The sequence below is a fragment of the Ranitomeya imitator genome, chromosome 5 (genome assembly GCF_032444005.1).
Source record: "Ranitomeya imitator isolate aRanImi1 chromosome 5, aRanImi1.pri, whole genome shotgun sequence".
NCBI lineage: Eukaryota > Metazoa > Chordata > Amphibia > Anura > Dendrobatidae > Ranitomeya > Ranitomeya imitator.
The window spans coordinates 709,822,237-709,966,415 of NC_091286.1; the positions used below are offsets into that span (position 1 = coordinate 709,822,237).

Genomic DNA, 144,179 nt, shown 5'->3' on the forward strand with positions numbered 1-144,179 from the left:
CTACGTGACTGGTCAATATACTACGTGACTGGGCAATATACTACGTAACTGGGCAATATACTACGTGGCTGGGCAATATACTACGTGACTGGTCAATATACTATGTCCCTGGGCAATATACTACGTGACTGGGCAATATACTACGTCGCTGGGCAATATACTACGTGGCTGGGCAATATACTACGTGACTGGTCAATATACTACGTGACTGGGCAATATACTACGTGACTGGGCAATATACTACGTCCCTGGGCAATATACTACGTGACTGGGCAATATACTACGTGACTGGGCAATATACTATGTAGCTGGGCAATATACTACGTGGCTGGGCAATATACTACATGACTGGGCAATATACTACGTGACTGGGCAATATACTACGTGACTGGGCAATATACTATGTGACTGGGCAATATACTATGTGACTGGGCAATATACTACGAGACTGGGCAATATACTACGTGACTGGTCAATATACTACGTGACTGGGCAATATACTACGTGACTGGGCAATATACTACGTGGCTGGGCAATATACTACGTCACTGGGCAATATACTATGTGACTGGGCAATATACTACGTGACTGGGCAATATACTACGTGACTGGGCAATATACTACGTGACTGGGCAATATACTACGTGGCTGGGCAATATACTACGTGACTGGGCAATATACTACGTGACTGGTCAATATACTACGTGACTGGGCAATATACTACGTGACTGGGCAACATACTATGTAGCTGGGCAATATACTACGTGACTGGGCAATATACTACGTGACTGGGCAATATACTATGTAGCTGGGCAATATACTATGTAGCTGGGCAATATACTACGTGACTGGGCAATATACTACGTCACTGGGCAATATACTATGTGACTGGGCAATATACTACGTGACTGGGCAATATACTACGTGACTGGGCAATATACTACGTTACTGGGCAATATACTACGTGGCTGGGCAATATACTACGTCACTGGGCAATATACTATGTGTCTGGGCAATATACTACGTGACTGGGCAATATACTACGTGACTGGGCAATATACTACGTTACTTGGCAATATACTACGTGGCTGGGCAATATACTACGTCACTGGGCAATATACTATGTGACTGGGCAATATACTACGTGACTGGGCAATATACTACGTGACTGGGCAATATACTACGTGACTGGGCAATATACTACGTGACTGGTCAATATACTATGTGGCTGGGCAATATACTATGAGGCTGGGCAATATTCTACGTGACTGGGCAATATACTACGTGGCTGGGCAATATACTATGAGGCTCTGCAATATACTACGTGACTGGGCAATATACTACGTGACTGGGCAATATACTACGTGACTGGTCAATATACTACGTGGCTGGGCAATATACTATGAGGCTGGGCAATATACTACGTGACTGGGCAATATACTACGTGACTGGGCAATATACTACGTGACTGGTCAATATACTACGTGGCTGGGCAATATACTACGTGGCTGGGCAATATTCTACGTGACTGGGCAATATACTACGTGGCTGGCCAATATACTACGTGGCTGTGCTATATACTATGTCCCTGGGCAATATACTACGTGACTGGTCAATATACTACGTGACTGGGCAATATACTACGTGAGTGGACAATATACTACGTGGCTGGGCAATATACTACGTGGCTGGGCAATATACTACGTGACTGGGCAATAAACTACATGACTGGGCAATATACTACGTGACTGGTCAATATACTACGTGGCTGGGCAATATACTATGAGGCTGGGCAATAAACTACGTGACTGGGCAATATACTACGTGACTGGGCAATATACTACGTGGCTGGCCAATATACTACGTGGCTGTGCTATATACTATGTCCCTGGGCAATATACTACGTGACTGGTCAATATACTACATGACTGGGCAATATACTACGTGAGTGGACAATATACTACGTGACTGGGCAATATACTCTGTGACTGGGCAATATACTACGTGACTGGACAATATACTACGTGACTGGTCAATATACTGCGTGACTGGGCAATATACTACGTGACTGGTCAATATACTACGTGACTGGGCAATATACTACGTGAGTGGACAATATACTACGTGGCTGTGCAATATACTACGTGACTGGTCAATATACTACGTGACTGGGCAATATACTACGTGGCTGGGCAATATACTACGTGGCTGGGCAATATACTACGTGGCTGGACAATATACTACGTGACTGGGCAATATACTACGTGACTGGGCAATATACTACGTGACTGGGCAATATACTACGTGGCTGGCCAATATACTACGTGACTGGGCAATATACTACTTGGCTGGGCAATATACTACGTGGCTGGGCAATATACTACGTGGCTGGTCAATATACTACGTGGCTGGGCAATATACTACGTGGCTGGGCAATATACTACGTGACTGGGCAATATACTACGTGACTGGTCAATATACTACGTGGCTGGGCAATATACTACGTGGCTGGCCAATATACTACGTGGCTGGGCAATATACTACGTGTCTGGGCAATATACTACGTGACTGGGCAATATACTACGTGGCTGGACAATATACTACGTGACTGGGCAATATACTACGTGACTGGGCAATATACTACGTGACTGGTCAATATACTACGTGACTGGGCAATATGCTACTTGGCTGGCCAATATAGTACGTGACTGGGCAATATACTACGTGGCTGGGCAATATACTACGTGACTGGGCAATATACTATGTGGCTGGGCAATATACTACGTGACTGGTCAATATACTACGTGACTGGGCAATATACTACGTGGCTGGGCAATATACTACGTGACTGTGCAATATACTATGTGGACATGCATTTTCTAGAATACCCGATGCATTAGAATCGGGCCACCATCTAGTCTCCAATATTCTTCCCAGGAGTATGAAGAGCAGCAGATCAGAGGGGAGACAGAGATCCGGGGATCCGGCTCGTTCTGTGATTGCTGATCGTTGGGTCAGAGCATTCCGTCTGATGGTTCTGATGGACCCCTTAGAATAGGGGGTACTGTGACGATTCCAACACTCACTATATCCTGGACACAGTGAGTCACAGCTTAGCCGCACTATATCAGGGTCGTGCTGAGCTGTCAGTATTGTGAGTGTCAGTCCAACCACCAATCAGGGCAGCAGCATGCTGGATTTCTTCCAGATGTCTCCTGTTCTGGGTGATTACCTGGCTATTTAGCTGGCTGTCAGTGTGTGAGTATTCCAGTTGTAACTTTAGCTCATTGATGTCTGTGCGCCTTGTTTTACAGTGCTCTGTTTCTGATTTTTTAGTGCCCGACCTTGGACCATGTCTTTAACTATCCATTTGTCTAACTACTTTGACTTGATCCGCCAACTTCCTGGAATTCTGACCTCGGACTGTGACCTGACTTTGACTTTGTTTTACCTTTCTGTTTATGATGATCTCTCTTGGTAACAGACCCCCAACATCTTGACTACCCTGTCTCATGGCATATTCATGAGTAGTGACTCAGCATCACAAGGATGTGATAGAGAAGTTCCATCCCACAAAGCTAGCCTTGTCCAGGTCCTGAATATGAGGAACATGTGAAGGTGGTGCTGTTCCGTTATCTGGGACTTGTCGTCCTCCTGGTTCTGTATATGTGTAGGATGTGATGGAGATAATGGATTAGTAATCATTACCATGGATGCTTGTATGTGGATCAGAGGGGATGTGATAGAGATGTTCCATCCCGCAGAGCTGCCTTGTCCAGGTTCTGAATATGAGGAACATGTGAAGGTGGTGCTGTTCCGTTATCTGGGACTTGTCGTCCTCCTGGTTCTGTATATGTGTAGGATGTGATGGAGATAATGATTTAGTAATCATTACCATGGATGTTTGTATGTGGATCAGAGGGGATGTGATAGAGATGTTCCATCCCGCAGAGCTAGCCTTGTCCAGGTTCTGAATATGAGGAACATGTGAAGGTGGTGCTGTTCCGTTATCTGGGACTTGTCGTCCTCCTGTTTCTGTATATGTGTAGGATGTGATGGAGATAATGAATTAGTAATCATTACCATGGATGTTTGTATGTGGATCAGAGGGGATGTGATGACTTTTGCTGCTGATGGATTTTTGATGTGTCTACATAGCTGAGGTTGAAGAACTCTTCCTTGCTGATTGAAGGATGAGATCCTGCAGAAAATCATATAGAAGCTCAGTAAAGTTGAATCCATATTTTGTAAATGAAGATATCATTTCCAGATACGACGTACAGTCCTGTGCTACACTGCAGAAAGTGAGCTGTGGTCGAAGTAGAAATCTCACAGTTTGGACGGTCAGATGAGCGGAGTGGGCTGAGGACAATCGGAGATCAATGGCAGCTGCCTTCACTAGCAGCTAACAACAGTGAGCCCCACCACATAAATCCAGTCCAGACCCCAAGAAGAATTAACCCTTTTGTGATTTTTTTCCCCAGGACTAGAACTAAGGTGACAAAGGCTGAGCAGAGAGGAGGATGAGCCATGGTAGAAGGACAAGCGCTGGAGATGTTCCAGGATGAGACCCTACACATAGCACAGGGGCCTCCCAATCCTCTACGGCCTTACACACATTTCTGTCGTTTTATCATTTTATATATGCTTATTTTACGGTTTCTGTGATGACACAACATTTCTTCTTAATGATGCTGAAAAAGAGAATGGACGGCACCCCCAAAAATCATAAATTGATCTAATGTCTCTAGGCAAAAATTTATATAACTGAACATGAGGTTCTTAGTTTAACAATGTGATCAGACTGTATGAAGCCCCCTGCCACGTCACGGCAAACCTTGTAATGGGTCCTTAACCCCCTAACGGAGTGGAACCGTGTGCCGACCACCGCCGCAGCAATAATGCAGCGAGAGCGGACGGCCTGGTGCCTCACAGCGCCTGTGCTGCAAGTCCCATGACTCCAGACCACGCCGCCCCACCAGCACAAAACCACACCATTAATGGCCGCCACATAGCACCCGCACCAATTGAAAGGAAACTCACCTTCTTCAAGTGAGAGCAAAAATAGGCCAGACCCTTTTCATTGCAGTCTCCTGTTAATTTAAAATCACCTACACCAAATGGGATGAGTGCACATCCGAAAAGAAAAAGGACAGATCATGCAATATGCTGAAAAAGAGAAAGGACCTTGTGAGGGACAACTGAGACTCCATTTTGGATTTATAAATTCAGGCCCCCTAGATTCAGGAGATCTCCCTCCACTCCTGAAATGTGGCCCCACCCTTGGGAAAAGTACACATTTCCCAAAAGAGCAAAGTATTTACCAGATGGCCAGTGAATTAAGGTACCTTCACACATAACGATATCGTTAACGATATCGTTGCTTTTTGTGACGTAGCAACGATATCATTAAGGAAATCGTTATGTGTGACAGCGACCAACGATCAGGCCCCTGCTGGGAGATCGTTGGTCACTGAGGAAAGTCCAGAACTTTATTTCGTCGCTGGATCTCCCGCTGACATCGCTGGATCGGCGTGTGTGACACCGACCCAGCGATGTCTTCACTGGTAACCAGGGTAAACATCAGGTTACTAAGCGCAGGGCCGCGCTTAGTAACCCGATGTTTACCCTGGTTACCAGCGTAAACGTTAAAAAAACAAACACTGCATACTTACCTTCAGCTGTCTGTCCCCAGAGCTGTGCTCTGCACTCCTCCTGCATCCTGTGTCAGCGCCGGCCAGCCGGAAAGCACAGCGGTGATGTCACTGATCTGCTTTCCGGCTGACCGGCGCTGACAGTGCAGAGGAAAGCAGAACGCCGGAGGACAGACAGCGGAAGGTAAGTATGTAGTGTTTGTTTTTTTAACGTTTACGCTGGTAACCATGGTACACATCGGGTTACTAAGCGCGCCCTGCGCTTAGTAACCCGATGTTTACCCTGGTTACCGGGGACTTCGGCATCGTTGGTCGCTGGAGAGCTGTCTGTGTGACAGCTCTCCAGCGACCAAACAGCGACGCTGCAGCAATCGGCATCGTTGTCGGTATCGCTGCAGCGTCGCTGAGTGTGAAGGTACCTTTAGAGGCCATGTGTTAATGAAGGCACAGAGGAGCAGAGCTAGGACCCCTGCTGTCTGTTGTGCAAGGCAGCCCACATCAAAGCAAACTCTAGACCGAACGTCGACGACACCTAGAGATGAATTATGAGTACCATGAAAGCTAAACCCAGAGTCACCGACATCTAGAGATGAATTATGAGTGAACTGTGCATCAAGTTTGGATTCTGTGTCGGTCCAGTCCAGTGAACCCGTTGAGACGTCAGTCGTCCCGTTTGGACCTCCCCCTGGGAAGTTATGACCCATCCTAGATTTTGGGAATAATTTTGGCTAGGAGGTCAAGGGAGAATTCAGTGCAACCCAGAGAGGCGGTGGCAAATATGGGATGGGGCGACCTAAGGGTTAAAAGCTGGCTATACACTTCCAGCCCTGTCTTCGTTCTGCCTTGGAAGCCACCTCATGTTATGTGTCAAGACTGACCAGGAACTAAGGAAGTATCTGTGAACTCAGCGCTTCCCTGGGGCCCACATGCCATAAGACACGATAACTCAACACCTACAGCTAACTGCTATTCCCAACCTGTACCCTACTTTTTATCTGTACTTCTGGCTGTAATATCTGTATATATTTGTAGTTTCTAGTGCGTCTTTAAAATATTAATTAATTTTGGGCTGCTCTTTTATCTTGAAATCCGATTTCCCATGTCCGTGAATTCAGCTAGTACTTATATGCTACCTGGGGTTGGTTTCTGACCCGATATAAGTTTGTTAACTGACCGGCCTTATATCTAACGAAGAACTGGTGGCAGCATACCGTTCTGATGTTATTGGGGGGTCATGGCAGTAGCGGATCGGAGGTTTATATGTATATATATTCTCGGCCTGGTGATATATATATACTGCCCTCACTGCAGAGTGCCCTGATAACCAGTACGTGACAGGACAGCCTCTCCGGTGACTACTTATCCTAGGTGCAGTTCCCCGACTGACATGAGGGTAAGGGGGTGCCAGAGAGCTGCAACTGTGTAAGCTCCATCATTGGTGACGTAGGGGTGATATCTGTATCCCCCCAGTCCTCTCGTGTGTGTGGTTTTCCTTACAGACCGCACCTCCAAAAATCATACATTGATCTAATGCCGCTAGGCAAAAATATATATAACTGACCATGAGGTTCTTAGTGTAACATTCTGATCAGACTGTATGAAGCCGCTGCCACGTCACAGCGAATTTCTTAGTGGGTCCTTATCATCCTAAGGGATAGGGCGAGAGGGACCCGACGTAAATTCTACTTGCCAGACGTAAATTCAGTAAGCACAGAGACATAGACTATTATCTTTATGTTGACTTTTCAGTTGATGTTTATTGTAACTTATTGTCTGCTATCTTTGCAAGGCTGGGACACAGGGTAATTGCACAATGAATGTTTGCTTAATATGTAGATTGACCATTGTGTGGGAGCCTGTAATTTGTTGACCTGTAAAATAGAGAAGAACGAACTATACATATTGATTAAATACTCAAATAATGCGAGTTAATATCATCACAGCTTCTTCTTGACCTCTGGATGATGGTTTGAAGGATAACAGTTGTGAACTATATGAAGGAGAGTCCAGAGACTTTACCAAACGACAACCAGGAGCATTCTACAGGATTCCAGTTTAAGGGACTAAGGCCCCAGCTGAAAGACCACAGATCTGCTCTATTGGCCATCGCTGAACCCTCAGAAGTTTCCTGAAAAATCCTGGTTCGGACAATCATGTCACCATTGCCACACATCTCCATGCTCTCTGTCAGCTTCCTTAGCTTGTCGTTATCTCCTCTCTCTGCTTGCCACAGGTAGGGTAGTCGGCCCTGGAAGCTCTGAAGCTGCAACTGCTATAATCCAGGCAAGTCAGCGGAAGGGTGAGACTGTAATTTTGCACCATCTTGGGTACTGTGCTGGGACTGTTCTACGTGTTATTGCCTGTTTTGTGGTTCAGTAAAGTATTGGCACACTGTGTTACCCTCACCCTGTGTTGTCTGAGTAGTATTATGCCCAAGGTAAAAGGAGAGCGGACATTCGGTGGGATGAGCCCTGGTCAATGCGATCTCAGGCCAGTGGATTAGAGCATCCACTGACCCCCGTATCTCCGCAGTTTCCATCAGACAAGTTGATTTGTGTGTTTTATTTTACAATAAACTTTATTGAAAATCCAAATCTATACAATAAAGGATAACAATAATAAGAAAATGGCTTGACATCCGGCGTTCAAGAAAGTTGTGTTCAGGTCACAGTAGATCCTAGCTCAGCAGATCCTGGGGGTTAACATAAAATGACAGCACACAAGAGCAGCAGAGTGACGCGGTTACATGGTGGTCAGCCCTTCCTTGTGTATTGTGAATGTGAGAAGATGACGTTTTATTGTCGGCAGAACTGTGAACCTTATGTGTCATGGACTGTGGTGACATTACATTGTACGATACAGGGAGAAACAAAGCATAGTACCAAAACATAGAAAAAGTGTGTCACTCCGCATCTCCCCTTGTGGCCCATGCTCTTCTTCCCTCGTAGAACATGGGTTCCCTTAATTTATTTTCCCTTGAAAACCATATCCCCTTCACTTGTAGAGCGCCACAAAAAATTGTCCGAATGCCCTACTGCTTCCTGTAACAGATGTAACAGCAGTAAGTGGATCCCACCATGATGGAGGAGGTCTCCACTTCCTGGCCAAGATGTTTCTACCACTAATTCTGTCGGAATCACTGACAACTGCTCCAATGATGATATTGTAGGGGTATATAATGCGGGGCAATTAGCATGTTCTCACCGTTTGTTGCTTCTGTCCTGGAGAAGATTACCACCGGTGTCCACGGTGAGAGCAGGAACCTCACTGTTGCTGAGACTTCAGCCCATGAGAGATGGTGGGCTGAACATTTCCCTACCTGTTACGGCACATGTCCAGAACTAAGTGACTATTTAGTCTTTTCCCTGGGAGTGTACATGTCATTTCTACCGTGACAGCAAGGGTCATAGTTATGGTGCCTAGATTGTAGCTGAGAACAGGATGCGCCTACGACCTCCACCCCACACACCACCTATGGTGGCTTCTCGTAATTATTCAGACGTTTACATACAATGTGGTATCTGTAGCATTTTGAGGAAATGGTATTTTTGTCTCTCCATTCCTTTTTTTTATGGGGTCCTTAATGGGGTGATGACTGAAGGCAACAATGAATGAGATGTAAGCAGGTGGTAACCATTTATTCGGGGACAGACGAGGAGAACGAGGGCTCATGCTTCTGTATAAATACATAAATAGGGTATTCTGCAGGGTGCAGATGTCGGGTGCTCAGATCTGTGTTTAGGGTGCTGGACAGGGAATCTTCTAATAGGCGGAGTGAAAAGCTTCAGTGGCGGCTGTGTGAGATACAACTCGTAATACATCCTGCTCATTAAGTCAACGGAGGTCAAGTAGGGGCCGCAGACTGAGACAATGGGGTTACTGTGAATATTCGGTTACTGTGAATATTCTCTGCTCTTCACTACTATATGGAAAAGGAGTTTTCGGACGTCAGGCGATGTGTCTCAGATCTAGGCACCCTACTGAGGTCAAACCCGAGAAGGCCTCTCTCTCTTTACCAGACAGGTGGTCACACATGCACGATGACTTTCCAGTTTATTCACCGACATGGCTATCTCTGCAGGTTGCTAGCTGTCGACCCTTCACGATGGAAGGGACATAGAAGTCCTAAGAAAACCTCTTTAACATGAGGCGTGTTCCATGCAGATGGTCACACACAAGAACATTGACCCCCTCAGCATTACACTTTTTGATGTTCATCATGTTATGACAGGCCGACGCTTCCTCAGCAGATGTCACCATGGCAGGAAACTAGTGATGACTGACTCCACCGCTATGAGGTTCACATGGCTATATAGACGGCCAGTCACTGGATGTTTGAGTTGTGGGAGTGGTGGTGATGGGATCTGTAAGTGGTTTTATCATGGTGGTTACTGGATGAGTGAGGTACAATGTGGTGCTAATACTGATATCACAGATTCGGTGCAGCTCCTTGCCGCAGTCCTCTCCAGGGCCCAGTATCCGAACTTACGGGGTCCTCCCATAGTTTTCTTGAGCCTTACAGCTGTCACAACTGTACAGTATTCAAACTGAAGATGGAATCTCAGTGTCCTTCCTCTTACACAGAGAACAAGCTCCTCAGAAGGAACCAATGTGGTCTAGTCCAGCTCTACTTCTCCCTCATACAGGAGAAATCCATTAAATATAGTCAGGGGCTCATCAGAAAAGGCCAGACGCCCAGTCACCAGGTCAACACAGATGGTATCCCCGGCAGTCAGCTGCAGAATGATGTTGAAGACGGCCAGTGAGCCAGGAGGCGTCTTGTTCTCCACCAGAGGCTTATTCTCAAGGCCCTCGGGCTGGTAGCCGGCCGAGTCCACACGTGCAATGCCTGTGTTTGACTTGGAGAGGACAGCTTCAATCTTCTCATCTTTGTAGCCAGTCAAAATGGCACTGAAGTAATATCGTCCCGCAACCGGTGCTGTGAATATACCTGCCGAGAGAAAGGGCGTGATCACTGAAAGGACTCTACATGGTCAATAGGGAAGAGTCAGGAGCGCCAATAGATGATGACTGATGACAAAACATTGCCAGTCTCCGCCAGGATCTGACAACATCAGGGGTTTCCGTACAGGATCCATCACAATCCATTCTATTGACTTGATGACTAAAGGAATGAAAAATTCTGAAAATTGAGATCAATGTTTCACTCTATTATCAATTAGTCAGAGATGTTGCCCCATTTCTCTGCCCACAGCCCCCTCTGCCCTGTCTGTAGCCCTATTTCCTGATAGTCGCTGCCTTTTCCTCTCTGCAGTCGGAAGAATTCTCTCACTGCAGTCTGTAGTGCCGTGCGTGCCTGAAGTCTGTAGCCTCCTCCAAGCCTGAAGTCTGTAGCCTCCTCCAAGCCTGAAGCCATAGCCTCCTCCCTGCCTGAAGCCTGTAGCCTCCTCCAAGCCTGAAGTCTGTAGCCTCCTCCAAGCCTGAAGCCTGTAGCCTCCTCCAAGCCTGAAGCCATAGCCTCCTCCCTGCCTGAAGTCTGTAGCCTCCTCCAAGCCTGAAGTCTGTAGCCTCCTCCAAGCCTGAAGCCATAGCCTCCTCCCTGCCTGTAGCCATAGCCTCCTCCCTGCCTGAAGCCATAGCCTCCTCCAAGCCTGAAGCCGGCAGCCCCCCTGTGCCTGGAGCCAGAAGCCCCCTCCATGCCTGTAACCATATCCTCCTCCCGGCCTGAAGCCATAGCCTCCTCCATGCCTGTAGCCATAGCCTCCTCCCTGCCTGAAGCCATAGCCTCCTCCCTGCCTGAAGCCGGCAGCCCCCCTGTGCCTGGAGCCAGAAGCCCCCTCCATGCCTGTAACCATATCCTCCTCCCGGCCTGAAGCCATAGCCTCCTCCATGCCTGTAGCCATAGCCTCCTCCCTGCCTGAAGCCATAGCCTCCTCCCTGCCTGAAGCCGGCAGCCCCCCTGTGCCTGGAGCCAGAAGCCCCCTCCATGCCTGTAACCATATCCTCCTCCCGGCCTGAAGCCATAGCCTCCTCCATGCCTGTAGCCATAGCCTCCTCCCTGCCTGAAGCCATAGCCTCCTCCCTGCCTGAAGCCGGCAGCCCCCCTGTGCCTGGAGCCAGAAGCCCCCTCCATGCCTGTAACCATATCCTCCTCCCGGCCTGAAGCCATAGCCTCCTCCATGCCTGTAGCCATAGCCTCCTCCCTGCCTGAAGCCATAGCCTCCTCCCTGCCTGAAGCCGGCAGCCCCCCTGTGCCTGGAGCCAGAAGCCCCCTCCATGCCTGTAACCATATCCTCCTCCCGGCCTGAAGCCATAGCCTCCTCCATGCCTGTAGCCATAGCCTCCTCCCTGCCTGAAGCCATAGCCTCCTCCCTGCCTGAAGCCGGCAGCCCCCCTGTGCCTGGAGCCAGAAGCCCCCTCCATGCCTGTAACCATATCCTCCTCCCGGCCTGAAGCCATAGCCTCCTCCAAGCCTGAAGCCATAGCCTCCTCCCTGCCTGAAGCCATAGCCTCCTCCCTGCCTGAAGCCATAGCCTCCTCCAAGCCTGAAGCCATAGCCTCCTCCATGCCTGTAGCCATGTCCTCCTCCCTGCCTGAAGCCAGAAACCCCCTCCATGCCTGTAGCCATATCCTCCTCCCTACCTGAAGCCAGAAGCCCCCTCCATGACTGTAGCCATATCCTCCTCCCTGCCTGAAGTCTGTAGCCTCCTCCAAGCCTGAAGTCATAGCCTCCTCCCTGCCTGAAGCCATAGCCTCCTCCCTGCCTGAAGCCATAGCCTCCTCCCTGCCTGAAGCCATAGCCTCCTCCAAGCCTGAAGCCATAGCCTCGTCCATGCCTGTAGCCATATCCTCCTCCCTGCCTGAAGCCAGAAGCCCCCTCCATGCCTGTAGCCATATCCTCCTCCCTACCTGAAGCCAGAAGCCCCCTCCATGCCTGTAGCCATATCCTCCTCCCTGCCTGAAGTCTGTAGCCTCCTCCAAGCCTGAAGCCATAGCCTCCTCCCTGCCTGAAGCCATAGCCTCCTCCCTGCCTGGAGCCATAGCCTCCTCCCTGCCTGAAGCCATAGCCTCCTCCCTGCCTGAAGCCATAGCCTCCTCCCTGCCTGAAGCCATAGCCTCCTCCAAGCCTGAAGCCATAGCCTCCTCCCTGCCTGAACTCTGTAGCCTCCTCCAAGCCTGAAGCCATAGCCTCCTCCCTGCCTGTACCAAGTAGCCCCTTTGCTTCTTGAAGCCATATCCTCCTCCCTACCTGAAGCCAGAAGCCCCCTCCATGCCTGTAACCATATCCTCCTCCATGCCTGAAGCCAGAAGCCCCCTCCATGCCTGTAGCCATATCCTCCTCCCTCCCTGGAGCCAGCAGCCCCTCTGTGCCTGAAGCCAGGAGCCCCCTCCATGCCTGTAGCCATATCCTCCTCCCTGCCTGAAGCCAGAAGCCCCCTCCATGCCTGTAGCCATATCCTCCTCCCGGCCTGAAGCCAGAAGCCCCCTCCATGCCTGTAGCCATATCCTCCTCCCTGCCTGAAGCCAGAAGCCCCCTCCATGCCTGTAACCATATCCTCCTCCCTACCAGAAGCCCCCTCCATGCCTGTAACCATATCCTCCTCCCTACCAGAAGCCCCCTCCATGCCTGTAACCATATCCTCCTCCCTACCAGAAGCTTCCTCCATGCCTGTAGCCATATCCTTCTCCCTGCCTGAAGCCAGAAGCCCCCTCCATGCCTGCAACCATATCCTCCTCCCTACCAGAAGCCCCCTCCATGCCTGTAACCATATCCTCCTCCCTGCCTGAAGCCAGAAGCCCCCTCCATGCATGTAACCATATCCTCCTCCCTGCCTGAAGCCAGAAGCCCCCTCCATGCCTGTAGCCATATCCTCCTCCCTACCTGAAGCCAGAAGCCCCCTCCATGCCTGTAGCCATATCCTCCTCCCTACCAGAAGCCCCCCTCCATGCCTGTAACCATATCCTCCTCCCTACCAGAAGCCCCCTCCATGCCTGTAACCATATCCTGCTCCCTACCAGAAGCCAGAAGCCCCCTCCATGCCTGTAGCCATATCCTCCTCCCTGCCTGAAGCCAGAAGCCCCCTCCATGCCTGTAACCATATCCTCCTCCCTACCAGAAGCCCCCTCCATGCATGTAACCATATCCTCCTCCCTACCAGAAGCCCCCTCCATGCCTGTAACCATATCCTCCTCCCTACCAGAAGCCCCCTCCATGCCTGTAACCATATCCTCCTCCCTACCAGAAGCCAGAAGCCCCCTCCATGCCTGTAGCCATATCCTCCTCCCTGCCTGAAGCCAGAAGCCCCCTCCATGCCTGTAGTCATATCTTCCTCCCTGCCTGAAGCCAGAAGCCCCCTCCATGCCTGTAACCATATCCTCCTCCCTGCCTGAAGCCAGAAGCCCCCTCCATGCCTGTAACTATATCCTCCTCCCTGCCTGAAGCCAGAAGCCCCCTCCATGCCTGTAGTCATATCCTCCTCCCTGCCTGAAGCCAGAAGCCCCTCCATGTCTCTAACCATATCCTCCTCCCTGCCTGAAGCCAGAAGCCCCCTCCATGCCTGTAGCCATATCCTCCTCCCTACCTGAAGCCAGAAGCCCCCTCCATGCCTGTAGCCATATCCTCCTCCCTACCTGAAGCCAGAAGCCCCCTCCATGCCTGTAGCCATATCCTCCTCCCTACCTGAAGCCAGAAGCCCCATCCATGCCTGTAGTCATATCCTCCTCCCTGCCTGAAGCCAGAAGCCCCCTCCATGCCTGTAGCCATATCCTCCTCCCTGCTTGAAGCCCCCTCCATGCCTGTAGCCATATCCTCCTCCCTACCTGAAGCCAGAAGCCCCCTCCATGCCTGTAACCATATCCTCCTCCCTACCTGAAGCCAGAAGCCCCCTCCATGCCTGTAGCCATATCCTCCTCCCTACCAGAAGCCCCCTCCATGCCTGTAACCATATCCTCCTCCCTGCCTGAAGCCAGAAGCCCCCTCCATGCCTGTAGCCATATCCTCCTCCCTACCAGAAGCCCCCTTCATGCCTGTAGCCATATCCTCCTCCCTACCTGAAGCCAGAAGCCCCCTCCATGCCTGTAGCCATATCCTCCTCCCTACCAGAAGCCCCCTCCATGCCTGTAACCATATCCTCCTCCCTGCCTGAAGCCAGAAGCCCCCTCCATGCCTGTAACCATATCCTCCTCCCTGCCTGAAGCCAGAAGCCCCCTCCATGCCTGTAACTATATCCTCCTCCCTGCCTGAAGCCAGAAGCCCCCTCCATGCCTGTAGTCATATCCTCCTCCCTGCCTGAAGCCAGAAGCCCCTCCATGCCTCTAACCATATCCTCCTCCCTGCCTGAAGCCAGAAGCCCCCTCCATGCCTGTAGCCATATCCTCCTCCCTACCTGAAGCCAGAAGCCCCCTCCATGCCTGTAGCCATATCCTCCTCCCTACCTGAAGCCAGAAGCCCCCTCCATGCCTGTAGCCATATCCTCCTCCCTACCTGAAGCCAGAAGCCCCATCCATGCCTGTAGTCATATCCTCCTCCCTGCCTGAAGCCAGAAGCCCCCTCCATGCCTGTAGCCATATCCTCCTCCCTGCTTGAAGCCCCCTCCATGCCTGTAGCCATATCCTCCTCCCTACCTGAAGCCAGAAGCCCCCTCCATGCCTGTAGCCATATCCTCCTCCCTACCAGAAGCCCCCTCCATGCCTGTAGCCATATCCTCCTCCCTGCCTGAAGCCAGAAGCCCCCTCCATGCCTGTAGCCAAATCCTCCTCCCTACCAGAAGCCCCCTCCATGCCTGTAGCCATATCCTCCTCCCTGCCTGAAGCCAGAAGCCCCCTCCATGCCTGTAGCCAAATCCTCCTCCCTACCAGAAGCCCCCTCCATGCCTGTAGCCATATCCTCCTCCCTGCCTGAAGCCCCCTCCATGCCTGTAGCCATATCCTCCTCCCTACCAGAAGCCCCCTCCATGCCTGTAACCATATCCTCCTCCCTGCCTAAAACCAGAAGCCCCCTCCATGCCTGTAACCATATCCTCCTCCCTACCTGAAGCCAGAAGCCCCCTCCATGCCTGTAGCCATATCCTCCTCCCTACCAGAAGCCCCCTCCATGCCTGTAACCATATCCTCCTCCCTGCCTGAAGCCAGAAGCCCCCTCCATGCCTGTAGCCATATCCTCCTCCCTACCTGAAGCCAGAAGCCCCCTCCATGCCTGTAGCCATATCCTCCTCCCTACCAGAAGCCCCCTCCATGCCTGTAACCATATCCTCCTCCCTGCCTGAAGCCAGAAGCCCCCTCCATGCCTGTAGCCATATCCTCCTCCTTACCTGAAGCCAGAAGCCCCCTCCATGCCTGTAGCCATATCCTCCTCCCTACCAGAAGCCAGAAGCCCCCTCCATGCCTGTAGCCATATCCTCCTCTCTGCCTGAAGCCAGAAGCCCCCTCCATGCCTGTAGCCATATCCTCCTCCCTGCCTGAAGCCCCCTCCATGCCGGTAGCCATATCCTCCTCCCTACCAGAAGCCCCCTCCATGCCTGTAGCCATATCCTCCTCCCTACCTGAAGCCAGAAGCCCCCTCCATGCCTGTAGCCATATCCTCCTCCCTGCCTGAAGCCAGAAGCCCCCTCCATGCCTGTAGCCATATCCTCCTCCCTACCTGAAGCCAGTAGCCCCCTCCATGCCTGTAACCATATCTTCCTCCCTGCCTGAAGCCAGAAGCCCCCTCCATGCCTGTAGCCATATCCTCCTCCCTGCCTGAAGCCAGAAGCCCCCTCCATGCCTGTAGCCATATCCTCCTCCATGCCTGAAGCCCCCTCCATGCCTGTAGCCATATCCTCCTCCCTACCAGAAGCCAGAAGCCCCCTCCATGCCTGTAGCCATATCCTCCTCCCTACCAGAAGCCCCCTCCATGCCTGTAACCATATCCTCCTCCCTACCTGAAGCCAGAAGCCCCCTCCATGCCTGTAGCCATATCCTCCTCCCTACCAGAAGCCCCCTCCATGCCTGTAACCATATCCTCCTCCCTGCCTGAAGCCAGAAGCCCCCTCCATGCCTGTAGCCATATTCTCCTCCCTGCCTGAAGCCAGAAGCCCCCTCCATGCCTGTAACCATATCCTCCTCCCTACCTGAAGCCAGAAGCCCCCTCCATGCCTGTAGCCATATCCTCCTCCCTACCAGAAGCCCCCTCCATGCCTGTAACCATATCCTCCTCCCTACCTGAAGCCCCCTTCATGCCTGTAACCATATCCTCCTCCCTGCCTGAAGCCAGGAGCCCCCTCCATACCTGTAACCATATCCTCCTCCCTGCCTGAAGCCAGAAGCCCCCTCCATGCCTGTAACCATATCCTCCTCCCTGCCTAAAACCAGAAGCCCCCTCCATGCCTGTAACCATATCCTCCTCCCTACCTGAAGCCAGAAGCCCCCTCCATGCCTGTAGCCATATCCTCCTCCCTACCAGAAGCCCCCTCCATGCCTGTAACCATATCCTCCTCCCTGCCTGAAGCCAGAAGCCCCCTCCATGCCTGTAGCCATATTCTCCTCCCTGCCTGAAGCCAGAAGCCCCCTCCTTGCCTGTAACCATATCCTCCTCCCTACCTGAAGCCAGAAGCCCCCTCCATGCCTGTAGCCATATCCTCCTCCCTACCAGAAGCCCCCTCCATGCCTGTAACCATATCCTCCTCCCTGCCTGAAGCCAGAAGCCCCCTCCATGCCTGTAGCCATATCCTCCTCCCTACCTGAAGCCAGAAGCCCCCTCCATGCCTGTAGCCATATCCTCCTCCCTACCAGAAGCCCCCTCCATGCCTGTAGCCATATCCTCCTCCCTGCCTGAAGCCAGAAGCCCCCTCAATGCCTGTAGCCATATCCTCCTCCCTAACTGAAGCCAGAAGCCCCCTCCATGCCTGTAGCCATATCCTCCTCCCTACCAGAAGCCAGAAGCCCCCTCCATGCCTGTAACCATATCCTCCTCCCTGCCTAAAACCAGAAGCCCCCTCCATGCCTGTAACCATATCCTCCTCCCTACCTGAAGCCAGAAGCCCCCTCCATGCCTGTAGCCATATCCTCCTCCCTACCAGAAGCCCCCTCCATGCCTGTAACCATATCCTCCTCCCTGCCTGAAGCCACGAGCCCCCTCCATGCCTGTAACCATATCCTCCTCCCTGCCTGAAGCCAGAAGCCCCCTCCATGCCTGTAACCATATCCTCCTCCCTGCCTGAAGCCAGAAGTCCCCTCCATGCCTGTAGCCATATCCTCCTCCCTACCAGAAGCCCCCTCCATGCCTGTAGCCATATCCTCCTCCCTGCCTGAAGCCAGAAGCCCCCTCCATGCCTGTAGCCATATCCTCCTCCCTACCTGAAGCCAGAAGCCCCCTCCATGCCTGTAGCCATATCCTCCTCCCTACCAGAAGCCCCCTCCATGCCTGTAGCCATATCCTCCTCCCTGCCTGAAGCCAGAAGCCCCCTCCATGCCTGTAGCCATATCCTCCTCCCTAGCTGAAGCCAGAAGCCCCCTCCATGCCTGTAGCCATATCCTCCTCCCTACCAGAAGCCCCCTCCATGCCTGTAACCATATCCTCCTCCCTACCTGAAGCCCCCTTCATGCCTGTAACCATATCCTCCTCCCTGCCTGAAGCCAGGAGCCCCCTCCATGCCTGTAGCCATATCCTCCTCCCTGCCTGAAGCCAGAAGTCCCCTCCATGCCTGTAGCCATATCCTCCTCCCTACCAGAAGCCCCCTCCATGCCTGTAGCCATATCCTCCTCCCTGCCTGAAGCCAGAAGCCCCCTCCATGCCTGTAGCCATATCCTCCTCCCTGCCTGAAGCCCCCTCCATGCCTGTAGCCATATCCTCCTCCCTACCTGAAGCCAGAAGCTCCCTCCATGCCTGTAACCATATCCTCCTCCCTACCTGAAGCCAGAAACCCCCTCCATGCCTGTAGCCATATCCTCCTCCCTACCAGAAGCCCCCTCCATGCCTGTAACCATATCCTCCTCCCTACCTGAAGCCCCCTTCATGCCTGTAACCATATCCTCCTCCCTGCCTGAAGCCAGGAGCCCCCTCCATGCCTGTAGCCATATCCTCCTCCCTGCCTGAAGCCAGAAGCCCCCTCCATGCCTGTAACCATATCCTCCTCCCTGCCTGAAGCCAGAAGTCCCCTCATGCCTGTAGTCATATCCTCCTCCCTGCCTGAAGCCAGATGTCCCCTCCATGCCTGTAACCATATCCTCCTCCCTGCCTGAAGCCAGAAGTCCCCTCCATGCCTGTAACCATATCCTCCTCCCTGCCTGAAGCCAGAAGCCCCCTCCATGCCTGTAGCCATATCCTCCTCCCTGCCTGAAGCCAGAAGCCCCCTCCATGCCTGTAACCATATCCTCCTCCCTGCCTGAAGCCAGAAGTCCCCTCCATGCCTGTAGCCATATCCTCCTCCCTACCAGAAGCCCCCTCCATGCCTGTAGCCATATCCTCCTCCCTGCCTGAAGCCAGAAGCCCCCTCCATGCCTGTAGCCATATCCTCCTCCCTACCTGAAGCCAGAAGCCCCCTCCATGCCTGTAGCCATATCCTCCTCCCTACCAGAAGCCCCCTCCATGCCTGTAGCCATTTCCTCCTCCCTGCCTGAAGCCAGAAGCCCCCTCCATGCCTGTAGCCATATCCTCCTCCCTACCTGAAGCCAGAAGCCCCCTCCATGCCTGTAGCCATATCCTCCTCCCTACCAGAAGCCCCCTCCATGCCTGTAACCATATCCTCCTCCCTACCTGAAGCCCCCTTCATGCCTGTAACCATATCCTCCTCCCTGCCTGAAGCCAGGAGCCCCCTCCATGCCTGTAACCATATCCTCCTCCCTGCCTGAAGCCAGAAGCCCCCTCCATGCCTGTAGCCATATCCTCCTCCCTGCCTGAAGCCAGAAGCCCCCTCCATGCCTGTAGCCATATCCTCCTCCCTACCAGAAGCCCCCTCCATGCCTGTAGCCATATCCTCCTCCCTACCAGAAGCCCCCTCCATGCCTGTAGCCATATCCTCCTCCCTACCAGGAGCCCCCTCCATGCCTGTAGCCATATCCTCCTCCCTGCCTGAAGCCAGAAGCCCCCTCCATGCCTGTAGCCATATCCTCCTCCCTGCCTGAAGCCCCCTCCATGCCTGTAGCCATATCCTCCTCCCTGCCTGAAGCCAGAAGCCCCCTTCATGCCTGTAACCATATCCTCCTCCCTGCCTGAAGCCAGGAGCCCCCTCCATGCCTGTAGCCATATCCTCCTCCCTGCCTGAAGCCAGAAGCCCCCTCCATGCCTGTAGCCATATCCTCCTCCCTGCCTGAAGCCAGAAGTCCCCTCATGCCTGTAGTCATATCCTCCTCCCTGCCTGAAGCCAGATGTCCCCTCCATGCCTGTAGTCATATCCTCCTCCCTGCCTGAAGCCAGATGTCCCCTCCATGCCTGTAGTCATATCCTCCTCCCTGCCTGAAGCCAGATGTCCCCTCCATGCCTGAAGTCAAATCTCTACAAATACTTTGGAGCCACCTTACTGACTAAAGATCTGGGCATGGGTAGTATAATAACAAGTAGATGGGTAGGAGGGGGATGCAGCTGCAGGTTGTCTCTCGGCGTATGGGACTTCATAGAGGAACTATAAGTAAGGGGAGTTATTTGGCCAAGACAGCACAAAACAACTTTGACATCCCATCAAAAATAGAAATTTACTCAGGAACATGGAGAATATAAAAATGTGAATTGAAAAACCAGAACAAACTGCAGGTTCCACCTCACATTTCTGGTGGCCCAAGGTCTCGAGAAGCAGGAGATGGAACAGGTGATGTGACTGCCGTCCTGGGATGATCAATAGTCACGGCACCATTGAAATGGAAAAGGAAATAAACCGGAGTATAACAAAATCTGTGCAATTGTAATAATGTTCTGTGAGAAATACTTCATGTTCTGGAACAATTTCCAGGGTGCCAACACTTTCGGCCATGAAGGTGATGTAATGTCTGGACACTAAGATCTTACTCGAGGAAGCCATTGCTCACCTGTGGATGCATCGTAGGCGTTCCCATCATTTACCAAGAGTTTGTCAAAAGCTATAGTTCCAGGCTCTGTTAATGGGTAGGTGAGAGCAGACGAGAAGGAGATGTATGGAACATCTGGAAGTAATCCGATGGGACCTAAAATCACAAACAGATGTTCTACAGATCACGCACAAAAACACGATCATTTCATTATCGTCCATGATTGTAAAACGCGCAACATATAGATGATCATGGCATAGATGAGTCCATAAGCTCTGATATCTGCCAGAAAATATTAAGTAAGTAGTAATCTGTCCTCCTATCCATGGATGTAATGATCTAGTGGTGACATCTGCTGATCTCCTGTCCATGGATGTAATGATCTACTGATGATATCTGCTGATCTGTCCATGGATGTAATGATCTAGTGGTGACATCTGCTGATCTCCTGTCCATAGATCTAGTGGTGACATCTGCTGTCCTCCTGTCCATAGATCTAGTGGTGACATCTGCTGTCCTCCTGTCCATAGATCTAGTGGTGACATCTGCTGTCCTCCTGTCCATAGATCTAGTGGTGATATCTGCTGATCTCCTGTCCATGGATGTAATGATCTAGTGGTGACATCTGCTGATCTCCTGTCCATGGATGTAATGATCTACTGATGATATCTGCTGATCTGGCCAGCTCTACCCTCACCTACTGTATCCTCACCCATCCCTTGTAGATTGTGAGCCCTCGCGGGCAGGGTCCTCTCTCCTCCTGTACCAGTTGTGACTTGTATTTTTCAAGATTATTGTACTTGTTTTATTATGTATACCCCTCCTCACATGTAAAGCGCCATGGAATAAATGGCGCTATAATAATAAATAATAATAATAATAATAATCTGTCCATGGATGTAATGATCTAGTGGTGACATCTGCTGATCTCCTGTCCATAGATCTAGTGGTGACATCTGCTGTCCTCCTGTCCATAGATCTAGTGGTGACATCTGCTGTCCTCCTGTCCATAGATCTAGTGGTGATATCTGCTGATCTCCTGTCCATGGATGTAATGATCTAGTGGTGACATCTGCTGATCTCCTGTCCATGGATGTAATGATCTACTGATGATATCTGCTGATCTGTCCATGGATGTAATGATCTAGTGGTGACATCTGCTGATCTCCTGTCCATAGATCTAGTGGTGACATCTGCTGTCCTCCTGTCCATAGATCTAGTGGTGACATCTGCTGTCCTCCTGTCCATAGATCTAGTGGTGATATCTGCTGATCTCCTGTCCATGGATGTAATGATCTAGTGGTGACATCTGCTGTCCTCCTGTCCATGGATGTAATGATCTAATGGTGGCATCTGCTGATGTCCTGTCCATGGATGTAATGATCTAATGGTGACATCTGCTGATCTCCTGTCCATGGATGTAATAATTTAAGTGGTGACATCTGCTGTCCTCCTGTCCATGGATGTAATGATCTAATGGTGACATCTGCTGATCTCCTGTCCATGGATGTAATGATCTAGTGGTGACATCTGCTGTCCTCCTGTCCATGGATGTAATGATCTAGTGGTGACATCTGCTGATCTCCTGTCCATAGATTTAGTGGTGACATCTGCTGTCCTCCTGTCCATAGATCTAGTGGTGACATCTGCTGTCCTCCTGTCCATAGATCTAGTGGTGATATCTGCTGATCTCCTGTCCATGGGTGTAATGATCTAGTGGTGACATCTGCTGTCCTCCTGTCCATGGATGTAATGATCTAATGGTGGCATCTGCTGATGTCCTGTCCATGGATGTAATGATCTAATGGTGAGATCTGCTGATCTCCTGTCCATGGATGTAATAATTTAAGTGGTGACATCTGCTGTCCTCCTGTCAATGGATGTAATGATCTAATGGTGACATCTGCTGATCTCCTGTCCATGGATGTAATGATCTAGTGGTGACATCTGCTGTCCTCCTGTCCATGGATGTAATGATCTAATGGTGACATCTGCTGATCTCCTGTCCATGGATGTAATGATCTAATGGTGACATCTGCTGATCTCCTGTCCATGGATCTAATGACCTAGTGGTGACATCTGCTGATCTCCTGTCCATGGATGTAATGATCTAGTGGTGACATCTGCTGATCTCCTGTCCATGGATGTAATGATCTAGTGGTGACATCTGCTGTCCTCCTGTCCATGGATGTAATGATCTAATGGTGGCATCTGCTGTCCTCCTGTCCATGGATGTAATGATCTAATGGTGACATCTGCTGATCTCCTGTCCATGGATGTAATAATTTAAGTGGTGACATCTGCTGTCCTCCTGTCCATGGATGTAATGATCTAATGGTGACATCTGCTGATCTCCTGTCCATGGATGTAATGATCTAATGGTGACATCTGCTGATCTCCTGTCCATGGATGTAATGATCTAGTGGTGACATCTGCTGATCTCCTGTCCATGGATCTAATGACCTAGTGGTGACATCTGCTGATCTCCTGTCCATGGATGTAATGATCTAGTGGTGACATCTGCTGATCTCCTGTCCATGGATGTAATGATCTAGTGGTGACATCTGCTGTCCTCCTGTCCATGGATGTAATGATCTAATGGTGGCATCTGCTGTCCTCCTGTCCATGGATGTAATGATCTAATGGTGACATCTGCTGATCTCCTGTCCATGGATCTAATGACCTAGTGGTGACATCTGCTGATCTCCTGTCCATGGATGTAATGATCTAGTGGTGACATCTGCTGATCTCCTGTCCATGGATGTAATGATCTAGTGGTGACATCTGCTGTCCTCCTGTCCATGGATGTAATGATCTAATGGTGGCATCTGCTGTCCTCCTGTCCATGGATGTAATGATCTAATGGTGACATCTGCTGATCTCCTGTCCATGGATGTAATAATTTAAGTGGTGACATCTGCTGTCCTCCTGTCCATGGATATAATGATCTAGTGGTGACATCTGCTGATCTCCTGTCATTGGATGTAATGATCTAGTGGTGACATCTGCTGTCCTCCTGTCCATGGATGTAATGATCTAGTGGTGACATCTGCTGATCTCCTGTCATTGGATGTAATGATCTAATGGTGGCATCTGCTGTCCTCCTGTCCATGGATGTAATGATCTAATGGTGACATCTGCTGATCTCCTGTCCATGGATGTAATAATTTAAGTGGTGACATCTGCTGTCCTCCTGTCCATGGATGTAATGATCTAATGGTGGCATCTGCTGATCTCCTGTCCATGGATGTAATAATTTAAGTGGTGACATCTGCTGTCCTCCTGTCCATGGATGTAATGATCTAATGGTGACATCTGCTGATCTCCTGTCCATGGATGTAATGACCTAGTGGTGACATCTGCTGAACTCCTGTCCATGGGTGTAATGATCTAGTGGTGACATCTGCTGTCCTCCTGTCCATGGATGTAATGATCTAGTGGTGACATCTGCTGTCCTCCTGTCCATGGATGTAATGATCTAATGGTGACATCTGCTGATCTCCTGTCCATGGATGTAATGATCTAATGGTGGCATCTGCTGATCTCCTGTCCATGGATGTAATAATTTAAGTGGTGACATCTGCTGTCCTCCTGTCCATGGATGTAATGATCTAATGGTGACATCTGCTGATCTCCTGTCCATGGATGTAATGACCTAGTGGTGACATCTGCTGAACTCCTGTCCATGGGTGTAATGATCTAGTGGTGACATCTGCTGATCTGTCCATGGATATAATGATCTAATGGTGACATCTGCTGATCTCCTGTCCATGGATGTAATGATCTAATGGTGGCATCTGCTGATCTCCTGTCCATGGATGTAATAATTTAAGTGGTGACATCTGCTGTCCTCCTGTCCATGGATGTAATGATCTAATGGTGGCATCTGCTGATCTCCTGTCCATGGATGTAATAATTTAAGTGGTGACATCTGCTGTCCTCCTGTCCATGGATGTAATGATCTAATGGTGACATCTGCTGATCTCCTGTCCATGGATGTAATGACCTAGTGGTGACATCTGCTGAACTCCTGTCCATGGGTGTAATGATCTAGTGGTGACATCTGCTGTCCTCCTGTCCATGGATGTAATGATCTAGTGGTGACATCTGCTGTCCTCCTGTCCATGGATGTAATGATCTAGTGGTGACATCTGCTGTCCTCCTGTCCATGGATGTAATGATCTAATGGTGACATCTGCTGATCTCCTGTCCATGGATGTAATGATCTAATGGTGGCATCTGCTGATCTCCTGTCCATGGATGTAATAATTTAAGTGGTGACATCTGCTGTCCTCCTGTCCATGGATGTAATGATCTAATGGTGACATCTGCTGATCTCCTGTCCATGGATGTAATGACCTAGTGGTGACATCTGCTGAACTCCTGTCCATGGGTGTAATGATCTAGTGGTGACATCTGCTGTCCTCCTGTCCATGGATGTAATGATCTAGTGGTGACATCTGCTGTCCTCCTGTCCATGGATGTAATGATCTAATGGTGACATCTGCTGATCTCCTGTCCATGGATGTAATGATCTAATGGTGGCATCTGCTGATCTCCTGTCCATGGATGTAATAATTTAAGTGGTGACATCTGCTGTCCTCCTGTCCATGGATGTAATGATCTAATGGTGACATCTGCTGATCTCCTGTCCATGGATGTAATGATTAAATCGTGATATCTGCTGTCCTCCTGTCCATGTATGTAATGATCTAGTGATGATATCAGACGGATCTCCAGTTCATGGATGTAATGATCTAGTGGTAACATCAGATGTTCTCCTGCCCATGGATGTAAGGCTCTAATGGTGATATCTGCTGATCTCCTGCCCATGGATGTAATGATCAAGTGGCGATATCTGCTGATCTGTCCATGGATGTAATGATCTAATGGTGATATCTGCTGTCCTCCTGTCCATGGGTGTAATGATCTAGTGATCACATCTGCTGATCTCCTGTCCATGTATGTAATGATCTAGTGGTGAAATATGCTGTTCTCCTGTCCATGTATGTAATGATCTAATGGTGACATCTGCTGATCTCCAGTCCATGGATATAATGACCTAGTGGTGACATCAGATGTTCTCCTGTCCATGGATGTAAGGATCTAATGGTGATATCTGTTGATCTCCGGCCCATGGATGTAATGATCAAGTGGTCACATATGCTGATCTCCTGTCCATGGATGTAATGATCTAGTGGTGATATCTGCTCTCCTCCTGTCCATGGGTGTAATGATCTAGTGATGACATCAGATGTTCTCCTGTCCATGGATGTAATGATCTAGTGGTGACATCAGATGTTCTCCAGCCCATGGATGTAATGATCTAGTGGTGACATCTGCTGATCTCCTGTCCATAGATGTAATGACCTAGTGGTGATATCTGCTGATCTCCTGTCCATGGATGTAGTGATCTAGTGGTGACATCAGATGTTCTCCAGTCCATGGATGTAATGATCTAGTGGTGACATCTGCTGATCTCCTGTCCATGGATGTAATGATCTAGTGATGACATCAGAAGGATCTCCAGTCCATGGATGTAGTGATCTAGTGTTGATATCTGCAGATCTCCTGCCCATGGATGTAATAATATAATGGTAATAGAATCTATAAGTCGTCGCCTTCATTTTCAACTTCTATATTAGAGAAGTAGGATATCATTCTCACCTTGTTCACCCTCAAGCCCTATAAAAAAGAAAGATGAATTAACAGCAAAAGATATCTCTCAAGAACAGATAAGACCATAGAAATATGTGTAATATAAACCGAAGACAACTTTCAGCTAATATTAGGATTCACTGATTATTCTGTGTAATAGTGAGGATCTGAGTGACGGACGCATATTTAGTAACGTAACCCACGGGTCAAGTCCATGACCATAAGCAATGACTTTAAACATGACCCTCGCCCATGAACAAAATCTATGAGCATAGGTCGGAACTTTAAGCCATGACCCCAGCCCTTGACCCTAATCTAAGACTCCTCATTAAAGGGTATATCCGGGACTTAAAAAAAAATGTGGCTAAGCATTAACAGGCATGTAGTTGCTAACAGAGGCAACTGCCTGCATTTTGTACCCGGCGCCGGTCATTGACCGCTCCTGCCAGAGATTCAGCTGATCTCTTTCAAAAGAGCAGCATTTTCTCTTCCTGTTGACAGGGCGGGACTAATGACGTCATGCTGATTGACAGCTGGCTTCCACCAATTAGGTGGGGGAGAGCCGGCTGTCAATCAGCATGACACTAGTAGTCCCACCCTGTCGACAGGAAAAGAAACTGCCGCTCTGCTGACCTGACGTCAGTGCAAGTCTGTGACCGCTCTGCTTCGGGCACAACAGGCAGGTAGGTAGCAACTCCATGCCTGTTAGTGCTTGGGCACTTTTTTTATTTTTAAGTCCTGGATAACCCCTTTAAAGACTATGACCTTAGCCCGTGGCTCTAACATGTGACCATGTATCATGAACTTAACTCATGTCCCTAGTACAAAAAAAAAATCAACCAAATGGAGAACCCGACAAATACATTATACATTGAATATTTCCCCTGAAATGTAACTCTCACCTGGTGGTCCAATAGGTCCTTGCTTTCCAGGAACTCCATCTTTCCCAATTGGTCCCTGTGGCCCTGGTGGTCCTTGAGGCCCTGTTTTTCCTATTGGCCCTGGAGGACCTGGTAGACCTGGGGGTCCTGATATAGAGGAGTCTAGTTAATGACCATTTGGAACCCTGAAAGTGAATGCTATTACAATAGTGACCTGATTACTTTACTCCCCCCAAGTGGAGGTGGAATTCATGATAAACTTCTCTTTCAGCTCTTACATCAGATCACGGTTGATTCTTCAATCTACTACAATTTGGTCTGTTCCTCAACTACAATATTTTATAACAAAGCTGTCAACCAAAAATTAAAATCCATAACACATCTCCAGAGAAGGGAAAAGAGATGACAATTCAAACTCCTTTTGGAAATCGGACCTCACATTGAGCATATGGGGAAGAGAGGAAACTAGTTACAGCTAGGGGGAGAAAAACTAATTAAACCAACCTTTGAAACAGCAGTCCCCTGCAGTGCCCATGTAATTAAACAGGACATTTTGCTGGAAAAGGACAGCAAGACAGACATTTGCTTATGCACAAGGATGGAACATTCTGGGTTCAAAGGGAGTGTTCCAGACGTTGTGTCTCCATTGTAGAGATATGAATATTGGGGTTTGTATAAATCCAATTTTTACGTGATATAGATTTACGACATCGTAGAAATATGACGAACATGACACATTCACTCACATCAGGGTAGGGCCATTAGAACTCCTTCAACTTAATAACGGGTCAACAGAAGATGCGATAACTGTCAAATTTGGGATCTATGTAAACGTAAAATCACGATAAAAAATATGATGACGATATGTCTCGCCTGAAATCTCCAGGGGCGAAGGTATCCTGTAAGTTGGGGATCTCATAAAATTCTAACAGACCCAGCACATCACACAACCATTCCCCACATGAGGTCATCAAGGCAAACTTTAGAGCTAATAAAAAGCAGTATCTGGGTTTCCATCCTTTGTCTTTGGAAGCCATAGTTTGCTTTGGCTTCTGTCTGTTTTCTCAATCAAAGTGATTCCCTCCGCTAAGCTCTGAGCCATTACTGGGACATCAGGTCTAATAATTTTTCTTTAATTTTTTTTATTTTTATAATTGTATATATCATATTGTTTTGTTCATTTTGTATCATATTTGCATATCTTTATAATGTGCCTATATTTCTGGATTAAATGTATAAAATTGAGTAGCTCTATTCCTCTTCCTCTGTAATGTAACACAAGGGAGTGTGTATGACTGAGTATGACTACAGGCAAGAGCTGTAGATATATAGTATATACAGAGCGTGTGACTACAGAGAGGAGCTGTGGATATATAGTATATACAGGGCATGTGGCTACAGAGAGGAGCTGTGGATATATAGTATATACAGAGCGTGTGACTACAGAGAGGAGCTGTGGATATATAGTATATACAGAGCGTGTGACTACATAGAGGAGCTGTGGATATATAGTATATACAGAGCGTGTGATTACAGAGGGGAGCTGTGGATATATAGTATATACAGAGCATGTGGCTACAGAGAGGAGCTGTGGATATATAGTATATACAGAGCGTGTGACTACAGAGAGGAGCTGTGGATATATAGCATATACAGAGCGTGTGACTACAGGGGGGAGCTGTGGATATATAGTATCTACAGAGCGTGTGACTACAGAGAGGAGCTGTGGATATATAGTATATACAGAGCATGTGGCTACAGAGAGGAGCTGTGAATATATAGTATATACAGAGCGTGTGACTACAGAGAGGAGCTGTGGATATATAGTATATACAGAGCGTGTGACTACAGAGGGGAGCTGTGGATATATAGTATATACAGGGCGTGTGACTACAGAGAAGAGGTATGGATATATAGTATATACAGACCGTGTGAATACAGAGAGGAGCTGAGGATATATAGTATATACAGACCGTGTGAATACAGAGAGGAGCTGTGGATATATACTGTAGCATATACAGAGCATGTGATTACAGAGGAGCTGTGGATATATAGTATATACAGAGCGTGGGACTACAGAGAGGAGCTGTGGATATATAGTATATACAGAGCGTGTGACTACAGAGAGGAGCTGTGGATATATAGTATATACAGAGCGCGTGATTACAGAGAGGAGCTCCGGATATATAGTATATACAGACCGTGTGACTACAGAGAGGAGCTGTGGATATATAGTATATACAGACCATGTGACTACAGAGAGGAGCTGTGGATATATAGTATATACAGAGCGTGTGACTACAGAGAGGAGCTGTGGATATATAGTATATATATGATAATGTGTGCAACCTGTAAAGCGCTGCGGAATATGTTAGCGCTATATAAAAATAAAGATTATTATTATTATTATTATTATACAGAGCGTATCACTACAGAGAGGAGCTGTGGATATATAGTACTTACAGAGCATGTGACTACAGAGAGGAGCTGTAAATATATAGTATATACAGAGCGCGTGACTACAGGGAAGAGCTGTGAATATATAGTATATACAGAGCGTGTGACTACAGAGAGGAGCTGTGGATATATAGTATATACAGAGCGTGTGACTACAGAGAGGAGCCGTGGATATATAGTATATACAGAGTGTGTGATTACAGAGAGGAGCTGTGGATATATAGTAAATACAGAGCGTGTGACTACAGAGAGGAGCTGTGGATATATAGTATATACAGAGCATGTGATTACAGGGAGGAGCTGTGGATATATAGTATATACAGAGCATGTGACTACAGAGGATCTGTGGATATATAGTATATACAGAGCGTGTGACTACAGAGAGGAGCTGTGGATATATAGTATATACAGAGCATGTGATTACAGGGAGGAGCTGTGGATATATAGTATATACAGAGCATGTGACTACAGAGGATCTGTGGGTATATAGTATATACAGAGCGTGTGACTACAGAGAGGAGCTGTGGATATATAGTATATACAGAGCGTGTGATTACAGGGAGGAGCTGTGGGGAGCTGTGAATATATAGTATATACAGAGCGTGTGATTACAGGGAGGAGCTGTGGATATATAGTATATACAGAGTATGTGACTACAGAGGATCTGTGGGTATATAGTATATACAGAGCGTGTGACTACAGAGAGGAGCTGTGGATATATAGTATATACAGAGTGTGTGACTACAGAGGATCTGTGGGTATATAGTATATACAGACCATCTGACTACAGAGGTGAGGTATGGATATATTGGTTTGGGACTTTGAAGAGGCGTGTGAGTGTTCCTCACAAATGGCTGAGGGTTAAATTAAGGTCTATAGGATTAGAAAGTTTTGGAATTGGCTCAATTAGCGACCGAACACAGAAAGTTGTGGTGAACTCGGCTTCTCTGAAAGGTTTCCGGTTGTAAGTGGTGACCCTGAGGTTACTGGTTTTCTTTTTGCAGATGACACAATGTCGTGCACTGTAATCTATGGAGGATGCTCATAAGTTATAAGATGACTTGGATCAACTCAGAGTCATGACATCTTGATGTTACCACAGGCCCTGTACTGTGTGGGAGTTTAGATGAGCTGAAGAAGAGGAGCCTGGGAAGTATTCTATAGTGTGAGTGTCTGTATGTATATATGCAAATTAAATTTCTCACCCCTATATGTGCTGGAGCCTGCTTTTCCCGGCTTACATCACCAAGGCTACCAACCTTGATGATACACATCTCCCCCTCAAGGACCTGTTTGGCGGCCATCTTACAATATATATATACTAGCTATTGAACCCGTTCTACGCCCAGGTGGCGAGCATTTATATTGGTATATTGTCTCCATCATGGTATGTGCTGCTCCATCCTGCGTCCCCATCCTGTCATGCGCTGCTCCATCCTGCGTCCCCATCCTGTCATGTGCTGCTCCATCCTGCGTCCCCATCCTGTGATGCGCTGCTCCCATCCTGTGATGCGCTGCTCCCATCCTGCGTCCCCATCCTGTCATGTGCTGCTCCATCCTGCGTCCCCATCCTGTCATGCGCTGCTCCATCCTGCGTCCCCATCCTTATGTGCTGCTGCATCCTGTGTCCCCATCCTTATGTGCTGCTCCCATCCTGCGTCCCCATCCTTATGTGCTGCTCCATCCTGCGTCCCCATCCTTATGTGCTGCTGCATCCTGCGTCCCCATCCTTATGTGCTGCTCCATCCTGCGTCCCCATCCTGTTATGTGCTGCTCCATCCTGCGTCCCCATCCTTATGTGCTGCTCCATCCTGCGTCCCCATCCTTATGTCCTGCTCCATCCTGCGTCCCCATCCTTATGTGCTGCTCCATCCTGCGTCCCCATCCTTATGTGCTGCTCCATCCTGCGTCCCCATACTGTTATGTGCTGCTCCATCCTGCGTCCCCATCCTGTTATATGCTGCTCCATCCTGCGTCCCCATACTGTTATGTGCTGCTCCATCCTGCGTCCCCATCCTTATGTGCTGCTGCATCCTGCGTCCCCATCCTTATGTCCTGCTCCATTCTGCGTCCCCATCCTTATGTGCTGCTCCATCCTGCGTCCCCATCCTTATGTGCTGCTCCATCCTGCGTCCCCATCCTGTTATGTGCTGCTCCATCCTGCGTCCCCATCCTGTTATGTGCTGCTCCATCCTGCGTCCCCATACTATTATGTGCTGCTCCATCCTGCGTCCCCATCCTTATGTGCTGCTGCATCCTGCGTCCCCATCCTTATGTCCTGCTCCATCCTGCGTCCCCATCCTTATGTGCTGCTCCATCCTGCATCCCCATCCTTATGTGCTGCTCCATCCTGCGTCCCCATCCTTATGTGCTGCTGCATCCTGCATCCCCATCCTTATGTGCTGCTGCATCCTGCGTCCCCATCCTTATGTGCTGCTGCATCCTGCGTCCCCATCCTTATGTGCTGCTCCATCCTGCGTCCCCATCCTTATGTGCTGCTCCATCCTGCGTCCCCATCCTTATGCGCTGCTCCATCCTGCGTCCCCATCCTTATGCGCTGCTCCATCCTGCGTCCCCATCCTTATGTGCTGCTGCATCCTGCGTCCCCATCCTTATGTGCTGCTCCATCCTGCGTCCCCATCCTTATGTGCTGCTCCATCCTGCGTCCCCATCCTTATGTGCTGCTGCATCCTGCGTCCCCATCCTTATGTGCTGCTCCATCCTGCGTCCCCATCCTTATGTGCTGCTCCATCCTGCGTCCCCATCCTTATGTGCTGCTCCATCCTGCGTCCCCATCCTTATGTGCTGCTCCATCCTGCGTCCCCATCCTTATGTGCTGCTCCATCCTGCGTCCCCATCCTTATGTCCTGCTCCATTCTGCGTCCCCATCCTTATGTGCTGCTCCATCCTGCGTCCCCATCCTGTTATGTGCTGCTCCATCCTGCGTCCCCATACTGTTATGTGCTGCTCCATCCTGCGTCCCCATCCTTATGTGCTGCTGCATCCTGCGTCCCCATCCTTATGTCCTGCTCCATCCTGCGTCCCCATCCTTATGTGCTGCTCCATCCTGCGTCCCCATCCTTATGTGCTGCTGCATCCTGCGTCCCCATCCTTATGTGCTGCTGCATCCTGCGTCCCCATCCTTATGTGCTGCTGCATCCTGCGTCCCCATCCTTATGTGCTGCTCCATCCTGCGTCCCCATCCTTATGTGCTGCTCCATCCTGCGTCCCCATCCTTATGTGCTGCTCCATCCTGCGTCCCCATCCTTATGTGCTGCTCCATCCTGCGTCCCCATCCTTATGTGCTGCTCCATCCTGCGTCCCCATCCTTATGTGCTGCTCCATCCTGCGTCCCCATCCTTATGTGCTGCTCCATCCTGCGTCCCCATCCTTATGTGCTGCTCCATCCTGCGTCCCCATCCTTATGTGCTGCTCCATCCTGCGTCCCCATCCTTATGTGCTGCTCCATCCTGCGTTCCCATCCTTATGTGCTGCTCCATCCTGCGTCCCCATCCTTATGTGCTGCTCCATCCTGCGTCCCCATCCTTATGTGCTGCTCCATCCTGCGTCCCCATCCTTATGTGCTGCTCCATCCTGCGTCCCCATCCTTATGTGCTGCTCCATCCTGCGTCCCCATCCTTATGTGCTGCTCCATCCTGCGTCCCCATACTGCCTCTGACCCGCTCGGCGCCGAGTGCTGGGGGGCCTGAGCAGGCGGGGACACCGGCGCGCTGTGGGGGTCAGGTGCCGGTATCGCCGCCAGCTCAGGCCCCCCCAGCACTTACTATACTCACCTGTCCGGCGTTCCATCGCTGAGCGCCGCCATCTTACCGGTCTCCTGGCTGTGACTGTTCAGTCAGAGGGCGGCGCCGGCGCGCATTAAGCGCGTCATCGCGCCCTCTGAACTGAAGGCCACAGACCGAAGACCGGGAAGATGGCGCCGCTCAGCGATGGAACGGGGACAGGTGAATATAGGCCGATACTCACCCTCCTGGCGGTTCCTGCTTCTGCGGTGGAGATCGCGGTGTGTGTTCAGTGTGAACGCACACCGCGACCTCCCGGGAGCGTCGCTCTGTGAGGCCCAGACTGCGCCGGCGCTTGCGCAGTCTATAGAGGCTTCGGACAGAGTGACGCTCCCAGCGTTATATTATAGATGTATGTGCCTGTGCATGCATGTATCTGTATGTATGTGCCTTTGCATGCATGTGTCTGTATGTATGTACATGTCTCTGTATGTATGCACATGCATTTCTCTGTATGTATGGGCATGCATGTCTCTGTATGTATGTGCCTGTGCCTGCATGTCTGTATGTGTATGCATGAATCTGTGTAAGTATGTGAATGTATGTGTCACGGAGTTACCACGACAGAACAGTGCCAGAAGACCGCAGAGACCGCAGCGTCTGATGGCTCCTGCTTCGCCGCTAAGAAAAAACACTTCTCTGGTGTATTAAATGTGTTTGTTTTCTTTCAGCAGGACAGGGGTTAATCAGCCATGTGATAATCCCTGCTTTCAGCTGTGCTCGGTTAGCCAATCCTCTCTCCTATAAAAGCTAGGCCTTCTGGCCAGATCCTTGTCTGAGTTAGCACTTGCTACATAGACCTGGAGAGTGAGGAGCTGGTGTCTGGAGAGCTGGAGGAGTTTATTGTGCGACTGTTGCTTGGTTTGTATTCTTGGCAATTCCTCATCCTTACCTGCCTTAATTTCTCCCCCCGTCCTTCACACCCTGGTGAATACCTCTGTTATTTGTGAGTGTATATTTTGTGTGAGTGGAGTTTTCTTTTACCCTTGTCTTGGTTCCCCTGTCTGTCGGGTTGGTGTACTGCGGTACACAGTAGCGCTTCTCTTCCCCAGGTGGGGGAAGGGGACAGATGCAGGGCTGCAGCTAGGAGATAGGGCAAGGGCGGAGGCCCTGGCATCCTCACCATCTGAGGTATCCCGGGGAACAGGGCGAGCTAGGGCGCCCCCTAGAGCTAGGGCCAGGAAAGGTGCCTCTGGTCCCAGTTTACTCGCCAGTCCTATCGTGACAGTATGCATCTGTATGTATGTGCATGCATGTCTCTGTATGTATGTGCCTTTGCATGCATGTCATGGTATGTATGTGCATGCATGTATCTGTATGTATATGCATATGCATATACATAGATACATATGAATATACATACATGTTTCTGTAAGTATATGTATTCATGTACCTGTATATATGTAATGTACGTATGCCTGTATCTGTATGTATGTGCTCTGTGTGTGCATGTATCTGTATGTATGTGCTGTGTATATGTGTGGGTCGGTATATATGTGTCCCATGTATGAATGTATTTGTGTGTATGTGCAGAGCAGACAAGTGGGGCACTCCATCCACGTGGAGAAAGAAAGGTTCAGTCTCAAGAGCAGACGAGGGGGGCTACTACTTCTGCCTAGAGAAAAAAAAAACAGTTCAATTTCCAGAGGAGACAATGGGGCACTACCTCCACCTGGAGAAAGAAAGGTTCAATCTCCAGAGGAGACAAGGGGGCACGCCCTCCACCTGGAGAAAGAAAGGTTCAATCTCCAGAGGAGACAATGGGGCACTACCTCCAACATGGAGAAGGATAGGTTCAGTCTCCAGAGGAGACAATGGGGCACGCCCTCCACCTGGAGAAAGAAAGGTTCAATCTCCAGAGGAGACAAGGGGGCACGCCCTCCACCTGGAGAAAGAAAGGTTCAATCTCCAGAGGAGACAAGGGGGCACGCCCTCCACCTGGAGAAAGAAAGGTTCAATCTCCAGAGGAGACAAGGGGGCACGCCCTCCACCTGGAGAAAGAAAGGTTCAATCTCCAGAGGAGACAAGGGGGCACGCCCTCCACCTGGAGAAAGAAAGGTTCAATCTCCAGAGGAGACAAGGGGGCACGCCCTCCACCTGGAGAAAGAAAGGTTCAATCTCCAGAGGAGACAAGGGGGCACGCCCTCCACCTGGAGAAAGAAAGGTTCAATCTCCAGAGGAGACAAGGGGGCACGCCCTCCACCTGGAGAAAGAAAGGTTCAATCTCCAGAGGAGACAAGGGGGCACGCCCTCCACCTGGAGAAAGAAAGGTTCAATCTCCAGAGGAGACAAGGGGGCACGCCCTCCACCTGGAGAAAGAAAGGTTCAATCTCTAGAGGAGGCAATGGGGCACGCCCTCCACCTGGAGAAAGAAAGGTTCAATCTCTAGAGGAGGCAATGGGGCACGCCCTCCACCTGGAGAAAGAAAGGTTCAATCTCTAGAGGAGGCAAGGCTTCTTCACCAAGAGAAGCATTAATCTGTGGTACAGCCGACCTAAGGAGCAGGGACACAGCAAGAACCAGTGATGGTTTTAAAAAGGCTAAGATTCTTTTTTAACAATTCAGTAAATGTGTAAATTTTTTATTCTAAAGGTTTAGTCCAGGGGGCCGACAACTGGGATCAGGATGGAACGCTGACCACTTCTGGGGCAGAGCGAATCATGCATTGTGGTTGTATATATATCCTTTCTCTTTGTCATTTTCCATCCCTCGGTTAAGTTTTATGGACATTTGCTTTTTGTTTTTTTTTCCTACCGTATTAACTATGTAACCCCGGTGTCTTACCTATAAAGTCCTGGAGGGTGAAGTTCTGGAACTCGGAGGAGAGGATCAGCATGGAGCTGTTCAGAGTGTTCAGTCTGCCATTGATGCCATTGAGCTGCTTATTGTGAAGTTTATCAAACCAGGCGCTGTGAGTCCTCAGGGTGCTGTTCATCTCATGCACACAGTTCCACAGGCCGGACACGTGCATATTTAGGGTTTCCTTTATCTTACTTAAGCTACTTGAGACTGTATCAAGTTTAAGGCAGACATTCTCCAGCTTACTGACACGCTCCTCCAGTCCTCCAGAGGAACGACGGCACTCTTGGCTCTCCTCTAACACCATGCTGGTAAAACTATTGATTTCTTTTTGGAAGAGGTGGAACTTTTCAGTGTTGTCTTTGATGTGCTCGGTCACCTCCTCCTGAAGTTTATTAATCTCTGAAATGAGCTTGTGCTTGGTTGTCCCCAGGTCATGGATGTCCGTCTCATGCTTCTCCACGCTTTCTTGCAGATCTTTAACACTGTCATTTAAGGATGTGAAGGTCACAATGATGTTAGAAAGTTCTCCCTGTAAATGCTTCAGTTCTCCACTAGAGCTTCCTCCAAAGACAGTAAAGCCATCGAGAGGTTTACTGGAGCCGCTGAGGCCCTCCTCGGCTTTCTTGTGCATTGCCTGACAAGTGGCGGTGCACTCTGCCACCTGCTCCTTTAACTTGCCCACTTCCTCCTGCAGATTGGAGCACACCTGCCCACAGCTCCTGTAGTCGAACTGTATCATTTTTTTAAGAGAGGCAATATCATTCTCCATGTCAAGCATCTTTCCATTAGTGTCGTTCTGATATTGAGCAATGTTTACATCAAATCTGTCCAGATCATCCAGGATGGTGGTCGTGAATCTATCTTGGGCATCTTTGAGGTCATTGAATAACTTTATGGAGGAGTCTCCATTAGCATTCACAAAGGTCTTAACGTTACTGAGTTCATCTTCCAAGTCATTGAGAGTCCCTTGCATCTTTATGCCCGATTCTCTCAGATCGATGATATCGGAATGGATAATCTCAATCTGGTCTGTGTTCTGCTTCACCCGGGTCTCCAAGTCTGAGACGGCTTCAGTCACATCTGAACTCTGCTTGCTGCACTGGTCCCTGCACTGGTGGACAGAGCTGGTCACCTTGTTGCTCAGAATCTTCACATCTTCACCAACTTCTCTAATGCGATCTTCATTCTTTCCTACACGATCTTTCAGGGAGTTAAAATCGTGGGAGAAATCCAGCATCTTCTGCTCCATCTGATCTCGGAATCCAGAACTGTTGCCCAGCTCAGAGAGCAGAATGTTGATTTTGTAGTCATTGCCTTGAATGCGGTTCTTGAAATCATCTCTGAACTTATCAATTTCATCCTGGAAATAATTCTTCAGCTCGTCTCTGTAGTTGTAATAATGTTCCTCCAAGGTCCTTGTCGTGATGTTCATTCGCCCCTCAATGTCGGATAGGCGACTATTCAGGTTAGTGCCCCCCTGGCTGATCTCATTATTACCGTCCCCTAGTTCGCTGTCTAGACGGATGGTCAGGGCAACCACCGATCCAGACAAGGTGTCTGCTCTCCTCTCTGTATCACCTACTCTTCTGCGCAGATCAGCAACTTCCATACAGCAATCCTTTGGGATCCGTTTTGTCATCTCCACCACATGTGACTGGATGTTCTGCACGGCTTCTCTGTTTCTCAGGTCCACAGAGTTAATAAGTTTCTCTAGCCCTCGTATACGGTCCTGGTCCTCACTGTGTTTATTACGGAAGCTCTCCAACCCTGAGAGGCAGGTGGAACATGACTGTTGCATCATTCTTTCCACCTCTTTTAGGATGTCTCCTCTTAGGCCGGTAGTGATGCCAGAACTGCCAGGAGGCTGGTGGGGGTTCAAGTTTCCGAGCTCTTGATCATGATCTTTCACTTTCTTGTCCAGATTGGTCAGGAGGGTCTGAATGTCATTTAGCTTTTCCGACATGTCAGGCTGGCTGGAGGCAGAATCTGCTGGTTGCTTCCCATTCAACACATTTTCCACAGTCAAACGAATCTCAGACTGGAATTTCTCATTCATCCCCTGCAATGTAGACTGCAAGCTCTGCAGGTCCTTGGTCAGACGTTGCACCTTGTCTTCCAGTTGCTTCACTTTTTCAGAGTCTCCTTGACCTGACAGAAACAACAGGACAGACAATCAGTGAGTATTCCAAAATGCACTGTAGCTTAAGCACCTTTATTTCTGGTATTACCTCATATTGGTAGAGATTTCTGATGAATGCATATTAGGAGGACTGGTAGCTTGAAGAGAAGATAGAACCCAGAGAGAAACTACAAAGAGTGAAAAAGAGTGAACTGTAAGGAACTGCAGATCCTAGAGGAAAACAAAGATAAGAACACATGCAATGATGAGAAGCCTGAGGAGAAAGTCTACACAGAGGGAGACAGTGGAGGAAGAAACAGCTCAACAGGAGACAGCTAAGGAGCAGCTCACAGACCCCATCTCTCTACAGCCATGTGGTAGTGTGTTCATTCACCAAATGACCAGAGGGACTAAAGTCACAATACAAAAACAACCATGGCATCTAGTGTCACAATAGTCTCAGAGATAGCAACTATTTACTGACTTACACTGGAAATGAGATCTGAAGGCCTCAGATCTGACATGAGGACCACAACATCTAATTCATGGAGGAGATGAAGACCCAGGAGACAAGGGATCTGGGGAAGATCATAGCTTCAGAATCTGCAGAGGTCAGGACAAGAGAGGACTCTGGTCTGACATGAGGACCCCAACATCTAATTCATGGAGGAGATGAAGATCCAGGAGACAAGGGATCTGGGGAAGATCACAGCTTCAGAATCTGCAGAGGTCAGGACAAGAGAGGACTCTGGTCTGACATGAGGACCCCAACATCTAATTCATGGAGGAGATGAAGACCTAGGAGACAAGGGATCTGGGGAAGATCATAGCTTCAGAATCTGCAGAGGTCAGGACAAGAGAGGACTCTGGTCTGACATGAGGACCCCAACATCTAATTCATGGAGGAGATGAAGACCTAGGAGACAAGGGATCTGGGGAAGATCATAGCTTCAGAATCTGCAGAGGTTAGGACAAGAGAGGACTCTGGTCTGACATGAGGACCCCAACATCTAATTCATGGAGGAGATGAAGACCCAGGAGACAAGGGATCTGGGGAAGATCATAGCTTCAGAATCTGCAGAGGTCAGGACAAGAGAGGACTCTGGTCTGACATGAGGACCCCAACATCTAATTCATGGAGGAGATGAAGATCCAGGAGACAAGGGATCTGGGGAAGATCACAGCTTCAGAATCTGCAGAGGTCAGGACAAGAGAGGACTCTGGTCTGACATGAGGACCCCAACATCTAATTCATGGAGGAGATGAAGACCTAGGAGACAAGGGATCTGGGGAAGATCATAGCTTCAGAATCTGCAGAGGTCAGGACAAGAGAGGACTCTGGTCTGACATGAGGACCCCAACATCTAATTCATGGAGGAGATGAGGGCCCAGGAGACCCCGGGGAAGTTCACAGCTTCAGAGTCTGCAAAGGTCAGGACAAGAGGGCTCAGGTTTCAATGTCTCCTCATTACAAGAGGCAGTGTGCAGAGATGAGGACAAGAGGACACAGGTCACAGTCTTCTCCTCCTGTAATCACTAGAGCCAGTCTGTACAGAAAATGAGGGAAGTCAGTAGTGTAGCAACTGGATAGGTAGAGGGGGGTCATCGCCCGGGACCCCGTCATATAGAGGGGCCCACCTGGATCCACAGCTGTTTCTGTTATTAAGCAGAAGGTGGCCTTGGTGCTCTAATGTGTTAGGTCTCCTTCACATGTTCTGGTGATTCCTGTACTGGAAAAACCAGTAATGGTGAGATCCCTGGTCTATGTCTGTGTCCAATCCATATGTGCATATGTGACATCCGTGTATCCGTTTGCTGTCCGTCTGACTTGTACCGTCGCCTGGGAAAAGCAGTACAATTTGCGCTATTCCCAGGCGCCGGCGGCTGAAGGCAGCTATCATCATGGTCGCCGAGTCTCCCTGAGATTAGCGCAACCAGGATGGGAGTTGTAGTCTGAAACAGCTGTGTACAGGCTCGGACTGGCCCATAGGGGAACAGGGGAATATCCCGGTGGGCCTCTGTGCAGATCTGGGCCCCCAACCCCACTGTATGGGCAGTACTTGCCATAATTCACTTGATTCAGAGGGGGACCCCAGAAAAAAATGATGTAGGGTCCTCCTTCAAATTCAAACCAGCAAAGGCTAAACCGACAGCAGTGGGTTGATATTAATAGCCTGGGAAGGGGCAAGGGATATTGCGCCCCTTCCAGGCTACCAACATCAGCCCTCCCAGAAATGGCATATCCATAAGATGCGCCAAATCTGGTGACAAGTGGGGTAATAGTATTGAGGTTGATCTCAGCTTTGTATTGGTAGTTAACATCAAGCTAAGGGGTTACTAATGGAGAGGCATCTAGAAGATGCCCCATTACTAACCCCATAGTTAAATTGTAAAGAAAAGATTTCTCCCGCCACTAGCGGTGAGGTCAGCGAGGTGAACGTCACTGTGAGACACTGATGCTGCGCTATCATGCGCAGCTCACTGTCTATGCTGGATGGCAGGCTGAAAGCTCGCATCAGCATGGCATCTAGATGTAGCAGAGTTAGACTTGTCAAGGAGCAAATGGATTATCTTATCGTCGGACAGATGAAGAATATGGTGGTTTATTATTTTTTTATCTTATACCGGAGACATGGGCATCGATGGATTCTGCCCTACATCTCCGCCCTCGTCTCAGTCTACCACCCTACCCATCCTCTCCACAGTTCTGCACCGCCCTACATCCCCACCTCGTCTCAGTCTACCACCCTACCCATCCTCTCCACAGTTCTGCACCGCCCTACATCCCCACCTCGTCTCAGTCTACCACCCTACCCAGCCTCTCCACAGTTCTGCACCGCCCTACATCCCCACCTCATCTCAGTCTACCACCCTACCCAGCCTCTCCACAGTTCTGCACCGCCCTACATCTCCGCCCTCGTCTCAGTCTACCACCCTACCCTTCCTGTCCACTGTTCTGCACCGCCCTACATCCCCACCTCATCTCAGTCTACCACTCTACCCGTCCTCTCCACAGTTCTGCACCACCCTACAATCCCACCTCGTCTCAGTCTACCACTCTACCCCTCCTGTCCACTGTTCTGTACCGCCCTACATCTCCGCCCTCGTCTCAGTCCGCCACCCTTCCCGCGCCCTCCGTTCTGCTAATGACCTAAGACTAACGTCCTCCATAAGAGCTTACATTTATTCTGCCTCCTGTAGCAATGTTTCGGTCAACAGACCTTTATCAAGCTTGACCGAAACGTCGCTAAAGGAGGCAGAATAAATGTAAGCTCTTATTTTTTCACCATCCATTGTGGTGCTGTCTTTTTGTTCTTTGTGGTCTTGGTACTGTCTGGGATGGGCTCCCTGGTTTTGGACGTGCGCCCCTGTGTCCGCTGAGACCTTCAATCTATAAAGAAAAGGGTGCGGCTTTGACTTTCTTTTGTTTTGACTCTAACATCCTCCATAGTCCGAACCTCCCACTCTCGCCTCCAAAACTTCTCCTGTGCTGCGCCAATTGGAAAACATTACTTGGGACAATTCGATTTCACACCAAAGCCCTCAGTTTTAAGCGTGCCCTATAATGCATTTCTTTAGACTGGCCTTTCTCCTCACCACTTATGTAACTATTCCAGTTTTGCCCTTCAAACATTTTTTTGCAAACCAGGACCCCCGAATCTTCTGAATTCACCCTCCATGCACTCAGTAGCCCTCTGTGTCTGTACTGTGCACACACTGGTGGTGACTGGATCACGCAGTGTTATGTGCAGACCCCATTTATTACACTGATGGCCGTCCGTACAATACAAGCCCTCTGAACCACGCACCTTTGTGTCTCCCCTATTTCCTCATAGATTGTAAGCTCTTGTGATCGGGACCCTCACTCCTGTATCTGGCGACCTGCGTGTTATTCTGTATTGTGCATACAAATCCCCTCTGATGTAAAGTATTGCCGACTGTAGGGGGCGCTACAGAAATAATAATTAGAGCCAACTGGGAGAAGAGAGGAGGACACAAGTTCAGAGCCTGCAGAGGACAGGACAAGAGGAGGAGGAAAAGGGATCAGTCCTCTCCTCCTCTAATCACCAGGGGCAGATCATACAGGAAATGAAAAGGGGTTCACAGCTTCTGCAGAGGTCAGGACAAGACAAGGGTCAGATTACAGTCCTCTCCTCCTCTAATCACCAGAGGCAGACCATACAGGAAATGAGGGGCGGATCACAGCTTCGGCAGAGGTCAGGACAAGACAAGGGTCAGATTACAGTCCTCTCCTCCTCTAATCACCAGAGGCAGACCATACAGGAAATGAAGGGCGGATCACAGCTTCGGCAGAGGTCAGGACAAGACAAGGGTCAGGTTACAGTCCTCTCCTCCTCTAATCACCAGAGGCAGACCATACAGGAAATGAAGGGCGGATCACAGCTTCGGCAGAGGTCAGGACAAGACAAGGGTCAGGTTACAGTCCTCTCCTCCTCTAATCACCAGAGGCAGACCATACAGGAAATGAGGGGCGGATCACAGGTTCTGCAGAGGTCAGGACAAGACAAGGGTCAGATTACAGTCCTCTCCTCCTCTAATCACCAGAGGCAGACCATACAGGAAATGAAGGGCGGATCACAGCTTCGGCAGAGGTCAGGACAAGACAAGGGTCAGGTTACAGTCCTCTCCTCCTCTAATCACCAGAGGCAGACCATACAGGAAATGAGGGGCGGATCACAGGTTCTGCAGAAGTCAGGACAAGACAAGGGTCAGGTTACGGTCCTCTCCTCCTCTAATCACAAAAGGCAGGCCATACAGGAAATTAGAGGGGGGGATCACAGCTTCTGCAGAGGTCAGGACAAGACAAGGGTCAGATTACAGTCCTCTCCTCCTCTAATCACCAGAGGCAGACCATACAGGAAATGAGGGGCGGATCACAGCTTCGGCAGAGGTCAGGACAAGACAAGGGTCAGGTTACAGTCCTCTCCTCCTCTAATCACCAGGGGCAGATCATACAGGAAATGAAAAGGGGTTCACAGCTTCTGCAGAGGTCAGGACAAGACAAGGGTCAGATTACAGTCCTCTCCTCCTCTAATCACCAGAGGCAGACCATACAGGAAATGAGGGGCGGATCACAGCTTCGGCAGAGGTCAGGACAAGACAAGGGTCAGGTTACAGTCCTCTCCTCCTCTAATCACCAGAGGCAGACCATACAGGAAATGAGGGGCGGATCACAGCTTCGGCAGAGGTCAGGACAAGACAAGGGTCAGGTTACAGTCCTCTCCTCCTCTAATCACCAGAGGCAGACCATACAGGAAATGAGGGGCGGATCACAGCTTCTGCAGAGGTCAGGACAAGACAAGGGTCAGATTACAGTCCTCTCCTCCTCTAATCACCAGAGGCAGGCCATACAGGAAATGAAGGGCGGATCACAGCTTCGGCAGAGGTCAGGACAAGACAAGGGTCAGGTTACAGTCCTCTCCTCCTCTAATCACCAGAGGCAGACCATACAGGAAATGAGGGGCGGATCACAGCTTCTGCAGAGGTCAGGACAAGACAAGGGTCAGATTACAGTCCTCTCCTCCTCTAATCACCAGAGGCAGGCCATACAGGAAATGAAGGGCGGATCACAGCTTCGGCAGAGGTCAGGACAAGACAAGGGTCAGGTTACAGTCCTCTCCTCCTCTAATCACCAGGGGCAGACCATACAGGAAATGAGGGGCGGATCACAGCTTCGGCAGAGGTCAGGACAAGACAAGGGTCAGGTTACAGTCCTCTCCTCCTCTAATCACCAGAGGCAGACCATACAGGAAATGAGGGGCGGATCACAGGTTCTGCAGAGGTCAGGACAAGACAAGGGTCAGGTTACAGTCCTCTCCTCCTCTAATCACCAGAGGCAGACCATACAGGAAATGAGGGGCGGATCACAGCTTCGGCAGAGGTCAGGACAAGACAAGGGTCAGGTTACAGTCCTCTCCCCCTCTAATCACCAGAGGCAGACCATACAGGAAATTAGAGGGGGGGATCACAGCTTCTGCAGAGGTCAGGACAAGACAAGGGTCAGGTTACAGTCCTCTCCTCCTCTAATCACCAGAGGCAGACCATACAGGAAACGAGGGGCGGATCACAGCTTCGGCAGAGGTCAGGACAAGACAAGGGTCAGGTTACAGTCCTCTCCCCCTCTAATCACCAGAGGCAGACCATACAGGAAATGAGGGGCAGATCACAGGTTCTGCAGAAGTCAGGACAAGACAAGGGTCAGGTTACGGTCCTCTCCTCCTCTAATCACAAAAGGCAGGCCATACAGGAAATTAGAGGGGGGATCACAGCTTCTGCCAAAGTCAGGACAAGACAAGGGTCAGATTACAGTCCTCTCCTCCTCTAATCACCAGAGGCAGACCATACAGGAAATTAGAGGGGGGGATCACAGCTTCTGCCAAAGTCAGGACAAGACAAGTGTCCTCCTCTAATCACTAGAGACAGCCCATATAGGAAATGAAAGGGGGATCACAGCTTCTGCAGAGGTCAGGACAAGACAAGGGTCAGATTACAGTCCTCTCCTCCTCTAATCACCAGAGGCAGACCATACAGGAAATGAAAGGGGGGATCACAGCTTCTGCAGAGGTCAGGACAAGGCAAGGGTCAGGTTACGGTCCTCTCCTCCTCTAATCACCAGAGGCAGACCATACAGGAAATGAGGGGCGGATCACAGCTTCGGCAGAGGTCAGGACAAGACAAGGGTCAGGTTACAGTCCTCTCCCCCTCTAATCACCAGAGGCAGACCATACAGGAAATGAGGGGCGGATCACAGGTTCTGCAGAAGTCAGGACAAGACAAGGGTCAGGTTACGGTCCTCTCCTCCTCTAATCACAAAAGGCAGGCCATACAGGAAATTAGAGGGGGGGATCACAGCTTCTGCCAAAGTCAGGACAAGACAAGTGTCCTCCTCTAATCACTAGAGACAGCCCATATAGGAAATGAAAGGGGGATCACAGCTTCTGCAGAGGTCAGGACAAGACAAGGGTCAGATTACAGTCCTCTCCTCCTCTAATCACCAGAGGCAGACCATACAGGAAATGAGGGGCGGATCACAGCTTCGGCAGAGGTCAGGACAAGACAAGGGTCAGGTTACAGTCCTCTCCTCCTCTAATCACCAGAGGCAGACCATACAGGAAATGAGGGGCGGATCACAGGTTCTGCAGAAGTCAGGACAAGACAAGGGTCAGGTTACGGTCCTCTCCTCCTCTAATCACAAAAGGCAGGCCATACAGGAAATTAGAGGGGGGGGATCACAGCTTCTGCCAAAGTCAGGACAAGACAAGTGTCCTCCTCTAATCACTAGAGACAGCCCATATAGGAAATGAAAGGGGGATCACAGCTTCTGCAGAGGTCAGGACAAGACAAGGGTCAGATTACAGTCCTCTCCTCCTCTAATCACCAGAGGCAGACCATACAGGAAATGAAAGGGAGGATCACAGCTTCTGCAGAGGTCAGGACAAGGCAAGGGTCAGATTACAGTCCTCTCCTCCTCTAATCACCAGAGGCAGACCATACAGGAAATGAAAGGGGGGATCACAGCTTCTGCCGAGGTCAGGACAAGACAAGGGTCAGATTACGGTCCTCTCCTCCTCTAATCACCAGAGGCAGACCATACAGGAAGTTAGAGGGGGGGATCACAGCTTCTGCAGAGGTCAGGACAAGACAAGTGTCCTCCACTAATCACTAGAGGCAGCCCATATATGAAATGAAAGGGGGATCACAGCTTCTGCAGAGGTCAGGACAAGACAAGGGTCAGGTTACAGTCATCTCCTCCTCTAATCACCAGAGGCAGGCCATACAGGAAATTAGAGGGGGGGATCACAGCTTCTGCAAAGGTCAGGACAAGACAAGGGTCAGGTTACAGTCATCTCCCCCTCTAATCACCAGAGGCAGGCCATACAGAAAATGAGAGGCGGATCACAGGTTCTGCAGAAGTCAGGACAAGACAAGAGTCAGGTTACAGTCCTCTCCTGTGCTGTGGTCTGCATGTTCTTTGTGACTTCTAGACCTGAGGATGGGAGAGAGATGTGATGGCCCAGCTGCTTCAGCAGACTGTATGTATGAGAGATTGATAATGTACAGGTGTTTCTCCCAAAATTAGAATATCATCAAAAAGTGAATCTATTTCAGTTCAATACAAAAAGTGAATCTCCTCTATTCTTTAGTCATTACACAGAGTGATCTATTTCACGTGTTTATTTTTGTTAATGTTGATGATTATGGCTTACAGCCAATGAAAACCCAAAACTCATTATCTCAGTAAATTAGAATACTTTATAACATCAGCTTGGAAAATGATTGTGAAATCTGAAATGTTCTCTACTGAAATATATGATCAGTAAATGCCCTCAATACTTGGTCGCGGCTCCTTTTGCATCAATTACTGCATCAGTGCGGCGTGGCATGGAGGCGATCAGCCTGTGGCACTGCTGAGGGGTTATGGAAGCCCAGGTTGCTTTGATAGCAGCCTTCAGCTCGTCTGCATTGTTGGGTCTGGTGTCTCATCTTCCTCTTGACAATACTCCATAGATTCTCTATGGGGTTAAGGTCAGGGGAGTTTGCTGCCAATCAAGCCCAGTGATACTGTTGTTTTTACACCAGGTATTGGTACTTTTGGCAGTGTGGACCCCCTGTCCTGCTGGAGAATGACATTTCCATCTCCAAAAAGCTTCTCGACAGAGGGAAGCATGAAGTGCTCTACAATGTCCTGGTAGACGGCTGCGCTGACTTTGGTCTTGGTAAAACCCAGTGGACCTACACCAGCAGATGACATGGCTCCCAAACCATCACTGATTGTGGAGACTTCACACCAGACCTCCAGCAGCTCGGATTGTGGCCTCCACTCTTCCTCCAGACTCTGGGTCCTGGATTTCAAAATTAAATGCAAAATGTACTTTCCTTGTGGAGTGTGAAAGTGACGCCTTCTGGACATCTGTCAGTCAGAGTCTTCCCCATGATTGTGGATCTCCTGAAACAGACTAAGGACCTTTATAAACGCTTAGGAGCCTTTACAGGTCTTTATTGTTAATTATTCTAATTTACTGAGATAATGACTTTTGGGTTTTCATTGGCTGTAAGCCATAATCATCGACATTAACAGAAATAAACACATGAAATAGATCACTCTGTGTGTAATGACTATAGAATATAGGAGATTCATTTTTTGTATTGAACTGAAATCACTTTTTTGATGATATTCTAATTTTCTGAGAAGCCCCTGTGTGTATTAGTGTGCATATACTGTATATAGTGCGCATATATGGGAAGTTCTGGTGTCTGTGTGTTATTCTGAGGGTTTATTCACAGCTGTAGGAAGGCTCCGTTCACACCTCGCTTTTAATCCACATTTAGCAAGTACTGCAGGAAGACTGTGAACGATGCATATAATTGTATGCCATTCATTAGTTCATCAATAGTGTATGTATGTACAGTATATAGCAGTATTATATGTGTGTACAGCATATAGCAGTATTATATGTATGTACAGCATAGAGCAGTATTATATGTGTGTACAGCATAGAGCAGTATTATATGTGTGTACAGCATAGAGCAGTATTATATGTGTGTACAGTATATAGCAGTATTATATGTGTGTACAGTATATAGCAGTATTATATGTGTGTACAGCATAGAGCAGTATTATATGTGTGTACAGTATATAGCAGTATTATATGTGTGTACAGTATATAGCAGTATTATATGTATGTACAGCATAGAGCAGTATTATATGTGTGTACAGCATAGAGCAGTATTATATGTGTGTACAGTATATAGCAGTATTATATGTGTGTACAGCATAGAGCAGTATTATATGTGTGTACAGCATAGAGCAGTATTATATGTGTGTACAGTATATAGCAGTATTATATGTGTGTACAGCATAGAGCAGTATTATATGTGTGTACAGTATATAGCAGTATTATATGTGTGTACAGCATAGAGCAGTATTATATGTGTGTACAGCATAGAGCAGTATTATATGTGTGTACAGTATATAGCAGTATTATATGTGTGTACAGCATAGAGCAGTATTATATGTGTGTACAGCATAGAGCAGTATTATATGTGTGTACAGTATATAGCAGTATTATATGTGTGTACAGCATAGAGCAGTATTATATGTATGTACAGTATATAGCAGTATTATATGTGTGTACAGCATAGAGCAGTATTATATGTATGTACAGTATATAGCAGTATTATATGTGTGTACAGCATAGAGCAGTATTATATGTGTGTACAGTATATAGCAGTATTATATGTGTGTACAGCATAGAGCAGTATTATATGTATGTACAGTATATAGCAGTATTATATGTGTGTACAGCATAGAGCAGTATTATATGTGTGTACAGCATAGAGCAGTATTATATGTGTGTACAGTATATAGCAGTATTATATGTGTGTACAGCATAGAGCAGTATTATATGTGTGTACAGTATATAGCAGTATTATATGTGTGTACAGCATAGAGCAGTATTATATGTGTGTACAGCATAGAGCAGTATTATATGTGTGTACAGCATAGAGCAGTATTATATGTATGTACAGTATATAGCAGTATTATATGTATGTATAGCATAGAGCAGTATTATATGTGTGTACAGTATATAGCAGTATAGGTGTATACAGCGTATAGCAGTATTATATGTGTGTACAGTATATAGCAGTATAGGTGTATACAGCGTATAGCAGTATTATATGTGTGTACAGTATATAGCAGTATAGGTGTATACAGCGTATAGCAGTATTATATGTGTGTACAGTATATAGCAGTATTATATGTGTGCACAGCGTATAGCAGTATTATATGTGTGTACAGTATATAGAAGTATATGTGTGTACAGTATATAGAAGTATTATATGTGTATACAGCGTATAGCAGCATTATATGTGTACAGTATATAGATATATTATATGTGTATACAGCGTATAACAGTATTATATGTATGTACAGTATATAGCAGTATTATATGTGTGCACAGCGTATAGCAGTATTATTTGTGTGTACAGTATATAGCAGTATTATATGTGTGTACAGTATATAGCAGTATTATATGTGTGCACAGTGTATAGCAGTATTATATGTGTGTACAGTATATAGAAGTATATGTGTGTACAGTATATAGAAGTATTATATGTGTATACAGCGTATAGCAGCATTATATGTGTACAGTATATAGATATATTATATGTGTATACAGCGTATAACAGTATTATATGTATGTACAGTATATAGCAGTATTATATGTGTGCACAGCGTATAGCAGTATTATATGTGTGTACAGTATATAGCAGTATTATATGTGTGTACAGTATATAGCAGTATTATATGTGTGCACAGCGTATAGCAGTATTATGTATGTACACTATATAGCATATAGCAGTATTATTTGTGTACAGTATATAGCAGTTTTATATGTGTGCACAATGTATAGCAGTATTATATGTGTGTACAGTATATAGAAGTATTATATGTGTGTACAGTATATAGAAGTATTATATGTGTGTACAGTGTATATAGCAGTATTATATGTGTGTACAGTATATAGAAGTATTATGTGTGTACAGTATATGGCAGTATTATATGTGTGCACAGTGTATAGCAGTATTATATGTGTGTACAGTATATAGAAGTATTATATGTGTGTACAGTATATAGCAGTATTATATGTGTGTACAGTATATAGAAGTATTATGTGTGTACAGTATATGGCAGTATTATATGTGTGCACAGTGTATAGCAGTATTATATGTGTGTACAGTATATAGAAGTATTATATGTGTGTACAGTATATAGCAGTATTATATGTCTGTACAGTATATAGAAGTATTATATGTGTGTACAGTATATAGTAGTATTATATGTGTGTACAGTATATAGCAGTATTATATGTGTGTACAGTATATAGAAGTATTATATGTGTGTACAGTATATAGAAGTATTATGTTTGTACAGTATATAGCAGTATTATATGTGTGTACAGTATGTAGCAGTATTATATGTGTGTACAGTATATAGTAGTATTATATGTGTGAACAGTATATAGCAGTATTATATGTGTGTACAGTTTATAGAAGTATTATATGTGTGTACAGTATATAGTAGTATTATATGTGTGTACAGTTTATAGAAGTATTATATGTGTGTACAGTATATAGCAGTATTATATGTGTGTACAGTATATAGCAGTATTATATGTGTGCACAGCGTATAGCAGTATTATATGTGTGTACAGTATATAGCAGTATTATATGTGTGTACAGTATATAGCAGTATTATATGTGTGTACAGCGTATCGCAGTATTATGTGTGTACACTATATAGCATATAGCAGTATTATTTGTGTACAGTGTATAGCAGTATTATATGTGTGTACAGTATATAGAAGTATTATATGTGTGTACAGTATATAGAAGTATTATATGTGTGTACAGTATATAGCAGTATTATATGTGTGTACAGTATATAGAAGTATTATGTGTGTACAGTATATGGCAGTATTATATGTGTGCACAGTGTATAGCAGTATTATATGTGTGTACAGTATATAGAAGTATTATATGTGTGTACAGTATATGGCAGTATTATATGTGTGCACAGTGTATAGCAGTATTATATGTGTGTACAGTATATAGAAGTATTATATGTGTGTACAGTATATAGCAGTATTATATGTGTGTACAGTATATAGAAGTATTATATGTGTGTACAGTATATAGTAGCATTATATGTGTGTACAGTATATAGCAGTATTATATGTGTGTACAGTATATAGCAGTATTATATGTGTGTACAGTATATAGCAGTATTATATGTGTGTACAGTATATAGCAGTATTATATGTGTGTACAGTATATAGAAGTATTATGTGTGTACAGTATATAGCAGTATTATATGTGTGTACAGTATGTAGCAGTATTATATGTGTGTACAGTATATAGTAGTATTATATGTGTGTACAGTATATAGAAGTATTATATGTGTGTACAGTATATAGAAGTATTATATGTGTGTACAGTATATAGCAGTATTATATGTGTGTACAGTATATAGCAGTATTATATGTGTGTACAGTATATGGCAGTATTATATGTGTGTACAGTTTATAGAAGTATTATAAGTGTGTACAGTATATAGTAGTATTATATGTGTGTACAGTATATAGCAGTATTATATGTGTGTACAGTATATAGCAGTATTATATGTGTGTACAGTATATAGCAGTATTATATGTGTGTACAAAATCTAGAAGTATTATATGTGTGTACAGTATATAGCAGTATTATATGTGTGTACAGTATATATATATATATATATATATATATATATTATATGTGTGTACAGTGTAGAGCAATATTATATTTCTGCACAGTGTATAGCAGTATTATATGTGTGCACAGTATATAGCAGTATTATATGTGTGTACAGTATATAGCAGTATTATATGTGTGTACAGTATATAGAAGTATTATATGTGTGTACAGTATATAGCAGTATTATATGTGTGTACAGCGTATAACACTATTATTTGTGTACAGTATATAGCAGTATTATATGTGTGTACAGCGTATAGCACTATTATTTGTGTACAGTATATAGCAGTATTATATGTGTGTACAGCGTATAGCACTATTATTTGTGTACAGTATATAGCAGTTTTATATGTGTGCACAGTGTATAGCAGTATTATGTGTGTACAGTATATATATTATATGTGTGTACAGTGTAGAGCAATATTATATTTGTGCACAGTGTAGAGCAGTGTTATATGTGTGTACAGTATATAGAAGTATTAGATGTGTGTACAGTATATAGAAGTATTATGTGTGTACAGTATATAGCAGTATTATATGTGTGTACAGTATGTAGCAGTATTATATGTGTGTACAGTATATAGTAGTATTATATGTGTGTACAGTATATAGCAGTATTATATGTGTGTACAGCGTATAGCACTATTATTTGTGTACAGTATATAGCAGTTTTATATGTGTGCACAGTGTATAGCAGTATTATATGTGTGTACAGTATATATATTATATGTGTGTACAGTGTAGAGCAATATTATATTTGTGCACAGTGTAGAGCAGTGTTATATGTGTGTACAGTATACAGCAGTATTATATGTATGTACAGTGTATAAATATTTTATATGTCTGTATAGTGTATAGCAGTATTATATGTGTGTACAGTGTATTATATGTGTGCACAGTGTATAGCAGTATTATATGTGTGTACAGTATATAGAAGTATTATGTGTGTACAGTATATAGCAGTATTATATGTGCACATATATGAATAATAGGAATATTATATACATAGGAATAAGATGTAACATTTTCATTGAAGGAGACCATTTTCTCCATTGTTGGAGGTCGGTAGTGGGCGCCATCTGTTATTATTTCTTGATCGTAACTTGGTCTTTGTCACACTTGTAATTAGTAGTACAACTACATTTGGGTTGGCACAATAGATTCAGCCTCACCTCCAGATCCACTAAGATGACCCCCTCCATTGGATCCAGAAATGTGGGGTCTTACAGGCCTTGGCCTGGGTCTAGTGGTTGTGACCTGAGCTCCATTTGCTGGTCCCTCATTACAGTCGTCTCCTGAGTATCCATGGCAGCATTTCCATTCCATGTCCGACACGGTCTTGTAGGCAATTTTGTAACGGGGTCTCATGTAGCTGCGATATCTGAGATAGGATAAAAGATTACATAAATGATGGCAAACTGCAATGTGGAAATTAGCAGCGTTCAATCATCCATTCGACTAGGGTGCAACCTAACATGTCTTATGCAGAAACTGCGTCACCTTAGTACAGCCGCAATCACCAAGGAGAAAAAGAAAAGAAACAGAAGTAGGAAAACAAAAACCCGCAAAGGAGGGAAAAAAACAGGACACAGAGAAGGAGAGGAGAACAGGACCACAGCAGGAGAAGAAAATAGGACTCAGAGACAGAGAGGAAAACAGGACCCAGAGCAGGAGAGGAAAACAGGACCCAGAAGAAGAGAGGAAAACAGGACCCAGAAGAAGAGAGGAAAACAGGACCCAGAGCAGGAGAGGAAAACAGGACCCAGAAGAAGAGAGGAAAACAGGACCCAGAAGAAGAGAGGAAAACAGGACCCAGAGCAGGAGAGGAAAACAGGACCCAGAAGAAGAGAGGAAAACAGGACCCAGAAGAAGAGAGGAAAACAGGACCCAGAGCAGGAGAGGAAAACAGGACCCAGAGAAGGAGAGGAGAACAGGACCCAGAGCAGGAGAGGAAAATAGGACTCAGAGACAGAGAGGAAAACAGGAACCAGAGACAGAGAGGAAAACAGGACCCAGAGCAGGAGAAGAAAATAGGACTCAGAGATGGAGATGAAAACAGGAACCAGAGACAGAGAGGAAAACAGGACCCAGAGACAGAGAGGAAAACAGGACCCAGAGCAGGAGAGGAAAACAGGACCCAGAGAAGGAGAGGAGAACAGGACCCAGAGAAGGAGAGGAGAACAGGACCCAGAGCAGGAGAGGAAAATAGGACTCAGAGACAGAGAGGAAAACAGGAACCAGAGACAGAGAGGAAAACAGGACCCAGAGCAGGAGAAGAAAATAGGACTCAGAGACGGAGATGAAAACAGGACCCAGAAGAAGAGAGGAAAACAGGACCCAGAGTAGGAGAGGAAAACAGGACCCAGAGTAGGAGAGGAAAACAGGATCCAGAAGAAGAGAGGAAAAACAGGACCTAGAGCAGAAGAGAAAAACCGGATCCAGAGTAGGAGAGGAAAACAGGACCCAGGGACAGAGAGGAAAACAGGACCCAGAGCAGGAGAGGAAAACAGGACCCAGAGGAGGAGAGGAAAACAGGACCCAGAGCAGGAGAAGAAAATAGCACCCAGAAGAAGAGAGGAAAAACAGGACCTAGAGCAGAAGAGAAAAAACAGATCCAGAGTAGGAGAGGAAAACAGGACCCAGGGACAGAGAGGTAAACAGGACCCAGAGCAGGAGAGGAAAACAGGACCCAGAGCAGGAGAGGAAAACAGGACCCAGAGCAGGAGAAGAAAATAGGACTCAGAGACAGAGATGAAAACAGGACCCAGAGCAGGAGAGGAAAACAGGACCCAGAACAAGAGAGGAAAAACAGGACCCAGAGACGGAGATGAAAACAGGACCCAGAGACAGAGAGAAAAACAGGACCCAGAGCAGAAGAGAAAAACAGGACCCAGAGACAGAGAGGAAAACAGGACCCAGAGCAGGAGAGGAAAACAGGACCCAGAGCAGGAGAAGAAAATAGGACTCAGAGACAGAGATGAAAACAGGACCCAGGGAGAGAGGAAAACAGGACCCAGAGCAGAATAGAAAAACAGGACCCAGGGACAGAGAGGAAAACAGGACCCAGAGGAGGAGAAGAAAATAGGACTCAGAGACAGAGATGAAAACAGGACCCAGGGACAGAGAAGAAAACAGGACCCAGAGGAGAAGAAAATAGGACTCAGAGACAGAGATGAAAACAGGACCCAGAGCAGAATAGAAAAACAGGACCCAGGGACAGAGAAGAAAACAGGACCCAGAGGAGGAGAAGAAAATAGGACTCAGAGACAGAGATGAAAACAGGACCCAGAGACAGAGAGGAAAACAGGACCCAGAACAAGAGAGGAAAAACAGGACCCAGAGCAGAAGAGAAAAACAGGACCCAGAGCAGGAGAGGAAAACAGGATTCAGAGCAGGAGAGAAAAGACAGGACCCAGAGCAGAAGAGAAAAACAGGATCCAGGGCAGGAGAGGAAAACAGGACCCAGAGCAGAAGAGAAAAACAGGATCCAGAGCAGGAGAGAAAAGACAGGACCCAGAGCAGAAGAGAAAAACAGGATCCAGAGCAGGAGAGGAAAACAGGATTCAGAGCAGGAGAGAAAAGACAGGACCCAGAGCAGAAGAGAAAAACAGGATCCAGAGCAGGAGAGGAAAACGGGACCCAGAACAGGAGAGAAGAGACAGGACCCAGAGCAGGAGAGAAAAAACATGACACAGAGCAGGAGAGAAAACACAGGACCAAGAGCAGGAGCGAAAAAAACAGGACCCAGAGTAGGAGAGGAAAACAGGATCCAGAGCAGAAGAGAAAAACAGGACCCAGAGCAGGAGAGGAAAAGAGGACTCCGAGCAGGAGCAAAAAAAACCGGACCCACAGTAGGAGAAGAAAATAGGACCCAGAGACGGAGATGAAAACAGGACCAGGAGCAGAAGAGGAAAACAGGACCCAGAGCAGGAGAAGAAAACAGGACCCAGAGAAGGAGAGGAAAACAGGACTCAGAGCAGGAGAAGAAAACAGGACCCAGAGTAGGAGAGGAAAACAGGACTCAGAGCAGGGGGAGAAAACAGGACCCACAGCAGGAGAGGAAAACAGGACTCAGAGCAGGGGGAGAAAACAGGACCCAGAGCAGGAGAGGAAAACAGGACTCAGAGCAGGGGGAGAAAACAGGACCTAGAGCAGGAGAGGAAAACAGGACTCAGAGCAGGAGGAGAAAACAGGACCCACAAACAGGACCCTAAGGCCATGTTCACACGTTCCTGATTTCCCTGCTGTTTTTTCTGCACTAAAAACCGCAGCTCTTGGCAGAAAACGCAGGTGCGTTTTTTGGTGCGTTTTTTTATGCGTTTTTTTATGCGGTTTTTAGTGCGTTTTTTTATGCAGTTTTCTTTGCAAAGTCTGTGTGTTTTCTAGGAAGTTTTTTTAGGGTTAAAATGGCTGAAAATACCCTAACCCTACCCCTAACCCTACCCCTAACCCTACCCCTAACCCTAACCCTAACCCTACCCCTTACCCTACCCCTACCCCTAACCCTAACCCTACCCCTAACCCTAACCCTACCCCTACCCCTAACCCTACCCCTAACCCTACCCCTAACCCTACCCCTAACCCTAACCCTACCCCTAACCCTACCCCTAACCCTAACCCTACCCCTAACCCTAGTTCTAACTGTAGTGGGGGAAAAAAAAAATTATTTATTTTATTATTGTTACTACCTATGGGGGTGATAAAGGGGGGGGTCATTTACTTTTTATTTTTATTTTGATCACTGTGAGGTTATCACAGTGATCAAAATGTGCCTGGAACGAATCTGCCGGCCGGCAGATTCGGCGGGCGCACTGCGCATGCACCCGCCATTTTGGAAGATGGCGGCGCCCAGGGAGAAGACGGACGTACGGACACCGGGAGGCCCGGTAAGTATAAGGGGGGAGATGAGGGCACGGGGGGGCGTCGGAGCACGGGGGGGGTGGCATCGGAGCATGGGGGGTGGGATTGGAGCACGGGGGGGCAGCCACACTCCGCCCACGCACTTCCTGCTGCAGCGGTTCTGCACCACAAACCGCAGAAAACCCGCAGATATTTTTTTCGTCTGCGGGTTTTACTGCGGGTTTGACCTCACAATGGAGGTCTGTGGGTGCAGAACCGCTGCAGTTCCACACAAAGAAGTGACATGGTCCTTCTTTTTTTACCGCAGCTATTCAGCGCGGCTTTTTTAGGGAATTTCCGCATCATGTGCACAGCGGTTCCTGTTTTCCATAGGGTACATTGTACTGTACCCTGCATGGAAAACAGCTGCGGACCCGCAGCGGCAAAATCGCGGCGTTTCCGCAGTAAAAACCGCACTGTGTGAACACGGCCTTAGAAGTAGAGAAAAGACAAGACCCACAGCAAGAGACAAAAAACAGGACCCAGAGCAGGAGAAAAATGAGTACCCAGAGGAAAGAATATACAGGACCCAGATCAGCAGTGGAAAAACAGGAACCAGAGCAGGAAAGGAATAATGGGCCTCAGAGCAGGAGGAGAAAAGCAGGACCCTGAGCAGGAGAAAAAACGCAGAACGTAGAGCAGCAGAGGGAAAACACGACCCAGAGCAGGAGAGGAAACATAAGAACCAGAGCAGGAGAGGAAACATAGGAACCAGAGCAGGAGAAGAAAAATGGGGCCCAGAGCAGGAGATGAAAATCAGATCAGAGAGTAAGAAAATAACAAGACACAGAGAAGGAGGAGAATAACAAGACCCAGAGCAGGTAGAGAAGAACAGGGAACTGAACAGGAGAGAAAAAAAGAAGCCAGTGCAGTGTAGGAGAACAGCACCCAGAGTAAAAATTCAAGAAAAGTAACTAGAATACGAGGAGAAGAACACAACCCAGAATAGGGGAAATAACATGAACCAGAGCAGGAGACAAAGAACATTAACCAGAGCAGAGGGAGAAGAAAAGGACGCAGAGCAGGAGAAGTACAGAAACTGGAGCTGGGGGAGAAGAAAGGGCAGAGGAACAGAAAGAAAACAGGTTCCAGAACAGTATAGAAGAAATTGACCCAGACCAGAAGGAGAAGGAAAGAGACCCAGATCAGCAGAGGAAAAAGAGGACCCAGAGCAGGAGAAGAATAACAAGACTAACAGAAGGTGGAGCAGAATAGGAAGAAAAGGAGATGAAGCAGTGTAAAAGAACAGAACCCAGAGCAAAAGGAGAAGAAAAGGGACCAGAATAGGAGGAGAAGAACACAATCTACAAGAGGGGCAAATAACAGGAACCAGAGCCAGAGATAAAGAACAGTAATCAGAGCAGAGGGAGAAGAAAAGGACCAAGAGTAGGAGAAGTACAGGAACTGGAGCAGGGGGAGAAGAACAGGAAGCAGAAAAGAACAGGAACCAGAATAGTATAGAAGTAATGGACCAAGACCAGAAGGAGAAGGAAAGGGACTATAAAAGGAGGAGAAGAACAGGAACCAGAGCAGGGGAGAAAAACAAGATTCAGAGCAGGTAGGAACGAACAGGATCCAGAGGATAAGAACAGGACCCAAAACAAGAGATGAACAGGAACTGGAGCAAGGGAAGAAGAGCAGGACCCGAGCAGGAGAAAAAGAACTTGAAAAGGGAGAGGACAGGGAGCAGGACAGGAGAAAAGGAACAGTAACCAGAACAGGAAAGAAGAATAGGACCCTGAACAGAAGAAGAAAAGCAGCCAAAGCAGAAGGAAAAGAACAGGACCAAGGATCGGGAGAGAGAAACAAGAAACAGAGCAGGAGAAGAAGAACAAAAGCCAGAGCAGGGGAAGAAGAACAGAAGCCACAGCAGGGGAAGAAGAAAAGGTAACAGAACAGGGGGAGAAGAACGTGGGCTCGAACAGGGATAGAAAAAGGGACCCAATTCAGGAAGAGAAAAACATGATACAGAGCTGGAAGAGAAGAAAAGGACACAGAGAAGGAGGAGGTGATCAAGAAATGGATTAGGAGGAGAAGAACAGGAATTGGAGCAAAAGGAGTAGAACAGGAGCAAGAGAAGGGGTAGAAGAACTGGAACATAAGGAGGAAGGAATGAACAGGACACAGAGTAGGGGAGAAGAATGCAGAGCTGAGCAGGAGGAGAAACAGAGCACCAAGAACAGAAGGAGAAGAACAGGAATCAGAGAAGTAGGAGAATAGGAACCAGTTCAGGGAGAGAAGAACAGGAACCAGAGCAGGGGAGAAGGACGGGAACCAGGACAGGAGAAAAAAGGAACCGGAGTAGGGGGAGAAGAACGCGAACTGGATTATGGAGAGAAGAACAGGAACCGGAGCAGGCGGAGAAAAATAACACCCAAAGCAGAAAGAGAAGAACAGGACCCCGAGCAGAGTAAGAAGAACAGGAGACACAGCAGAAGGAGAGGAAAAGGGTTAAGAGCAGGAAGAAAAGAACAGGACCCAGAAGACAAGAACCAGACCCAGAGCAGTGGATGAGAACAGGAGCCAAAGCAGGTGGAGATGAATAAGAACTGGAGCAGGGGGAAAAGAACAGGAACCAGAGCAGGAGACAAGAGACTTGAATAGGGTGCATAACAGGAGGAGAAGAAGATGAACCAGAGAAGGAGGAAAAGAACAGGAGAAAAACAGGACCCAAACCAGGAAGAGAAAAACAGAATCTAGAGTAGGAAGAGAAGAACAGGACCCAGAGCAGAAAACGTATGGGAACAGTACACAGACTAGGAGAAGAACAGGACCCAAAGTACAAAGAGAAATACAGGACCCAGAGCAGAGGGAGAATGACAGGACCCAGAGCAGGAAGAGAAGAACATGACCCAGATTAGCGGAGAAGAACAGGGAGCAGAACAGGACGGAAAGAACAAGAACCAGAGCAGGGTTGAAAAGCATGGCCAAGGGCAAAAGGAGAAGAAAAGGGCTCAGGACAGGAAGAGAAGAACAGGGTCCAGAGCAGAGGGAGACCAACAGAGCCAGAAATAGGGGGAAAATAGCAGCAGCAAAGCAGCGGGAGAAGAACAGGACCCAGAGCAGGGCGAAAAGTACAGGAATAAGAGCAGGAAGAGATAAACAAGATGCAGAGAAGAAGGAGAAGTAGAAGAACCAAAGCAGGAGGAGAAGAGGAACCAAATCAGTGGAGAAGAATACGTCCCAGAGTAGGGGGGAAAGAACAGCAATCACAGCAGGGAAAGAAGTAGGTTAGAAGGATAGGAACCAGAGCAGGAGAAGAAAAAGAATATGAACAGCGACAGGGGCAGAAGAACAGGAACTGGAGTGGGAAAGAAAAACAGGACCCAAAGCAGGAAGAGAAAAACACAACAAAAGCAGAGTGAGAAGAAAATGCATCAAAACAGAGAAAAAAAGGGACCAGAGCAGAAGGAGAAGAACAGGACCCAGAATAAGAGAAAAATAACAATAACCAGAGCAGGAGAACAAGAACATGACCTAGAATGGAGAAAGAAGACCTGGGCCCACAGCACGACAAGAACACAAATCAGAGCAAAAGGAGAAGAATAGGACTCAAAGTAGAAGGAGAAGAACATGTCCCAAAATAGGGGGAAAAGAACATGAACCGAATCAGGAGAGGAAAAACAGGCTATAGAGCATGGAGAGAAGAACATGGCCCAGAGCAGAGGGAGAAGAACATGACCTAGAGAATGGAGAAAAGAACATGGCCCAGAGCAGTGGGAGAAGAAAAAGAACGAGAACACAAACAGAAGAACAGGACCCAGAAGAGAAGAACAGGACCACAAGCATTACAATAAGGAGAAGCAGAACAAAAGAAGGAAATGGAGACTGGTGCAAAGGTGTAAAGAAGATTAGAAAAGTGACTGAAACAGGAGGAGAACAGGGACTGAAGGTGGAGGAAGGGGAGAACAGCAATAGGAGAAGGAGAGCAGGAACCAGAACAGTAAGTGCAGAACATATAACAGAGCAGAAGAACAGTCAGGAATAGGGATGGGTGCAAAAGAATAGGGACAATGGCAGAAAGAAGAAAATAGCTAGTAGAACAAGGGGGAACGCCGGATATGAAGAAAAAAACAAAGGGAGTTCATAAGAAGAAGAAAAGAACAGACTGCCCGAGGCGGAGGACATGGACCAGATAAAAAGCTGAAGAAACCAAGGACTGAAACGGATAAAGAAAAGGGTCTGGTGTATTAGGAGAGGAAAAGCAACCAGAACAGTAAGAGGAAAACAATGGAGGATAAGGACAGCGAGCAGAACAGAAAACAACGGAGGATAAGGACAGCGACCAGAACAGAAAACAATGGAGGATAAGGATAGCGAACAGAACAGAAAGAGGAAAACAATGGAGGATAAGGATAGCGAGAAGAACAGAAAACAATGGAGGATAAGGATAGCGACCAGAACAGAAAGAGGAAAACAATGGAGGATAAGGACAGCAATGTGACGGGGTGTACGGCAGAGCAAGAAGGGGCAACAGGCCAAGGGATGATTCCACAGATTTATTATCAAGAACGCTGGAACAACACATGCAGGTAGATCTACAGAGTCCACAATTAGTCCAACGGAACAGGTTCGGGGGCACCTCCTGATAATCCTTGTGCCAGCTAACAAAGCAATAGTCCACACGAGTCCAAGGGATCCCAAAACAATCCCACGAACAACGAGATATGTCCTCAGCTCAAGTCTCGCCCCGTTCGCTTCTGCAGTCACAGATGGACATGGGGTCTTGCCTCAGCTAAGAATCCCCACTCCTTCTCCTTAAGGATCAACTCACATCTGATCTCAAAATAAGAATGGATTGTCTGCGCTCCTGGGATCCGCCCATGAAGGGGGGTAGGGGTCACACCTTCTATTCAATGGTTGGGTCCACCAGAAGATTCTAGGCTGGTGGGCTCCACTTAGTCTATGTAGTATGTACATTTGACTAGCCACCTGCTGTGAGGAAGAATGGCTATTCTGCAGTAGTGGTGTTAACAAAGCTTAATTACATTATAGCTTAGGGCTGCAAGTATTGGGGGAAGGAGACATATTGTTACAGGTGAACTCCCAGCACAAGAAAATACATAAATTACAGCTAATAGAAACCAGAGAACAGTTACATACATCAAATGGCATATTATTCAAATACAGGACAGGGCAAAAGTACACATCATGACAAGCAACCAGAACAGAAAACAATGGAGGATAAGGACAGCGAGCAGAACAGAAAACAACGGAGGATAAGGACAGCGACCAGAACAGAAAACAATGGAGGATAAGGATAGCGAACAGAACAGAAAGAGGAAAACAATGGAGGATAAGGATAGCGACCAGAACAGAAATAGGAAAACAATGGAGGATAAGGATAGCGAGAAGAACAGAAAACAATGGAGGATAAGGATAGCGACTAGAACAGAAAGAGGAAAACAATGGAGGATAAGGACAGCAATGTGACGGGGTGTACGGCAGAGCAAGAAGGGGCAACAGGCCAAGGGATGATTCCACAGATTTATTATCAAGAACGCTGGAACAACACATGCAGGTAGATCTACAGAGTCCACAATTAGTCCAACGGAACAGGTTCGGGGGCACCTCCCGATAATCCTTGTGCCAGCTAACAAAGCAATAGTCCACACGAGTCCAAGGGATCCCAAAACAATCCCACGAACAACGAGATATGTCCTCAGCTCAAGTCTCGCCCCTTTCGCTTCTGCAGTCACAGATGGACATGGGGTCTTGCCTCAGCTAAGAATCCCCACTCCTTCTCCTTAAGGATCAACTCACATCTGATCTCAAAATAAGAATGGATTGTCTGCGCTCCTGGGATCCGCCCATGAAGGGGGGTAGGGGTCACACCTTCTATTCAATGGTTGGGTCCACCAGAAGATTCTAGGCTGGTGGGCTCCTCTTAGTCTATGTAGTATGTACATTTGACTAGCCACCTGCTGTGAGGAAGAATGGCTATTCTGCAGTAGTGGTGTTGACAAAGCTTAATTACATTATAGCTTAGGGCTGCAAGTAATGGGGGAAGGAGACATATTGTTACAGGTGAACTCCCAGCACAAGAAAATACATAAATTACAGCTAATAGAAACCAGAGAACAGTTACATACATCAAATGGCATATTATTCAAATACAGGACAGGGCAAAAGTACACATCATGACAAGCAACCAGAACAGAAAACAATGGAGGATAAAGACAGCGACCAGAACAGAAAACAATGGAGGATAAGGACAGCGAGCAGAACAGAAAACAATGGAGGATAAGGAGAGCGACCAGAACAGAAAACAATGGAGGATAAGGACAGCGAGCAGAACAGAAAACAATGGAGGATAAGGACAGCGACCAAAACAGAAAACAATGGAGGATAAGGACAGCGAGGAGAACAGAAAACAGTGGAGGATAATGAGAGCGACCAGAATAGAAAACAATGGAGGATAAGGACAGCGACCAAAACAGAAAACAATGGAGGATAAGGACAGCAACCAGAACAGAAAACAATGGAGGATAAGGATAGCGAGAAGAACAGAAAGAGGAAAACAATGGAGGATAAGGACAGCGACCAGAACAGAAAACAATGGAGGATAAAGATAGCGACCAGAACAGAAAACAATGGAGGATAAGGACAGCGACCAGAACAGAAAAAGGAAAACAATGGAGGATAAGGACAGCGACCAGAACAGAAAACAATGGAGGATAAAGATAGCGACCAGAACAGAAAACAATGGAGTATAAGGACAGTGACCAGAACAGAAAACAATGGAGGATAAAGATAGCGACCAGAACAGAAAACAATGGAGGATAAGGACAGCGACCAGAACAGAAAAAGGAAAACAATGGAGGATAAGGACAGCGACCAGAACAGAAAACAATGGAGGATAAAGATAGCGACCAGAACAGAAAACAATGGAGTATAAGGACAGCGAGCAGAACAGAAAACAATGGAGGATAAGGACAGCGAGCAGAACAGAAAACAATGGAGGATAAGGACAGCGACCAAAACAGAAAACAATGGAGGATAAGGACAGCGACCAGAACAGAAAAAGGAAAACAATGGAGGATAAGGACAGCGAAGAGAACAGAAAGAGGAAAACAATGGAGGATAAGGACAGCGACCAGAACAGAAAACAATGGAGGATAAAGATAGCGACCAGAACAGAAAACAATGGAGGATAAAGATAGCGACCAGAACAGAAAACAATGGAGGATAAGGACAGCGACCAGAACAGAAAAAGGAAAACAATGGAGGATAAGGACAGCGACCAGAACAGAAAACAATGGAGGATAAGGACAGCGACCAGAACAGAAAACAATGGAGTATAAGGACAGCGAGCAGAACAGAAAACAATGGAGGATAAGGACAGCGAGCAGAACAGAAAACAATGGAGGATAAGGACAGCGACCAAAACAGAAAACAATGGAGGATAAGGACAGCGACCAGAACAGAAAAAGGAAAACAATGGAGGATAAGGACAGCGAAGAGAACAGAAAGAGGAAAACAATGGAGGATGAGGACAGCGACCAGAACAGAAAACAATGGAGGATAAAGATAGCGACCAGAACAGAAAACAATGGAGTATAAGGACAGCGAGGAGAACAGAAACAATGGAGGATAAGGACAGTGACCAGAACAGAAGGAGGAAAACAATGGAGGATAAGGACAGCGACCAGAACAGAAACAATGGAGGATAAAGATAGCGACCAGAACAGAAAACAATGGAGGATAAGGACAGCGACCAGAACAGAAAAAGGAAAACAATGGAGGATAAGGACAGCGACCAGAACAGAAAACAATGGAGGATAAAGATAGCGACCAGAACAGAAAACAATGGAGTATAAGGACAGCGACCAGAACAGAAAACAATGGAGGATAAAGATAGCGACCAGAACAGAAAACAATGGAGGATAAGGACAGCGACCAGAACAGAAAAAGGAAAACAATGGAGGATAAGGACAGCGACCAGAACAGAAAACAATGGAGGATAAAGATAGCGACCAGAACAGAAAACAAAGGAGTATAAGGACAGCGAGCAGAACAGAAAACAATGGAGGATAAGGACAGCGAGCAGAACAGAAAACAATGGAGGATAAGGAGAGCGACCAGAACAGAAAACAATGGAGGATAAGGACAGCGACCAGAACAGAAGGAGGAAAACAATGGAGGATAAGGACAGCGAAGAGAACAGAAAGAGGAAAACAATGGAGGATAAGGACAGCGACCAGAACAGAAAACAATGGAGGATAAAGATAGCGACCAGAACAGAAAACAATGGAGTATAAGGACAGCGAGGAGAACAGAAAACAATGGAGGATAAGGACAGCGACCAGAACAGAAGGAGGAAAACAATGGAGGATAAGGACAGCAAAGAGAACAGAAAGAGGAAAACAATGGAGGATAAGGACAGCGACCAGAACAGAAAACAATGGAGGATAAAGATAGCGACCAGAACAGAAAACAATGGAGTATAAGGACAGCGAGCAGAACAGAAAACAATGGAGGATAAGGACAGCGACTAGAACAGAAAACAATGGAGTATAAGGACAGCGAGCAGAACAGAAAACAATAGAGGATAAGGACAGCGACCAGAACAGAAAACAATGGAGGATAAGGACAGCGACCAGAACAGAAAACAATGGAGGATAAGGACAGCGACCAGAACAGAAAACAATGGAGGATAAGAACAGCGAGCAGAACAGAAAACAATGGAGGATAAGGACAGCGACCAGAACAGAAAACAATGGAGGATAAGGACAGCGACCAGAACAGAAAAGAATGGAGGATAAGGACAGCGACCAAAACAGAAAACAATGGAGGATAAGGACAGCGACCAGAACAGAAAGAGGAAAACAATGGAGGATAAGGACAGCGAAGAGGACAGAAAACAATGGAGGATAAGGATAGCAACCAGAACAGAAAACAATGGAGGATAAGGACAGCGAACAGAACAGAAAACAATGGAGGATAAGGACAGCAACCAAAACAGAAAACAATGGAGGATAAGGATAGCGAACAGAACAGAAAACAATGGAGGATAAGGACAGCGACCAGAGCAGAAGAACAGAGATTGCAGGAAGAGGAGGGGAACTGGGACTAGAGGATTAGGAGGAGAACAGGAACAGAGCAGAAAGATAGCAGAGGAGCAAAACATTTCCAGCAAAGAAGAGGTTAATTTCTCAATGGCAGATCACCCTGCTTTCTGAGTTTACAGGGAAGACCTGAAGAACAGGAGTCCAAACTAAACCAGCAGCAACACTCCACTTCTTGGTGAAAAAACAACCTTAGTCCTTTATTGCATAATAAAGATCATGGACAAGGTACTACGGGTATTACGGGTTCTGGACCCGTAGAAGTGCATATTGCGTGAAACGGCTGTCTTCCTGCTTCATTTGCCTGCATAACCTGCACTTGTTTTACCCGTAATACCTTGTCCATGATCTTTATTATGCAATAAAGGACTAAGGTTGTTTTTTCACCAAGAAGTGGAGTGTTGCTGCTTTTTTCTTGTTTTACTGGACCCTGTATGCATCTTCTTCATAGCAAGCACCTCCAGCAAGGTGAAGGTTTCTGGAATGTGTCCGTGATTCAGAGCTCATTCATCCTTTATCAGTGAGTACTAAGAGCGGTTTTTCTCAGTGCCATTCATATCTCTTTTTACCAAACTAAACCAGCCTTCATGGCTTCATAAATGGCCACCACCAGTCGTCAGACACTTGTACTCACAGGACGGTGCGAGGACATTGGATCTGGCCCCAAACACATGGCTGGTACTCAGGCTTCACATAGGCTTCCACCCCGTCTTCCACCATACAGGTGACGGTCCGAGTCACGACATAAGCGCACCAGTTCCTGGAAAAGAAACGTGAGATGAAATCACACCATGACCTACAGTGAACCCCACATAATAATATCGGAAGCATGACCAGAACGTGCAATAAATGTAGGGGTGAGCGATACCAGGAGAGATGTGGGGACTCCGATATGTGTGACTATGGAGGAACGTTCCTCTGTGCGGGTAGATCTAGATATTATACACTATGGAGGAACGTTCCTCTGTGCGGGTAGATCTAGATATTATACACTATGGAGGAACGTTCCTCTGTGCGGGTAGAACTAGATGTTATACACTATGGAGGAACGTTCCTCTGTGCGGGTAGATCTAGATGTTATACACTATGGAGGAACGTTCCTCTGTGCGGGTAGATCTAGATGTTATACACTATGGAGGAACGTTCCTCTGTGCGGGTAGAACTAGATGTTATACACTATGGAGGAACGTTCCTCTGTGCGGGTAGATCTAGATGTTATACACTATGGAGGAACGTTCCTCTGTGCGGGTAGAACTAGATGTTATACACTATGGAGGAACGTTCCTCTGTGCGGGTAGATCTAGATATTATACACTATGGAGGAACGTTCCTCTGTGCGGGTAGAACTAGATGTTATACACTATGGAGGAACGTTCCTCTGTGCGGGTAGATCTAGATGTTATACACTATGGAGGAACGTTCCTCTGTGCGGGTAGATCTAGATGTTATACACTATGGAGGAACGTTCCTCTGTGCGGGTAGATCTAGATGTTATACACTATGGAGGAACGTTCCTCTGTGCGGGTAGATCTAGATGTTATACACTATGGAGGAACGTTCCTCTGTGCGGGTAGATCTAGATGTTATACACTATGGAGGAACGTTCCTCTGTGCGGGTAGATCTAGATGTTATACACTATGGAGGAACGTTCCTCTGTGCGGGTAGATCTAGATGTTATACACTATGGAGGAACGTTCCTCTGTGCGGGTAGATCTAGATGTTATACACTATGGAGGAACGTTCCTCTGTGCGGGTAGATCTAGATGTTATACACTATGGAGGAACGTTCCTCTGTGCGGGTAGATCTAGATGTTATACACTATGGAGGAACGTTCCTCTGTGCGGGTAGATCTAAATATTATACACTATAGAGGAACGTTCCTCTGCGAGGGTAGATCTAGATATTATACACTATGGAGGAACGTTCCTCTGCGAGGGTAGATCTAGATGTTATACACTATGGAGGAACGTTCCTCTGTGAGGATAGATCTAGATGTTATACACTATGGAGGAACGTTCCTCTGTGCGGGTAGATCTAGATGTTATACACTATGGAGGAACGTTCCTCTGTGCGGGTAGATCTAGATGTTATACACTATGGAGGAACGTTCCTCTGTGCGGGTAGATCTAGATGTTATACACTATGGAGGAACGTTCCTCTGTGCGGGTAGATCTAGATGTTATACACTATGGAGGAACGTTCCTCTGTGCGGGTAGATCTAGATGTTATACACTATGGAGGAACGTTCCTCTGTGAGGATAGATCTAGATGTTATACACTATGGAGGAACGTTCCTCTGTGCGGGTAGATCTAGATATTATACACTATGGAGGAACGTTCCTCTGCGAGGGTAGATCTAGATATTATACACTATGGAGGAACGTTCCTCTGTGCGGGTAGATCTAGATATTATACACTATGGAGGAACGTTCCTCTGCGAGGGTAGATCTAGATATTATACACTATGGAGGAACGTTCCTCTGTGCGGGTAGATCTAGATATTATACACTATGGAGGAACGTTCCTCTGTGCGGGTAGATCTAGATGTTATACACTATGGAGGAACGTTCCTCTGTGCGGGTAGATCTAGATATTATACACTATGGAGGAACGTTCCTCTGTGCGGGTAGATCTAGATGTTATACACTATGGAGGAACGTTCCTCTGTGCGGGTAGATCTAGATGTTATACACTATGGAGGAACGTTCCTCTGTGCGGGTAGATCTAGATGTTATACACTATGGAGGAACGTTCCTCTGTGCGGGTAGATCTAGATGTTATACACTATGGAGGAACGCTCCTTTGTGCGGGTAGATCTAGATGTTATACATTCAGTATTTGTCTGCTGGATCACAATCTGTTCCTACAGCATCAGCTTCCACCAGATGAGTATGCAGTTCGCTATCCGTCCAGCAGGTGGCGATATGAAGCCGCCTGCATAGACATCCCATAAACTGCAGATTCCTGGACATGAAGACGTTGCAGAAAAATAAAATCACAAAATCCAAGACAGGCTGCGTGTACAGCTGAACCAGAAGTTTCCATCCACTGTATATCAAGACACATCTGCAGGTTTCTCAATATCTGACATAGTAACATAGTAACATAGTTAGTAAGGCCGAAAAAAGACATTTGTCCATCCAGTTCAGCCTATATTCCATCATAATAAATCCCCAGATCTACGTCCTTCTACAGAACCTAATAATTGTATGATACAATATTGTTCTGCTCCAGGAAGACATCCAGGCCTCTCTTGAACCCCTCGACTGAGTTCGCCATCACCACCTCCTCAGGCAAGCAATTCCAGATTCTCACTGCCCTAACAGTAAAGAATCCTCTTCTATGTTGGTGGAAAAACCTTCTCTCCTCCAGACGCAAAGAATGCCCCCTTGTGCCCGTCACCTTCCTTGGTATAAACAGATCCTCAGCGAGATATTTGTATTGTCCCCTTATATACTTATACATGGTTATTAGATCGCCCCTCAGTCGTCTTTTTTCTAGACTAAATAATCCTAATTTCGCTAATCTATCTGGGTATTGTAGTTCTCCCATCCCCTTTATTAATTTTGTTGCCCTCCTTTGTACTCTCTCTAGTTCCATTATATCCTTCCTGAGCACCGGTGCCCAAAACTGGACACAGTACTCCATGTGCGGTCTAACTAGGGATTTGTACAGAGGCAGTATAATGCTCTCATCATGTGTATCCAGACCTCTTTTAATGCACCCCATGATCCTGTTTGCCTTGGCAGCTGCTGCCTGGCACTGGCTGCTCCAGGTAAGTTTATCATTAACTAGGATCCCCAAGTCCTTCTCCCTGTCAGATTTACCCAGTGGTTTCCCATTCAGTGTGTAATGGTGACATTGATTCCTTCTTCCCATGTGTATAACCTTACATTTATCATTGTTAAACCTCATCTGCCACCTTTCAGCCCAAGTTTCCAACTTATCGAGATCCATCTGTAGCAGAATAGTATCTTCTCTTGTATTAACTGCTTTACATAGTTTTGTATCATCTGCAAATATCGATATTTTACTGTGTAAACCTTCTACCAGATCATTAATGAATATGTTGAAGAGAACAGGTCCCAATACTGACCCCTGCGGTACCCCACTGGTCACAGCGACCCAGTTAGAGACTATACCATTTATAACCACCCTCTGCTTTCTATCACTAAGCCAGTTACTAACCCATTTACACACATTTTCCCCCAGACCAAGCATTCTCATTTTGTGTACCAACCTCTTGTGCGGCACGGTATCAAACGCTTTGGAAAAATCGAGATATACCACGTCCAATGAATCTCAATGAGAATAACTGTTTAACTCCATATCAGCATGGGTTTATGAGAAATCGCTCCTGTCAAACCAATCTAATCAGTTTTTATGAAGAGGTAAGCTATAGGCTGGACCACGGTGAGTCATTGGACGTGGTATATCTCGATTTTTCCAAAGCGTTTGATACCGTGCCGCACAAGAGGTTGGTACACAAAATGAGAATGCTTGGTCTGGGGGAAAATGTGTGTAAATGGGTTAGTAACTGGCTTAGTGATAGAAAGCAGAGGGTGGTTATAAATGGTATAGTCTCTAACTGGGTCGCTGTGACCAGTGGGGTACCGCAGCAGCTGCCAAGGCAAACAGGATCATGGGGTGCATTAAAAGAGGTCTGGATACACATGATGAGAGCATTATACTGCCTCTGTACAAATCCCTAGTTAGACCGCACATGGAGTACTGTGTCCAGTTTTGGGCACCGGTGCTCATGAAGGATATAATGGAACTAGAGAGAGTACAAAGGAGGGCAACAAAATTAATAAAGGGGATGGGAGAACTACAATACCCAGATAGATTAGCGAAATTAGGATTATTTAGTCTAGAAAAAAGACGACTGAGGGGCGATCTAATAACCATGTATAAGTATATAAGGGGACAATACAAATATCTCGCTGAGGATCTGTTTATACCAAGGAAGGTGACGGGCACAATGGGGCATTCTTTGCGTCTGGAGGAGAGAAGGTTTTTCCACCAACATAGAAGAGGATTCTTTACTGTTAGGGCAGTGAGAATCTGGAATTGCTTGCCTGAGGAGGTGGTGATGGCGAACTCAGTCGAGGGGTTCAAGAGAGGCCTGGATGTCTTCCTGGAGCAGAACAATATTGTATCATACAATTATTAGGTTCTGTAGAAGGACGTAGATCTGGGGATTTATTATGATGGAATATAGGCTGAACTGGATGGACAAATGTCTTTTTTCGGCCTTACTATGTTACTATGTTACCCTGGTCCAGCCTATAGCTTACCTCTTCATAAAAACTGATTAGATTGGTTTGACAGGAGCGATTTCTCATAAACCCATGCTGATATGGAGTTAAACAGTTATTCTCATTGAGATAATCCAGAATAACATCCCTCAGAAACCCTTCAAATATTTTACCAACAATAGAGGTTAGACTTACTGGCCTATAATTTCCAGGTTCACTTTTAGAGCCCTTTTTGAATATTGGCACCACATTTGCTATGCGCCAATCCTGCGGAACAGACCCCGTCGCTATAGAGTCCCTAAAAATAAGAAATAATGGTTTATCTATTACATTACTTAGTTCTCTTAGTACTCGTGGGTGTATGCCATCCGGACCCGGAGATTTATCTATTTTAATCTTATTTAGCCGGTTTCGCACCTCTTCTTGGGTTAGATTGGTGACCCTTAATATAGGGTTTTCATTGTTTCTTGGGATTTCACCTAGCATTTCATTTTCCACCGTGAATACCGTGGAGAAGAAGGTGTTTAATATGTTAGCTTTTTCCTCGTCATCTACAACCATTCTTTCCTCACTATTTTTTAAGGGGCCTACATTTTCAGTTTTTATTCTTTTACTATTGATTTAGTTGAAGAACAGTTTGGGATTAGTTTTACTCTCCTTAGCAATGTGCTTCTCTGTTTCCTTTTTGGCAGCTTTAATTAGTTTTTTAGATAAAGTATTTTTCTCCCTATAGTTTTTTAGAGCTTCAATGGTGCCATCCTGCTTTAGTAGTGCAAATGCTTTCTTTTTACTGTTAATTGCCTGTCTTACTTCTTTGTTTAACCACATTGGGTTTTTCCTATTTCTAGTCCTTTTATTCCCACAAGGTATAAACCGCTTACACTGCCTATTTAGGATGTTCTTAAACATTTCCCATTTATTATCTGTATTCTCATTTCTGAGGATATTGTCCCAGTCTACCAGATTAAGGGCATCTCTAAGCTGGTCAAACTTTGCCTTCCTAAAGTTCAGTGTTTTTGTGACTCCCTGACAAGTCCCCCTAGTGAAAGACAGGTGAAACTGCACAATATTGTGGTCGCTATTTCCTAGATGCCCGACCACCTGCAGATTTGTTATTCTGTCAGGTCTATTAGATAGTATTAGGTCTAAAAGTGCTGCTCCTCTGGTTGGATTCTGCACCAATTGTGAAAGATAATTTTTCTTGGTTATTAGCAGAAACCTGTTGCCTTTATGGGTTTCACAGGTTTCTGTTTCCCAGTTAATATCCGGGTAGTTAAAGTCCCCCATAACCAGGACCTCATTATGGGTTGCAGCTTCATCTATCTGCTTTAGAAGTAGACTTTCCATGGTTTCTGTTATATTTGGGGGTTTGTAACAGACCCCAATGAGAATTTTGTTACCATTTTTTCCTCCATGAATTTCGACCCATATGGACTCGACATCCTCATTCCCTTCGCTAATATCCTCCCTTAAAGTGGACTTTAGACAAGACTTTACATAGAGACAAACCCCTCCTCCTCTCCGATTTTTACGATCCTTTCTAAACAGACTGTAACCCTGTAAGTTAACTGCCCAGTCATAGCTTTCATCTAACCATGTCTCGGTTATTCCCACTATGTCAAAGTTACCTGTAGATATTTCTGCTTCTAGTTCTTCCATCTTGTTTGTCAGGCTTCTGGCGTTTGCGAGCATGCAGTTTAGAGGATTTTGTTTTGTTCCAATCTCCTCGCTGTGGATTGTTTTAGAAATGTTCTTACCTCCCTTCTGAGTATGTTTTCCTGGGTCTTCTTTGTTCGAGTCTAATGTTTTTCTTCCCGTCCCCTCTTCTTCTAGTTTAACGCCCTCCTGATGAGTGTAGCGAGTCTTCTGGCGAATGTGTGTTTCCCAGGTTTGTTGAGGTGTAGTCCGTCTCTGGCGAGGAGTCCATCGTACAAGTAATTCACACCGTGGTCCAGGAATCCGAATCCTTGTTGTCTGCACCATCGTCTTAGCCAGTTGTTCGCATCAAGGATCCTGTTCCATCTCCTGGTGCCATGCCCGTCTACTGGAAGGATAGAAGAAAAAACTACCTGTGCATCCAGTTCGTTTACTTTCTTCCCCAACTCTTCAAAGTCCTTGCAGATTGTCGGTAGGTCCTTCCTTGCCGTGTCATTGGTGCCAACATGTATCAGAAGAAATGGGTGGACGTCCTTGGAGCTGAAGAGCTTTGGTATCCTATCGATCACATCCTTGATCATCGCACCTGGAAGGCAGCATACTTCTCTTGCAGTTATGTCCGGTCTGCAGATGGCTGCTTCTGTGCCTCTCAGTAGTGAGTCTCCCACCACCACCACTCTTCGTTGCTTCTTGGCTGTACTTTTTGCTGTCACTTGTTGCTGTGTGCCCTTTTCTTTTTTGCTTGCTGGTATTGCTTCATCCTTAGGTGTGCCATCTTCATCCTCTACAAAGATTTGATATCGGTTCTTCAGTTGTGTGGTTGGTGATTTCTCCATGGTCTTCTTGCTTCTTTTGGTCACATGCTTCCACTCATCTGCTTTTGGAGGTTCTCTGACACTTTTTGCACCTTCTGTGACCAGTAGAGATGCTTCTGTTCTGTCTAGAAAGTCTTCATTCTCTTTGATGAGTTTCAAAGTGCTATTCTTTCTTCCAGACCCCGCACCTTTTCTTCTAAAAGGGCCACTAGTCTACACTTCTGACAGGTGAAATTGGATTCTTCTTCTGGTCGATCTGTGAACATGTAGCACATGCTGCAGCTCACCATGTAGGTTGTCACATCTGCCATGTTGCTCCTAGATCCTGCTGACTTGCTGTGTGTTTTCCTTCTTGCGTAATCTACTCAGCCAAGCTCTCTTGCAATAATGTCCTACAGGTAATAATTCATACCCAACGATCTTCTTGCTGAGGAAGACTCTTCGCTTTTCCCAGAAGGCACCTGGAATATGCAAATTATCCTCCTCAAGCTTGAATCCCTGGTAGGAATTCAGCGGTAGTATTGGAGAATGCAGGCATCGATCCCGCTACCTCTCGCATGCTAAGCGAGCGCTCTACCACTTGAGCTAATCCCCCAAACCTAATATAGAGATAACACGTTCTGGAGGAGGATAGAAGATCCGGTATAGAGATAACATATCCTGGAGGAGGATATTAGGTCTGGTATAGGGATTATGAATAAAAAAGAAAATATATTTTCCGCTCACCTTGGTGAAGGGACCTGGATGATTTCCTTCACTGAAGTAAAGGATTGAGTCCCTGCCAGACTCCATAGACTATGAGGAAGGAAAGAGAATCCAGCTTTGTTGTTAAAATTGAAAAACATTTAATCCAAAAATGTTTTTAAAAAACAAGGGAGCACAAAGAATATAAAATCAATGGCAAATGAAGATGGATTAGCGAATGCAGAAAAAAACTAAGAAGATTTTGTATTTTACGCTATTCTTTGTTTGTTTGTCTTTTAATTTGGAATAAAGGTCTTTCCGGTATAGGGACAAGTCTTGGAGGAGGTTAGAAGGTCTGGTATAGAGGTACCATGTCCAGGATGAGGATCGAAGGGCTGGTATGGGGATAACATGTCCTGAGGAGGATCGAAGGTCCGCTATAGGGATAACATGTCCTGAGGAGGATAGAAGGCCTGGTTTAGAGGTAACATGTCTAGGAGGTGAAAAGAATGTCCCGTATAGAGATAATCCATAATGTAAGAGGATAGAAGGTCCAGTATAGAGATAACATGTCCTGAGGAGAATAGAAGGTCCAGTATAGAGATAACATGTCCTGGGGAGAATAGAAGGTCCAGTATAGAGGAGACATGTCCTGAGGGAGAATAGAAGGTCCAGTATAGAGGAGACATGTCCTGGGGGAGAATAGAAGGTCCAGTATATGGATAACATGTCCTTGAGGCTAAAAGGTATGGTATAGAGATAACACATACTGAGGGAGAATAGAAGGTCCGGTATAGAGATAACATATCCTGGAGGAGGACACAAGGTCCAATATAGAGATATCACATACTAGAGGAGGATAGAAGTTCTGATATAGGGATAACATGTCCTGGAGGAGCATAGACGGTCTGGTATAGAGATAATATGTCCTGGAGGGGGACAGAACGTCCAATATAGAGATAACACATAATAGAGGAGGATAGAATGTCCGATATAGAGATATCCCATCTTGGAGGAGGATTGAAGGTCCAATATAGGTATTACATGTCCTAGAGGAGAATAGAGATTCCAGCATAAAGGTAACACGTCATGGAGGAGAATAAAAGGTCCGGTATAGAGATGGGATATCCTGGAGGAGAATAGAAAGTTCGGTATAGAGACGACACATCCTGGAGGAGAATAGAAGGTCCTTCACGGTGATAACTCATCCCAGAGGAGGATAGAAGGTCAATTATAGAGATAACACAACCTGCAAGAGGTTAGAAGGTCCAGTATAGAGATATCATCTCCGGGGAATGATAAAACGTCTGGTAAATAGATATCATGTTTTGAAGGAAGATAGAAGGTCATCCTTCATTTCCCATCCTGGAGGAGGACAGAAGATCCGATATAGGGATAACATGGAATGTAGAAGGTCCGGGATATAGAAAACATGTCCTGGTGGAGGACAGAAGGTCAGGAATAGAGATTAACACGTGCTGGAGGAGGAAAGAAGGTCCAGTATAGTGATAATATGTCCTGGAGGAGCATAGAAGGTACGGTATAGAGATTACACACCCTTCAGGAGGATAATAATAATCTTTATTTATATAGCGCCAACATATTCCGCAGCGCTTTACAGTTTAGCAGTTTCAAACACAACAGTCATAAGTAACAACGTTAACAATACAATAATTAAAGCACAATAAGCCGCCCCTGCTGGTGAGAGCTTACAATCTACAATGAGGTGGGGAGATACAAAGTACAGGTGTGTATTTACAATGATGTATTTACAATGAGGGTCCGGACATCTTCAGGGGGTGGGGGATAGATGGAGATAGTGAATGGGCTACACACAAACAAACATAACATGACTGATTAGGGAACGTGATAGGCCGCTCTGAACAAATGTGTTTTGAGCGAGCGCCTAAAACTATGCAAATTGTGGATGGTCCTAATATCTTGGGGTAGAGCATTCCAGAGGATTGGCGCAGGACGGGAGAAGTCTTGGAGTCGGGAGTGGGAGGTACGGATTAGTGCAGAGGTTTGTCGGAAGTCATTTGCAGAGCGCAGCGGTCGGTTAGGCCAATAGACAGAAATGAGGGAGGAGATGTAAGGGGGGCCGCACTGTGGAGAGCTTTGTGCGGGAGAACAAGTACTTTGAATTGTATCCTGTAATGAATGGGCAGCCAGTGTAATGACTGGCGAAGAGCGGACACGTTTCAGTAACGATTGGCCAGATGGACGACCCTGGCTGCTGCATTATGGATGGACTGGAGAGGGGAAAGTCGAGTGAGGGGGAGGCCAATTAGTAGAACGTTACAGTAGTCCAGGCGGGAGTGGATCAGGGCGACAGTGATGGTTTTTGTTGTTTCTATGGTGAGAAAAGGGCGGATTCTAGAGATGTTCTTTAGGTGTAAGCGGCACGAGCGGGCAAGAGATTGTATATGGGAGGTGAAGGAGAGATCGGAGTCAAACATAACACCAGACAGCGCGCCTGCTGCGGGGGTGTTATTATGGTGCCACCCACGGAGAGGGAAATGTCAGATTTAGGGAGGTTAGTAGATGGCGGGAGCAGAAGAAGTTCAGTTTTGGAGAGGTTGAGTTTCAGATAGAGAGCGGACATGATGTTGGAGACTGCGGACAGACAGTCAGTGGCGTTCTGTAGTACAGCGGGGGTAAGGTCAGGGAATGACTTGTATAGTTGTGTGTCATCGGCATAAAGATGGTACTGAAAGCCAAATCTGCTGATGGTTTGTCCAATTGGGGCCGTGTAGAGAGAAGAAAAGGGGGCCAAGGACTGAGCCCTGAGGTACCCCGACAGTGAGAGGAAGAGGAGGTGAAGTGGAGCCAGAGAACAGAACGCTGAAGGAGCGGTCAGAAAGGTAGGAGGAGAACCAGAAGAGAGCAGTGTCCTTAATGCCTAGTGACTGGAGCCTAGAGAGTAGGAGAGGGTGGTCAACAGTGTCGAAAGCTGCAGAAAGGTCAAGAAGAATGAGCCAAGAGTGGTCACAGTTACATTTTGCTGTCAGAAGGTCATTGGTCACTTTGATGACTGCAATTTCTATTGAGTGTAGGGGGCGGAAGCCGGACAGTGAAGGGTCTAGGAGGGAGAGAATGGAGAGGTGACAGGTAAGTTGGGAGTAGACCAGGCGCTCCAAGAGTTTAGAGATGAAGGGGAGGTTGAAGACCGGTCTGTAGTTATTTGTGCAGGATGGGTCAAGGGCGGGTTTCTTTAGTAACGTAGTAATGATAGAGTGTTTGAAGGAGGAGGGGAAAATGCCAGAGGAGAGGGAGAGATTAAAGATTGTAGTTAGGTGAGTAGTGACGACTAGAGAGACTGGAGGAGATGAGAGGGAATGGGATCGGTAGTGCATGTAGTCGGAGGAGAAGAAGAGAGGAGCCTGGAGACTTCTTCTTCTGTGATGGGATCAAATGTGGAAAGTGAGCTAGGTAAAATGCAGGGACAGATGGGAGTCACTGAACTTGGTGATTGGGAGTGGATTTCCTAACGGATATTGTCTATTTTCTCTATAAAGTAGGAGGCCAGGTCATCAGCACAAATGTCTGTGATAGGGGCTTGTGCTTTTGGCCTGGGGAGGGAGTGAAAGGTGTCAAAAAGTTTCTTGGGGTTGTTGCAGAGTGAGGAGATCAGGGTGGTGACCTAGGTCTGTTTGGCGAGGTGAAGGGCAGAGTTATAGGTTTTTAACATAAATTTGAAGTGGATGAAGTCTTCTGGTGTGCGAGTTTTCCTCCATAAGGGAGTAGGTAGAAGTTGGGGTGGGTGAGGATTTGTGAGCGTGAAGGAGAGAATGTTGTGGTCAGAGAGGGGAAGCGGTGAGTTATTTAGGCAGGAGATTGAACACAGCCGGACAAAGACCAGGTCAAGGGTGTTACCATCCTTGTGTGTCTCAGAGGTTGAAAGATGTGAGAGGCCGAGCGAAGTGGTTAGCGATAGAAGCTGGTATGCAGATGTGGAAGTGGGGCTGTTTATGGGGATGTTGAAGTCTCCCAGGATAAGGGTTGGGAGTTCTGAGGACATGAAGTGCGGCAGCCAGGCAGAGAAATGGTCCAGGAAGTGGGTGGGTGAGCCTGAGGGCCGGTATATGACCACCACTACTCTGAGGGAGAGGGGACGAAAGAGCCTGATGGTGTGGACCTCAAAAGAAGGGAATGAGAGTGATGGAGCTGGGGCGATGACCTGGAAGGTGCATTGTGGGGAGAGGAGTATGCCGACTCTACCACCAGGTCTGTTTGTGGGTCTCAGGGAATGGGAGAATTGTAGGCCACCATGGGAAATGAAAATTTAAAAAAAAAAAAAAGACCTACAGAACAAAACAGAAGTGCTGAGCGCAAAGTAAATTAATAATGTTTATTGATAATGAACAAAGATTAAAAAACTAAGTAGACATGGTAGAGATGAAAGACATGAGTAGCCGCCGGTGTGAAACCAAACAGGTGACTAAATACAGATCATGCAACAACAATTAATGAAAAAACAATATGTAGTGTCCAAATATATAAATAGATAAGTATAATCAAGTGATAAAAATTATTATTATTATTATTATTATAATATGGACATAAGCATGATTAGATGATAAAGTGCCGTGGAAAAAAAATATTTTATATCATGAAAAATATATACACATATAAAAAAAAATTGTCCCAAAAACTATGCCAAAGAAATTATATATTTATACATTTATCCACCATAAATAATATTAGTCTTATAGAAAAAAAAAAACAAATTAATTGATCGAAATTAGTACAGGATACTAGTGTTACGCCAATTAGCCATTAGATGTTAAACCAACATAAAAAAATACACTGATGGATAAATAAGGTGCAAGTGCTGTGTATAAGGGGTCAAACTGTAAGACCTAACACAAATGATAGGCATAATAAATAATATAAGGTGCAAGTGGACACACACACCTGGATGGATTACACTGGTCAACGCAATTTTTCTGGCAAAAGGTTTTAAAACATATTTTAAGTCAATTTTGGCTGCTGATTACGAATATGAACTCCGTTTTTGGCTATCACATCAGGATTTCGAGATATTTTCAATTTTTGATGAAAATTACTAATGTTTTATGATAAAAACACATGATTTTCGGTACTACATTTTGAATATTTTTAATCAAGAAATAACAAAGATTACAAAGTCTATGTACAGCAAAACAAATATACTTACAGAATTAAACTACAAAATCTAAAAACACATACCGTATATACTCGAGTATAAGCCGACCCGAGTATAAGCCGACCCCCCTAATTTTGCCACAAAAAACTGGGAAAACTTATTGACTCGAGTATAAGCCTAGGGTGGAAATGCAGCATTTACCGGTGAATTTCAAAAATAAAAATAGATCATTATTTCCCCATAGCTGTGCTATAGTGCTCTGCACCGTTCATATTTCCCCATAGGTGTGAACCATATAGTGCTCTGCACCGTTCATTGTGCCCCCTAGCTGTGCCATATACGGTGCTCTGCACCGTTCACTGTGCCCCATAGCTGTGCTGTGCCATATACGGTGCTCTGCACCGTTCACTGTGCCCCATACATAGCTGTGCTGTGCCATATACGGTGCTCTGCACCGTTCACTGTGCCCCATACATAGCTGTGCTGTGCCATATACGGTGCTCTGCACCGTTCACTGTGCCCCATAGCTGTGCTGTGCCATATACGGTGCTCTGCACCGTTCACTGTGCCCCATAGCTGTGCTGTGCCATATACGGTGCTCTGCACCGTTCACTGTGCCCCATAGCTGTGCTGTGCCATATACGGTGCTCTGTGCTCTGCACCGTTCACTGTGCCCCATAGATGTTCCACATAAATTTGTGCCGCCGCTGCCGCAATAAAGAAAAAAAAACACATACTCACCTCCCTTGATTGCAGCTCCCGGCGTCTCGTTCCGGCGCCTCCATCTTCCCGGCGTCTCTGCTCTGACTGATCAGGCAGAGGGCGCCGCGCACACTGTATGCGTCATCGCGCCCTCTGCCTGAACAGTCAGAGCGCAGAGACGCCGGGAAGATGGAGGCGCCGGCCGGGAAGATGGATCGGCGCCCGGCGGCTGGAACGAGGACAGGTGAATATGCTATACTCACCTAGTCCTGGCGATCCTCGCGCTGTCCCCTCCTGTCTTCGGTGCCGCAGCTTCTTTCTCTATCAGCGGTCACCGGCACCGCTGATTAGAGAAATGAATAAGCGGCTCCGCCTCTATGGGAGGTGGAGCCGCTTATTCATTTCTGTAATGAGCGGTCCCACGTGACCGCTGAAGAGGGGAAGAAACTGCAGCACAGAAGCCCGTGGGACGGCAGGGACAGCGCGAGGATCGCTGGGACTAGGTAAGTATACCCCAGCGCCCTCACCCCCTCACCTGCCGACCCCACCGCTACCGTGACTCGAGTATAAGCCGAGGGGGGCACTTTCAGCCCAAAAATTTGGGCTGAAAATCTCGGCTTATACTCGAGTATATACGGTATATATGGCACACAGATAATTGACAAGTGGCGGTTATTTGAACTTTCTTTTCTTGGCTGATCTGTGATGTACGGCTTCTGGGTTGTCTCTCATCAGGCTCCAGCAATAGTCGCCATCATATGTGAGTCCCACCGGCCCTGATACCGTTCTTCCATTGTTTTAATGTCCTGATGAAAACGCTCCCCTTGTTCCTCGCTCACATCCCCAAGGTTCTCTGTAAATAGTGAATCTTGATCCTCATTCTCCATCCCAGATTCCGCAGACTCATTAGTAGCTCTTCCACAATCTCTTCATAGTTGTCGGCTTTCTTATTCCCTAGAACATTCTGCTCCACATTACACAATGCATTCCAAGCTCTTTCTTCTGTCTCATTCATTGATGTGATACAATTTGGGCCTCTCATAAGTGTTCTTATCTGAGGTCTATCAAATATTCCAGCCTTCTCTTCACTAAGAACAGAAAAAGTTGAACATATATAGTTAAAGCGTTCTCCACTGTGATTGAGAGCTCTGACGAACTGCTTCATCAATCCAAGTTTTATGTGTAAGGGAGGAAAGACAATGTCCTTCCTATCCACTAGAGGATCATGGATGACATTCTGATCGCCAGATGCCAAACTCTGTCGCTGAGGCCATTCAGTGTTCACCCAATGCTCTGCTGTAGCTCTACTGTCCCAGTAGCACAGAAAACAAGGGTGTTATCATAACAAATGGGAATTATGCATGTTCAAAGAAAACAAAGATATTCTCACATTTATTGGGAGACTAAATGAAAACTAAATTTACCTTAGTGAACCGTATAAACTGGCACTTTTCATACACTACTTATATTTATTATGGAATTCTTGAAGATGGGCTATATACCTGTAGCAGAAAAACGTGATGTGATAAAGAAATGATAAGATCAGATTTGAATTCAGCACCCTCAAATTAGTCTAAAACTTTTCTTAAAGTCCATGCCAGAATTTTTTTTTTTTTGTAGACCAGTGTAATCACACACGGCAGTCCGAAACCCCAACGCGCGTTTCACGTATAGCTTCTTCAATGGGGGGAATACTCATGTCTTTCATCTCTACCATGTCTACTTAGTTTTTTTAATCTTTGTTCATTATCAATAAACATTATTAATTTTTACTTTGGGCTCAGCACTTCTGTTTTGTTCTGTAGGTCTTTTTGATTATTTTGAAGTTTTGCCCTTATATATTTATAGCATCCCCCTCGTTTCTAGGAATTATTCACCATGGGAAATGGCAGCAGGGGAGACAGTGTCAGAATCCTGGATCCAGGTTTCAGTGAGGGCCGATAGATTTAGAGAGTTGTTCAGAAAGTAGTTGTGCAGGAAGGGAAGCTTTTACTTACAGACCGTGGATTCCAAAGGGCACAATTAAAAGAAGGAGATGAGGGAGTGCAAGTAATATTAATAAGGTTAGAATGGTTTTGATATGAGGTAGGGTAGCGGTTGAGGTTGTGGGATGGTGGACCAGGGTTGGGGGAGATGCCTCCCGAAATCTGTAGGAGTAGGAAGTTTCTTTGTGCAGTGTTGTGAATTCTGTGATCAAGCTCCCTCCTGTGGTCACAAGTGGTACTGCGGCTTCTGAGTTTCCTTCCTCAGGTGATGAGGTTAAGTCGTTAGGTGCTGCTCTATTTAACTCCACCTAGTGCTTTGATCGTGGCCTCCAGTCAATGTTCTAGTATTGGTCTTGCTTCCTCCTGGATCGTTCCTGTGGCCTGTCTGCTCAGCATAAGCTAAGTTCTGCTTGTGTTACTTTTGTTGCTATATTTTCTGTCCAGCTTGCTTTTATTTGTTTTTCTTGCTTGCTGGAAGCTCTGAGACGCAGAGGGAGCACCTCCGTACCGTTAGTCGGTGCGGAGGGTCTTTTTGCCCCTCTGCGTGGTTGTTTGTAGGTTTTTGTGTTGACCGCAAAGCTATCTTTCCTATCCTCGGTCTATTCAGTAAGTCGGGCCTCGCTTTGCTAAATCTATTTCATCTATGTGTTTGTACTTTCTTCTTAACTCACAGTCATTATATGTGGGGGGGCTGCCTTTTCCTTTGGGGAATTTCTCTGAGGCAAGGTAGGCTTATTTTTCTATCTTCAGGCCTAGCTAGTTTCTCAGGCTGTGCCGAGTTGCATAGGGAGCGTTAGGCGCAATCCACGGCTACCTCTAGTGTGGACTGTGTGGTGTGATAGGATTAGGGATTGCGGTCAGCAGAGTTCCCACGTCTCAGAGCTCGTCCTATGTTTTTTGCTTATTGTCAGGTCACCTTGTGTGCTCTGAACTTCAAGGTCCATTGTGGTTCTGAATTACCTATTCATAACAGTACTGGAGGCCTCTATGTCTTTGGCCATTCAGATCGGTCGACGCTTGCATGAGCGTAAATCTGTGCACCATTTGGCGGTATTATCTGAGCATAAACCTGAGCCTATGCAGTGCGATAGGACTTTGACCAGAGCTGAAAGGCAGGAACACAGACGTCAGAATGGGCTGTGTTTCTACTGTGGTGATTCCACTCATGCTATCTCCGATTGTCCTAAGCGCACTAAGCGGTTCGCTAGGTCTGCCACCATTGGTACGGTACAGTTGAAATTTCTTTTGTCCGTTACTTTGATCTGCTCTTTGTCTTCCTATTCTGTCATGGCATTTGTGGATTCAGGCGCTGCCCTGAATTTGATGGACTTGGAGTATGCTAGGCGCTGTGGGTTTTTCTTGGAGCCCTTGCAGCATCCTATTCCATTGAGAGGAATTGATGCTACGCCTTTGGCCAAGAATAAGCCTCAGTATTGGACCCAGCTGACCATGTGCATGGCTCCTGCGCACCAGGAGGATGTTCGCTTTCTGGTGTTGCAAAATCTGCATGATGTGGTCGTGTTGGGGTTGCCATGGCTACATGTCCATAACCCAGTATTAGATTGGAAATCAATGTCTGTGTCCAGCTGGGGTTGTCAGGGGGTACATGGTGATGTTCCATTTCTGTCTATCTCATCATCCACCCCTTCTGAGGTCCCAGAGTTCTTGTCTGATTACCGGGATGTATTCGATGAGCCCAAGTCCAATGCCCTACCTCCGCATAGGGATTGTGATTGTGCTATCGAGTTGATTCCTGGTAGTAAGTTTCCTAAGGGTCGACTGTTTAATTTATCTGTACCTGAGCACGCCGCTATGCGGAGTTATGTAAAAGAATCTTTAGAGAAGGGTCATATTCGCCCGTCGTCATCGCCATTGGGAGCAGGGTTCTTTTTTGTGGCCAAGAAGGATGGTTCGCTGAGACCTTGTATTGATTACCGCCTTCTAAATAAAATCACGGTCAAATTTCAGTACCCCTTGCCGCTGCTATCTGATTTGTTTGCTCGGATTAAGGGGGCTAGTTGGTTCACCAAGATAGATCTTCGTGGTGCATATAATCTTGTGCGTATTAAACGGGGCGATGAATGGAAAACTGCATTTAATATGCCCGAGGGCCATTTTGAGTACCTAGTTATGCTATTCGGACTTGCCAATGCTCCATCGGTATTTCAGTCCTTTATGCATGACATCTTCTGAGAGTACCTGGATAAATTCCTGATTGTATATTTGGATGATATTTTGGTCTTCTCGGATGATTGGGAGTCTCATGTGAAGCAGGTCAGAATGGTGTTCCAGGTCCTGCGTGCTAATTCTTTGTTTGTGAAGGGATCAAAGTGTCTCTTTGGTGTTCAGAAGGTTTCATTTTTGGGGTTCATTTTTTCCCCTTCTACTATCGAGATGGACCCTGTTAAGGTCCAGGCCATTTATGATTGGACTCAGCCGACATCTCTGAAGAGTCTGCAAAAGTTCCTTGGCTTTGCTAATTTTTATCGTCGCTTCATCTGTAATTTCTCAAGTATTGCTAAACCATTGACCGATTTGACCAAGAAAGGTGCTGATTTGGTCAATTGGTCTTCTGCTGCGGTGGAAGCTTTTCAAGAGTTGAAGCGTCGTTTGTCTTCTGCCCCTGTGTTGTGTCAACCAGATGTTTCGCTGCCGTTCCAGGTCGAGGTTGATGCTTCTGAAATTGGAGCGGGGGCTGTTTTGTCGCAAAGAGGTGCTGATTGCTCGGTGATGAAGCCATGCGCCTTCTTTTCCAGGAAGTTTTCGCCTGCTGAGCGAAATTATGATGTTGGCAATCGAGAGTTGCTGGCCATGAAGTGGGCATTCGAGGAGTGGCGTCATTGGCTTGAAAGAGCTAAGCATCGCGTGGTGGTCTTGACTGATCACAAGAACTTGACTTATCTCGAGTCTGCCAAACGGTTGAATCCTAGACAGGCTCGTTGGTCACTGTTTTTCTCCCGTTTTGACTTTGTGGTTTCGTACCTTCCGGGCTCTAAAAATGTGAAGGCGGATGCCCTGTCTAGGAGTTTTGTGCCCGACTCTCCGGGTTTGCCTAAGCCGGCGGGTATTCTCAAAGAGGGAGTAATTGTGTCTGCCATCTCCCCTGATTTGCGGCGGGTGCTGCAAAAATTTCAGGCTAATAAACCTGATATTTGCCCAGCGGAGAAACTGTTTGTCCCTGATAGGTGGACGAATAAAGTTATCTCTGAGGTTCATTGTTCGGTGTTGGCTGGTCATCCTGGAATCTTTGGTACCAGAGATTTAGTGGCTAGATCCTTTTGGTGGCCGTCTCTGTCGCGGGATGTGCGTTCTTTTGTGCAGTCCTGTGGGATTTGTGCTCGGGCTAAGCCCTGCTGTTCTCGTGCCAGTGGGTTGCTTTTGCCCTTGCCGGTCCCGAAGAGGCCTTGGACACATATCTCTATGGATTTTATTTCGGATCTCCCCGTCTCTCAAAAAATGTCGGTCATTTGGGTAGTTTGTGATCGCTTCTCTGAGATGGTCCATTTGGTACCCTTGTCTAAATTGCCTTCCTCCTCTGATTTGGTGCCGTTGTTCTTCCAGCATGTGGTTCGTTTACATGGCATTCCAGAGAACAACGTTTCTGACAGAGGTTCCCAGTTTGTTTCGAGGTTTTGGCGAGCATTTTGTGCTAGGATGGGCATTGATTTGTCTTTTTCCTCGGCTTTCCATCCTCAGACAAATGGCCAAACTGAACGAACCAATCAGACCTTGGAAACATATCTGAGATGTTTTGTTTCTGCTGATCAGGATGATTGGGTGTCCTTTTTGCCTTTGGCTGAGTTCGCCCTTAATAATCGGGCCAGCTCGGCTACTTTGGTTTCGCCGTTTTTCTGCAATTCTGGGTTCCATCCTCGTTTCTCTTCAGGGCAGGTTGAGTCTTCGGACTGTCCTGGTGTGGATACTGTGGTGGACAGGTTGCAGCGGATTTGGACTCATGTAGTGGACAATTTGACCTTGTCCCAGGAGAAGGCTCAACGTTTCGCTAATCGCAGACGCTGTGTGGGTCCCCGACTTCGTGTTGGGGATTTGGTTTGGTTGTCATCTCGTTATATTCCTATGAAGGTTTCCTCTCCTAAGTTTAAGCCTCGTTTCATTGGTCCGTATAGGATTTCTGAGGTTCTTAATCCTGTGTCTTTTCGTTTGACCCTTCCTGATTCTTTTTCCATCCATAACGTATTCCATAGGTCATTGTTGCGGAGATACGTGGCACCTATGGTTCCATCTGTTGATCCTCCTGCCCCGGTTTTGGTGGAGGGGGAGTTGGAGTATATAGTGGAGAAGATTTTGGATTCTCGTGTTTCGAGACGGAAACTCCAGTATCTGGTTAAGTGGAAGGGTTATGGTCAGGAAGATAATTCCTGGGTCTTTGCCTCTGATGTCCATGCTGCCGATCTTGTTTGTGCCTTTCATATGGCTCATACTGGTCGGCCTGGGGGCTCTGGTGAGGGTTCGGTGACCCCTCCTCAAGGGGGGGGTACTGTTGTGAATTCTGTGATCAAGCTCCCTCCTGTGGTCACAAGTGGTACTGCGGCTTCTGAGTTTCCTTCCTCAGATGATGAGGTTAAGTCGTTAGGTGCTGCTCTATTTAACTCCACCTAGTGCTTTGATCCTGGCCTCCAGTCAATGTTCTAGTATTGGTCTTGCTTCCTCCTGGATCGTTCCTGTGGCCTGTCTGCTCAGCATAAGCTAAGTTCTGCTTGTGTTACTTTTGTTGCTATATTTTCTGTCCAGCTTGCTTTTATTTGTTTTTCTTGCCTGCTGGAAGCTCTGAGACGCAGAGGGAGCACCTCCGTACCGTTAGTCGGTGCGGAGGGTCTTTTTGCCCCTCTGCGTGGTTGTTTGTAGGTTTTTGTGTTGACCGCAAAGCTATCTTTCCTATCCTCGGTCTATTCAGTAAGTCGGGCTCGCTTTGCTAAATCTATTTCATCTCTGTGTTTGTACTTTCTTCTTAACTCACAGTCATTATATGTGGGGGGCTGCCTTTTCCTTTGGGGAATTTCTCTGAGGCAAGGTAGGCTTATTTTTCTATCTTCAGGCCTAGCTAGTTTCTCAGGCTGTGCCGAGTTGCATAGGGAGCGTTAGGCGCAATCCACGGCTATCTCTAGTGTGGTGTGATAGGATTAGGGATTGCGGTCAGCAGAGTTCCCACGTCTCAGAGCTCGTCCTATGTTTTTTGCTTATTGTAAGGTCACCTTGTGTGCTCTGAACTTCAAGGTCCATTGTGGTTCTGAATTACCTATTCATAACAGTGCAGTGTGTTTCGGCAAGTTGGGCTGAGGTTTTTCAGGAAGATGAGAAGTGCACGGGAGCTGTACATGGGAGAGGGAAGGAGAGAGGAGCTGATGTATATGAGTCGTGATGGAGGGGAAATGGGGTGGTGGATGTGGATGGCAAGGGAACATAGGAGGATAGGAATAAAGCACATGGATAGAAGGGAGAGCAGAGTGTGGGTTACCGGACTCCTGCCCGGAATAACTGCCATGGAGTAACTGCTCCTTTGACTTGATGCTTGTCTAATGCGATGCTTAGCTGAATGCGTGCGACCCGACACATGCGTGCACCCCTAAGAAAGAATCTAAATTTATAGGCTCCCAGTGCAGGGAGAGGACAGCGGGATTCTGAGAGCTGGTTATTCATAAATTAGGGACAGCTGCTCGACACATCCTGGTGTGGATAGATGATCAAAGATGCCGTCCTGATTACATCTCTATACTAACACCTCTTCTGTGATAAACATCTACAGAGACCCCCCTGGGGCTACAACAGTGAGTACTGAAAACCATGTAATTGATGATGAATTCTAGCACAGGAGTTGAATGACATGAAATTACCATTCAGGGTGCTAGCTGACACACAGAAAATCATTGCAAAATACATAGAAGGTCCGCATAGAAATAACATGTCCAGTATAGAAATAAGATGTTCTGGAGGAGGATAGAAGGTTCGGTATACAGATAACATCCTGGAGGACGATAGAAGTTCCAGTATAGAGATACTTTGACACATCCTGGAGGAGGATGAAAGGTTAGATATAAAGATGAAATATCCAGGAGGAGGATAGAATTTCCAGAATACAGATGCCCTGGAGGAGGACAGAAAGCGATTATATCAGAGCATACAAGGTGACATCAGGAGATTATATCAGTGTATGAGAAGTGATATCAGATTATATCAGTGTATGATATGTGATATCAGGAGATTATATCAGTGTATGAGAGGTGATATCAGATTATATCAGTGCATGAGAGGTGATATCAGGAGATTATATCAGTGTATGAGAGGTGATATCAGGAGATTATATCAATGTATGAGAGGTGATATCAGGAGATTATATCAGTGTATGAGAGGTGATATCAGATTATATCAGTGTATGAGAGGTGATATCAGATTATATCAGTGTATGAGAGGTGATATCAGATTATATCAGTGCATGAGAGGTGATATCAGGAGATTATATCAGTGTATGAGAGGTGATATCAGATTATATCAGTGTATGATATGTGATATCAGGAGATTATATCAGTGTATGAGAGGTGATATCAGATTATATCAGTGCATGAGAGGTGATATCAGGAGATTATATCAGTGTATGAGAGGTGATATCAGGAGATTATATCAATGTATGAGAGGTGATATCAGGAGATTATATCAGTGTATGAGAGGTGATATCAGATTATATCAGTGTATGAGAGGTGATATCAGATTATATCAGTGTATGAGAGGTGATATCAGATTATATCAGTGTATGAGAGGTGATATCAGGAGATTATATCAGTGTATGAGAGGTGATATCAGGAGATTATATCAATGTATGAGAGGTGATATCAGGAGATTATATCAGTGTATGAGAGGTGATATCAGGAGATTATATCAGTGTATGAGAGGTGATATCAGGAGATTATATCAGTGTATGAGAGGTGATATCAGGAGATTATATCAGTGTATGAGAGGTGATATCAGGAGATTATATCAATGTATGAGAGGTGACATCAGGAGATTATATCAGTGTATGAGAAGTGATATCAGATTATATCAGTGTATGATATGTGATATCAGGAGATTATATCAGTGTATGAGAGGTGATATCAGATTATATCAGTGCATGAGAGGTGATATCAGGAGATTATATCAGTGTATGAGAGGTGATATCAGGAGATTATATCAATGTATGAGAGGTGATATCAGGAGATTATATCAGTGTATGAGAGGTGATATCAGATTATATCAGTGTATGAGAGGTGATATCAGATTATATCAGTGTATGAGAGGTGATATCAGATTATATCAGTGTATGAGAGGTGATATCAGGAGATTATATCAGTGTATGAGAGGTGATATCAGGAGATTATATCAATGTATGAGAGGTGATATCAGGAGATTATATCAGTGTATGAGAGGTGATATCAGGAGATTATATCAGTGTATGAGAGGTGATATCAGGAGATTATATCAGTGTATGAGAGGTGATATCAGGAGATTATATCAGTGTATGAGAGGTGATATCAGGAGATTATATCAATGTATGAGAGGTGATATCAGGAGATTATATCAGTGTATGAGAGGTGAGATCAGGAGATTGTATCAGTGTATGAGAGGTAATATCAGGATATTATATCAGTGTATGACAGGTGATATCAGGAGATTATGTCAGTGTATGAGATGTGATATCAAGAGATTATATCAGTGTATGAGAGGTGATATCAGGAGATTATATCAGTGTATGAGAGGTGATATCAGATTATATCAGTGTATGAGAGGTGATATCAGGAGATTATATCAGTGTATGATATGTGATATCAGGAGATTAAATCAGTATATGAGAGGTGATATCAAGAGATTATATCAGTGTATGAGAGGTAATATCAGGAGATTATATCAGTGTATGAGACGTGATATCAGGAGATTATATCAGTGTATGAGAGGTGATATCAGGAGATGATATCAGTGTATGAGAGGTGAGATCAGGAGATTATATCAGTGTATGAGAGGTGATATCAGGAGATTATATCAGTGTATGAGAGGTGAGATCAGGAGATTATATCAGTGTATGAGAGGTGATATCAGGAGATTATATCAGTGTATGAGAAGTGATATCAGGAGATTATATCAGTGTATGAGAGGTGATATCAGGAGATTATATCAGTGTATGAGAGGTGATATCAGGAGATTATATCAGTGTATGAGAAGTGATATCAGATTATATCAGTGTATGATATGTGATATCAGGAGATTATATCAGTGTATGAGAGGTGATATCAGATTATATCAGTGTATGAGAGGTGATATCAGGAGATTATATCAGTGTATGAGAAGTGATATCAGGAGATTATATCAATGTATGAGAGGTGATATCAGGAGATTATATCAGTGTATGAAAGGTGATATCAGGAGATTATATCAGTGTATGAGAGGTGATATCAGGAGATTATATCAGTGTATGAGAGGTGATATCAGGAGATTATATCAGTGTATGAGAGGTGAGATCAGGAGATTATATCAGTGTATGAGAGGTGATATCAGGAGATTATATCAGTGTATGAGAAGTGATATCAGGAGATTATATCAGTGTATGAGAGGTGATATCAGGAGATTATATCAGTGTATGAGAGGTGATATCAGGAGATTATATCAGTGTATGAGAAGTGATATCAGATTATATCAGTGTATGATATGTGATATCAGGAGATTATATCAGTGTATGAGAGGTGATATCAGGAGATTATATCAGTGTATGAGAGGTGATATCAGGAGATTATATCAGTGTATGAGAGGTGATATCAGGAGATTATATCAATGTATGAGAGGTGAGATCAGGAGATTATATCAGTGTATGAGAGGTGATATCAGGAGATTATATCAGTGTATGAGAGGTGATATCAGGAGATTATATCAGTGTATGAGAGGTGATATCAGGAGATTATATCAGTGTATGAGAGGTGATATCAGGAGATTATATCAGTGTATGAGAGGTGATATCAGGAGATTATATCAGTGTATGAGAGGTGAGATCAGGAGATTGTATCAGTGTATGAGAGGTAATATCAGGATATTATATCAGTGTATGACAGGTGATATCAGGAGATTATATCAGTGTATGAGATGTGATATCAAGAGATTATATCAGTGTATGAGAGGTGATATCAGGAGATTATATCAGTGTATGATATGTGATATCAGGAGATTATATCAGTGTATGAGAGGTGATATCAGGAGATTATATCAGTGTATGAGAGGTGATATCAGGAGATTATATCAGTGTATGATATGTGATATCAGGAGATTAAATCAGTGTATGAGAGGTGATATCAAGAGATTATATCAGTGTATGAGAGGTAATATCAGGAGATTATATCAGTGTATGAGAGGTGATATCAGGAGATTATATCAGTGTATGAGAGGTGATATCAGTGTATGAGAGGTGAGATCAGGAGATTATATCAGTGTATGAGAGGTGAGATCAGGAGATTATATCAGTGTATGAGAGGTGAGATCAGGAGATTATATCAGTGTATGAGAGGTGATATCAGGAGATTATATCAGTGTATGAGAAGTGATATCAGGAGATTATATTAGTGTATGAGAGGTGATATCAGGAGATTATGTCAGTGTATGAGAGGAGAGATCAGGAGATTATATCAGTGTATGATATGTGATATCAGGAGATTATATCAGTGTATGGGAGGTGATATCAGGAGATTATATCAGTGTATGAGAGGTGATATCAGGAGATTATATCAGTGTATGAGAGGTGAGATCAGGAGATTATATCAGTGTATGAGAGGTAATATCAGGATATTATATCAGTGTATGACAGGTGAGATCAGGAGATTATATCAGTGTATGAGAGGTGATATCAGGAGATTATATCAGTGTATGAGATGTGATATCAGGAGATTATATCAGTGTATGACAGGTGATATCAGGAGATTATATCAGTGTATGAGAGGTGATATCAGGAGATTATATCAGTGTGTGAGAGGTGATATCAGGAGATTATATCAGTGTATGAGAGGTGATATCAGGAGATTATATCAGTGTATGAGAGGTGATATCACGAGATTATACCAGTGTATCAGAGGTGATATCACGAGATTATATCAGTGTATGAGAGGTGATATCAGGAGATTATATTAGTGTATGAGAGGTGATATCAGGAGATTATATCAGTGTATGAGAGGTGATATCAGGAGATTATATCAGTGTATGAGAGGTGATATCACGAGATTATACCAGTGTATCAGAGGTGATATCAGGAGATTATATCAGTGTATGAGAGGTGATATCAGGAGATTATATCAGTGTATGAGAGGTGATATCAGGAGATTATATCAGTGTATGAGAGGTGAGATCAGGAGATTATATCAGTGTATGAGAGGTGATATCAGGAGATTATATCAGTGTATGAGAGGTGATATCAGGAGATTATATCAGTGTATGAGAGGTGATATCAGGAGATTATATCAGTGTATGAGAGGTGATATCAGGAGATTATATCAGTGTATAAGAGGTGATATCAGGAGATTATATCAGTGTATGAGAGGTGATATCAAGATATTATATCAGTGTATAAGAGGTGATATCAGGAGAATATATCAGATGTATAAGAGGTGATATCAGGAGATTATATCAGTGTATGAGAGGTGATATCAGGAGATTATATCAGTGTATGAGAGGTGATATCAGGAGATTATATCAGTGTATGAGAGGTGATATCAGGAGATTATATCAGTGTATGAGAGGTGATATCAGGAGATTATATCAGTGTATGAGAGATGATATCAGGAGATTATATCAGTGAATGGGAGGTGATATCAGGAGATTATATCAGTGTATGAGAGGTGATATTAGGAGATTATATCAGTGTATGAGAGATGATATCAGGAGATTATATCAGTGTATGACATGTGATATCAGGAGATTTTATCAGTGTGTGAGAGGTGAGATCAGGAGATTATATCAGTGTATGAGAGGTGATATCAGGAGATTATATCAGTGTATGAGAGGTGATATCAGGAGATTATATCAGTGTATGAGAGGTGATATCAGGAGATTATATCAGTGTATGAAAGATGATATCAGTAGATTATATCAGTGAATGGGAGGTGATATCAGGAGATTATATAAGTGTATGAGAGGTGATATTAGGAGATTATATCAGTGTATGAGAGGTGATATCAGGAGATTATATCTGTGTATGAGAGTTGATATCAGGAGATTATATCTGTGTATGAGAGTTGATATCAGGAGATTATATCAGTGTATGAGAGGTGATATCAGGAGATTATATCAGTGTATGAGAGGTGATATAAGGAGATTATATCAGTGTATGAGAGGTGAGATCAGGAGATTATATCAGTGTATGACATGTGATATCAGGAGATTATATCAGTGTATGAGAGGTGAGATCAGGAGATTATATCAGTGTATGACATGTGATATCAGGACATTATACCAGTGTATGAGAGGTGAGATCAGGAGATTATATCAGTGTATGACATGTGATATCAGGAGATTATATCAGTGTATGACATGTGATATCAGGAGATTATATCAGTGTATGAGAGGTGAGATCAGGAGATTATATCAGTGTATGAGGGGTGAGATCAGGAGATTATATCAGTGTATGAGAGGTGATATCAGGAGATTATATCAGTGTATGAGAGGTGATATCAGGAGATTATATCAGTGTATGGGAGGTGATATCAGGAGATTATATCAGTGTATGAGAGGTGAGATCAGGAGATTATATCAGTGTATGAGAGGTGAGATCAGGAGATTATATCAGTGTATGAGAGGTGATATCAGGAGATTATATCAGTGTATGAGAGGTGATATCAGGAGATTATATCAGTGTATGAGAGGTGATATCAGGAGATTATATCAGTGTATGAGAGGTGATATCAAGATATTATATCAATGTATGAGAGGTGAGATCAGGAGATAATATCAGTGTATGAGAAGTGATATCAGGAGATTATATCAGTGTATGAGAGGTGATATCAGGAGATTATATCAGTGTATGAGAGGTGATATCAAGATATTATATCAGTGTATGAGAGGTGATATCAAGATATTATATCAGTGTATAAGAGGTGATATCAGGAGATTATATCAGTGTATGAGAGGTGATATCAAGAGATTATATCAGTGTATAAGAAGTGATTGTTAGGGACCGGCAGAACGCACCAAGTATAGATGGAATGAAACTAGGTGCTTTCGCAGTCCGAAGTCCACCGTGCAGGTAAAGACCCTGCTGCTAGTAAGACGGACTATATGGCGGTACTAAGTATACACACAAGGGTTAACTTCACCCTGCGTGAAGGAAGCGATCCTGTTGCGTCACAGGACCGCAGTACCGCACATAGAGCGCGAGCAAGAAGTCAGCGAACTCAACCCCTACTCAGGATTGAAGTCCGATTAGACACTTGCTGGCACAACACCGCAACTGGGTGTGTAAGGAAACTAATAAATAGAATATAAAGGCACGAGAGTGCGTGCGGTGCCGCACTGACGGACGCCACTAACCACCCAGGCTTGGGTAAGGAAAGCACAGAGGAAGCGCACGGCGCCGTACTGTCGGACACAGCAACTGGACGCTGTAATGTGTGTTACGTGCAGATGGCTAGTCGGGCGCTAGATAGCTACCATCATCCGCGAGCAGTCAACAACACTAGGGAGGGATATTTAGGAGCTTTCATCCTTCGACATCCATCCATCTACACACACACATTATCAAGACAATACTAGCGCATGGCCGTGCGGTCATGCGCAGTTTATATAGCTGCAGCACAGGAAGCTGCTACAGAAGTTTTGCCCTTTCAGGACCTGCCAGGAGGACCAATGGGATGTGCTGCAGTACCTGAGCATGTGACCCTCGATCTCCAACGGGAGATCTTGCCCTGGGCATGCTCAGTGTGTGCAAATAAGGACTTAGTCCCAGAGAAGCTCGCTCGCCGCAGATCAGTGCAGGGTAAAACAGGAGAGCCAGAAAAGGCAGTAGTAACCCTCTGCACAGAATCAGTCCCAGCGAGACGCTGGGAGCGACGCCTCCGCTGAGCAGAGCCCACTGCGGCCGAAGCAGAATGGGAGACTGCAGCAGACACGGATCGAGATTCCCCCTGTGCAGCAGAGGAAACTCGACTAATACAAGAGAAGATAGTATTCTGCTACAGATGGATCTGGATAAGTTGGAAACTTGGGCTGAAAGGTGGCAGATGAGGTTTAACAATGATAAATGTAAGGTTATACACATGGGAAGAAGGAATCAATGTCACCATTACACACTGAATGGGAAACCACTGGGTAAATCTGACAGGGAGAAGGACTTGGGGATCCTAGTTAATGATAAACTTACCTGGAGCAGCCAGTGCCAGGCAGCAGCTGCCAAGGCAAACAGGATCATGGGGTGCATTAAAAGAGGTCTGGATACACATGATGAGAGCATTATACTGCCTCTGTACAAATCCCTAGTTAGACCGCACATGGAGTACTGTGTCCAGTTTTGGGCACCGGTGCTCAGGAAGGATATAATGGAACTAGAGAGAGTACAAAGGAGGGCAACAAAATTAATAAAGGGGATGGGAGAACTACAATACCCAGATAGATTAGCGAAATTAGGATTATTTAGTCTAGAAAAAAGACGACTGAGGGGCGATCTAATAACCATGTATAAGTATATAAGGGGACAATACAAATATCTCGCTGAGGATCTGTTTATACCAAGGAAGGTGACGGGCACAAGGGGGCATTCTTTGCGTCTGGAGGAGAGAAGGTTTTTCCACCAACATAGAAGAGGATTCTTTACTGTTAGGGCAGTGAGAATCTGGAATTGCTTGCCTGAGGAGGTGGTGATGGCGAACTCAGTCCGGGGGGTTCAAGAGAGGCCTGGATGTCTTCCTGGAGCAGAACAATATTGTATCATACAATTAGGTTCTGTAGAAGGACGTAGATCTGGGGATTTATTATGATGGAATATAGGCTGAACTGGATGGACAAATGTCTTTTTTCGGCCTTACTAACTATGTTACTATGTTACTATGACTCCTAACATTACCCCCCCTCCTAGGGCCCCCCCCCCCCTCCTTGGGCCTCGCTACGTTCGAAGGCAGCAATAAGCTGCGGAGCCCGAATGTGCTCAGCAGGCTCCCAGGACCTATCCTCAGGACCGTAACCCTTCCAGTCCACCCCAAAAAATTTTTTGCCACGTACCACCTTGCACCCCAAGATAGCGTTCACCTCGAAATCGTCCGTAGACGAACTCGATGTCCCGGCAGATGACTCAGAAAACCGGGACATGTATACGGGCTTAAGGAGGGACACATGAAAGGTGTCGGTGATACCAAGGCGTGGAGGAAGGGCCAGACGGTAGACCACAGGATTAACCTGTTCAAGGACCTTGAAGGGACCCAAGTAGCGAGGAGCAAACTTAGTGGACTCAACTCGCAGCCTGATGTTACGGGCGGAGAGCCACACCAAGTCGCCAGGAGCAAAGGTCGGGGCGGGGCGCCGATGAGCATCGGCGGAGGACCTCATTCTCACCTTAGAGGCCCGAATGGCATCCTGAGTGCGGTCCCAAATATCCCGTGCCTCCACAGCCCAGTCTGCCACCCTGGAGTCTGCGGAAGACACGGGCATAGGCACAGGTACCCGTGGATGCTGACCATAGTTGAGGAGGAATGGAGTTTGTCCAGTGGAGTCGGCTACGGCGTTGTTCAGCGCAAACTCTGCCCATGATAGCAAGGATGCCCAGTCATCCTGCCTGGCTGAAACAAAATGTCGCAGGTATGTGACCAAGGTCTGGTTGGCCCTCTCTACCAACCCATTCGTCTCGGGATGATAAGCGGAAGAGAGATTCAACTCAATACTGAGAAGACGACACAGCTCTCTCCAGAACCGAGACGCAAACTGGGGACCCCGGTCACTGACAATTTTGTCAGGCATACCATGTAGGCGGAAGATGTGCTTAATGAACAACGCATCCAAGGCCCGTGCAGAAGGTAACCGTGGTAGCGGCACCAAATGCACCATTTTCGAGAAATGATCGGTGATGACCCAAATGATGGTACAGCCGCGAAACTTGGGCAAACCCACGACAAAGTCCATCCCGACCATCTCCCAGGGCCTATCTGCCACCGGCAAGGGATAGAGCAACCCAGCTGGCCTTTGACGCAGAGATTTATTTTTGGCGCAGGAGGCACACGCCAGAATATAATCCCTGACATCCTGGACCATATGCGGCCACCAGTATGTCCTCGCCAGTAGCTCAGATGTCCTCTTTGTCCCAAAGTGTCCACCCACCCTGGACGAATGAGCCCAAGAGAGAACCTCCGGTCGCAAATTAATGGGCACAAAAGTCTTGCCCGGAGGCACAGACTCCAGCAAAACCGGCGCTACGGTTCTCAGGCTCTCAGAAGGGACAATAAGCCGAGGCTCCTCTTCCTCCTCTTCAGTTGACATAAGGGAGCGAGAGAGAGCGTCAGCACGAATATTCTTCTCCCCGGCGAGAAAATGAAGAGAAAAGTGGAACCGGGAAAAGAACAAGGACCATCTGGCTTGGCGAGAATTTAGCCGCTGGGCTGTTTGTAAGTAGACCAAATTTTTGTGGTCCGTGTAAACCTGGAAGGGAAACCGCACACCTTCCAGAAGATGTCTCCACTCTGAAAAGGCCAACTTCATTGCTAGCAGCTCCCTATCCCCGATGGAGTAGTTTCTCTCCGCTGGCGAGAAGGTCTTAGAGATGAAGAAGCATGGATGCTTCCGACCTTGAGCATCCTTCTGATAGAGGACTGCTCCAGCACCAACGGATGAGGCATCCACCTCCATTAGGAACGGCTTATCCACATCGGGACAATGTAAGATGGGAGCGCTAGCAAAGTGGGACTTAATAGAAGTGAAGGCCTTGGAGACCTCTTCCGACCACAATTTAGGATTCGCTCCCTTCTTGGTGAGGGCCACCAAGGGAGCTACCAGAGTTGAGAAGTGGGGAATGAACTGGCGGTAATAGTTAATGAACCCCATAAAGCGCTGCACCGCTTTAAGGGAATGGGGCTCTTGCCAGTCCATCACAGCCTGTAGTTTGGCAGGATCCATAGCCAATCCCTGGGCGGAGATGATATAGCCCAGGAACGGTAAAGACTCCTGCTCAAACATACACTTCTCCAACTTAGCGTAAAGAGAGTTTGCCCGTAGGAGGTCGAAGACTCTGCCAACATCTCTCCGGTGGGAGTCAATATCTGGAGAAAAGATGAGAATATCATCCAGATAGACTACAACTGAGGTGGAAAGCATATCCCGGAAGATGTCGTTGACAAAGTCTTGAAAAACGGCTGGGGCATTACAGAGCCCGAAGGGCATCACCAGATACTCATAGTGCCCATCTCTGGTGTTAAACGCCGTTTTCCATTCGTCCCCCTCACGGATGCGAATCAAGTTGTAAGCACCCCGCAGATCTAGTTTAGTAAACACTCTAGCTCCCCGAAGCCTATCGAAGAGCTCGGATATCAAGGGCAAAGGATACTTGTTCTTAAAGGTGAGAGCGTTAAGACCCCTGTAGTCTATGCATGGACGTAGTTCCCCATTCTTCTTCTGCACGAAGAAGAACCCTGCCCCAGCAGGTGACACTGACTTCCTGATAAACCCTCTTGCCAGATTCTCTTGAATGTACTGAGACATGGCCCCCCGTCTCCGGGAGAGATAATGGATAAACTCGACCCCGGGGAGGCTCCGCACCAGGCAAGAGATCGATAGGACAGTCATAGGGGCGATGGGGCGGAAGGGTCTCCGCCGCCTTTTTGGAGAACACGTCTGCGTAAGACCAGTATTGCTTGGGGAGAGAGGATAGATCTGCGGGTACCTCAGTAGTAGCAACCTGAACGCACTCTCGGTGACACCTACCCCCACATGATTCACCCCATCCCAGAATTCTGCCTGAGGACCACTCGATGTGAGGAGAGTGGTACCGTAGCCAAGGTATCCCCAACAGGACCTCATCAATACCCTCAGGAATGATGAGCAGACAAATAATCTCCTGATGGGATGGCGACATGGACAGAGTAAAAGGGATGGTCTGATGTGTTATCTGTGCGGGGAGTGTCGACCCATTCACCACTCGTACCGTTACTGGTTGAGGTAGCATAACCAGGGGTATTGCGTGATGTTGGGCGAAGGCAGAAGACATAAAATTGCCCTCCGCCCCAGAATCCACGCAGAGGTCTACCGAGTGGGAGGATGAGCCAAAGGTAATTGTCCCCTTAAAGGACAATTTGGAGGCAAACGTCGCAGTGTCTAGTGCACCTCCACCTACTACCACTAGACGCTGACGTTTCCTCGACCGCTGATGACATCTGGTGGCAAGATGTCCTGACTGTTGGCATACATGGCAACCCTGGAGTGCACGAGCGGTCTGGGACTTAGATCCCGCTCGTGACACCACCTTAGGTTCATGGAACTCAGGAGCCTGGACTGGAGATTCCAAAGGTTTGGCGAAGGTGGGAGCCAGCCGAAACCTCTGCCTACACTGGGCTCGCTCTAACCTCCGCTCGTGAAAACGGAGGTCAATGCGAGTAGATACTGTTATTAACTCTTCCAGTGTGGCGGGAATCTCCCTAGTGGCCAGAGCATCCTTAACGTGGTCAGCCAGCCCCCTCCAAAATATTGGGATAAGGGCTTTATCCGACCACTCCAGCTCAGATGCTAGAGTGCGGAAGTGGACGGCAAAAAGGCTGACCAAGGACGAGCCCTGAGTCAGTGCCAACAGTTGGAGCGCCGTATCATGGGTGACACGAGGTCCTAGAAAGACCTGTTTCAGAGTGCTCAGGAATAACGGAGCACTCTGCACCACATGATCGCCACGCTCCCACAGCGGCGTAGCCCACTGCAGCGCCCTGTCCGACAGTAAAGATACGATAAAGCCCACCTTAGCCCGCTCTGTAGGGAAACGAGAGGCCAGAAGCCCGAGATGTATTGAGCACTGACTCACGAAACCCCTACAGGACTTACTGTCACCAGAAAATTTCTCTGGTAGCGGAAGGCGAGATAGCGTCGGTACAGGGGCGGCAGTGGACAAGGTAGCTGCAGCCACACTTGCAGCCTGAACAGCGACAGCAGTAACATCCACAGCTGAGGTTGAACGCTCTAGAGCCGCCAACCTTACCTCCAGCTGCTGGATGTACCGTTGTAAACGCTGATCGTCCGTCATTACTAGCCAGACCTTGGCGCTAGTATTATGTTAGGGACCGGCGGAACGCACCAAGTATAGATGGAATGAAACTAGGTGCGTTCGCAGTCCGAAGTCCACCGTGCAGGTAAAGACCCTGCTGCTAGTAAGACGGACTATATGGCGGTACTAAGTATACACACAAGGGTTAACTTCACCCTGTGTGAAGGAAGCGATCCTGTTGCGTCACAGGACCGCGGTACCGCACATAGAGCACGAGCAAGAAGTCAGCGAACACAACCCCAACACAGGATTGAAGTCCGATTAGACACTTGCTGGCACAACACCGCAACTGGGTGTGTAAGGAAACTAATAAATAGAATATAAAGGCACGAGAGTGCGTGCGGTGCCGCACTGACGGACGCCACTAACCACCCAGGTTTGGGTAAGGAAAGCACAGAGGAAGCGCACGGCGCCGTACTGTCGGACACAGCAACTGGACGCTGTAATGTGTGTTACGTGCAGATGGCTAGTCGGGCGCTAGATAGCTACCATCATCCGCAAGCAGTCAACAACACTAGGGAGGGATATTTAGGAGCTTTCATCCTTCGCCATTCATCCATCTACACACACACATTATCAAGACAATACTAGTGCATGGCCGTGCTGTCATGCGCAGTTTATATAGCTGCAGCACAGGAAGCTGCTACAGAAGTTTTGCCCTTTCAGGACCTGCCAGGAGGACCAATGGGATGTGCTGCAGTACCTGAGCATGTGACCCTCGATCTCCAATGGGAGATCTTGCCCTGGGCATGCTCAGTGTGTGCAAATAAGGACTTAGTCCCAGAGAAGCTCGCTCGCCGCAGATCAGTGCAGGGTACAACAGGAGAGCCAGAAAAGGCAGCAGTAACCCTCTGCACAGAATCAGTCCCAGCGAGACGCTGGGAGCGACGCCTCCGCTGAGCAGAGCCCACTGCGCCCGAAGCAGAATGGGAGACCGCAGCAGACAGGGATCGAGATTCCCCCTGTGCAGCAGAGGAAACTCGACTCCTAACAGTGATATCAGGAGATTATATCAGATGTATGAGATGTGATATAAAGAGATTATATCAGTGTATGAGAGGTGATATCAGGAGATTATATCAGTGTATGAGTTGTGATATCAGGAGATTATATCAGTGTATGAGAGGTGAGATCAGGAGATTATATCAGTGTATGAGATGTGATATCAGGAGATTATATCAGTGTATGAGATGTGATATCAGGAGATTATATCAGTGTATGAGAGGTGATATCAGGAGATTATATCAGTGTATGAGAAGTGATATCAGGAGATTATATCAGTGTATGAGAGGTGAGATCAGGAGATTATATCAGTGTATGAGAGGTGATATCAGGAGATTATATCAGTGTATGAGAGGTGAGATCAGGAGATTATATCAGTGTATGAGAGGTGATATCAGGAGATTATATCAGTGTATGAGAGGTGATATCAGGAGATTATATCAGTTTATGAGTTGTGATATCAGGAGATTATATCAGTGTATGAGAGGTGAGATCAGGAGATTATATCAGTGTATGATATGTGATATCAGGAGATTATATCAGTGTATGAGAGGTGAGATCAGGAGATTATATCAGTGTATGAGAGGTGATATCAGGAGATTATATCAGTGTATGAGAGGTGATATCAGGAGATTATATCAGTGTATGAGAAGTGATATCAGGAGATTATATCAGTGTATGAGAGGTGATATCAGGAGATTATATCAGTGTAAGAGGTGATATCAGGAGATTATATCAGTGTATGAGAGGTGATATCAGGAGATTATATCAGTGTATGAGATGTGATATCAGGAGATTATATCAGTGTATGAGATGTGATATCAGGAGATTTTATCAGTGTATGAGATGTGAGATCAGGAGATTATATCAGTGTATGAGATGTGAGATCAGGAGATTATATCAGTGTATGAGAGGTGATATCAGGAGATTATATCAGTGTATGAGAGGTGATATCAGGAGATTATATCAGATGTATGAGATGTGATATAAGGAGATTATATCAGTGTATGAGAGGTGATATCAAGAGATTATATCAGTGTATGAGATGTGAGATCAGGAGATTATATCAGTGTATGAGAGGTGATATCAGGAGATTATATCAGTGTATGAGAGGTGATATCAGGAGATTATATCAGTGTATGAGAGGTGATATCAGGAGATTATATCAGATGTATGAGATGTGATATAAGGAGATTATATCAGTGTATGAGAGGTGATATCAGGAGATTATATCAGTGTATAAGAGGTGATATCAGGAGATTATATCAGATGTATGAGATGTGATATAAGGAGATTATATCAGTGTATGAGAGGTGATATCAGGAGATTATATCAGTGTATGAGAGGTGATATCAAGATATTATATCAATGTATAAGAGGTGATATCAGGAGATTATGTCAGTGTATGAGAGGTGATATCAAGATATTATATCAGTGTATAAGAAGTGATATCAGGAGATTATATCAGATGTATGAGATGTGATATAAGGAGATTATATCAGTGTATGAGAGGTGAGATCAGGAGATTATATCAGTGTATGGGAGGTGATATCAGGAGATTATATCAGTGTATGAGAGGTGATATCAAGAGATTATATCAGTGTATGAGAGGTGATATCAAGATATTATATCAGTGTATAAGAGGTGATATCAGGAGATTATATCAGTGTATGAGATGTGATATCAGGAGATTATATCAGTGTATGAGAGGTGAGATCAGGAGATTATATCAGTGTATGAGATATGATATAAGGAGATTATATCAGTGTATGAGAGGTGATATCAGGAGATAATATCAGTGTATGAGAGGTGATATCAGGAGATTATATCAGTGTATGAGAGGTGATATCAGGAGATTATATCAGTGTATCAGAGGTGAGATCAGGAGATTATATCAGTGTATGAGAGGTGATATCAGGAGATTTTATCAGTGTATGAGATGTGAGATCAGGAGATTATATCAGTGTATGAGAGGTGATATCAGGAGATTATATCAGTGTATGGGAGGTGATATCAGGAGATTATATCAGTGTATGAGAGGTGATATCAGGAGATTATATCAGTGTATGAGAGGTGACATCAGGAGATTATATCAGTGTATGAGAGATGATATCAGGAGAATATATCAGTGAATGGGAGGTGATATCAGGAGATTATATCAGTGTATGAGAGGTGATATCAGGAGATTATATCAGTGTATGAGAGGTGATATCAGGAGATTATATCTGTGTATGAGAGTTGATATCAGGAGATTATATCTGTGTATGAGAGTTGATATCAGGAGATTATATCAGTGTATGAGAGGTGATATTAGGAGATTATATCAGTGTATGAGAGGTGATATCAGGAGATTATATCTGTGTATGAGAGTTGATATCAGGAGATTATATCTAATAATAATAATAATAATTTTATTTATATAGCGCCAACATATTCCGCAGCGCTTTACAAATTATAGAGGGGACTTGTACAGACAATAGACATTACAGCATAACAGAAATACAGTTCAAAACAGATACCAGGAGGAGTGAGGGCCCTGCTCGCAAGCTTACAAACTATGGGGAAAAGGGGAGACACGAGAGGTGGATGGTAACAATTGCTTTAGTTATTCGGACCAGCTATAGTGTATATATCTGTGTATGAGAGTTGATATCAGGAGATTATATCAGTGTATGACATGTGATATCAGGAGATTATATCAGTGTATGAGAAGTGATATCAGGAGATTATATCAGTGTATGAGAGGTGATATCAGGAGATTATATCAGTGTATGAGAAGTGATATCAGGAGATTATATCAGTGTATGAGAGGTGATATCAGGAGATTATATCAGTGTATGAGAAGTGATATCAGGAGATTATATCAGATGTATGAGAGGTGATATCAGGAGATTATATCAGTATATCAGGGGTGATATCAGGAGATTATATCAGTGTATGAGAAGTGATATCAGGAGATTATATCAGTGTATGAGAGGTGATATCAGGAGATTATATCAGTGTATGAGAAGTGATATCAGGAGATTATATCAGTGTATGAGAGGTGATATCAGGAGATTATATCAGTGTATGAGAAGTGATATCAGGAGATTATATCGGATGTATGAGAGGTGATATCAGGAGATTATATCAGTGTATCAGGGGTGATATCAGGAGATTATATCAGTGTATGAGAAGTGATATCAGGAGATTATATCAGTGTATGAGAGGTGATATCAGGAGATTATATCAGTGTATGAGAAGTGATATCAGGAGATTATATCAGATGTATGAGAGGTGATATCAGGAGATTATATCAGTGTATCAGGGGTGATATCAGGAGATTATATCAGTGTATGAGAAGTGATATCAGGAGATTATATCAGTGTATGAGAAGTGATATCAGGAGATTATATCAGTGTATGAGAGGTGATATCAGGAGATTATATCAGTGTATGAGAAGTGATATCAGGAGATGATATCAGATGTATGAGAGGTGATATCAGGAGATTATATCAGTGTATCAGGGGTGATATCAGGAGATTATATCAGTGTATGAGAAGTGATATCAGGAGATTATATCAGTGTATGAGAGGTGATATCAGGAGATTATATCAGTGTATGAGAAGTGATATCAGGAGATTATATCAGTGTATGAGAGGTGATATCAGGAGATTATATCAGTGTATGAGAAGTGATATCAGGAGATTATATCGGATGTATGAGAGGTGATATCAGGAGATTATATCAGTGTATCAGGGGTGATATCAGGAGATTATATCAGTGTATGAGAAGTGATATCAGGAGATTATATCAGTGTATGAGAGGTGATATCAGGAGATTATATCAGTGTATGAGAAGTGATATCAGGAGATTATATCAGATGTATGAGAGGTGATATCAGGAGATTATATCAGTGTATCAGGGGTGATATCAGGAGATTATATCAGTGTATGAGAAGTGATATCAGGAGATTATATCAGTGTATGAGAAGTGATATCAGATCATATCAGTGTATGAGAGGTGATATCAGGAGATTATATCTGTGTATGAGAGTTGATATCTGGAGATTATATCAGTGTATGAGAGGTGATATTAGGAGATTATATCAGTGTATGAGAAGTGATATCAGGAGATTATATCAGTGTATGAGAGGTGATATCAGGAGATAATATCAGTGTATGAGAGGTGATATCAGGAGATTATATCAGTGTATGAGAGGTGATATCAGGAGATTATATCAGTGTATGAGAAGTGATATCAGGAGATTATATCAGTGTATGAGAAGTGATATCAGGAGATTATATCAGTGTATGAGAGGTGATATCAGGAGATTATATCAGTAAATGAGAGGTGATATCAGGAGATTATATCAGTGTATGAGAAGCGATATCAGGAGATTATATCAGTGTATGAGAAGTGATATCAGGAGATTATATCAGATGTATGAGAGGTGATATCAGGAGATTATATCAGTGTATCAGGGGTGATATCAGGAGATTATATCAGTGTATGAGAAGTGATATCAGGAGATAATATCAGTGTATGAGATGTGATATCAGGAGATTATATCAGTGTATGAGAGGTGATATCAAGAGATTATATCAGTGTATGAGATGTGATATGAGGAGATTATATCAGTGTATGAGAGGTGATATCAGGAGATTATATCAGTGTATGAGATGTGATATCAGGAGATTATATCAGTGTATGAGAGGTGATATCAGGAGATTATATCAGTGTATGAGAAGTGATATCAGGAGATTATATCAGTGTATGAGAGGTGATATCAGGAGATTATATCAGTGTATGAGAGGTGATATCAAGAGATTATATCAGTGTATGAGATGTGATATAAGGAGATTATATCAGTGTATGAAAGGTGATATCAGGAGATTATATCAGTGTATGAGAGGTGATATCAGAAGATTATATCAGTGTATGAGAGGTGATATCAGGAGATTATATCTGTGTATGAGAGGTGATATCAAGAGATTATATCAGTGTATGAGATGTGATATAAGGAGATTATATCAGTGTATGAGAAGTGATATCAGAAGATTATATCAGTGTATGAGAGGTGATATCAGGAGATTATATCAGTGTATGAGAGGTGATATCAGGAGATTATATCTGTGTATGAGAGGTGATATCAAGAGATTATATCAGTGTATGAGATGTGATATGAGGAGATTATATCAGTGTATGAGAGGTGATATCAAGAGATTATGTCAGTGTATGAGATGTGATATAAGGAGATTATATCAGTGTATGAGAGGTGATATCAGGAGATTATGTCAGTGTATGAGAGGTGATATCAGAAGATTATATCAGTGTATGAGAGGTGATATCAGGAGATTATATCAGTGTATGAGAGGTGATATCAAGAGATTATATCAGTGTATGAGATGTGATATAAGGAGATTATATCAGTGTATGAGAGGTGATATCAGGAGATTATATCAGTGTATGAGAGGTGATATCAGAAGATTATATCAGTGTATGAGAGGTGATATTAATAGATTATATCAGATGTATGAGAGGTGATATCAGGAGATTATATCAGTGTATGAGAGGTGATATCAGGAGATTATATCAGTGTATGAGAGGTGAGATCAGGAGATTATATCAGTGTATGAGAGGTGAGATCAGGAGATTATATCAGTGTATGAGAGGTGATATCAAGAGATTATATCAGTGTATGAGATGTGATATAAGGAGATTATATCAGTGTATGAGAGGTGATATTAATAGATTATATCAGTGTATGAGAGGTGAGATCAGGAGATTATATCAGTGTATGAGAGGTGATATCAGGAGATTATATCAGTGTATGAGAGGTGATATCAGGAGATTATATCAGTGTATGAGAGGTGATATCAGGAGATTATATCAGTGTATGAGAGGTGATATCAAGAGATTATATCAGTGTATGAGATGTGATATAAGGAGATTATATCAGTGTATGAGAGGTGATATCAGGAGATTATATCAGTGTATGAGAGGTGATATCAGAAGATTATATCAGTGTATGAGAGGTGATATTAATAGATTATATCAGATGTATGAGAGGTGATATCAGGAGATTATATCAGTGTATGAGAGGTGATATCAGGAGATTATATCAGTGTATGAGAGGTGATATTAATAGATTATATCAGTGTATGAGAGGTGATATCAGGAGATTATATCAGTGTATGAGAGGTGATATTAATAGATTATATCAGTGTATGAAAAGTGAGATCAGGATATTATATCAGTGTATGAGAGGTGATATCAGGAGATTATATCAGATGTATGAGAAGTTGTACAATATATTAGACTTTTAATATGAGATATCAGGAGATTAATCATGTGTTTGGGGCAATATTAGGAGGTTGTGTTGGAGGTTTGAGGTGAGGGTCAGGCCTTAGAGTTCCCTTGCATGTTCCTGTATCCTGTTGGGGAGAGTCCATTGAGTACAGGCTATTCATGCCCTGTAGGTTCTTGAAATCTGCTGGTTTCTATAAGCAATCATCCTACAATTTGGACATTAAAAGCCAAAAATCCTCCATGACTCAGATGGTCCTGGTAGAGCAGATGTCTCACACTTGTGGATTTATGACTATGGGACCCCAGAGATCTGATATATCCGTCTTGTGAGACAATATGGCACTGTAGACCCTGACCCTACTAGCGAACTTTATTTTCTTTTTACACATGTGGCTGTTTCTAAGTAATCACAATATCAGTATATATGCCAGACCAAAGACATCTGTTGTCAGTCGAGAAGCTGGACTTGGGTATCTTCCAATACAACATCTGAAGATCTCCCGATAAGAGAGTCATAAGAACATCTCCATGCATGTGCCACCAGATCAGTAGAAGCACATGGGTGGTCTTTTACCAATAGATATAATCAGCTGCTAATTACTTCCACCACAAAGCCCAGAAACAAGGTCTCTATCTTCAAGAGGCAGAGTCAGAGACCTTATTTCTAGTGATCTTCATACCAGTTGTCTTCCTACCTTGTTTCTGGGCCACATCTGACAGAAAAGACAACACTCATTTGACGAACGAACATCTGCAGACACTTTATACACAGTACTAGCAAGCATAGTCTACCCCCATTACTGGCAGAAATATGATATGTAATGTAGGCCTCCTCATTAGGGAAGAACAATCGTTCTGACAATATTCTTCTTCAGAAAGCTTTCGTCCAACTATGGGTTAAAAATAAACATGGCTGACTAAATTTCCAATAGTCTGTGATCGGTCAGCTAAAACCATCCTTTATTCTTAGTTTGTATCCAACGGACAATCATTTTAGTTCAAATATTTCATTTTTGTCAAATAACATTCAATATTTATGGACACCTTTACTCCAAAACATGCAGGGTAGGGCACGTGAAGTATGTATGACCTGTACGAAGGTCACCAACTCATAGCGACACAGGTGACATGGCGCCGAGGTACATCAGTCAGGGATTAAAGGTGACCATGATATCTAAGTGTCATTCTGATGAAGACTGTACAGAAACATGGGCCTTCACCACCTGACTGCCAATACCTGGAGATCAATTACCACAATGTCTAGCCCTCAATATCCTCAATGTGGGCCCTCATCACTTACCGGCAAATGTATGGAGATCAGTCACCCCAATGTGTGCAGACCTTCTCTGTCCACAATATGAGCCCTCATCCCCTACCAACCAATATCTGAAGATTAGTTACCCAATGTGTACAGCCCTTAATGTCCACAATGTGGGCCCTCATCACCTACTGGCAAATGTATGGAGATCAGCTACCCCAATGTGTGCAGACCTTCTCTGTGCACAATGATGGCCCTCATCACCTACCGACCAATATCTGGAGATCAGTTACCTCAATGTGTGCAAACCTTAATTTTCAGAATGTGGGTCTTCATCACTTACTGGTCAACATCTTGAGATTAGTTACCCCAATGTGTGTAACCCTTCTCTGTCCACAATGTGAACCCTCATCCCCTACCAACCAATATCTGAAGATCAGTTACCCAATGTGTACAGCCCTTAATGTCCACAATGTGGGCACTCATCACCTACCGACCAATATCTGTAGATCAGTTACCCCAATGTGCAACAATGAGTGACCACAATGTGGGCCCTCATCACCTACCGTCCAACATCTGCTGATCAGATACCCCAATGTGTTCAGAGCTTCTCTGCGCACAATGTAGGCCCTTATAACCTTCAGACCAATTTCTGGAGATTAGTTACCTCAATGTGTGCAGCCCTTAATGTCCACAATGTGTGTCCTCCTCATCTACCTGCCAACATCTAGAGATCAGTTACACCAATGTGTACAGCACTTGTCTGTCCACATTGTGGACCCTAATCACTTACTGGCCAATATCTGAAGATCCGTTAGCCCAATGTGTGCAGCCTTTCCCTATCTACAATGTGGGCCTTCATCACCTTCCGGCTGATATCTGGAGATCAGTTACCCCAATGTGTGCAGACCTTCTCTGTACCCAATATGGGCCTTCATTCCCTACTGACCAATATCTGGAGATCAGTTACTCCAATGTGTGCAGTTCTTCTCTGTCCACAATGTGGGTGTTCCTCATCTACAAGTTAATACCTGAAGATCAGTTAACCCAGTGTGTGCAGCCTTTCGCTGTCCATAATGTGGGCCCTCATTACCTACCAGCAAATGTATGGAGATCAGTTACCCAAATGTGTACAGACCTTCTCTGTCCACAATGTGGGCAATTATCACTTACTGGCCAATATCTGAAAATCAGTTACCTCAATGTGTGCAGCCCTCCTCTGTCCATAACGTGGGCCCTCATCACCTACCAGCCAATATCTGTGTCTAGCCCTTAATGTCCACAATGTGGGTCCTCATCACCTACCGGCCAATATCTGGAGATCAGTTACCCAAATGTGTCTAGCCCTTGATGTCCATAATGTGGGCCCTCATCACCTACCGGCCAATATATGGAGATCAGTTACCACAATGTGTGCTGCCCTCCTCTGTCCATAATGTGGTCCCTCATCACCTACCGGCCAATATATGGAGATCAGTTACCACAATGTGTGCAGCCCTCCTCTGTCCATAATGTGGGTCCTCATCACCTACCGGCCAATATCTGGAGATCAGTTACCCCAATGTGTATAGCCCTTAATGTCCATAATGTGGGCCCTCATCACCTACCGGCCAATATATGGAGATCAGTTACCACAATGTGTGCTGCCCTCCTCTGTCCATAATGTGGGCCCTCATCACCTACCGGCCAATATATGGAGATCAGTTACCACAATGTGTGCAGCCCTCCTCTGTCCATAATGTGGGTCCTCATCACCTACCGGCCAATATCTGGAGATCAGTTACCCCAATGTGTGCAGCCCTTCTCTGTCCATAATGTGGGCCCTCATCACCTACCGGCCAATATATGGAGATCAGTTACCACAATGTGTGCAGCCCTCCTCTGTCCATAATGTGGGTCCTCATCACCTACCGGCCAATATCTGGAGATCAGTTACCCCAATGTGTATAGCCCTTAATGTCCATAATGTGGGTCCTCATCACCTACCGGCCAATATCTGGAGATCAGTTACCCCAATGTGTGCAGCCCTTCTCTGTCCATAATGTGGGCCCTCATCACCTACCGGCCAATATATGGAGATCAGTTACCCCAATGTGCGTAGCCCTCCTCTGTCCATAATGTGGGTCCTCATCACCTACCGGCCAATATCTGGAGATCAGTTACCCAAATGTGTATAGCCCTTAATGTCCATAATGTGGGCCCTCATCACCTACCGGCAAATATATGGAGATCAGTTACCACAATGTGTGCAGTCCTCCTCTGTCCATAATGTGGGCCCTCATCACCTACCGGCCAATATATGGAGATCAGTTACCACAATGTGTGCAGTCCTCCTCTGTCCATAATGTGGGTCCTCATCACCTACCGGTCAATATCTGGAGATCAGTTACCCCAATGTGTATAGCCCTTAATGTCCATAATGTGGGCCCTCATCACCTACCGGCCAATATATGGAGATCAGTTACCCCAATGTGTGCAGCCCTTCTCTGTCCATAATGTGGGCCCTCATTACCTACCGGCCAATATATGGAGATCAGTTACCCCAATGTGCGTAGCCCTCCTCTGTCCATAATGTGGGTCCTCATCACCTACCGGCCAATATCTGGAGATCAGTTACCCAAATGTGTATAGCCCTTAATGTCCATAATGTGGGCCCTCATCACCTACCGGCAAATATATGGAGATCAGTTACCACAATGTGTGCAGTCCTCCTCTGTCCATAATGTGGGCCCTCATCACCTACCGGCCAATATATGGAGATCAGTTACCACAATGTGTGCAGTCCTCCTCTGTCCATAATGTGGGTCCTCATCACCTACCGGTCAATATCTGGAGATCAGTTACCCCAATGTGTATAGCCCTTAATGTCCATAATGTGGGCCCTCATCACCTACCGGCCAATATATGGAGATCAGTTACCACAATGTGTGCAGCCCTCCTCTGTCTATAATGTGGGCCCTCATCACCTACCGGCCAATATCTGGAGATCAGTTACCCCAATGTGTATAGCCCTTAATGTCCATAATGTGGGCCCTCATCACCTACCGGCCAATATCTGGAGATCAGTTACCCCAATGTGTATAGCCCTTAATGTCCATAATGTGGGCCCTCATCACCTACCGGCCAATATATGGAAATCAGTTACCACAATGTGTGCAGCCCTTCTCTGTCTACAATGTAGGCAATTATCACTTACTAGCCAATATCTGAAGTTCAGTTACCCCAATGTGTATAGCCCTTAATGTCAAATCTGTGGGCCCTCATCACGTACCGGCCAATATCTGGAGATCAGTTACCACCCCAGTGTGTGTAGCCCTCCTCTGTCTACAGTGTGGGTCCTCATCCCCTACCGACCAATATCTGGAAATTCGTTACCTCAATGTGTGCAGCCCTTCTCTGTCCACAATATAGGCCCTCATGTCCTACTGACTAATACCTGGAGATCAGTTACCACCCCAGTGTGTGTAGCCCTCCTCTGTCTACAGTGTGGGTCCTCATCCCCTACCGACCAATATCTGGAAATTCGTTACCTCAATGTGTGCAGCCCTTCTCTGTCCACAATATAGGCCCTCATGCCCTACGACTAATACCTGAAGATCAGTTACCCCCGTGTGTGCAGCCTTTCGCTGTCCATAATGTGGGCCCTCATTACCTACCAGCAAATGTATGGAGATCAGTTACCCAAATGTGTACAGACCTTCTCTGTCCACAATGTGGGCAATTATCACTTACTGGCCAATATCTGAAAATCAGTTACCTCAATGTGTGCAGCCCTCCTCTGTCCATAACGTGGGCCCTCATCACCTACCAGCCAATATCTGTGTCTAGCCCTTAATGTCCACAATGTGGGTCCTCATCACCTACCGGCCAATATCTGGAGATCAGTTACCCAAATGTGTCTAGCCCTTGATGTCCATAATGTGGGCCCTCATCACCTACCGGCCAATATATGGAGATCAGTTACCACAATGTGTGCTGCCCTCCTCTGTCCATAATATGGGCCCTCATGTCCTACTGACTAATACCTGGAGATCAGTTACCCCAGTGTGTGTAGCCCTCCTCTGTCTACAGTGTGGGTCCTCATCCCCTACCGACCAATATCTGGAAATTCGTTACCTCAATGTGTGCAGCCCTTCTCTGTCCACAATATAGGCCCTCATGCCCTACTGACTAATACCTGGAGATCAGTTACCCCAGTGTGTGTAGCCCTCCTCTGTCTACAGTGTGGGTCCTCATCCCCTACCGACCAATATCTGGAAATCCGTTACCCCAATGTGTGCAGCCCTTCTCTGCCCACAATGTAGGCCCTCATGCCCTACTGACTAATACCTGGAGATCAGTTACCCCAGTGTGCGTAGCCCTCCTCTGTCTACAGTGTGGGTCCTCATCCCCTACCGACCAATATCTGGAAATTCGTTACCTCAATGTGTGCAGCCCTTCTCTGTCCACAATATAGGCCCTCATGCCCTACGACTAATACCTGAAGATCAGTTACCCCCGTGTGTGTTTTCCTTCTCAGTTACCCCACTGGGTGTAGCCCTTCTATGTCCACAATGTAGGCCCTTATCCTCTACCGACCAATAACTGGAGATCAGTTACTAGAATGTGTGCAGTTCTTCTCTGTCCACAATGTGGGCGTTCCTCATCTACAAGCCAATATCTGGAGATCAGTTACTCCAATGTATACAGCCACTCCCTGTCCACAATGTGGGTTCTCATCACCTACTGACCATTATCTGGAGATATTACACCAACGTGTGCTGCCCTTCTCTGTCCAGAACGTGGGCCCTTATCATCTACCAGCCAATATCTGAAGATCAGTTACCCCAATGCGTGCTGCATTCCGGCCAATGTGGGGAGATAAGTTACCCCATGTTTGCAGCTGCATGCAGGTCCATATTCTCTCTGGACTGTAGAGAGGGCATTCATTAAGGCAGTAACCCGTATTCCACAAATGGCAAATAATTTCACCTACCTGTGCCGACTAGCAGCTCGAAGTCCATTCTGGGCCTGTGTCACCCCTTGAGCAGTCATCACTTGTCCCTGAGGGGCATTGCCCCCTGAGTACAGGTTATATCGAGGAGGATAGTTAGTGGCATAGGCTCCACTAATGTACAGTAGATAGCTGAGAAAGCACAACACTTTCTGCCTTTTCATACTCATCATTGTGAATGTGAGCAATTGTAGAGACATTAAATCCAGTAAGCGAGACGGAAAAAATCCAAGGACATCACAGCCCATAAGTCATCAGTGGAAGAAACCAACACCGGTATCGACTGTCTAACACTGAATGGGATAAGGCCACCACATCAACACAGAAACCACCAGTTTTGTCGGTCCAGGGCTTAAAACCAAGATTTTCATGAGACCTTGAAGTATCCAAAGTGTCTGAAAAAAACAAAGCTAAAATCCACAGGGATGTTTGTCTGCCTGATGGAGCTGTTATCATGTGTCAGGCAGATGTTTGGCGATACATCCAGAAAGTGGTGGTAGTACCTTCAGAAGTTAAGCAAGTTGTGGTGTTCCTCAACATTACCAAGAACATGTTCCCTTATGTTACTAAGTGTGAAGTCCTGTACATCGAAGATGACGCTCCAAGTGATCTAACCACATCACCACAAAATACTCCACATCTCTTCCAACAAACCTCTCCCTCAGCAGCGGAAATACTTTCCTGGGTCCAGATCAAACGTGGTCTCCTGGGACCAGATAACCTTTGATCTCCTAGGTCCAGATCACCTTTGGTCTCCTGGGTCCAGATCACCTTTGGTCTCCTGGGTCCAGATCACCTTTGGTCTCCTGGGTCCAGATCACCTTTCCTTTCCTTGGTCCAGATCACCCTTGGTCTTCTGGATATAGATCACACTTAGCTCCTAGCTTTAGATCAACCTTAGTCTTCTGGATAAAGATCAATTCTGCTTTACTGGAACAAGGCTGGTCTAGTGGTCACTGCCTCTTCTGGGACAGTCGCTTTGCTTGCTGCCCCCGCACAGTCACAAACCTCCTGAAATCTTCTTTGACAGGGAAGCACTGCCAGCATCCTCCAAGAGAGGGAGAAGAAAGCCTGGAGCAGGAGACCAAGGGGGGAGGAGAGACATCACTGAAAGAAAACCTTCAATCCCAACCCCCTCCCAAAACTTCCTGCCCCCCTTACTCTGGTTAACCCTGCAGATCACCTTTCTTCCAGGCAGTAAAGAGTGCAGGATAATTCTAGTGGGGAAGGAATGATGATTACAGCTTATCCTCAGCTGCAGATGTTCCCAGAAAGGTCCTACACATGGAGAGAAGCCTTGCAGCTCCGCTATATATGCAGCTCTAAGTCTCATATACACGGTATATCACAAAACTGAGTACACCCCTCACATTTTTGTAAATATTTTATTCTCTCTTTTCACGGGACAACACAAGATCTGACTGCGATACAATGTACAGTAGTCGGTGTACAGTTTGTATAACAGGGTAAATGTGCTGCCTCTAAATAAATCAACATACAGCCATTAATATCTAAACCGCTGGCAACAAAAGTGAGTAGTACACCCCATAAATGATAATGGCCAACTGAGCCCAACTTGTGAATATTTTGTGTGGCCACCATTATTTTCTGCCTTAACTCTCTTGGGCATGGAGGTCACTAGAGCTTCACAGGTTACACTGGAATTCTCTTCCCTCCTCCATGACCAATATCTCGAAGCTGGTAGATGTTAGAGACCTTGTGCTCCTCCACCTTCCGTTTGAGGATGCCCCAGAGATGCTCATTAGGGTTTAGGTCTGGAGACACGCTTGGCCAGTCCGCCACCTTTACCCTTAGTTTCTTTAACAAGGCAGTGGTGGTCTTGGAGGTGTGTTTGGGGTCGTTATGTTGGAACATTGCCCTGTGACGGCAGCACTTCTGCAGTCTCAAGCCATGACACTGTCTACACCAGGGCTCCCCAACCTGTAGCTCGGGAGCCACATGTGGCTCGCGGTCCCATGAATTGTGGCTCATGACTGTCTGCCAACTTGTTGCATTAGGTCCAGGTCTAGCAAACAGGTATGAAGAGTACATCTCAAAATGGTGAATTTTGTGAGTAGCCCTGCACAGAATTGCAGATCTGGACGCACATTTACTGGTCTTAGGGGTTTAGAGATGTTTTAGGTATGGTACGCTGGAGGTTGGTACTACATGTTAGAGGAGGTGCACAAAGCTGGATGTGACCCTGTGTAGGGAGAATACTGAATGGGGGTATTGTGGGAACCTCTAGATCTCAGTCTACTGCTTTTGAGTGATTTCTGTGGAAAAGCTTCGGTTATCATTGTACCCGTAATGAGGGCTTTGGTTGACACTACTTTGAAGGGGGTGGGAGCTGGATGTGGCTCACGACCCTCTCTCAGTGCTGAATGTGGCTTGCGACCCTCTCTCTTAGCTGAATGTGGCTCTCAAGGTCAGAAAGGTTGGGGACCACTGCTCTACACCATGTTTTACTGTAGGCAGGGCACACTTGTCTTTGAGCTCCTCACCTGGTTGTCATCACACACACTCGACACCATCTGAGCCAAATAAATTTATCTTGGGCTCATCAGACCACAGGACTTGGTTCCAGTAATTCATGTTCTTAACTTGTCTTCAGCAAACTGCAGGCTTTCTTTGCCAGGGGCGGATTATCAGAGGGTCAATATGGGCGGTAGCCCAGGGCCCAATGGTCTGGGGGGGCCCTGGGCTACCGCACAGATTGACCCTCCGCTAATCGTCTGTGAATGCCCGCCGGCATTTATGTGACCCCGGACCCGGTGGGCAGAGAGAGGGGGCCCGCATCGGGCCCCTTCTCATCTGCTCACCGGGCCCCTTCCGGCACTGCGGCGGTTTCCTATTGACGTGCGGGAGGCTGGCAGCTGAAGTCGGCCGCAGCGCACACGTCGCCGGCGTCTGACGTCATTGTCAGTCGCCGGCAAGTGTGTGCTGCTGGAGCTCGCCGCCTGGAGCGCGAACAGGTGAGGAGACTGTTTGTTTTTTTTGTTGTTTTTTTGTTTTTTGATAAGCTAACGGTGGACACACTGGGGGCAATGCTGGAGGACACACTGGGGCAATGCTGGAGACACTGGGGGCAATGCTGGAGACACTGGGGCAGATTGCTGGAGGACACACTGGGGGCAATGCTGGAGACACTGGGGCAATGCTGGAGACACTGGGGCAGATTGCTGGAGACACTGGAGCAATGCTGGAGACACTGGGGCAATGCTGGAGACACTGGGGCAGATTGCTGGAGACACTGGGGCAATGCTGGAGACACTGGGGCAATGCTGGAGACACTGGGGCAGATAGCTAGAGACACTGGGGCAGATTGCTGGACACACTGGGGCAATGCTGGAGGACACACTAGGGCAGATTGCTGGAGACACTGGGGCAATGTTGGAGGACACACTAGGGCAGATTGCTGGAGACACTGGGGCAATGCTGGAGGACACACTGGGGAAGATTGCTGGAGACACTGGGGCAATGTTTGAGACACTGGGGCAGATTGCTGGATACACTGGGGCAATGCTGGACACACTGGGGCAGATGATTGCTGGAGACACTGGGGCAGATTGCTGGACACACTGGGGCAATGCTGGAGGACACACTAGGGCAGATTGCTGGAGACACTGGGGCAATGCTGGAGACACTGGGGCAGATTGCTGGACATACTGGGGCAGATGATTGCTGGAGACACTGGGGCAGATTGCTGGACACACTGCGGCAGATTGCTGGACACACTGGGGCAGATTGCTGGAGAACACACTGGGGCAGATTGCTGGAGGACACACTGGGGCAATGCTGGAGACACTGGGGCAATGCTGGAGACACTGGGGCAGATTGCTGGACACACTGGGGCAATGCTGGACACACTGGGGCAGATGATTGCTGGAGACACTGGGGCAGATTGCTGGACACACTGGGGCAATTCTGGAGGACACACTAGGGCAGATTGCTGGAGACACTGGGGCAATGCTGGAGACATTGGGGCAATGCTGGAGACACTGGGGCAGATTGCTGGACACACTGGGGCAATGCTGGAGGACACACTGGGGCAGATTGCTGGAGGACACACTGGGGCAATGCTGGAGACACTGGGGCAATGCTGGAGACACTGGGGCAATGCTGGAGACACTGGGGCAGACTGCTGGACACACTGGGGCAATGCTGGAGGACACACCGGGGCAGATGATTGCTGAAGACACTGGGGCCATGCAGGAGACACTGGAGCAATGCTGGAGACACTGGGCCAGACTGCTGGACACACTGGTGGTAATATGCTGGACACACTGGGGCAGATTGCTGGACACACTGTCTGGGGGCAATGCTGGACACACTGGGGCAATATGCTGGACATACTGGGGCAGATTGATGGACACACTGGGGCAATATGCTGGACATACTGGGGCAGATTGCTGGACACACTGGGGGTAATATGCTGGACACACTGGGGGTAATATGCTGGACACACTGGGGCAGATTGCTGGACACACTGGGGCAGATTGCTGGACACACTGGGGCAGATTGCTGGACACACTGTCTGGGGCAATGCTGGACACACTGGGGCAGATTGCTGGACACACTGGGGCAGATTGCTGGACACACTGGGGGTAATATGCTGAACAGACTGGGGCAGATTGCTGGACACACTGGGGGCAGGACTGGAGGCATGGGCAGAATGTAGACACGGGGCATGATTGGAGACACGGGGAAGAATGAAAGACATGGGGCAGGATTGGATCATGGGGCAGGATGGATACGATGGAGACAGATGGGGCAGGATGTGGAGATCATATGGGGTAGAATGGATACTCATGAGGGCAGGATGAGAGAACATATGGCTGGAGCCAGGAATGAGACACACGGGGCCAGGATGTGGAATATTATTACCATAGGGGCTAATTAAGGGATATTATTACTGCAGTGATGTATTTATTTTATTTTTTGAGTATACTGTTTTAAATGGGGGGGGGCGGTCCTGTTACTGTGCAGAGTGACACTATATCGCCTTTTTTTCTTCATGTGGTGTTGTGTAGAAGTTGTGAAAAATTAAGTAATGTGTTCTGCAAGCGGAGCTCGAGATAACTGTGTTATTTCCTGCAGAAACGAGTCCTGGCTGGAAGAAATGATGGCGGTCTGTGCTGGATGAAAGATGAAGGACTTCACCTAGAGACGTCACTGGTGAGTCAGTGTTACCTATACACTGACACTATACACTGTATACTATATACAGAGGTCCTGTGTACAATGTTACCAGTGATCACTGTATTACCTATACATTATATACAGAGTTCCTGTGTATAATACCACCAGTGATCTCTGTATTACCTCTACACAGACACTGCATACTAAGTACAGATCTCCTGTGAATACTGGCACTTATGGTGATAGTATTGTGGTTTTGTTTTTTTATTATTACTGATCAGTATTGTAGTATTCAGTCACTATGTGGTGGTAATATGTGGTCTGGAAATGGTGTTGCGGTATTTGTCCCTTGTATGTGCTATTTGGTCACCAAGTGGTGGTAATATGTGGTCTTGACATGGTGCAGTGGTATTTGTTCCTTGTATGTGATATTATTCGATCACTGTGGTTGTAATTTGTGGTCTGGTCATGGTGCGGTGGTATTTTTTCTTGTATGTGATATTATTGGTCAAAATATACCTAAATTGTATTGCAGATTTTAACAAATATTTAATAGGTTACAGTAGAGTAGGGCCCGGCCATTTTTCTGGAATAATCTGGTTCGGGTATATCATGACCCCCGTCACATGACCCCCCGTCACATGACCCCCGTCACATGACCGGGGGGGCCCACAGTGTCTGAACAGCCCAGGCCCTGGCTACCCTTAATCCACCCCTGTTCTTTGCATCATTTTTAGAAGAGGCTTCCATCTGGCATGACAGCCGTGCAGACCATTTTGATGCAGTGTGCGGAGTATGGGCACTGACAGGTTGACCACCCCTGGAACCTCTACAGCAATGCTGGCAGCACTCATACATCTATTATGAACAGTCTCTGGATATGACGCTGTGCACGTCGATATGACGCGAGGCCCGTTCTGAGTGCACCCTGTCTTGTTACACCACTGTATGGTCTTGTCCCCCGTGCTGCTGCTAAGTGTCAGGTTCTTGGCAATATTCATAAAGCCTCGGCCATCTTCTTGTAGAGCAACATTTCTATTTTTCAGATCTCCAGAGAGTTCTTTGCCATGAGGTGCCATAATGAATGTCCAGTGACCAGTATGAGAGAAATTTATCACGCCTGCTCCCTATTCACAGCTGAGAACTTGTAACGCTAATGAGTCACATGACACCAGGGAGGGAAGATGGCTAATTTGGCACAATTTGGGATATACTCACTTTTGTTGTCAGCAATTTAGACATTAATGGCTGTGTGTTGAGTTATTTAGAGGGAACTCCAAATTTACAGTTATGAAAGCCATACACTGACTTCTGTACATTGTATCAAAGTGTCGGATGTTCAGAGTTGTACCATGAAAAGATAGAATAGAATATTTACAAAAATGTGAGGGGTGTACTCACTTTTGTGACATAACATATGCAAAGTACTACAGATCTCACACCTGAGAACCTCATTATACCATCCAGATACTGTTGGTCTAGTGGAAAGGTTCAATAAAACCTTAAAGGGTATCTGAAGAAGGCAATATAAAAGGATGACGGGGACTGGGACAGTCTACTGCACTAATTCTGTTCTCAATCAGGGGAGCTCCCCGGGCCTCCACAGGCTTCTCTCCATTTTCACTGCTCTACGGTCGACACCATCGTGGATTCCTAGATATTGCATAAAAGTCCTGGGAAGCTGAGACCACACTCTACAAAAATTTGATAGAACATGTGGCACAGAGGCAAGAAAGGATTGCCAAATTGATGCCCATTGTAAAGGAACACCTCCTTAAGGCTCAAGAGGCACAGTCAGGTGTGTATAATCGGTCAGCCAGAGCGAGACACTTCAACCCTGGGGACTGGGTACTTATGTTGGTGCCCACAGTGGAGAGCAAATTCCTAACTAAGGGGCAAGGTCACTATGACTTGGTGGAAAAAGTTGGTGAGGTCGATTTTAAAATTCACCAACAAGGGAAAAGGAAGCCCTTCCAGGTATACCATGTCAACCTGGTCAAACCTTGGCAGAACAGGGAATGCCTGGAAGCTCCTTGCCTGGTGGCTAAGTCTGAAGTCAGCATGGAAGACATTAAGGTGGTTAAACCTTATTGCGCTGCCAGAAACAGAAGTTTCTTGGAGTTACCAGGTTTTATCTCAGGTAATAGAGCATGAGGTACTCACAGAGTCTTATGTTCGTGTCAACTTGAAACTCTATTGGATTCCTGAAGCACACAGAGAGGTGATCTCGAAAGAGGTGAAGCAGATGCTAAATCTGGGGGTTATAGAAGAGTCCAAGAGTGGCTGGTCCAGTCCCATAGCGCTAATATCAAAACCAGATGGGGAGTTTCAGTTTTGTAATGAATACCAGAAGCTGAATGAGGTCTTTAGAGATACACTTTAGAGTGTTTGACATACACCCAATGTCTCTTGTGGATGAATGTATGGAAAGGCTAGGGCCAGCTCGATACATTAACAACCTTGACCTCACGAAACGTTATTGGAAAATTCCCCTATATTAGGATGCAGGAAGGAAAAGAAGGTTGCCGCACATGAATTTAAGTATGAAATTTGCATTTGAGTGGTCATATAATGATCTCTGTAACTGACACATAGTGCCGAAATCTGACAGCAAGTATTTTGCACACTGTTAGAATGATGGAAGAGTGCTCTGTAGAAATATTGATATTTTGCAAGCCTAGATAGTGTAACAAGGTGGCTTGGGGTGGTAGTCATGGGCAAGTCCACTAGATCACAGTCAGTAAGCAACCCTGCCCCTTGCACATGAAAAGACAGTAAAAGTCTCAGCTCTATGCCACAGTTGGTTACCTCTGTCACACGGCTGCTCTCCATGCTGGAACGGCGTCCTCTGGATGCATCACACGTCACACTTTTAGAGCTCAATAGTGGCAACTTGTTTAATGAAGATGAAGTGGTGAAGAAGATAACAATTCCTGTGCTGTCCCTATTCAAAGATGCTGCTCCATCGGCAACAGCAGCTGCAAAAGCTTCAGCTCCCAGTCGGCTCCTGGGAGCTAGGAGTCTCTTGGAGGTCACCTCCTTAATCCTAGTGCCTGTTCTTATTGCCTGACAGTCCTGTGGCAATCCTTTCCCCAGCCAGGTGTCCTTTCTGTCGCAGATGGGGACACACATCCTGCCACTGGCAGACCTGCCCAAGCTCTGCTCAGAAGCAGGAACTTCCTGCTCTTTACACACTGGCTAGACTGGCCCCTTTTATTAACTCTTTCTATCCTTACCCTAACAATACAACAGAGGGAATATACAATACAGGTTATGTAGCAAGGTGGCACGGGGTGGTTGTCATAGTCGAGTCCACTAGGACCCCGGCCTCTTGCAAATTAAATGACAGTTCTAGTCCCAGCTCCGGGTCACAGTCAGTTACCTCAGTCCTGCAGCTTTTCTCGACAATGGGATGACATCCTCCAGATGATCCATGCTTCACACTATATAGGGCCCAACAGTGGCAACTTGTATTTTAATAATAAAGGTGTAAAAACAAACAAGAAATGAATGATTCCTATTCTGTCCCTAGACACAGCAATGGCTGCAGCAGCAAAGTCCATGACTCTCAGCAAGCTCTCCGGAGCCAAAGGCTCTGGTGGGGCACCAACATAGTCCTTGAGCACTGTTCCACTGCCTGGCAGTCCTTGGTAGCTTAAAGTCCCCAGCCGTGGATTCCTTCTGTCCCAGATGGGGATCCATATATACCCCAAACGGGGGTCCTCACTGTTCCAGACAGGAAGGCACTTATGCCCCAGATGGAGGACTCTTCTGTCCCAAGCGGGGACACACCTGTGCCCCAGACGGGGACACACACCCTGCCTCAGGCAGTCCTGCCTGGGTTCTGACCATAAAGCAGGAGCTTCCTGCTCCCTTGAGGCTGCAAGTCCAGCCCCCTAAATTAAGCCCTTCTGTCCCTCCCTCTAGCATAGCAAACACAGCACAACAATGATACATAGCAGACACAGGACATTTGACAGTGTATAACATTAAGGCATAAGTGGTACATAGCATTACACATTATTGAACAACAGCGAAACATTAACATGTTAACATCCAGGTACACCATCCGGTTACCGCATAAAGTGCACGGATCCAGCACGAAGGAGCAAGGGAGCACCAAGGGTATCTGTCACCTCCTTACACATTAGGAGAACATGTTATGACAATACAAACACAGCACATGAATTCAATACAGACCGATGACATGAAACATTACAGGCAAACCCCCCGGGTACCACACGAGGTAAAGGAGAGAGGGGAGGCAAATGAGGGTCCTCAACCCCTCCTTACAATAGGACCACCAGGGTCTTTTACGCTGTAATCTTGATTGTATCAAACCATTGGGTTGATGTCCTTCTTCTTCGCAATGTTCCTTCTATTCTTCCAGCCATGATGTCATTCTCCAGTGATTGCTCTCTTCATATGATCTGTCCAGTAAGTAGGCAAGTCTTAGCTTGGTGATTTATTCCAAAATTGATTTGCCTGTATTGGTTTCTCTGCATCTTGAGTGATCATTGATCCGAGTAGGTTGAAGTCCTTTACAACTTCCAGTTTATATAATTAGCACATGATTAGTTATGCAGATTCTAGTCTTGTCTCTGCATTGTTACTGTTTTGCTCCTGGTGGTGGAATAATTATAATTATTTATTTATATAGCGCCATTAATTCCATTGTGCTGTACATGAGAAGGGGTTACATACAGGGTTATAGATATCGTTAACAGTACACAAATTTACAATGACAGACTGGTATAGAGGGGAGAGGACCCTGTCCTTGCGGACTTACATTCTACGGGATAATGGGGAAGAGACACGAGGTCGGTGTGCTGCAGCACTGGTGGTTGGTGAGGCGGCAGCTCGGGTGGTTGGTGAGGCAGGAGGTCGGGTGGTTGGTGAGGCGGCAGCTCTGGCGGTGGCGATGCGGCAGCTTGGGTGGTTGGTGCCATGGCGGCAGCTCGGGTGGTTGGTGGAGTGGCGGCAGCTCGGGTAGTTGGTGACGTTATGGCAGCTTGGGTGGTTGGTGATGTGGCGGCAGCTCAGGTGGTTGGTGACGTGGCGGCAGCTTGGGTGGTTGGTGAGGTGGCAGCTCGGGTGGTTGGTGAGGCGGCAGAATGGTTATTGCAGGCTCTAGGCTTTCCTGAAGAGATGGGCTTTCAGGTTCTGTCTGAAGGATCCAAGATTGGTGAATAATCTTTCTCTTCCTGTATACTACAAATTACAACCTGTTCTCACATTCCCTAATAGCTCAGTGTGTTATTAATTTGATTCCCCAGAGAAATTCTCTGGTTCGAATTGAGGAGCCGCCATAAATAAGATTTCCCATGAAAAGAGAAACATCATTCAGCTCATCGATAGCTGTCTCTCAGCCAAGAAAATTGCCAAACTGCATCATGTGAGTGCCATGACAGCTGGAAGAATACGAAATTAAGTCCGTCCATTCAAAAACCAAGAGGTGAACATCCAGGCAAAATATCGTAGTCAACAAGTTGGCTCATCCCAAGGTCTATCAGTTCTGGCTCGTATTCTTTGCAATAGTGAGATCACAGATGTCCATGCAAGCACCGTGCGACGCACATTACACAAGTCTGGAATTGTGTATCGAAATAAGTGAAGAAGCCTTGACTTCAATATTGTCATAAGAAGCGTCAGCTGGAGTTTGCAAAAAGGAACGAAAAGTGGACAATAGAAGATTGGAGACAGGTGATCTGAAGCAATGAGACAAAATTCAATAGACCAGGCTCTGATATTATTATTATTATTATTTATTATTATAGTGCCATTTATTCTATGGTGCTTTACATGTGAGGAGGGGTATTCATAATAAAACAAGTACAATAATCTTGAACAATACAAGTCACAACTGGTACAGGAGGAGAGAGGACCCTGCCCGCGAGGGCTCACAATCTACAAGGGATGGGTGAGGATACAGGAGGAGAGAGGACCCTGCCCGCGAGGGCTCACAATCTACAAAGGAATGGGTGAGGATACAGTAGGTGAGGACCCTGCCCGCGAGGGCTCACAATCTACAAGGGATGGGTGAGGATACAGGAGGAGAGAGGACCCTGCCTGCGAGGGCTCACAATCTACAAGGGATGGGTGAGGATACAGGAGGAGAGAGGACCCTGCCCACGAGGGCTCACAATCTACAAGGGATGGGTGAGGATACAGGAGGAGAGAGGACCCTGCCCGCAAAGGCTCACAATCTACAAGGGATGGGTGAGGATACAGTAGGTGAGGGTAGAGCTGGTCGTGCAGCGGTTTGGTGGATCGGTGGTTACTGCAGGTTGTAGGCTTGTCGGAAGAGGTGGGTCTTCAGGTTCTTTTTGAAGGTTTCGATGGTAGGCGAGAGTCTGATATGTTGGGGTAGAGGGTTCCAGAGTAGGGGTGATGCACGAGAGAAATCTTGTATGCGATTGTGGGAAGAGGAGATAAGAGGGGAGTAGAGTAGGAGATCTTGTGAGGATCCGAGGTTGCGTGTAGGTAAGTACCGGGAGACGAGGTCACAGATGTATGGAGGAGACAGGTTGTGGATGGCTTTGTACGTCATGATTAGGGTTTTGTACTGGAGTCTCTGGGTAATGGGGAGCCAGTGAAGATATTGATAGATGGGAGAAGCTGGGGAATAGCGGGGGGACAGGTGGATTAGTCGGGCAGCAGAGTTTAGAATAGATTGGAGGGGTGCGAGAGTGTTAGAGGGGAGGCCACAGAGCAGGAGGTTACAGTAGTCGAGGCGGGAGATGATGAGGGCATGGACTAGGGTTTTTGCAGATTCATGGTTGAGGAATGAACGGATTCGTGAAATATTTTTGAGCTGAAGGCGGCAGGAAGTGGAAAGGGCTTGGATATGCGGTTTGAAGGAGAGATCCGCGTCAAGGATTACCCCGAGGCAGCGAGCTTGTGGGACTGGGGAGAGTGGGCAGCCGTTTACTGTAATGGATAGGTTCGTTGGGGGGGTCATGTGAGATGGGGGAAAGATGATGAATTCTGTTTTGTCCATGTTAAGTTTCAGAAATCTAGCGGAGAAGAAGGATGAAATAGTGGACAGACATTGAGGGATTCTGGTTAGTAGGGAGGTGATGTCTGGTCCAGAGATGTAGATCTGTGTGTCATCAGCATAGAGGTGATACTGAAAACCATGAGATTCTATGAGCTGTCCCAGGCCGAAGGTGTAAATGGAGAAGAGCAGGGGCCCAAGGACTGAACCTTGTGGGACTCCGACAGATAGGGGGCGAGGTGAAGAGGTGGTGTGTGAGTGGGAGACACTGAATGTCCGGTCAGTTAGGTATGATGAGATCCAGGATAGGGCCAATTCTGTGATGCCAAGGATGGAACTAAGAAAAGCACTCACAATACATCTTGCTATCAGCAAAATAATCAAGCCATAATGGAGTGCCAAAGTTACCATCAACTAGATCTGCGAATGACAGCCACACATAGAACACTGCACGGACAAAAGAAGTGACAAAGTAGAAAGTAGAATCTTACCAATGCTCAGGAGATGGTGCCAGTGCCCCTACGCGCATTTCAGCAGCGTGCCTTCTCACCTGACGAAGGCACGCCGCCGAAACGCGCGTATTTATAGCAACATGTATTGTGAGTGCTTTTCTTAGTTCCATCCTGAATCCTTATAGTGATAGCAACATACCATATAATGTGTGTACTACTATGTTTTGCTAGATCACCTGCTCAGTAGTGGTGCCACCTACTTTTGTTTGGCTCAGTTACCAAACACGTTTGTGGCTACTTATTTTAGATTTTGCATGTAAAGAGAAATCCTTTTATCTCAATAAAGATTGTTACAACGTTTGTTCAATATACGCATTTTCTCTATATGATTTCATCACTAAAAGAATGTGAATACATAACTAGAACCATCATTAATGCTGGAAAAACATTGAGTGCAGAAATACAAAACCAGAACAACTCTCAGTACATGAATACAGAGTCATAAACGTAATACATCACCAAGCTTAGTACAGTGGTCAATTATAATTAGGCATGAGTGGACCAGTGGATGTTCTGGTTCTATGAACACACAGTAAAAAGTTTAGTTCGGGTCCAAAAATTGACCTCGAACTTGACCATGGACCAATAGAAGTCAATGTGGACCTGAACTTTGGTACTTTAAAATGGTCATAGTCACAGCTAAGAGGCTGCAAATAGAAGCTAAATGGGGGTAAAAGGAGGACAATCAACCTTCAATCAAATGTGGATAGGGAAATTACTTAAAATAACACAGAATAGAAAAAAATATATATACTGTATACTTTTAACCAGGAGGCGGAGGTCCAAGTGGAGGAAGGGGTGGATGTGGCGCTGTAGGTGGAAGAGGCAGGGGAGGAAGTATACAGCGCTGTTTTTGTGTTTTCTTGTTTTTTTTTGTTAGTGAACTGACTTAAAACAACATAGAATTAAAAAAATAAAATAGAACCAGGAGGTGGAGGCTGAGGTGTAAGTGCAAAAGGCTTAGGCCTCTTTCACACTTCAGTTATTTGGCGTCAGTCACTACCGACATAGTGACGGATTGACGGATCCGTCACAATTGTTGTAAAAACGGTTCTAACGGATCCGTTTTTTTGACGGATCCGTTACTTGGGGGTTGTCTGGGAAAAGTATCTTCTTTTTGGAGCATGCGCAATTGAAAAAACGGATTGGGGCGACTGATCCGCCGAAAAAACGTTTGCGGCGGATCCGTCGCCCATAGGCGCCCATTCTATGGAATGGCGGACGCGACGGATCCGTCGCAATCCGCCATTTCGGCGGTGACAAAAAACGTTTCAATGTCCGTCTATTTTCAGAAAACGTCCGCCAAATTTCGACGGATCCGTCGCATGGCGGATGGAACGGACGACCATCCGTCACAATCCGTCACTAATGCAAGTCTATGGGAAAATAACGGATCCGTCAAAAAAAATTGACGGATCCGTTATTTGAGGAAAATGGCGGTTTTAGACTGACGCCAAATAACTGAAGTGTGAAAGAGGCCTTAGAGGGAGGAGGCAGCCAACACTGTTTATTTATTTATTTATTTTTTTTGGGGGGGTACTCAGGAAACAGGCCATATACTAATCTGCTGGCCAGTGTCTCTCTGTATACAGACTATGTAATAAATTTTTGGGTTGAGAACAATGAGGAGAGCATCAAATAGGGACATGTCCATGTTGTTACTGATGGATTTGTAGCTGCTGCAGTTAGAGAGAGAACGTAGTCACTCTGTGCCTGCTATGAACCCAAATGAAACACCTTCCTCTGGTGCACGCAGGTGACAGGACAGGACGTTCTGTGTAATTTGTAGGCCCGAGTACCGCTGTGTGAATGGTGAGGACTGGGTGGAAAGTCATATGGAGGATTATTATTAGAGCACCATTGATTCCTGGTGCTTAACATGAGGAGGTCCATAGTACTGTACATGAGGAGGTCCATGATGCTGTGCATGAGGAGGTCCATGGTGCTGTACATGAGGAGGTCCATGGTACTGTACATGAGGAGGTCCATGATGCTGTACATGAGGAGGTCCATGATGCTATACATGAGGAGGTCCATGGTGCTGTACATGAGGAGGTCCATGGTGCTGTATGTACATGAGGAGGTCCATGGTGCTGTGCATGAGGAGGTCCATGGTACTGTACATGAGGAGGTCCATGGTGCTGTATATGAGGAGGTACATGGTGCTCTACATGAGGAGGTCCATGGTGCTGTACATGAGGAGGTCCATGGTGCTGTATGTACATGAGGAGGTCCATGGTGCTGTACATGAGGAGGTCCATGGTGCTGTATGTACATGAGGAGGTCCATGGTGCTGTACATGAGGAGGTCCATGATGCTGTACATGAGGAGGTCCATGGTACTGTACATGAGGAGGTCCATGGTGCTGTATATGAGGAGGTCCATGATGCTATACATGAGGAGGTCCATGGTGCTGTACATGAGGAGGTCCATGATGCTGTACATGAGGAGGTCCATGGTACTGTACATGAGGAGGTCCATGGTGCTGTATATGAGGAGGTCCATGATGCTGTACATGAGGAGGTCCATGGTGCTGTACATGAGGAGGTCCATGATGCTGTACATGAGGAGGTCCATGGTACTGTACATGAGGAGGTCCATGGTGCTGTATATGAGGAGGTCCATGGTACTGTACATGAGGAGGTCCATGATGCTATGTATGAGGAGGTCCATGGTGCTGTACATGAGGAGGTCCATGGTGCTGTACATGAGGAGGTCAGTGATGCTGTACATTAGGAGGTCAATGATGCTGTACATGAGGAGGTCAATGATGCTGTATGTACATGAGGAGGTCCATGATGCTGTACATGAGGAGGTACATGGTACTGTACATGAGGAGGTCCATGGTGCTGTACATGAGGAGGTCCATGGTGCTGTACATGAGGAGGTCCATGGTACTGTACATGAGGAGGTCCATGGTGCTGTACATGAGGAGGTCCATGATGCTGTGTATGAGGAGGTCCATGGTGCTGTACATGAGGAGGTCCATGGTGCTGTACATGAGGAGGTACATGGTGCTCTACATGAGGAGGTCCATGGTGCTCTACATGAGGAGGTCCATGGTGCTGTATGTACATGAGGAGGTCCATGATGCTGTGCATGAGGAGGTCCATTGTGTTGTACATGAGGAGGTCCATGGTACTGTACATGAGGAGGTCCATGGTGCTGTACATGAGGAGGTCTATGGTGCTGTACATGAGGAGGTCCATGATGCTGTACATGAGGAGGTCAATGATGCTGTACATGAGGAGGTTCATGGTGCTGTACATGAGGAGGTCAATGATGCTGTACATGAGGAGGTTCATGGTGCTGTACATGAGGAGGTCCATAGTGCTGTACATGAGGAGGTCCATGGTGCTGTACATGAGGAGGTCCATGATGCTGTATATTAGGAGGTCCATGGTGCTGTAGATGAGGAGGTCCATGGTGCTCTACATGAGGAGGTCCATGGTGCTGTACATGAGGAGGTCCATGATGCTGTATATGAGGAGGTCCATGGTGCTGTACATGAGGAGGTCCATGGTGCTGTACATGAGGAGGTCCATGATGCTGTATATGAGGAGGTCCATGGCGCTGTACATGAGGAGGTTCATGATGCTGTACATGAGGAGGTCAATGATGCTGTACATGAGGAGGTTCATGATGCTGTACATGAGGAGGTCAATGATGCTGTATGTACATGAGGAGGTCCATGATGCTGTACATGAGGAGGTCCATGGTACTGTACATGAGGAGGTCCATTGTGCTGTACATGAGGAGGTCCATGGTGCTGTACATGAGGAGGTCCATGATGCTGTACATGAGGAGGTCCATGGTGCTGTACATGAGGAGGTCCATGATGCTGTATATGAGGAGGTCCATGGTGCTGTACATGAGGAGGTTCATGATGCTGTACGTGAGGAGGTCAATGATGCTGTACATGAGGAGGTTCATGATGCTGTACATGAGGAGGTCAATGATGCTGTATGTACATGAGGAGGTCCATGATGCTGTACATGAGGAGGTCCATGGTACTGTACATGAGGAGGTCCATTGTGCTGTACATGAGGAGGTCCATGGTGCTGTACATGAGGAGGTCCATGGTGCTGTACATAAGGAGGTCCATGATGCTGTACATGAGGAGGTCAATGATGCTGTACATGAGGAGGTTCATGGTGCTGTACATGAGGAGGTCAATGATGATGAGGAGGTTCATGGTGTTGTACATGAGGAGGTCCATGGTGCTGTACATGAGGAGGTCCATGGTGCTGTACATGAGGAGGTCCATGGTTCTCTACATGAGGAGGTCCATGGTGCTGTACATGAGGAGGTCCATGATGCTGTACATGAGGAGGTCCATGGTGCTGTACATGAGGAGGTCCATGGTGCTGTACATGAGGAGGTCCATGGTGCTGTACATGAGGAGGTCCATGGTGGTGTACATGAGGAGGTCAATGATGCTGTGCGTGAGGAGGTCCATGGTGCTGTACATGAGGAGGTCCATGATGCTGTACATGAGGAGGTCCATGGTGCTATACATGAGGAGGTCCATGGTGCTGTACATGAGGAGGTCCATAGTGCTGTACATGAGGAGGTTACATAATACAGTGGGGAAAAAAAATATTTCATCAGCCACCAATTGTGCAAATTCTCCCACTTAAAAAGATGAGAGAGGCCTGTAATTGCCGTCATAGGTAGACCACAACTATGAGAGTCAAAATGAGAAAAGAAATCCAGAAAATCACCTTGTCTGATTTGGCAAGATTTATGTTGCAAATTATGGTGGAAAATAAGTATTTGGTCACCTAAAAACATGCAAGATTTCTGTCTCTCACAGACCTGCAACGTCTTCTTTAAGAGTCTCCTCTTTCCTCCACTCATTACCTGTAGTAATGGCGCCTGTTTGAACTTGTTATCAGTATAAAAGACATCTGTCCACAACCTCAGACAGTCACACTCCAAACTCCACTATGGTGAAAACCAAAGAGCTGTCGAAGGACGACAGAAACAAAATTGTAGCCCTGCACCAGGCTGGGAAGACTGAATCTGCAATAGCCAACCAGCTTGGAGTGAAGAAATCAACAGTGGGAGCAATAATAATGTAGAATGTAAGTCCGCAAGGACAGGGTCCTCTCCCCTCTGCACCAGTCTCTCATTGTAAATTTGTTTACTGTAAACGTTATCTATAACCCTGTATGTAACCCCTTTTCTCATGTACAGCACCATGGTGCTATATAAATAATAATAATAATTATATTAATAATAATAAGAAGAAAATGGAAGACATACAAGACCATTGATAATCTCCCTCCATCTGGGGCTCCACGCAAGATCTCACCCCGTGTGGTCAAAATGATCACAAGAACGGTGAGCAAAAATCCCAGAACCACATGGGGGACCTAGTGAATGACCTGCATAGAGCTGGGACCACCGTAACAAAGGCTAGCATCAGTAACACACTATGCCGCCAGGGACTCAGATTCTGCAGTGCCAGACGTGTCCCCCTGCTTAAGCCAGAACATAAAAGCAACTAAGGGCGCTGCACAAAATGTTATTTTTTATTATTTATTTCTTATTTCTTGGTAATCCTCCTGCTGCAAATCAACGGACACAACTACCCAAATGTCCAATATTAAGTGTAAAAACACAAAAGACTGTATGTATATATGTTTGCGCTGAAGGTACCGTCAGATCACAAAAACCTGTTAGTAGAAAGACTTCCTACAAAGAATAATATCCATGGCACTATGTTTGAACAGTTACCTTATAGGCGGTTCACTATACAGCGCCTATCGTCCACTTCAGGTCCTTGCGAATACTGGATGATCACATACATATATCCATAACAAGGATCTCCCAAAGATGTACGCAGCGAGGATGCTTTCTTTTTCCAGAAATTGTGGGGAAAGGGTGTTAGACCTGTCCCGGCCGGTGACAGTCACCCCTTACCTCACAGGCGATGCTTCCAGATCTTCAGCGGTAACCCGCGCTTCCAAAAGTAAATTGCCGGCGAGGTGCAGTGAAGTTATATATTTTATTAATATAATACACCCTAGAGTCCCATATTTTTACTATCTACCTAAGGTGCATAAAGATTTGTCACATCCGCCGGGTAGGCCTATAATTTCAGCTATAGGAGGCCTCACAATGACTTATGTTGACTGTCACCTACAGAAATTATGTCCCCTACTTCCATCTTACCTGAAGGACAGTGCACATGTTTTACGAAAACTACAAACTGTCCAGTGGTAGGATCATTATATAATTGGCACCCTCGACATTACTTCTGTATACATTAAGCCAGAACATGTCCGAGCCAGTCTGAAGTTTGCTAGAGAGCATTTGGATTATCCAGAAAAGTATTGGGAGAATGTCATATGGTCTGATGAAATGAAAGTAGAATTGTTTGGTAGAAACAAAACTCGTCATGTCTGGAGGAGACAGAATGCTGAGTTGCATCCAAAATACACCATACCTACTGTGAAGCATGAGGATGGCAACATCATGCTCTGGGGCTGTTTCTCTGCAAAGGCACCAGGACGACTGATTTGTGTACATGAAAGAATGAATGGGGCCATGTATTGTGAGATTTTGAGTGCAAGCCTCCTTCTATCAGCAAGGACATTGAAGATAAAACGTGGATGGGTCTTTCAGCATGATAATGATCCCAAGCACACTGCCAGGGCAACGAAGGAGTGGCTTCGTAAGAAGCATATGAAGGTCCTGGAGTGTGTCCAGTATCCAGATCTCAACCCCAAAGAAAACCTTTGGAGGGAGTTGAAAGTCCGTGTTTCCTAGAGACAGGCCACAAACATCACTGCTCTAGAGGAGATCTGCATGGAGGAATGGGGAAACATACCACCAACAGTGTGTGGCAACCTTGTGAAGACTAACAGAAAACGTTTGACCTCTGTCCTGCAGCTGGGGCTAACATTCTACAGGACAATGGGAAAGGGGAAAGTAGGTTCAGGGGCTGCAGCTGCACTGCTGTTGGTGAGGTGGCAGCGAGGACATTGCAGGCTGTAAACTGTTCAGAAGACATGGGTTTCCAAGTTCTGCTTGAAAGTTCAGAATGTAGGAGATAATTGGATGTATTTGACCAAAGAATTCTACAGGATGCGGGACACTCAGGAGAAGTCTTGCAGACGATTGGATTAGGAATGTACGATTGTGGAGGAGAGAAGTCGGTTTTGGGAAGACCAGATATTACGTGGTGGCAGATATAGGAAGATTAGTTCAGAGATATGTTGGGGGGACAGATTATGGAGGGCTTCGTAGGTCAGTGGATATTGAAGTGGATATGTTATGGAATTGGGAGACAATGAAGGCATTTGCAGAGGGGAGAAGTGGAGGAGTAGCGAGGACAGAAGTGGATTAGTCGGGCAGAAGAGTTACGGAGAGGTGTGATTATGCGATAGGGAATGATAAGGCCCTAGACCCCACATAAGGTCAAAGCCATCTGAGTGATTTGAGCAGTTCGGAGGAAGATGTGGTGGTCACACTGCCCCCGCTGCATAGCAAAAGAGGGAGCAGGGTGCAAAAACATCACGTCATCCCTAGCCAGTACGTCGGCTGTTATTGGCCACCATACCGACGAACTGAGCACACCAAAGCCTGCTTAAAGAAGCTCTGTGACAATATTGAGGTGACTTCCATGCTGTGCCACTAGAGACTGAAGTGATCCATAAATGTTTTTAACCTGTGCACCACCTACATGATGAGGCATCTGAATACAAAGCATGGGCTGCAGTGGAGTACATACCTAAATAACCAGGAAAGATCTGAGCCTCCTCCTGCTCCCTCTTCTGCTGCGATCTCAGTCTCTCTCTCCCCTCCTGGCTCCCCAGAAAGAAATGATGTGACAGCACCACCACAAGCAATGTCACCAAGCATCTCCACCCCATTCCACTGAAACTTTCACCTGTACATGCCCCAGACACTGGATTGCATATTCTAAATGTGGCCTGACAATTGATTTTTAAGAGCTAGTAATAATACATTGGGATCAAGGAAACCACAGTACGTGGTTCCCAGCTGCCACTACTTTTCCTCCACATGGCTGCAGAGTACAACTATTTTTTAGGCCCACAACTTGTACAGGCACAGCGGTAGAGTATAATTTGTTTTAGACACACTACTCTCACACACACAGCTGCAGAGTATACAGTGAGGCTTTTTGACACAATACACACACATAAGCTTTTTGGCCCAGTGCTCCCAGAGGCATTTTGGCACAATACTCCCAGAGGCTTTCTGGCACAATACTCAAAGAAGCTTATTAGCATAGTACATACAGAGACTTTTTGGCATAGTATTCTCAGAAACTTTTCGGCATAGTACGTGCAGAGGCTTTTTGGCACAGCACTACCAGAGATTTTTGGCACAGTACTTCCAGAGGCTTTCTGGCACAATACTCAAAGAAGCTTACTAGCATAGTACATATAGAGACTTTTTGGCACAGTACACACATAGGCTTTTCGGCACAGTACTACCAGAGGCTTTTTGGCACATTACTTCCAGAAGCTTTTTGGCACAATACTACCAGAGGTTTTTTGGCACAATACTACCAGAGGTTTTTTTGGCACAGTACTACCAGAGGTTTTTTGGAACAGTACTCTCATAGGCTTTCTGGCATAATACTCCAAGAAGCTTATTGGCATAGTATATACAGAGACTTTTTGGCACAGTACTCTCAGAGGCTTTTCGGCAAAGTACGTCCAGAGGCTTTTTGGCACAGTACTTCCAGAGGCTTTCTGGCACAATACTCCAAGAAGCTTGTTAATATAGTAAATTCAGAGATTTTTGGCACAGTACACACATAGGCTTTTCGGCACAGTACTACCAGAGACTTTTTGGCACATTATAGAATCACAGAATGTTAGAGTTGGAAGGGGCCTCCTGGGTCATCTGGTCCAACCCTCTGCTCAAAGCAGGATTCACTAAATCATCCCAGACAGATATCTGTCCAGGCTCTGTTTGAAGACTTCCATTGAAGGCGAACTCACCAACTCTCGTGGTAGCCTGTTCCACTCATTGATCACCCTAATTGTCAAAAAGGTTTTTTCTAATATCTAATCTGTGTCTCCTCCCATTCAGTTTCATTATATTGCTTCTAGTCTTTCCTTGTGCAAATGAGAATAAAGATGATCCTTCTATACAATGTGACAGCTCTTGAGATATTTGTAGACAGATATTAAGTCTCCTCTTAGCCTTCTTTTTTGAACATTCCCAAATTCTGTAAACGTTCCTCATAGGACATGGTTTGCAGACCAGTCACCAATCTGGTCACTCTTCTCTGAACTTGCTCCAGTTTGTTGATGTCATTACTTCCAGAGACTTTTTGGCACAGTGCTGCCAGAGGTTTCTTGGCACAGTACTCTCAGAGGCTTTTTAACACAGTATGTCCAGAGGATTTTTGGCACAGTACTACCAGAGTTTTTTGGCACAGTACTCCCAGAGGCTTTCTGGCAAAATACTCCAAGAAGCTTATTAGCATAAAGCATATAGAGACTTTTTGGCACAGTACACACATAGGCCTTTTGGCACAGTACTACCAGAGGTTTTTTGGCACAGTATGTCCAGAGGCTTTTTGGCACAGTACTACCCGAGGTTTTTTTGGCACAGCACTCTGAGGCTTTTTGACATAATACTCCCAGAGTCTTTTTGGCACAGTACTCCCAGAGGCTTTTAGGTACAGTACTCCTAGAGGCTTTTTGGCATAGTACACACAGAGACTTTTTGGCACAGTACATACATAGGCTTTTTGGCACAGTACTCCCAGAGGCTTTTTGGCGCAGTATTTCCAGAGGCTTTTTGGCACAGTCCTACCAGGGGTCTTTTGGCACAGTAGTCCAAGAGGCTCTTTGGCACAGTAATCCCACAGGCTTTTTGGTATAGTACTCCCAGAGGCTATTTGGCACAGCACTCCCAGAAGCTTTTTGGCACAGTACTCCCAAAAGATTTTTGGTACAGTACTCCCAGAGGCTTTTTGGCAGAGTACACACAGAAACATTTTGGCTCAGTACACACATAGGGTTGTTGGTACAGTACTTTCAAAGGCTTTTTGGCACAGTGTTCCCAGAAGATTTTTGGCCAAGGACTCCCAGAGGCTTTTTGGTACAGTACTCCCAGAGGCTTTTTGGCACAGTACTCCCAGAAGCTTTTCTGCACACTACTCCCAGAGGCTTTTTGGCACAGTACTCCTAGAGGCTTTTTGGCACAGTGAGGCAATATTACACTGTAGATCCTGACCCTACTTGCAACCTTTATTTTCTTTTACACATGTGGCTGTTTCTAAGTAATTGCAATATCAGGATATACACCAGCAAACCAAAGACATCTGCTGTCACTCCAGAAGCTGGACTTGAGTATCTTCTATTGCAACATCTGAAGATCTCCCAATAAGAGCATCTCCATGCATGTGCCACCAGATAAGAAGAAGCACATGGGTGGTCTTTTACCAATAGATATGATCAGCTGCCTATTACTTCTACCACACAGCCCAGAAACAAGGTCTCTATCTTCATGAGGACGATCATTTTAGTTCAAAGCTTTCATTCTTGTCAAATAAAATCTAATATTTAAAGATACCTTTACTTACCTTTTACCTGCTGTCTGCAGGGACTGCAGGGTAAGAAGTTGGAAGATCTAAAGCCAGTAAGGAAGTGAGGCTTGCAAGGGAGACCAAAAGCAGAAAAAAAGGATTTTGGGGGTATGTCAAAAGCAAAAGAAAAGTCAAAGATGCTATAGGATTTTTACAGCATGAAAAGGGTAAAGTGGTCAAAAATGATATTGAGAAGGCCAAAATTTTAGATTCCTATTTTGCATCTGTATTCTCTAAGAAAGCAAATGTAACATCCACTGATCTTCACGGTGCCATCGAACGAATAAAAGAATCCACTCTATTCATAAACAGAGAGATGGTGAGGGAACACAGCTAATTTACATCTCCAGGTCCAGATGAATTACATCCTAGGGGACTGGAAGAGTTAGCAGAGGAACTTGCAGAACCACTAGCCAGAATCTTTGAAAAATCCTGGTGAACAGGAGAACTCCCAGAAGATTGTAGAAGGGCAAATGTTGTCCCTATCTTCAAAAAAGGAAAGAAGACAGAGACAGGAAATTACAGGCCAGTGAGCCTTATTTGTACACTAGGAAAGCTCTGTGAACAAATTCTTAAACTACATGTAAGTAAGTACTTAGATAAGAATACAGTAATTAACCAGAGCCAGCATGGGTTTCTAGCAAACAAGTCATGCCTGGCTAATTTAATTTCCTTCTATGGAGCAGAACAATATTGTTGGAGCAGAACAATATTGTATCATACAATTATTAGGTTCTGTAGAAGGACGTAGATCTGGGTATTTATTATGATGGAATATAGGCTGAACTGGATGGACAAATGTCTTTTTTCGGCCTTACTAACTATGTTACTATGTTACTATGTTATGATGGAATCACTGACTGGGTGGATCAAGGAAATGCGGTAGATATAGAATATTTCAACTTCAGCAAAGTATTTGATAAATACTCTCATATTGTCCTTATTGAAAAAATGGGACTGACAAGGCTACAGTTAGGTGGAGTCATAACTGGCTCAGTAATCATACTCAAAGAGTGGTAATAAATGGCTGCACATCCAATTGGAAGAGCGTTTCAAGTGGGGACCCCAAGGCTCTGTCCTGGCCCCAGTGTTGTTTAACATTTTTATGAATGATCTAGATAAGGGAACTGAAGGTAAACTAATCAAATTTGCAGATGATGCAAAATTAGGAGGGATAGCTAACACTAGAGAAGACAGAGAAATGATTCAGAAGGATCTGGATAAGCTAGAATAATGGACAGTGACTAAAAGAATGGTATTTAACAGGGAGAAATACAAAATTCTAAAAGAAAAATGAAAATTATATCTATAGAATGGGAGGAATAGAACTAAGCAACAGCATATGTGAAAAAGACTTGGGTATACTAATAGATCACAGACTGCACATAAGTCAATAGTGTGATACTGCAGCAAAAAAGGCAAACACAGTTCTAGGATGTATTAAGAGAAGCATAGAGTCCAGATCACGTGAAGTAATTCTCCCCCTCTACTCCTTCTTGGTCAGGCCTCAACTGGAATACTGTTTGCAGTTCTGGGCACCACATTTTAAAAAAGACATTGCAAAACTGGAACAAGTTCAGAGAAGAGCGACCAGGATGGTAAGCAGACCTCAAAGTATGTCCTACGAGGAATGGGTAAAGGATCTGGGAATGTTTAGATTACAAAAAAGAAGGCTAAGAGAAGACTTCATAGCTGCGAAGGGATGTCACAGTGTAGAGGGATCATCATTATTCTCATTTGCACATGGAAACACCAGAAGCAATGGAAGGAAACTGAAATGGAGAAGATACAGATTAGATATTCGAAAAAACTTTTTGACAGTGAGAGTGAACAATGAGTGGAACAGGCGGTCACGAGAGGTGGTGAGTTCTCCTTCAATGAAAGTCTTCAAACAGAGATGGTTAATGAATCCTGCATTGAGTAGAGGGTTGGACACAAGGACCCCGGAGGTCCCTTCCAACTCTGACATTCTAGGATTCTATGATTCTATGGTGAAAGGTTTTCTTTATTCTGCAGTGATGATCAATGAGCAGCAAAAGTCTCAATCTTAGAGAAATCAAGGTGAGAGGTGAAACTTCTGAGTCACTGGAGATGAAGAGGACGTCATTAGGTCCCCAGGACTAGATGACCGGCTAACAGACTCTACGCCCCGGGGTAACCTGGACTGGAGAATATACCCTGCAGTTTACTCTATTTCTGTGGTGGAGACATGCAGGAAGGGAACCATAGGGGAGTCACCGAAATTCCCCACATGGAAAGGGTTTGTGAAGAACAGCAAATAGGGAAATGCAGAGCACTGCATGATCTTTTGATGGAAATTAAGAAAGGGAAGGAATCGACCACATACCATGCTCACAGGGTGGGGGAGATAAGAGCGTCCTCTTGAAGATGTACATGTTAAACAGAAGAGCTGTAGGTGAGGCCAGATCTCCATATGCCTCATCTGATGGTTAATGAGCCACCCCTCAATGAACAATATCACCAAGGAACAATGAAGCAAATCCCACCATGGACTGAGGGCTCTGATAGGAGAGGTGCCGCCGGTGGCTTCTAGGCGCCATCCTCGTACATCAAGGACAAACACCGGAGTCAAAAGAGACTGATAAGGGCTTTGATCGTTGAGTGGATGCCTACAAGTCAGTCCTATGTGAAGGGAACAATGTGAGCATTATAGCTTCATGGAGATGAAAGGGGATAAGCTTCTGCTGCACCTCACACCCATCACGTGGCCTAATGGTGGAAAGAACGTAAAGACTAAGATCAATACAAGCAGAATGTCTGTACTGAAGGACTAAAAGTGAAGCAAACTCCCTACAATGATGAAGTCCAGACCCTCAAGATTGTACAGATCCACAAAGTATGAGATACAGCCCCCTTACATGGGGTGCATTAAAAGAGGTCTGGATACACATGATGAGAGCATTATACTGCCTCTGTACAAATCCCTAGTTAGACCGCACATGGAGTACTGTGTCCAGTTTTGGGCACCGGTGCTCAGGAAGGATATAATGGAACTAGAGAGAGTACAAAGGAGGGCAACAAAATTAATAAAGGGGATGGGAGAACTACAATACCCAGATAGATTAGCGAAATTAGGATTATTTAGTCTAGAAAAAAGACGACTGAGGGGCGATCTAATAACCATGTATAAGTATATAAGGGGACAATACAAATATCTCGCTGAGGATCTGTTTATACCAAGGAAGGTGACGGGCACAAGGGGGCATTCTTTGCGTCTGGAGGAGAGAAGGTTTTTCCACCAACATAGAAGAGGATTCTTTACTGTTAGGGCAGTGAGAATCTGGAATTGCTTGCCTGAGGAGGTGGTGATGGCGAACTCAGTCGAGGGGTTAAAGAGAGGCCTGGATGTCTTCCTGGAGCAGAACAATATTGTATCATACAATTATTAGGTTCTGTAGAAGGACGTAGATCTGGGTATTTATTATGATGGAATATAGGCTGAACTGGATGGACAAATGTCTTTTTTCGGCCTTACTAACTATGTTACTATGTTACTATGTTACTGTCTCTTTCTCCCCTGGGAGGAGAGGTGGTGGTGAGAAAAAATTAGCAGACGGTCAAGACTGTTGGGCATAGACCCAAATGTGGAACTGTCTGCTGTAGGGGGGACAGTTGGGAATAGAGATGACCAGATGGATTCCTGGGTCTATGGTCCAGTGTCCAGATCAGCGGTACTTAGCGGCCGGACGGGAAGCAGCAAATCTCTAACCTTCCAGCGTCCCTGGCGGCTTTTGGTCATCCAGGGCAGGGCCAACGATCTGTGCATCCTCTTCATCTGTCGTTTGGGACCTGGGGATTATTTTTTGTTCCTTCATTCACAGTCAGAGTCGCCAGAATTTTCTCATCTTTATGTAGCTTCACTGGACAACATCTGGCTTTTTTTGTATCAAAGGCCGTTTTCACACCGTGCAGAAATACTGTGTTTTTTATAGAACAGAAAAACTTTGATTCTACACTTAATAAAGTATCCACAGTTTTGTACATTTGTTTTTTTTATGTTCCACATAGCCCCTTACATACAATATGAGCCCCCATATAGCCCCTATATATTTTGTTAATCATCATAATTCTGATCTCCGCACATTAACCCCTTCACCCCGAAGCCGGTTTTCACCTTCCTGACCAGGCCATTTTTTCAGTTCTGACCACTGTCACTTTATGTGGTTACTACTCTGGAACACTTTAATGGATCCCGGTGATTCTGAGATAGTTTTCTAGTGACATATTGTACTTTATCATAATGGTAAAATTTCTACAATATTACTTGTGTTTATTTGTGAAATTAGATGACCTCACCCAGGATCATCACTCATAAGCCTCGTTTTGTATATAGAAAATCAAAAAATTTGGGAAATATAATTGCCCCTACGGTACAAAAACAGTCTTTCCCCATGGTACAATCCTCTATTTGTCATGCCAAACTCAAAGGATTCTTCCCGTGCCATAAATGCAACATGTGCAAAAACACCATCACACAAAAATGCACTGATATTAAGAACGGAGACAGGAGGATCCAAATTAAGGACTTTATTACATGCTCCACCACAGGGGTAATCTATATTATAGAGTGCCCCTGTGGGAAACGATATGTGGGTAGGACTAAACGTCCTTTAAAAACTAGGATTAGTGAACATGTGAGGAACATTAAAAACCAATTTCTGGGGCACCCACTTTCCCAGCATTTCATAGAATACGATAAAGGATTAACGCATCTGATGAAAGTCTCGGGCATAGCCACAGTACACCGCCACTGGAGGGGAGGTGATTATATTAAAGCGATGTCCAGAACGGAAACAGAATGGATCTTCACTTTGGATACGATTGTACCAAGAGGTTTGAACATTGGCACGGAACTTTTTGGCTTCCAATGAGCAATGTGCAGAGAGAGACTATATAAGAACGGAGACTACAGAGCTGAGATCAACCCTGAAGAAGGAGACAGCCGTCTCCGAAACGCGTCGGTAAGATTGATCTCTCTGCACTCCGTATTTTTTTCTCACTCTCGGGTTCGGGGAGGCGGTCACGTGACTGGTTACGTCACGAAGGTCCTGCGCACCGCTTTCACTACATGCGGCGGCGTTCGGCTTCACCAGACCACGCTCCCACCCGGAGATCGGCTTGAGGTGGCTGCTACCGGCCGGAGCAGCCACTTGTCTTGGACTTTTCCCTGCTGTTTGGGACGACATTGGGAGACCTTCTGGAACTACCTCGGCAATACCTCAACGCTGCTGTATATCAAGGACCCAGTATTGGAGGTAGGAAGACGCACACACATATATATCTATATATTTTTGGACTCTTTCAGTGGACTATCATTAACGTTACAGCGTTATTTTATTTGTTTTATTCTTCCAGCATATTACTCTTGTTGCACTAGTCTAGTGTGATACATAGGTCATCTTATTATTGTTATTACCCAGCGCGTACCTGTATGCATTTAGGTGTATACGTTGTCTTTTAGTATTTATTTTCACAAACCATTTGTGGAGGTTTGTTGGTGTCGCTGCAGGGACGTTGTAACATACGGATATTTTGCGCCACCAAATACCTATTGTATATTTGTGAAATTAGGTGAAACTTTTGAAAATGTGATGACACATAAATCACAGTTCCTACATGTCAAACTTTACATCATTTTTTTTGTTAGGGAGTTATAAGGGTTAAAAGTTGACCAGTCTCATTTTTACAACACCATTTTTTTAAGGGACCACATCACATTTGAAGACATTTTGAGGGGTCTATATGATAGAAAATACCCAAAAGTGACACCATTCTAAAAACTGCACCCCTCAAGGTGCTCAAAACCCCATTCAATAAGTTTATTAACCCTTCAGGTGCTTCACCGGAATTAATGGAATGTGGAAAACAAAATTGACATTTAACTTTTTTCACAAAAAATTTATTTCAGTTATTTTTTTTAACTTTCTCTAGGGTAAGGCCGGCATCACACGTAAAGTATAAAAAAATCGGTCCATTTTTCACATCCGAGATTCGCAGAAATGTTCCATACAGTGATCTGTATGTCATCCGTGTGCAGTGCGAGGATGCGATTTTTTCTCATCAAAGTATCCGTATGTCATCAATATGGCGAGATTTTCTCGCCGGTTTGCAAAATGGACATATAATGGATCCATGGCCTCAAATATTCGTGCAAACATATATACAGTCTATGTATATACAGTATATATATCATACAGAGCTAGATAGCAGAATAGCCGATAATTCAATTGTTGGGTTCTGTAAAATCATTGCAGAAGCCGACAGGATAGGAGACATGGAATACATACAGTAAACCATTGCATGTCCGTTAGATTTTTATATGTCCCTCACTAATAATGTTAGTACTATGTGTGTGTAAAATTTGGGAGCTGTAGGTGTTAAATCCCGCACAATTTTCTCCTCCAGAGAGGGAAAGCCAGTGACTGAGGGCAGATATTAATAGCCTAGAGAGGAACCATGGTTATTGCCCCCCCCCCCCCCCCACCTGGCAAAAAACATCTGCCCCCAGCCACCCCAGAAAAGGCATATCTGGAAGATGCGTCTATTCTGGCACTTACCCTCTCTGTTCCCATTGCCCTGTAGCATTGGCATATGGGGTAATAAGGGGTTAATGTCACCTTGCTAATGTAAGGCGACATTAAGCCTGGTTAATAATGGAGAGGCGTCAATTAGACACCTATCCATTATTAATCCAATAGTATGAAAGGGTTAAAAAAACCCACACATTATTACAAAGTCTTTTAATGAAATAATTAAACACACGGGTTTAACATCTTTATTACACTCTCAATCCAAGCGAAGTCCTCATTCTTCTGTAAAAAAAATCCAAAATAAAAAAGCAACAATATCCCACACCTGTCCGCTGTACAATCATGTCCCACGCTGCGATCCGTCTCAAGGGGTTAAATAGTTTAAAACTGGGAGCGGTGCTAATGCTACCGGCCGGGGGTGTAAAACACAGAGGAATGAATGAAAAGCTGCCTGCGCGGCCTCCCCGGGTGACCGGACATGAACTCATTAGCGTGGAAACATTTCTGAACATTTTCCCACGCTGTCAAGTTCACCTCAGGTCAGGCTGTGAATCTGCACATGCTCAGTGACGTCAGCGGTGGTCAATGAGCATGTGCAGCGGCCCCGCTAGTGTGACTACGGTTTTACAGGAGAAATTGAATCACACAATTTGTTGTGCGTTTTCTCCTGAGTACGCCTATTACCAGTATGTGGAGGAAAACTATTGTTTGGGTGCGCGGCAGGGCTTGGAAGGGAAAGAGCGCCATTTGACTTTTTTTTTTTTTTTACTGCAAAATTTGCTGGAATA

General features: G+C 45.9%; 1 protein-coding gene across 1 annotated transcript; it reads right to left on the reverse strand.

The window, feature by feature from the left end:
• Nucleotides 1-8,201: 8,201 nt before the first annotated feature.
• Nucleotides 8,202-114,674, reverse strand: EMILIN1 (elastin microfibril interfacer 1). The gene is made up of 8 exons (XM_069728655.1): nt 113,590-114,674; nt 66,230-66,355; nt 52,801-53,009; nt 36,175-38,340; nt 27,152-27,277; nt 26,259-26,276; nt 20,613-20,747; nt 8,202-10,605 (listed from the first exon to the last, which is right to left on the reverse strand). Exons 1-8 carry the CDS (start codon nt 113,853-113,855, stop codon nt 10,271-10,273), a joined length of 3,381 nt encoding a protein of 1,126 aa, XP_069584756.1. The 5' UTR covers nt 113,856-114,674; the 3' UTR covers nt 8,202-10,270.
• Nucleotides 114,675-144,179: the final 29,505 nt, after the last annotated feature.

Coding starts and splice junctions, on each gene's coding strand:
- EMILIN1 (XM_069728655.1), bottom strand. CDS start 113,855: ATGGGCTGTGATGTCCTTGGATTTTTTCCGTCTCGCTTACTGGATTTA. Junction 53,010..66,229: donor CAATGTCCTCGCACCGTCCT/GTGAGTACAAGT, acceptor ATCCTATCTCAG/ATATCGCAGCTACATGAGAC. Junction 27,278..36,174: donor CACCCTCCAGGACTTTATAG/GTAAGACACCGG, acceptor CCTCTATATCAG/GACCCCCAGGTCTACCAGGT.